This window comes from Cynocephalus volans, chromosome 1 (genome assembly GCF_027409185.1).
Source record: "Cynocephalus volans isolate mCynVol1 chromosome 1, mCynVol1.pri, whole genome shotgun sequence".
NCBI lineage: Eukaryota > Metazoa > Chordata > Mammalia > Dermoptera > Cynocephalidae > Cynocephalus > Cynocephalus volans.
Genome location: NC_084460.1, coordinates 141,814,321 through 141,926,440, shown reverse-complemented (window position 1 = coordinate 141,926,440; position 112,120 = coordinate 141,814,321). Strand labels below are relative to the sequence as shown.

General features: G+C 38.8%; 1 protein-coding gene and 1 non-coding gene across 4 annotated transcripts; both read left to right on the top strand.

Annotated features, from left to right (window-relative positions):
- The first annotated feature begins 20,344 nt into the window (after positions 1–20,344).
- Positions 20,345–105,606, top strand: NFKBIZ (NFKB inhibitor zeta). 3 transcript variants are annotated; one of them, XR_010023704.1, is made up of 13 exons: positions 20,345–20,727; positions 22,980–23,119; positions 23,656–23,686; positions 23,808–23,911; positions 24,012–24,802; positions 25,216–25,321; positions 25,695–25,841; positions 26,044–26,107; positions 26,400–26,569; positions 27,472–27,582; positions 27,713–27,880; positions 29,788–29,935; positions 31,064–31,184. XR_010023704.1 is itself a non-coding variant. In XM_063098162.1 (12 exons), exons 1-12 carry the CDS (start codon positions 20,439–20,441, stop codon positions 103,081–103,083), a joined length of 2,283 nt encoding a protein of 760 aa, XP_062954232.1. In that variant the 5' UTR covers positions 20,345–20,438; the 3' UTR covers positions 103,084–105,606. The 3 variants fall into 3 exon arrangements, 2 of the variants coding, with proteins under 2 accessions (XP_062954232.1, XP_062954239.1); XM_063098162.1 differs by lacking the exons at positions 29,788–29,935; positions 31,064–31,184 and adding an exon at positions 102,922–105,606; XM_063098169.1 differs by lacking the exon at positions 31,064–31,184 and having other exon boundaries at positions 29,788–31,002.
- Positions 66,948–67,088, top strand: LOC134364968 (U4 spliceosomal RNA). The gene has a single exon (XR_010021915.1). It is a non-coding gene; the product is annotated as a U4 spliceosomal RNA (small nuclear RNA).
- Positions 105,607–112,120: the final 6,514 nt, after the last annotated feature.

The following is a 112,120-nucleotide window of genomic DNA, read 5'->3' as shown; positions in this document are numbered from 1 at the left end:
ATAGATTACAGTCTAGTTTTAGTTGTCCATTAATAGACATGTGAAGAAACTGGGAATGCTTTAGACATGAAGACAGATGTTTAAAGTATGGAAACTGTGCACCTTTAGAAGAATGGGTCAAATGATTTGAGCTGTTAAAATAAGATATCTAAGATCTTCCTTCCTATTCTTGAGGACCACCTTCAAGTTTATAAAATATTTTATGGAGGAAGATTTTTAATTGTTTTCTGAGTCTGAAGAGGACCAAGTAGTTAAATATATTAAGATAGCTTAAGCTTTGAGTACCTAAGAATCACTTGCAATATTTAATAACAAATGAAAAATTAGGGACCACGCCTCTGGGAGTTATGAAATTAACCTTTGTGACAAGTGCCCAATGATTCTGATGCAGTAGTGTTATTCCACACTTTGAGGAACACTGACTAAAGGAATATAAACAGGGGAAGTAACATTGCTTGTCTATTATTTCAGGGGCTTATAACAATAACTTATTTAATTCTGATCATGATCTGTACTAAAAGTGGTACTCAAGTTTAGATTTAAACTGAGGTATGTGAGAGTCCATGGCCCGTTTTAGCTACAACTTCTTAGACTTTTATAAAAAGGTTTTATTTTCATAAAAGAACTTTTGGGCATTTTTCTTAAGGATTGCTGGAAGGGCCTGAGGCATAATTTTTCCAGGAGAATGTCAAGAAAAAAGAGGACATTGCCTCTACAGTGGTTTGGAATGATGCTACTTGCTTGTGCAAATGATTTCTTGTGATCTTGTCCAGTTTCTGCTATTTTTTGATTTGGTGACATAAGGCCCTAAAGATTTGATGACATGGTTTCTTGAGGTATTCTTAGTCACTTCCATCCCTCTTCTAATTCGTCTTTCTACATTCTGGTATGGAAATTTTAGCAGAGATTGAAATATTACCTAAATCTTTCTCAGAACAATTAGATACAATAATTTAATTTCTTCTGAAAAGTTTATTCTAGGCCAGTACCACATAGTTGTGAATATCAGAATGCCAGCCAAATAAGTTTGTTTTAAATATATATTTCCCATTATAGATAGTAAGGGCATTCTATGTTAAATAGTCTTTATAACTTACTTGTAAAGGTCCATCTAATAGTTCTGCTAATGGTATTATGTAATAATAGTTGGCCATCATGGTTGGACATTTAGACTTATTATTTTTTTGAGTTGTTACAAAGACTATCAAATTATTTTAAATGTCAGCATTTAAGTATTCATGTATATGCATAAAATAGTTACATGGAAACTCAGGTCACTGGAGTACAAATGTGATACAAAAATGAGCTTGGCAGGAGCCAATGAGACCAGGCTTGGAGCCACAGGGCTTTAAAAAATTGGATGTCTTTCTAAGGGCCTGGGATAGGGCAGAAGAGGAAAGAAAAACCACTTTAGGGTTTTGGCTTAACCCCACTGCTCAGATCTCTTTTTCCTATCAGGGGAAAGGGGCCTATTTCAGACTTACGATATTAAAACAGTTTATATACAATTTCATTGGATTAAAATATGGATTTTTATTTTGGAATGACAGTATTAATTTAATTTAGTGAATTTCATATTCCAGAACTCAGATGATTGGTTTGATGCTATTTGTGAAAGGGAGAACCCATAATAAGGCCCTTCTATCGAAATTATATTTTACAGAAGTTATCCTATTAAGAGTAAGTAATCTTTCTTTAGCAAATACAAAACAGACTTTGGTGTTCCAATATGATCCATTTTACCATTCTGAACAACCATCGTTTTATTAAATACATCTTGACTGACACTTCCTGGCTTCAAGTATTAAGTTCCAGATTGATAAATTGGGGTACTTGGCAAGAATAATATGGTAAGCCTTTACATATTCATGTGTTACATGCCAGAAGTCAGTGTGTTTCTGGACCTGTCAAAGGAAATGGCAATCTCTGAGAGAGGTACAGGGAAATGAACACCCAAGGGAAACAACAGATATGAGTCTCCCCATCCCCCCAGAAAAGCTGCTCAGCATTATCGTTGTGGGTTCTGGGTAAATTCAGCTTTTTAACATTTTAGTCACTAATGCCAGAAATTCTCCTTTAAATGTATTCATTTTCTTGTGTTAAGCATCATTCTCCCCTGGGTTTATGTCTACAATGCAGTCTCTCAGTGTACTTAGAATGCCTAAAACCTCAGTGTGTAATGAATAAATAAGATTTCGAAGTTGCTATTTTTCACTTTTTTGCTGGGGGCACCTGGGAATCCTGGGGGAATGGGAGGTGATGGAAGATGAGGGATGTTAAAGGCAGAAGTTTATAGCACACAGAAGCTAGACCACAAAATACACCTCACCAACCTCAGACTTACCTGTCTCTCAATAGTGCATGTACGTTTCAGCTTTTATAAAAATTATGAACGTTAATGTATTATATATATTTTTTCCTTTTTAATATTCTGTATTAAGTGAGAGGAAGTCAGGCCTCTGAGTTTCAAGGACCTGATGTGTAGCTCCGATGCCCATTCCTATTAGAGTACCAGATATTCATCATTTCCTGTGTAGTTATAAAACTGAATTGTAACACTGCCTGGGGAAAATAATTAAAAAAAAAAAAAAAAAAAAAAAAAAGGAAGCCGTACAGAGACAATAGTAGCAAATGTCCAGAAAGGAAAAGAAACTACGGTGAAACTAAATGTCATAGGAGAGATCCTTTCAGTGTTGTGCAATGGTTCATTCACTGTTGGAATCCACCTCCCACCCCCATCCCCAGTGAAAAGTGATCTTCATGTTACAGGACCACTGCTTCACTTAATGCTGCAGATTCTTTGTCCCTTAATTAGTCAATGAAGGCTCATGATAGCCATGCTACTTTTTGGTTGCCTTATTAAAAAAGCTGTGTTGTACAATCACAATTCCTTGAACCTCTTAATACAAGTCAACAGATACGATGTTGATGGGAGGGAGGGGGGAGAGAAAGGGAGCTAAAGGAGGAATTGGTAAAGTGACACTAAAATCAACTGCATGTATATTCATTAAAAAAAAAAAAAAAAGTGTGCTGTAAAAGGTAACTCCACCCCCACCCCATTCCTTCCTGACATTTAGAGGCCATATACAAAAAGCGAAATGAGAAGAGGTGAATCTAATGAGGCAGCAACTCTAATGCCCTGTAGCATTTTAATTGGGACATTTAAAAAAGGCGTCATTAAGAAAAAAGTTTTGTTTATAGATGTTGCCTCTGATTCCTCCGTGCGGTTCCAGTCCAGGTCTTGGAGCCGGCCCCCGAGGGGAATGTCCGGGACTCGGGTCGGTACCTTTTCGGCCTGGGAATTTCCAGTGTGCATTAAAAAATCCACGAACCTCGTCCTAGCTGCCCCCTCCCGCCTCTTCTGGCCTTCCTCTGTGCCCACGCAGCCCCGTTCGAACGAGAGGATGACCGTATTCTGTGTTTTAGAAAGCGGGTTCTTAGCTTTCCCCTCCCTCATTGCTCACTTGGGTGAACAGAAAGCGAACCCTATAAAGGGGACCAGTGACAGGGGCTGGCCGCCTCTTGCCACGAGGTCAGACGGCGAGTTCTTAGAGAAAAAGCCTGCTTAACTGCTGCTTATCATGTAACCTCAAAAGGAAACAGCTTCCTTCTCATGCTCTCACGAACTTGCCTTATTATCGCTGATTACAGCTGGAAACAATTGATTTGCTTTTACGTGTTTTATGACTTGACTCTTCAAACGCAAAGGTATATTTTTATTATTTGATATTTATTATAAAAAGTATCTTAAATGCTGTTTTTTTTTTTTTTTTTTTTCTGTTTGTTGTCTTTTCCTTTTCCTATATTTGGATTCTTTCCTTTGGAATCACTTTCTGATGTTTGAGAAGTCCTACTTGCTTTGGGACAAAATATTAAGGGGCAGTTTTTTGGAGAACGAAAATCCGGGATGTTTTTATAGTTTACTAATAGCATGAATCGTGTCTGTTTGCCTTAAAGGCCCAGGAAGGACTAAAATGCTGATGGGGGAAGTGGATAGGAGGGGTGATAAAGTAGCATAAATCTAGTGTAACAATTTATCTCTAGTCAGTGATGCAGCAGGAAGTTCAATGTGTGGTTTTAAAGGTATACTTTCCCACCCAAGGTAGGCATGCAACTGTATCTTAATGAAAAATATATCTCAGTAGACTGAAATATTTTATAGCATGCCCTCATAAATGAATGAATGACCATTTTATGAATGAGGGAAACCTGAAATTTGATAACATGGCTGGACCCCCCACACTCAAAACAATCTGGATATTTTAAGGGGTTTTGTTAGACTAAAAGCACATTTCTAGATAGGTTGGATTAGAGATTCTCTCCATGGGGATTAGTGAACTGGCTGTGGTGAATTAGGGGGATGTCCCAAAGAGGATATTTATCATGTAAATTTTAAGCACTTGGTAATATATATTCCCTCAATTTAAATCTGGCATCTAAAGAAATACATTATCTGTTTGGGTGGAATTTTTTTTTGCCTCTCTTAGACAGTAGGTTGTTTAGACAATAAAAAGAAAAATTCCCAAGGCTCTTTTACCACCCTCAGTCATCCCTGATAGAGGAGAGGATTAGCCACACAGATCATCTAAACATGCAGATAATCCTGAGTCTTGTTATGCGGCTTCAGAACACAATGTATGATCCACCACTCCTCTCCACTGTCTTTCTAAAATCATTTTCTGAGGCTAAAGACATAGCTGGGCAGCATACAGGTGTGGAGCGATAGAAAAGTCAGTTTGGGATGAGTTGGCACACACATATAATGTTAAATGTTTGGCAGCATACTTTCCAGTGTGGAGGCGATGCCATGGTCAGCATTACAGCCTTTTCTTTACTGAGGAAAAAGGAAGCAAACCTTTTTCTTTGTAATTTGTCCTGAAACAGGTCCTGCTCTCAGAAACCAAAGAAACCTTTCAGAAGCTACAGAGTCATGGAGAGCATTACCGAGAGAAAAGATTTTCTAATTGTTCTGAGACCATCAATGAATTGCTTCTGAACACCATTTTTTTATAGCTCACACTGGTCTGGCTCATAGCTGACACTGATCTGGTGGCCTCTTGATTTTTTTTCTCCCCAGGTTAACAGGAAGATCATGAGGATCCAGGCCGAACTTCACCTTTTGGCTTTCTTGGCCTGATGCTGAACTCCTGAGGGTGAGAAGCACAGATATTTCTAACCAAGTAGGATCCAGGAGTTACCTGGGCCTTGGCCCATGTAGTCACAATGGGCAGTGGGATGTTTTCTAAGATTTCTAAGATTCTTGTATCTCTTAAATTAACCAACTTCTGAAGTTGCCTCCAAATTACTATGAATTTTACTTATAGCATTTTACTGTGATTTCTTGTGAACTAAGATCTTTTTGGTGGTTTAGAATTTTTTAACCAATTTATGGAGTTTCTACTATCTTCCATGGGAGGAGGACACATAAACACACTTAAGAGGGGAATTCAGCTCTCTGCTGCCAGTTTCAGGGTTATGTAATTTCTAACAGGCTCAGAGAGCATCGTGCCTTCTCACAGTTTTGGTGAAGAGACTCATTAAAACTAGTGTATGTGGTTTCTGATTAAAGCACTTCCTGTTCCTTTAATTTGGGAGTGTCTATGAGGTAAGACACTTTCCTTTCAAAGTAGTGGACGAAAGTATTTTATTGTTCTTGGGGGAGATAGTGGATTGGGACTTAACATTTATTAAACACTTGTTTTGGGAGCTGACCAGCAGATCTCATTTAGTCCTCATAATAGTATTTGAAGTAGATATATTTAACCTGATTTTACAGATGAGGGAATTAAGGCTCAGAACGATGAAGCAATGGGCAAGGTCCACCAGACAGTAAGTGGCAGAGCCTGGATTTGCCACCAGGCCACTGGGATGTTAGCAAAGGTACAAAGGGGAGATGTCATCTTCTTTCCAGGGCTCTGATTTCCCTAGGGCCCTTCCCCTTCCCAGCTCATGCTTGACTACTATCTATTTTCTGCTCAAATTTAACTTATGAAGTTTTAGTTGATAACCACCATAATCATTCACATTTTAAGAGGACCACAGGAGAATGTTTTAGACCTCAAAGAGTAAAGCCATGTAGTGGAATTGATGCGGATAGTTGGACTAATGTTTTGGGGAGAGCGAGCATTTTACTTATTAGGCCATTTTTGTACACAACAGCTGAGATTATAAAAAAAAGGGAGTGTCTTGCTACCCATTTACCTTGCTCCTCTCAGGACATTTCTTTCTGTGTTGGAAAGCTCAATTTTTTGTTTTTTTTCCTGGTGGCTGGCTGACCCCTTTGACCTTGGTGTCATAACACTGTGCTACAGTGAAGGGCTGCTACTCAGAAGCGGGAGCCGCGGGCACCTGGCAAACCCTTTCACCTGTTCTCTACCAGCCCTAATATTGCAGAGTGAGTTAATAAACTACCTCAATTAACTTCTTTCAGAGGTAGCCCCCAGGAAAGAAATTTACATATTTTGCATCTCTGGTGATTTTTAAAAAACTCACATGATCCATTCTAGTTTGCATTTTCTATAGGCTCCCCAATGTCATGAGAGTGGAGTAATAAATCTACTTGGATGGTTAAAAATAAAATGCTGTGATGAATTAAGGAAGAATTTTGATATTTGTTTTTTAAGGTAGTGCTTCTCAATTAATGTGTATAAGAGTCACTTAGGGATCTTGTTGAACTAGATTCTTTTTCAGCAGGTCTGGGGTGGAGCTTTTGATTCTGCCTTTTAAACAAGCTCCTAGGTGATGCTGATGTTGTTGGCCCAAGGTCCACACTTTGAGTAGCAAAATTACAAGGCATCGTAAGTTTCAGTTAGTAAGAAAAATTATGGAGTTTTTCTACAAAATCTGCAAATGTCATTTTACCACACAGGAAAATAAATTGTCATGGTTATATTAAACAACAATGGTAACGTCACATAAAACCAAATATCTGAATTAAACCTATCAAAATACTATTGATCAAGTAGATGTTTTACCTACATAATGCCAACCTCCTGATATTTGGAGACATTAAAAATGAATTTCTCATTTTTGTCCATATGTTTAGCAGTGTGCAGACACTTTTAATATTGGTATAAGGCCTTTGGACACATTCTAGCATTGAGTAGTGTATGTGCATCCTCAATCCTCTGTTTTAATCAAATTTGCTGGGTTTGACTACACCCATTTTGTAGAGTGGCTCATACTGTAAATCATGCATTCTTAAAGAGCATGATATCGACCCCAGGAGGGCAAAAGTTGGTTCTTTGAGTGGGGAGTGGGGAGTGGGGGGGCAATATTAGATATTACAGTGGTTTGTTGCCTTCCAGAGGGCCATGGTACATAAACAGATTATATATCTGTGGCATTAAACTTTCATCAGGGCATGATTGGGAAAAAATGTCTAAAGAGGCTCCTTATGGGTGTGATAGTGAAAGAAAGGATGAGACTCACTGCTGTAAATGCTCTGCACATACTTATTCAATTGAGGTCTGAAGATTTTTCTCTGGTCTGTTGTCTTTGTGTGTCTTGCTTTGTGTCTGCATTATTTCCATGGATTTTTAAAGTACTGGCTTCCAGAGGACGTGTGTTTTTTTCTTTTGTATTTCTTTATTTCAGGAAAGTTTGCTTCTATTATATCCTTAAGTGTTTTAAATATGTTTTAAAAATTGTGGTAAAATATACATGAGATAAAAGTTACCATCTTAACCATTTTCAAGTATGCAATTCAGCAGCATTATACACTTTCACATTACTGTACAACCATCACCACATCCATCTCCAGAACTTTCTCATCTTCCCAAACTGTAACTCTGTATCCATTAAACAATAACACCCCATTCCTTTCTCCCCTACGTCCCTGACAACCACCATTGTACTTTTTGTCTCTGTGAATTTGACAACTCCAGGTACCTCATATATGAAATCATACAATATTTGCCCTTTTATTTCATATAGCATGTTTTCAAGATTCATTCATGTTGTAGCATATATCAGAATTTTCCTTCTTTTTAAGGCTGAATAATATTCCACTGTGTATATAAATATCACATTTTGTTTATCCATTCATCTGTTGATGGAATCTTGGGTTGCTTCTAACTTTTGGCTATCGTGAATAATGCTCCTATGAACAGGGGTACAAGTGGCTGTTTGGGTCCCTGCTTTCAGTACTTTTGGATATATATCTGGAAGTGGAATTGCTGGATTATATGGTAATTCTGTGTTTAATTTTTTGAGGAATTGCCATACCATTTTCCACATTGGCTATACCACAACTATTTTTTTTTTTTAACTCATTTGTGCAGTGTTTAGCAGAGTACAGTGAATAAGTGTGCACACCATGAATATATGACAGAAAATGATATGAAGTTTAGAGTAAATAATCACTGAACAATTCAGCACAACTATTAAAACAACCTCCCCTACACACTCACCTTTGTGTGTCCACATACTACCAATGCACACACTTAGAAACTAGTGCATGGTTGGAAATAACTTCTATGAGAATCATTTAACTGAAGTACTTAGATTCTATGTAGGTCAGATCCTTTTGACAATTTGGAAGACTTGTTGTGGAATTCCACAGTTAAAAGAAACCTAGGGAGACTTGCTGGAGGTTTAAAAGGGCCAGAGCTATAAAGGTGGTCCACAGATGTGGGCTTAGGTCTTGTGAATGGACATGAACCGGGAACACTTTGAGGATGGAAATTGTGTGAGTTCTGATTTTTGCCCTCCTCCTTCCCTCCACCCCCATTCCCTCACCTCTGCAGTATAGCACATGGTCACTCCATGAATTTTGGTTGAACAAATAACCCAGAATGGAAAAAAGTGAAAGAATTTATTTTCTAATCCTAATAGCTGTGAAAAGCTGTTATGAAGACTATAAGAACTTTCTGTTTTGTATCTCTGCTAAGGGCAAAGGAGGTGGGTTTAATCTGACGGGGAAGACAAGAGTTGGAGGAAGATGAAAAGGGATCACTGGGCAAGGTTGTTGAACTGTCCCTTGGTGTCTTTAGTATCACGATAGATGGGACTATCTGAAAGATGGCAGAGGTGATATATCATGGACCTTTCTGGCCCTGCTGTTCTGTACTAATGTTTCATATCTTTTAAGTAGCCAAGGAAAACAATTTTATTTGTCTATCTGTGGTGTTGAACAGTGTCCAGCATTAAGATAAGAAAGGGATTCTTAAACACAACACTAATGTCAAAATCTAGGGCACAGTGACAGATTGCAGAATGGTATTTTGTTATGGCAGCCCTAGCAGACAAATACAGTGTCCTATTGTACTTCCCTACGAGCATACTTTTCTTTCCCCCCTCACCCCCCGGCCCCCGCGTGTGTGTGGCTACAGGGTGCAGGGAGGGATAGATTACAGATTGGACAAAAACCTGTTAGCCATACCTTGTGTCTACATAGCATTTTTCCCCCAGAGCACTTTCACATTTGTGCAATTAGACTGGCTGGGAAGGAGCCCAATGTATAAAAATCATAATTGTAGAATTTGTAAATCAGAAAATGATTATAATGAACAATTCCTAAAGATGCACTCAATTGGCCATGAGGTTCAGTAAACAGGTTCTCCTGTCAATGTCCTTCTGTTTTTCTCTATTTCCAAGAAGCATGCTCAAATGTTGTCTCTTAATAATCTCATTGTGGAGTTTACAGACTTGTCCTGTTGCCCTGCAGAGTATCCTCTTCCCACGAGTCTACATCATCCTATACAGAGTAAAAGTTCCATAGAATTCTAGCAAATAGGGTCTGGGGAACCAAAAGGCAATTCAGCAATGAAGAGTAGAGGATAGAAACAAAGTTGTACATTAGTTTTATGTGTTCTGTTAGTTTTCACTCAGAATCTTCCATAGGTGATTCTCAAACCTTCTTTTACCCGGCACACCTGACAGGTATGACACAGTCCCATCAGAGTAATCTTCAAAGGGGGGTTGTGTGGCCCTTGAAGACGCTTCCCTCGTGATTTTGATAGTCCTTCAAGGAGGAATTCCCCATCTGTTATAGAGCTACTGCTTTAAGTTATTTTACGTAATCCTAGTGCCATTTATACCTCTCAGACTATTGAAATACAGAAGTTATATTAGACAAGAATTTTTACCTGTATGAAATACAAGTAGATTCAAATTTACCTTTGATTATGATTCCTTTGAAAAAAGCAGTGTGGAGTTGGTTTAAATGCCTACCCTACCTAAGGTTGTATTTTATGACAACCCCATCACATGGTCCTCCTGGAGAAAAATATGGAGAAAGGGGATTAAACAGACACTTCTTACATTTGTATGGTCTGTGGGCACCCACAAAGTTACAATGATATGGGCACTTACATAGGTTCAATGAGATAAGAATCTTTATTTATTTATTTTATTTTTATTTTTTTTTTAAAAGATGACTGGTAAGGGGATCTTAACCTTGACTTGGTGTTGTCAGCACCACGCTCACCCAGTGAGCTAACCGGCCATCCCTATATGGGATCCGAATCCATGGCCTTGGTGTTATCAGCACCATACTCTCCGAGTGAGCCATGGGCCGTCCCCAAGATAAGAATCTTTACATACAGGTGAGCAAAAGGAAAAGAGACCTGACGGAAACCAAATAACCTTCTATGAAAATAAAAAAAAAAAAAGAAAAAAAAAGTAGATGCAAACAGATAATCTGATAAGAGTAACCAGACTGCTAAAATGCTGGATTTTTAAAGAAAGTCACATCTATTTTCTCATAAAGAAATGCTGTAGCAGAGAAGGGACTAGGTGATGTTGATATGGGAAAAGTACACAAATTTAAGGGAAAACATTTAAGGGATATAAGGGATTTAAGGGATTTAAGGGAAAACACAAGTAGAAAGAAGACTAAGTTTCCAGGCTGGATGTTTTGAGAAACTCATGTGTCCGTGTTCATTTATCAAAAGGCATTTGTTAAAAAAAACGTTTTACTTTAAGAAAAAAAGTCAAAATCCAGCAATCTAATAACTGTCCATTTAAATTCTATTGATCATAAAAATTCACCTATTCGTAGATTCATCCAATAAATATGTATTGAGCATGTTCTGGATACTCTTCCAGGTACTAGGAACACAGTACTGAACAGAAAGGCAGTCTGTGTCCTCATGTAGCTTACATTCTACTGGGAGAGACAGACAGTAGTTGAACAGCTGTATAAATGACAGGTGGTGATAATGTGCTGTGAAGAAAAACAAAACATGGTAAAGAAAGAAAGCCAGAGGTGCTGTTCTAGCTAGAGAGGTCCTGGAAAGCCTTCCTACTATCTTCCAAACCTATGTGACAACCACACAGTTTGAGACCTGAGAATTCTTGTCTCCAGTTCTTATTGAAGTATGGGCAATCTTACCCACTCCTACAGGTTCCACTCTGACCTGTGTGGAGTTGATTCCTATCTCTAGCTCTGACCTTTTCTCTGAGTTATAATTTCACGTTGCCAAGAGTATAATCAAAAAGTCTAAAACTAAACTTGCCATATTCCTTCTTTGCCCCTCTACCTTCACCAAAAGACTATCTTCTTTTTTCCAGAAATTTTTAGAGGACTTAAAGATTTGACTCTTTCTACTACTTTATTTGTGGCGGACGACTCACCTGGCACATCATAAGTGCTCAGAAAATTATTTGTGGGACAAAGTGATACCGGGGACCTCTTTATTTATTTATTTATTTTTTAATTTATTGATTCAAAATCGATCATACATATTTTGGGGGTTGGACATTGAGATATGTTGATTAAATCAATATTACTAGCATATATATTGTTACAAATCGTAATTATTCTTTATGCCCCTTGTCCAACCTCTCCCCTTCCCCCATTCCCTACCCCTCCCCCCTCTAATTGCCCTAGATTTCTTCTCTCCTTCTGAAAGAGTAATGGTTACTCTGTTAACTTGTTGCCTAGATGATCTGTCCACTGCTGAGAGATGTGACCAGGTCCCCCAATATTATCATAGAGCAGGTGCTTCTTCTGTCACTCTGAAATGGGTTTTGTGGAAAGAGGCATCCTCTTCTTTTCTTTGTCTCTGCTGGTGACTCTTCTTGTGTGAATGCACTCCAGTGGTTGGCGGACCATCTGCGTGGTGGCTGTGGCATCTACCCGTTTTTGCAGCAGTCATGGTTATTGTGGTGGCTGTGGTGGGCCACACACGTGCAGGTGCTGTTTTTGGCATGCTCCTTGGCACTGGCAGTATGCCTCGTTGTGGGGTGTGTTTGGTCCCCTTCTCCATGCCTCTGGTCCCTGGGCAGGCCCCAAGGTGCTGGCGCCATGTGCCTGGTTGTGGGAGAGGGGTTCAATCCCCTTCTCCATGTCCCGGGTCCCTGGGCTGGCCCCAAGGTACTGGTGCAGTGTGCCTGGTTGTGGGAGGAGGGTCTGGTCCCCTTCTCCATGCCTCAGGTACCCAGGTGGACGCCAAGGTGCTGGCGTTTTGTGCCTGGTGTGCAGGGGACCTCTTTAGACACTTTCATGTAAGAGGAAGTTCAGAGAGCATTTCATGGACACTATAAATTTTGCCTTGACACAATCAGTCAATAATATGCAATGTTGTACATACCATACATACAGTACTTAGAAATGTCTCTAGGTCATTGCGTCAGCACTGAAGAGAATGTTCTGAGATGGACAAGTCTTTTGCTAATTAATCAGTATGATGATTAGGTTATTGGATAGGTATAATTACCTGCTTTGAGAAGTTCCTCAATTTAAATATAAAAGTATAGTGTGCCTTGATATCAGATGCTAATAATATTCTGCAAACAAGACCTAGAAGATTATTTTGAAGACATCCTTTTCCTCTTTCCAAACTCAAACATTCAAAATGTGTTATACCATTTTTAAAGACGTAGCTGATGTATCTTACTGACTACAGCTGTCTGTGCCATAGGCTGGGAGGTCAGATGTTGTAGGTGTTCTATTAGGGTGGATAAGTACCAGTAGAACTGAGTACATGTACCTGAGGAATAGTAATAGTATCTGAGTATATGAACAGAATGTTTGTACATGTAGATATAAGCTCCATAAAGATAGGGATTTGTGTTTGTCTGATGTACTGCTGTGCCCCAGTGCTTGGAAAAGTTCTGGCCATTTCCAAAGCACTATCATATTGAACAATAAATGGAATTTGAAAATATGTGGCCTAATTTACTCCTCTGCATTAAACAAAATCTGTTAGAACACACTGAAGTTTAAATATTTCTTAAGATGTTAAAAAAGATTTTATGTTGCTATGGAGATATTAACAAATTATTATTTTTCAGGGAAAGCATTCAGTAAATCAGTATATTATATAACATGATACGTTTTGAAAGATCCTGAAAGCATTTTACATTCTTTACAAATTTGCTGTGAACCAGAGAGTCCTGGGCAAAAGACAGCTGGGTTTTTATATTTATAAGATATATGAAAATAGTTTTATAATATTTCAAGTGCTGAGAAAGAGGGGATTCTAATTCAGGGGGCCAAAGGGTCTATTTTGATGTCCGTGTGGTATTGCATATAAAATAATTTTGGAAGCATTTCCATTTGTTTTCACCACACAATTAAATATGTACTGAGTACCTACCTACTAGGTAATAGGTACTTGGCTATTTACAAGGGATACATGTCCTGGGAGCTAATAGTGGAATAGAGGAGATAGACTCATACATGGATAATTTCAACACATCCTAAGTGTGACAGAAGTCTCCTTGAGGTACAGCAGAAAGGCCTTTAACCCAGACTGGGGGTGAGAGTGCAGGTGGGAAGGAGAGAGGGTCAGTAAAGGCTCCAGGAGTGCTGGATGTTAAGTGAGTCTTGTGGGGAGGTGAGCATGCGCTGGCCAGGTGAGGAAGGGGAGAGAATTCTGTGCAGAGGGAACAGCAGGAACAAAGTCCCAGGGTCCCAGGGCTGTGGGAAACTAGACTCAGTTTAATATTACTGGAGGTAATGAGGAAGAAGAGGATTGTGAAAGAGACAGGGCTTGGATACTTGCCATTTAAGAAGATTGGACTTGATGCAAAAGGTGATAGGGAGCCATTGAAGGGTTCTTAAATAAAGATTCTTTTTTTTTTTTATTAATATTATTCTTTTACATTCTAGGATGTTGTTGAGGAGCAGTTGGGAGGGAGGGGGAGAGGAGAAAGGGGAAGGAAATGGGATGGAAGGAGGAGGAGGGAGGAAGGGTAGGATTATGGCTTCTGGCTTCTGGCACCCCCCTCATTCCCACAGGGGAGACCAGGGGGCTTCCAGCAGTGGCTTGGTCATTGCTCAGCTGGGTGCAGATGTCAAGGGGGTGTGGCAAAAGCCCTGGTGCCCCCCCAGCTTGGGAACCAGGGCTCCCTTGCTGTGGCTTGGTGGTCATTACTGGACTGGTTGCATGTGTTGGGGGGGCATGGCCGAGGCACTCGGCCCCCCCCACCCCAGTTCAGGAGAGCCCAGGGTGCTTCCTGCAGTGCCTCGGTGGTCATTGCTGGGGTGGTTGCATGTGTTGGGGGTGTGTGGCCGAGGCCCTCGGCCTGGGCTCACCATTGGGATTGGTTGTGGGTGTTGGGGGGCCTTGCTGAGGCCTCTGGCCTTCCCCCCTTTCTGGCTTGGTAGCCCAGGGGACTTCTGGTCCTTCTAGGTATTATAGGTGTTCATGCTCTTTGGTGAAATGAGACCTTTACTAGTTAACATCAAACTTTGTCTCTGGTTGTGGGTACTTTGTTTTTTCTTTCAGTTCTGTGTTGGATTATTTGCTGTTCTCACCACTTAAACTCGGCAGTCTTGGACAGTGGAAACAGAGATGAAGAAGGGAAGAAGGTTCCAGAACCAGGTGTTGAACAATTATTAGTCCAATCTGGAACTAATGGGTTGAATGATAAGATTGCTTACCTTCTATCATTAAAAACTACTTAAATCTTCACTTACTAATTTATTTAGAAAACTATATTTTCTAAACCAGAAAAAAATATTTAGTGAGGACAGTATTGTTTTACATTTTTGCAAATCTCTGAATGTCTGGTGTTACAGAAGATAGACTCTCATATCTGCTTCTGTATTTAATTTGTTGTAATATGTTGTTTTGTTGAAGTTTATGAAGGAAATCTGACCTCATAGGGTTATGTAGTTGAAAAAGGAAGAAATGTTTTAATAGTCGTTTCAGGTAGTTTAGATATTCTTTGATATTATACCAAAACAAGTGGTTGTTCCTTAAAGGATAGGTGAAATGCAGAATCTAAAACCATATCACTGAACTTTTGATATTCTGATATATTAAAATCCATCAGTCTCACTTGCACTTTGAATGGATCTTTTACCCTTATGTGGTTTTGTAACATTTTGTATTGTTCATTTGGAAATATTAGTTAATTGAGTTATGCAAATTTTCTAAATCTTGCCACATTTTATTATATATCAAAAAATCTTATTTGTTAATAAAACATCACCACTGACTTTATCAAAATAGTCTTCAAGTATTGGGAAGCTATCAAGCTCAAGGTGTCTGACAGAAGTTTCCCAAAATTCTAATTTTCATTTAAAAACTTGAATTTTACCATTGGCAACAAATACTATTAGTTTTTTTCCTTGACATGACAGGCTTACTTTATCTAAAAAAAAAAAAAAAAAAATCTGAGAAAACCCAAGTCTAAATAACTACAGTTTATCAGTCAAGTAAAAATTGGTGTTCTATATTGTTACAAATTGTAATTATTCTTTATGCCCCTTGTTCAATCTCTCCCCATTCCCCCTCCTTCCCCCCCTCCCCCCTCTAATTACCCTAGATTTCTTCTCTCCTTCTGAAAGAATAATGGTTACTCCGTTGATTTGTTGCCTAGATGATCTGTCCAATGCTGAGAGGTGTGATCAGGTCCCCCAATATTATCACAGAGCAGGGGCTTCTTCTGTCACTCTGAAATGGGTTTTGTGGAAAGAGGCATCCTCTTCTTTTCTTTATCTCTGCTGGTGACTCTCCTTGTATCAATGCACTCCAGTGGTTGGTGGACCATCTGCATGGTAGTTGTGGTGTCTAGCTGCTTTCACAACTGCCATGGTTATTGTGGTGGTTGTGGTGGGCCATCCACATGAAGATGATGTTTTTGGCATGCTCCTTGGTGCTGGCGGTGTGCCTGGTTGTGGGGTGTGTCAGGTCCCCGGGCAGGCCCTGAGGTGCTGGTGCAGTGTGCCTGGTTGTGGGAGTGTGATCTGGTCCCTGTCTCCAAGCCTCCAGTTCCCAGGCAGGCCCCAAGGCACTGGTGGTGTGCCTGGGCTAGAACTAATTTTTTGTCCTTTGCTTACTTCTAAAATGGGGGAACTTCCTGTGGGAACCAGTACTTGAGCTGTGTGGTCTCAACCACACAGCTTTGCTTTGTTGCTTTGCTGCTGTTTCCCTAGGAAAGGCTTTTTGTGCAGCTCAGGGTTTAATGGTTGACCTTATAGGTACTTCCAGCTCTCCAGAGACCTGGTGGATCTGGGTTGTGTAGAAACTCTGATCTGCGCCTGAGGTTTTACATCAAACAGCATCCAATACAATTCTGCATTCCCAACTACTCTCTTCTGAGTGGTCCTGTGCCAATTGCGGGGTGGATCGGCTGTCCTTGCTGTTTCCCAGTGTTCTCCCGGTGGGCCCGTCTCCCCCAGTGCCCGTGCTCCAAACACTTCCCATGGGATGGGCCCTGTGCTGGTCCCTTGCAATGACTTACCAGCCTCTGAATGGCTCTCCTTTTTCAGCTGTTCTGGCTCTTCTCTCCTGCATGGGTCCACGGGAACCCTATTAGTGGTCTTGCTGTCCTGGGGGCCACCAAGACCCTCTTCTCCCCTGCCGCCTCCAAGTAACTCCATCTGGAGGGCACAGCTGCAGCTTCTGCTGGCTCCTGCTCCATGCGCTCAGTAGTTCCAGCCTTAAAGCAGCTGCAGCCCAAAACACTCAGGGCAGTTTTTTCTTTCTCTCATCGTGGTTTCTCCTACCTTCATGAACTCTGTGGGTCTCTCCTCCTCTTCCCCTGAGCTCCAGCGGCCCCAGCTTGGCTCATGTTACATTTTTATAGTTGTAAATTGGTTGATCTGTGGGAGAGAGTGATGCTGGGAAACGTCTATTCCACCATCTCGACTGGAACCTCCAAACAATTCCTTTTTTAAAACTCTGAATGACTGGTGTCAGAATGGTGTTACAACATAATTGGCACCATAAAACTATGCAAAAATGTCTTATTGTATAAGACACAATAAGGTAAATTATTAACATCTATAAAGCTAAGGGAAAGATAGCATCGTCATATTTTTACCTATTAGTTTCTCCCTGTTGCTTTGGAACAGATTTCTCCTTTCCATGAGTCCCAGAACTTTCTACAGAGTCATTTCCATCTTTTTCAGTATCTTTATTATTTTTTATTTTTTATTCTTTTAAAGATGACCGGTAAGGGGATCTTAACCCTTGACTTGGTGTTGTTAGCACCACGCTCTCCCAAGTGAGCTAACCGGCCATCCCTATATAGGGATCTGAACCCTTGGCTTTGGTGTTATCAGCACCATACTCTCTCTAGAGAGCCATGGGCTGGCCCTTTTTCAGTATCTTTAGATGTAGACAGTGCACCTGAGCCTTGAGGAAATAAGTCTTCTAATCTCTTTTTAAAAAAAATAAGCAAAAGATCAGGCTCCAGAATCACACAGGTGAGGATTTTAATCTCCTCTCCACCTATGATGAGAAGTTTGACTTTGGACAAATTCACAGGGTACCATTTTTCGTATACAGTTTTTGTGCATCAGGAAACTGGGAGTGGCTTTTGAGAATTCTGGCTCAAGGTCTCTCATGAGAATACAGTTAAGATGTTGGCCAGTGTTGCAGTCTTCTGAAGCCCTGATGCGGGGCTAGAGGATCTACTTTCAAAGTAGCTCACTCACATGGCTGGCAAGTTGGTGCTGGCTATTGACCTCAGTTGACTTTTCCAGACAATGTCCTCAAGACATAGTGGCCAGAGTGAGTGTTCAACCATATTTGATTAGAACAATGGCAGTGACACATTAAACCTAATAGACCAAAGTGATTTTATATTTCAACATTTAAATAAGACCAAATGTATTTAAATTTTATTTTTGTACTGATATTAATAAACAACCATTCTTGACTGTGTGTGGGAGCGCTTCTGGGCATTGTGGGTTGTGGGCTTCTCAAACATTATTATTGCTTTGGCATTTCATAGATAACTTGTTTATTTTGAAACTAATATTAGTCTTTCACTGACCATATCTATGTTAAGTTCTCCAGAAGCCATGATTTTTGCGGTTTGAGTTTTTATATACCAAGTAAAACATGAATTTATTTGAATGGGCATTTAAGTCCTTCATTACACATAAAATACGTTGGGGGGAGGAAAAAATCCAAATAGATTTTATTGGGAAAGCCCAATGTATTAGGGTTCTCTCTATTCTGACCCTAAATAGATTGGATGATGGTGGCCCACAATGGTGAGGGTGATCTTTCCTCAGTCTACTGATTCAAATTCTAATCTTTTCTGGAAACAGTCTCACAGTCATACCCCAAAATAATGTTTTACCAGTTGTCTGGGCATCCCTTAGCCCTGTCAAATTAATACATAAAATTAACCGTCAGACTCAACATCTCACTTGGAGCATCTTTTAAGTGATTTTGGTTTCTGAGGAATTGCAATTATTGGAGACTTGTATTTTCCACAGAAACATCAAAGGAGTTGTTTCCTGTTTATTTATTTACTTAAGTTACCAAAAAATTGAGGGGAGGAAGAGGCAGTAAGAAGTTTCAGGGCAATACAACACTGTGAGGAACAAAGAAATACTTTGGAACTAACCCCAGGAGGGTCTTATACCATCTATTAATACTGACTAAAAATCCAAGCTCACTGTGTCCCTTCCTCCCTCCTGGAACTCAAACATTCTGCTTCTGCTAGTTTCCCTATGATCCAAGGTCAGGTCAGTTCTCTCCTGGGCTGTTGCAGTTCTAATGGCCTGTGGACCCCTCAGTCTCACCCCCTCTAAACTGCAGCCAGATTAACTTTGCCTGCTTAAAATTCTTTCACGTCTCCTCAATGTTTATTAAATAATGTTCCAGTATCTCGGCTTGACCACTGGAGGTTCTCCACCCAAAGGCACCAAGTTACTTTTACATTTAGTGTCATTTATCTTCCCTTTGACAATCTTAAAAAGGACTGTAAGCGCTCCTTAAGTGCTGTTCCTCTTCCTGTAAATGCTGTGGGCTGAAATCCCACCCATCCTTTAGGGTCTTTCCTAAATACCACATCCTCTGCAAAGATTTTTCTCCAGATGGCCCTTCTCCACCAGATATATTGTCTCTCTTTTGAGGTCGCTCACTGAACTTTGTATCCCTCATGATATTTAATCATAATTGGTTTCTTTAATATAGCACGTGTATACTTACCTGATCATTCCTGCAAGTCGTAAGGTACTTGATAGACTTAAACATCTTTTTCTCTTGCAAACTCCTAGCATGTTCTTTTTGCTAGCTGGACTTCAATAAATAGTGTTTAAATCCACCGAAGAAAACTATTCAAGATAGGAAAGGTCAAAATTCCTGTTAGTTTATCAGACAAAATGTAAGGATTTGTAGAATAAAACTACATGTCTATAAAAATAGACACTTACGTGTGTGTATATTTTTCATTTTGCTATGATGTTTTTCTTCGAGTAGTGAAAGATACAAGAAATGTGGTCCCTGCTTTTTATTACGGGGCTGCACCTAAAAAATGATTAGTTGTGGCCTAGATGATAATTTCAGGACAAAAAATATCTCTTTTAATTTGGGACCCTGCCTAAAAGGACGCTGGAAAACGTTTACTGAGTTTTGAGGCGGGGGGGTTGCTCGGGGCACTGGAGGAGACGGGCCCCCAGCCTTGCAGAGACCCCCTGACCCGGGCTGGCCAGGAGCTGGGCGGAGGGCTGTGGGGCGCAGGGCTCCCACTCCCTGGGAACGAGGCCGACCTGTTCCCACCGCTGCTCCCCGCCTCCCCCTGCAGGTCCACGGCCCCCGCGCCGCGCGCGCTCTTCCTGGGCGCCTAGGCCCGGCCCGGGGGCGCGCGGAGGGCAGGGCTGGCCCGGGCGTCTCACAGTGAGCGGCCGGCCGGGGCGAGGTCAGGGACCGGGAGGCGGGAAGTCGAGGGCCGCGCTCCGATGGGGTTTCCAGGTGAAGGACAGGAAAACAACCGGTCGGTCTGGGCGGAGCCAGGCGGGCGGGGCGAGGGCGGAGGGCGCATTGCCTCATCCTGTACATTTTACTGGAAACCCGACGCATCCGGAGGAGGGGCCGGGAGGCAGCCCGGGCGCCGCCAATGGCCGGGCTAGGCCGGGCCGGGCCGGGCCGGGCGCGGGGGCCGGTTAAATACCCGGGCCGCGCCCGTGCCCGCGCCGTCCGCCCGCCGGTAGTCACTCGATTCCGCAGCAGCCACAGCGGAGGCGACCGTGCGCAGCGAGCCGGTGGCGCGGGTGTCTGGGTAAGGCCGAGCCCGGGAGCATGATCGTGGACAAGCTGCTGGACGACAGCCGCGGCGCGGAGGGGCTGCTGGACGCGGCCGGCGACTGCGGCCTCATGACCAGCCCGCTCAACCTGGCCTACTTCTACGGGGCTTCGCCGCCGGCCGCCGCCCTGGGCGCCTGCGATGCCAGCTGCTCGTCGTCGGGGCCCTCGGCTCCCGGTTCGCCCGGCTCCGACTCCTCCGATTTCTCCTCCGCCTCGTCCGTGTCCTCCTGCGGCGCCGTCGAGTCCCGGCCGAGAGGCGGCGCCCGCGCCGAGCGCCTGCAAGGTAGCCGCCCGCCCGGGCGGGGGCCGGTCCGGCACCCCAGTCTACTCCGGGCCCACCCGCCTGCGAGGGTAGGGGCGGGCTCCCCAGATGGGAATTGCCTGGGGCCCGTGCGCGCCCTCCTCAGCCGCAGGACATCAGCACGTTAGCCATCGTTTATTAAGCGCCTGCTGGTTGCCTTACCCTGGGCCGGGCGCCTGACGTAACTCGGTGGCCTTTGACCGTCTGTGAAATCCCGGCGCCGTCCAGCTGGCCCTGGAGCTTCTGAAGCCCCACTCAGCAGAGCGCTGACTTCTGGCGGGAAAGAACATTAGATCTCTCTCGCTCACAAAACAGCTTTCTTGAGTTTAATATAGTGTGACGAGGTTTTGGGTCTGATGTAGGTGTAATTTTCTTTTTTTATACTGTTTTTCTTTAATAACGATCTTTACAGTGCAGAAGTGGGTGTAGTTTTTTTTCTTGAGGCTGTTTTGGTGAAAAGCTGTAGCAGAGGATAAGGGTTTGGGAACTGTGTTTGAGGTCGTGACTTAAAAGGGGTAAGGTGAAGCTGGACTGTAAACCAACTCAAGTCTGTAGTTGGTGTTGGCAAGGTTCAGGAGACTGCCCACACGTTCTGCAGTGTTTTGTAGTTTTATGGTGGTTGGCTGGTAAGGGGATCCGAACCCTTGACCTTGGTGTTACAAGGCTGTACGTTAAACCAACCGAGCCAAGTGCCACCGTCTTTCCTTTTATTTGTTCTGTGTGCTTTAGAATGGGTAAAGCCATGTCTAGCAAAGGAAGTCATTGTTTCCTCTGTAAGGTTGTGAATTGGTCAGTTTCCTTTCTTAATGAACCGAGTTGCATAATTTGAGGGAAAATAGGATGCTGCTGTGGGTAGACTAGAGAACGTCTAGACAATCTCAAACTTTGGAGAGTTCAATCAACTTGATTTTAAAGAACGTCTCTTTCCGGTATCCCCCACTGCTAGCCACTCCTGTTTTGGTTGTCTTTTATTTTAAAAAGTGATTTAAAAAAATTTAAAAAAATCATTTAAAAAGTGATTTCAGCCACTGTATGTTAAGTGTGTAACAGAACCAAAAAGTGTGTGTATATTTAGGACCTTTTCTTCCACATTTGGTCTTCATCTGGCAGAAACTATTTTGCTGGTTCCTTGGTTTACCACACAGCCATAGGGGATTTCTGAAAGCGCATTTTTCTCCTTGTGACGCTAACTTATTAACTGCTGTCATTCCAGAGAAATTTTGTGTTAGATTCTGGCAGTTCCTAAACTTAAATGTAAAACCAACTAATTGTTTAATTCGCCCTATCATTGAGCTGTTTATCTCATGTGTTTAATGTATGTATGTGTGTGTGTCTGTGTTCAAATTATGCAGTTTTTCTTGTTTGATCTTCTTACTTTTTCCCACACTCGACAGAGTGGCTGAATTATTCATTTCCTGACTTTCTGCGTGTTTATGTTCAACTCATATCCCAAGAGGTTATGACATAATCGTGGTCAGAAATGGAATACTGTACTTAAAGTGCATTTTAAAGTTTAAATGTGAAAACAAGCATATTTCCTTTTTACTTAGAAGGCCTATGTAAGCAATTTCAAAAACAGTCAGTGAGGGGAAATCCTGTGGGCTTATGTGAAAATGTGTTTAAGCTCAGTGAATTTAAGCAGCTTTCTTGGCACAGATGAATGGAGGGAAATAATAAATAAATCTAAGACATTGTTAATTGTTAGGTTTTGGTACATTGAGATCTCTGGAGGAAGTTATTTTGTTCCTTCTTAGGTGAGTGGAATTAGTAGACTTTAAAATTTCTACGTGAACGTAAAGCCTTTGGTTTGGAAAGCTAAAACTGCATCATTTATCCCCTGTCCTCCAAAGTTTTTCCAAAGTTAAGAATAATTATACATCTATGAGAATCAGGGTAGTAAAATCTGTGTTCCTGTTTCATGGCTAGATAGGATTGAGAGACAGAGAGGCTTAATTTGAGTCTACCTATTGGCTCTGGGGATCCCTGACTATCGTTTTATGAGTTTTAATTCCCTAGGGTACCTAAGGAAATTTTCCTTAGGGAAAGTTATCAGGCAACACAGAATCTTTGAGTAGAACTGGGGACTTGACACGCAAGGCCATTGACCAGAGTGAGTTGGAAAGGCTTTGCAGTCTGTTGCGTAGAGAGTGTATACATTAGACAGCTATGCCTTTGAGGTTATTAATGTTTGTGTAGAGATTTAAATGAAATATGTTTTGTTTTCTTTTGAACAGTTGAGCCCCATATGGGGGTTGGCAGGCAGCAGAGAGGACCCTTTCAAGGTGTTCGTGTGAAGAACTCAGTGAAGGAACTCCTGTTGCACATCCGAAGTCATAAACAGAAGGCTTCTGGCCAAGCTGTGGATGATGTAAAGGTCACACCTATTTTTTGTTTTGAGTGGGGTGGGGAGGAGGTTAGTCTGTCAAGACTATCATTCTGTGCTGACCTAGGTCCAGAAAGTCAACGGTTTTTCAGTAACAACAAAGTCCCTAAGACAAAGATCATATTTTTCTTGTTGTTTGCTCTATTTCTATCACTTAGTCCAGTGCCAGGCATCTGGTGGATGCATTAGAGAAATTTAATGAATATTAAATGAAATATTAAATGAAAGCAAATTAGGGGCAAGGAAATAAATGGGGCTCAATTGAAATGGAACATTTTGACTAGAAAGGGAAAAATCAAATGGCTTTATTCATTTCATCTTGACCTGAATTGAACTAAGAAGAAAGTATAAATGGGAAAGTTGCAAGATAGAATGAAAATTGAGATAGGAAGTAAATATTGACAAAATAACTACATCAGAGATTTATGGTGAGCTGTAAAGGGTGGTAGAGATAAGTCTATTTATTAATGTATATTAAGCAGGAAACCATTTTATATACTCTAAATTGGAAAATTTTTTTCTTACAGACACAAGGTGTGAACACAGAGCAATTCTCAGGTGAGAGTTACTTGTAGTCATAATTTTATGGGGGCTTTACAGTAAAATAATTTAGTGTGGTTATGGGTAAAATTTATAAAGTAAAATGATCACAGATTCCGTATTCCTTTCTTGGCTACAGAATTGAAGAACATAGTATCATATAGTGGGAAAAGGAAAGGGTCCAATTTGTTGTCTGATGGACCATCTTGCAAAAGGCCAGCTCTGTTGCATGCCCAATTTTTGGTAAGTATCTCACTGTTTTTCTCTGAATACCCTTTGGAAATTATTCCTGGGATAATTTTAGAAGGAAGTGAATGTGCAATTGCCTTCTCTTTCTTTCCAGACACCACCTCAAACACCAACGCCTGGGGAGAGCATGGAAGATGTTCATCACAATGAGTCCAAACAGGACAGCAGTGTCGATCTGCTTCAGAACATTATAAATATTAAGAATGAATGCAGCCCAGTTTCACTGAACACAGTCCAAGTTAGCTGGATGAGCCCTGTGGTGGTCCCTCAGAACTCCCCCCGAGAGCAGTGTCAGGAATTCCATGGAGGGCAGGTCTTCTCTCCACCTCAGAAATATCAACCATTCCAAGTCAGCAGCTCCTCACAAATGATGGACCAGGGATCCATGTACCAGTATTCTCCACAGAACCAGAATGTAGAGCAGCAGCAGCAGCAGCAGCAACAGCACTACACCCACAACCCAACTCTGGAATACACTTCTTATTCCAGAACTTCCCAGTCTCCCAACTATGAACCAAATATCTTTGATGGTCAAGAAGCACAATTCTGCCCAAACCAAAGTTTTTCATCCCTTCTAAGTAGTTATGGAGAATCTGAGAATATTGCTGTTGCCATTCAGACTTCCCCCAGTGTCCAGCAACAAAATGATGCCCACCTGCAGAACTTCAGCATGATGCCGAACAGTGCCTGTGAGTCCATGGTGGGGCATGATGCAGGCTCTGCTTCTTTAAACACTTCACTGCCGTTCCAGAATATCATTGGAAATCCAATGAACACCACACAGTTAGGAAAATCATTTTTTCAGTGGCAGGTAGAGCAGGAAGAAAGCAAATTGGCAAATATTTCCCAGGACCAGTTTCTTTCAAAGGATGCTGATGGTGACACGTGAGTATCCTTTTATCTCATGTACTTAATTTGGTAAGCCACACTTATTGGACCTAGGGGGCCCAGAATGTTTCTAGGATATACCAACTTATACCTTAGTGATTGGCTGACCAAGATGACTAGTGAAGGTAGAAACTGCTACTCAGTGATAGCTAATATTTCAAGAAAGCGTTTTCCTTTTTTTCCTTTTAATTTTTTTATGAACAAATTACGTTTTCTAATTAATGAAAATATATGTGTCTTCTTTGAATAATTGGTTTTGGAAGACCAAATTATGCTGTTTAATATTTCATTTGAGTGCAAAAAAGGGGCTTTCTGTGTCCTTTACAATGGTTAAAGAAAAGAAGGATTAAAGGAAGAATTTTTTTTAAAAGATGAGCATGGTGACCTGTTATCCTTTCCTTGTTCCCCAGGTTTCTCCATATTGCTGTTGCCCAAGGGAGAAGGGCACTTTCTTATGTTCTTGCAAGAAAGATGAATGCACTTCACATGCTGGATATTAAAGAGCACAATGGACAGGTGCGGATCCTGACAAAGTCTGAAATGGCAAAGATGTGTTCATGGTGAAGTGAATGACTACCAGTCTCATGTGTGGATCATTTCAGAGCACAAGCTCAAGAAAGTTTAGTTAATATTGACTTTGAGGTGTTGAGTTTTTGCCACCATCAGCCTTTACATTAGTAATGTTAACTTTGTAATTATTTGACCAAACACTGAGTATAATAAAGTCATACCCTAAGCTTATTTTAGTTTCTTTGTCTTACACTGTCTGATTGCTTATTAATAGGATTTATTTTCTCCATGTGGATTTTTCCCTCATAGTTTAGTTTCATATTCCTTGTTATGCTAGTATTATGTCTAAAAAGTACTTTTTTCCTCTTAATATCCACAGAGTGCCTTTCAAGTGGCAGTGGCTGCCAATCAGCATCTCATTGTGCAGGATCTGGTGAACCTTGGGGCCCAGGTGAACACCACAGACTGCTGGGGAAGAACACCTCTGCATGTCTGTGCTGAGAAGGGCCACTCTCAGGTGCTTCAGGTAAGAGACAGTGAACCAGGTTTCCATTACGGCAGGGCCAAAGAGATAGGGCTTGGATATGAGAAATCAGGTGTAGGTTGCCTGTTGCAATCTGTTTTGAGATATTAATCTATTTTGACTTACTCATTTCTTGGGGTACTAATCGATAAGTATTTGTGTAACTTGACTTTTGCTTACAGATATATATTTTAAAATTTTGCAGGCAATTCAGAAGGGAGCAATAAGGAGCAATCAGTTTGTGGATCTTGAGGCAACTAACTATGATGGTAAGCAGCTAAAACTTTATTGGATAAAGGACCATTTAGAGAGTGGGGCCCATAAATTCTAAGGGTATTAATATTAAGTATCCCAATAGGAAGGAGGTAATTAAAGCTAAAATATTCTGTTGACAAAATGAACACAAAGACCCAATGGAGGGAATATTCAGATTTCCTTACTAGTTCTTGTGCAGCCCATTTGTAGATAAAGTTAGAGGCCATCCTTAAAGTTTGTAATTACAGAGCAACCAAAAGACTGGCTGGGATGCTTGACCACTGCTTTATTATACTTTTTTCCTAGGCCTGACTCCCCTTCATTGTGCCGTAATGGCCCACAATGCTGTGGTGCATGAACTCCAGAGAAATCAACAACCTCATTCACCTGAAGTTCAGGAGCTTTTACTGAAGAATAAGAGTCTGGTTGACACCATTAAGTGTCTGATTCAAATGGGAGCAGCAGTGGAAGCAAAGGTAAATTTACAGAAAGTTTTGAAATGGGTAGGAGAGAAAAGTGGTTATAGCATTTTTTCCCAAGTGCAGATTGAGACATCTTTTTTTCTTTTCTTTTCTTTTCTTTTTGAATTAGTGGCGTTGCAATATATGGATAGTTAAGAAGCTTTGATTTTAAAAGATCATTTCATTTGCTTTCTCAATTTCCTTTTGATCTGTAGATTATGATGTTTTAAAAGGTTATTTAGCTGTGAAGAAATTAGTGTTTGTTTGAAAGGAAAAGAAAATGCTTGAAATTGGTACTGTCATTTTGGCTTCCATTTTCACACACTGTTAATAAAGGTAGTGCTTTTCATAAGGGTGTCTTCATTGTTGTAGGATCTGGACTTAATCTTCTGTTTTTCAAACTGGAAAATATTTTATTCTTTTTAAATTTGAAGTTTATTTGCTGAGTATCTCCTGTGTGCAAGGCACTAGGTTAGGTGGTTTGGAGGGAAAAATGCCTAAATCATAAACCACTTGAGGCTTTAGGGGGCTTACTGTCTAATAGAAGAGGTGAGAGTTAAAGCTAAATATAACTCTACAGGGTGGCCACCAAGTCTGGAAAAACAGGTAAATACATAGTAAACGGTTCATTGATAAATGATATTTTTAATCATGTATTATAATACATGTTTCTACATTTTATGGCCACCTGTATGCAAGGGTAGACTGTGATAAGAGGCATATAGGCAAATTAATAGGGAATTTAAAAGGAGTAAGAGAATCCATTTAGCTTGGGATTAAGGAAGGCTTTGTGGAGAAGGGAGAATTCAAAGTGAGTTTCCAAGTCTGAGTTAGGCATTTGAGAGACTGGGTGAAAAATGTATTCCAAGACATGGTATCTGGATTTTCATTTCTCCCCGCCTCTTGCCTTTGAAAAGGATCGTAAAAGTGGCCGCACAGCCCTGCATTTGGCAGCTGAAGAAGCAAATCTGGAACTAATTCGCCTCTTTTTGGAGCTGCCCAGTTGCCTGTCTTTTGTGAATGCAAAGGTACTTTTAGAAAGCTTCAATAATCACATCACCGTTGGCATGACCTTCTTTTATACCTTCTTCAAGCTTTTGAGCTCCTTTCATGAGAGTCCCCTTCTTGATGTGTGTTATTTCATGTCTTTGTCTGCAGGCTTACAATGGAAACACTGCCCTCCATGTTGCTGCCAGCCTGCAGTATCGGGTGACACAGTTGGATGCAGTCCGCCTGTTGATGAGGAAGGGAGCAGACCCAAGTACTCGGAACTTGGAGAATGAACAGCCAGTACATTTGGTGCCTGATGGCCCTGTGGGAGAACAGGTAGGGGTCACAGGAGGCAGGGGTCACAGGAGGCAGAGGAGATGCCTTTAAGTACTCCAGTCTGAAACAAAGGGAGATGAGGTTGGGCAGGGCGAAGGCCTGCTGGTGCTCTTCAGGTGGGCTCTGTCTCTGTCCTTGGCCCACAGTAGTTATTGTAGCACTTTGGAGTTAATTGCTGTGTTTACAAAGTAAGAGTAAAAAATTAGAGGGTTTATCCATGGACCCAAAATTATCAGAGGTGGGGTAGTCTTTTCTTCTCTTCCATGATACAAACTTGGGTTTAAAATAGATCAGAATGGTTTGAGGTTTGGAAGCTGATGAGAGAGAAAGTACCAGGGTTCTTGCAGATACCAAGGAAAGATAATCTTTGTTTTATAAGATATGAGCCTTCAAATATTGTGGGTATTAAATGAGTTTGTACCTATAGAGTGTTCAAAACAGTACCAGGCACATAGCAAGTGCTCAGTGAGCATTAGCTGTTAAAGTTATTTCTATCTACTAAGTGATACTGACAAGAAATGGAGGGAGCCTTTATGTAATTCAGAACCCAGAAATATTTTATATTTTAAACAAAGTTATGCCTTACCAATCAAATATGGTTATGTATTATCACTGGGGATTGAATAGTTTCACATAAGTGAACTTTTCTAGATACAAGAACTTAATCTTTTAAGAACTTAAACTATTTTTGATGAAAATCTTTTCCTGGACGGAATGAAGATGATTGTAGCTGTGAGTAGGTCATTACATACTTTACTCATCACAAAATAAGATATATGTAATGCAGTTTAGCTTTTTCTTTGATTCCTAGATGTCATTATGACCATCATGTTATAGAAACCTCTATTTGTAGAGCTCTTTATAACTTAGAAAGAATCTCTTGATAGTTTGTAAGGTGTTTTATGTATATTAGACCACTTAATAGTCATGAAAACTTTCCCATATAAAGGTTCAGCTGAGAAAATTTAGATTCAGAGAGGTCCCAAGGACAGGAACCATCATTAAATATAAATGGCAGAGTACTAAGCCCAGTATTTGCTTCTACTTCACTCTTTGCAGTATGAAGTTATAGAAAGAGGTTCTCAGGAGTATTGAGGGATGGAGGGCCTGTTGACTCTTCACTAAATGTTCTCAGATTACTCTCCTTTTTGCTCTTGTATTTTGTGTATATGTTTGTTGTGGGGGAGAAGGCTTTTTCTCTTGCTTGTATTGTCAGACTGTGGTCATTGTGTTTCCTTCTAGCAACTATCAGTTGTGTTCCCTAACCCAGTCTTCTTTCTTCTAAATTGTTGCTTCTGATCTGCTGTGGGATGAGAGACAGATAATAAAATTTGTCACACTGGGGTATAAAATCAATCACTAGGCTCTGGATGAGTCTGGGGGCTTTCCTGTGATCTGTAAAGTTACGCACAGATGTTTTAACACTTGGATATCATGACAGCTGTTTTAACTTGAAGGGTATCAAGGATGTACTTGTGTGTGTATAAGATGGGTCTTTCATTCTCATTAATTGAGGCTGACTTCAAGATAAGTAAGATATTATAATATACTGTAATTACTGCCTTATATTAAATGTTCTCACATATGGGAGGAGTAAAAATTAGGAAAGGATTATGGGTCTTATTTAAGTTATTAGAGATTTTCAACTTCAGATAATTTTTAACGGAGATGTTACTTTCTTGCACTCAAAGATCTTTAGAGGAGATCTGAAATAAACTTTAGAAGGATTGGTAATATTTTTTAAGTCACCTTATTTTGACAAATATTGTGCATATTTTTTCATATACTTACAAGTTAATAGGAGTGGTGTAGAATATATGTATAAGAAAGAAATGAAACTCTGAGGGAAATATACCACTTTGACCATAAGAAATAAACCTCTCAAATCCTATTTATTTCTCTTCCAGATCCGACGTATCCTAAAGGGAAAGTCCATTCAGCAGAGAGCTCCACCATATTAGCTTCATTGACTTGGAGCCTGGTCAGCAACACTCACTGTCAGTTAGGCAGTCCTAATGTATCTGTACATAGACCATTTGCCCTGTATTGGCAAATGTAAGTTGTTTCTATGAAACAAATATATTTAGTTCACTATTATATAGTGGGTTATATTAAAAGAAAAGAAGAAAAATATCTAATTTCTCTTGGCAGATTTGCATATTTTATGCCAGGTATCTGGAATCTAGACATCTGAATTTGATCTGAATTGTAAAATTGCCTTCAATTAACAGTAGCTTTTGGATAAGGAAAAGACTTTGATTTATGGCATAAGGCGTTGTTCATGTAGCTATTGCCAGTTTCAAAGATGGTAAATTGTGAACATTTCTTTAAGAAAAATGAAAGCATTTAAAGGAAAAAAATAAATCAATAGTATTGAGGCTTTGTTTGGCCTGATGGAGTACCTGGTAGTTATTACTGCTGTTGGAAAGTCTCTAGTCATTGGACTAGATGAAAGGTGTCTATGGTTAGAATCTGATCTTTGCAAACTGTATATAATTGTTATTTTTGACTTTAAAAATATTGTACATACTTGGTCATTCATATGGCCGTATATGAAATATGTAAATCAATAAAATAGAAAAAATACAAGTGAATTATTACTATTTTAAAAAAATTATACACGTTCAAACCAACATACAAAAAAATTATACACATTCAAAGGAGCTATTATTGTGGAATTGCCCAACTAAAGTCTTTGTAGATAAAGTAGATGAGGAGTTGTTAGTGGCTGAAAGAGCTCTGTTTGAAATGTAAATATGCATTGAAATGAGACACATTATTTATAGGGAATTGCATGCTCTTGAAGAGAACACCTCTTTATGGCTCACCAACTAGAATTTATATACATGTTCTGTTGAAGTTTTTTTTTTTTTACCTTTATAGAAACAACAAAAAGTCAATGTTGAAACATCTTCCTGTTTTCTATTATCAAATAATGATAATGTGCCATGATGTCTTTATTACTATTCAGAAAAAAATGTAGTATTTTTTTTAGTAATGTTAATTCTACTAACAACATTTTGCTTACCTCTGGCATGTCCCAGGGAACGTATTTGGCTTTGATTCCACATTAATTCTTTGTAATAAATTTGACTCATTAAAAACCTTTTTTTAAAGAATAAGTCTCATAAGCAACTGACTAACTTATTTTTATAGCTAAGTACTTAAATTCTTTTTAAAAAGGTACCCTTTGGATTGATCACAATGTTTAATCCAGTATGTCTTGTGGACAAAAGTTATAGTCACTTGGTATCTGTAAGTATGGTATGATGCGAACCAGTCCATTCACACTGGAAAAAGTCATGCATGGTTTTAAATAAACATTAATTCACTTATACTGTTTGTCTTAAGGATGTGCATTTTCTTTTCCTAGTGCCTTATTTATACTTATTTGTTTGTATTTCCATAGGTAAAGTACTATTAATGACTAAATACTTTTAAGTTAGTTCATGTATTTTAATTTGGATATTTTTGGAAACATGTTTCCTGAAGATACAAGATTTAATACTAAAAAACTGTTTGCTAAGTTCATTAGTAGAGGTTTGTTAGGTTCTGAAAATATCATGGAAGTTTAATAGATACTATTGATTGTTCAGAAGTCTATGTGCTAAAAAAAAGCTAAGTGGGAGTAGTGAAGATAAGAAAAAGTTTGGAGATTACCAGAATTAGCCTGAGAGTGATATAAACCTGGAAAGAGCAGTAAGTGGGGTTCTTCCCTTTCCCAACATGCGATTTTGATGTATGTGTGAACAAACACATCAACGTCTCTGTCAGTATTAATTAATATAATTATTGCACATATATTCTAGTTCCTAACTTTTGAGAATCCAGAGAAAGCTGTGAGTCCTTTCTCTGGAAAAATGCGTGTAGGCATGTATACACAAATGCTGTATACAATATCAGGGGCTTCACAGCCCCCCAGAAAACCATGACTCAAAAGTTAAGAATCTAGTTCCTTTAATGTACACCAAATATAATTTTTCTTCTCTCAAATAAATGAAATCTTAAGAGTAATTTGCTTTGCAAATGCAACTTGATAACCAGAACAGAAGAAATGATATATGCTCACTGATTATACTATACAGTGAGCATTTCCCAAGTGAGCTTATATGTTCTCTCAATTAATCTCAAGTTCTCTCATAATTAATCAATTGGACCAGTGTCTAGCAAGAATGTCTATGTGTGTGTGTGTGTGCAAAGTTGTATGATAGATAATATGAGGCGAAGACTTAAGACATATTTTTAGCCCTAAGATGCTTATATGAGAGGACATGTACTTTATTAGGTAGGCTATGTTGAATACTGTTTAAAAAGGGAAGAACTGGGCTGGCCCCGTGGCCACTTGGGAGAGTGCGGCACTGGGTGCGCAGCGGCACTCCCACCGCGGGTTCGGATCCTATATAGGGATGGCCGGTGCGCTCACTGGCTGAGTGCGGTGTGGATGACACCAAACCAAGGGTTGCTATCCCCTTACCGGTCACAAAAAAAGACAAAAAAAAAAAAAAAGGGAAGAAATACAGATTCAGAAGAGGAATTTATATATGGGGAGGATTCAAGGTAGACAGCATTTGAGCTGTATTCTCAGAAGATTTGATTTAGATGGTCACAGCAAGAAAGATGAGGCAGGTTAAAAAACAAAACAACACGAGCCAAAGCTTGGTATTTTGCAGGAACAGCATGTGATTTCAATGTAGTTTGGTTAGACTCTTGGATGACCAAGAGTCATCTTGTGGTCTGCTTTTGACTGGTGATATTCTCATTAGTATCATGTTGGGAAAGATCCTCAGACTTTCTAGGGGCTTGGCAGGAGAGGGTGTTGTGATTTGTTAGCAATGTCTGCCGCAGGGGTATTAGGAAGTGGCTCTTGATGAAATATGCTTTAAAGAATGATCCTTACAGAAGGCAAGACTATGTGTTCATTGCTGCAACTGCAGTGCCCAGCACAGTGCCTAACATGGTAGCAGCTCATAAAATATTGGTTAAATGTGTGAATGAATGTATGCCAATCCTGGTAGGGATCACTGATTTTTGGAAGGAGGTTGTGTTTTGAGCTAGAGTTATACTCGTTTTATTACAAATATTAATGAATTAATGACTATCATAGTTCTGAACTTAGCCATCTAATTTAACAGTGACATTGATGATATGTTAATGAAGATAGACCAAGTTGGATTCTTTTTTTTATTTTTTAAAATCAGCCCCATTTTACAAAGGACTAACTCTAGTACTATAGTTTGGTATTCACTAAGGGATCCTCACAAGAGTCAGAAGCCAAATCTTTCAGCTCTATTTATTAGTCAAATCAGTAACATTTAATGTCCTTTCTAATTTTTACTTAACCAAGGGTGGAGAATTTCCTTAAACTCCTCTAACTTTTAACAAATGTCAACTTCTTAAACATGGTGCCACTAATTTCCATTTTCTCATAACATCAGTTGTTCTGTATTGAATGTGACCACAGTGAGAAATCAGCTTCAGGCCTGGGTACAAGGTTTGAGATCAGTTATAACCATGCTTCTGTGTTTTTGGATTTTCTTCTAGTGCCCTTGGTTAATTCTTGACAGAAGGGGAGGGACTATCTAATTCATTATTGGGGGCCCCATACCTAGCACAGTATCTGACAGATAGTAGAAATTCAATAAATAGTTCTTAAATTGAATTTAATTTCATGGCTCTCTTTTTATTTTTCTTGGCATATTGTATACTTTAATGTATAAACATTTTATCATTCATATGAGGCTTATGATTTAATCCATAAGTACTTTTATGCTTCAACTATACACCAAGTCTGGTTTCACTTTTTCTCATTCCACCTTTGGAGTCTGCACAGACCCAGAAATATTGCATGGTGGTTCATTTCCAGGAGTGAGATGGCAGATTTCTCTCAAAGTGTGTCTTGCTTTCTTATATGTATTATCTGTCATCCTGCCTGTATTCCCTGCTCCCTGCATCACACTGTTCCTTTTACCTATCAGCCCAAGAAGGTTTTGAGATGAGAGTAACCAGCAAGTCCAGTTGCTGAATGTCCTAGGTTCAAAGTTTCAGTCTTTGGTGAACATCAGCATCTTAAACATACAAATAGTTAGGCCCCAGCCCAGACTTCCTAAATCAGAATTTTCAGGGTTTTCAGTGCTTCTGGCAGGTATACGTGAAGATGATTCTAGTGCACAGTTTTGTCTAAATTAACAAGAAAATGTAGATTTTTGAGAGTAACTGTGGTTGGGCAGTAGCCATATGGTGGTAACAGAATGGATTGTTGTAGTGCCCATGGGGTTGAAGTAGCAACTGGTGAATTCCTGCAAAGTGCCAGGCATGTTGGATCCCGTGGTATAGAAACTAGCTTTGAAGATCAAATCATGAATCACCTAGTCTCTTTTTCTGCTTTCAGGAAACACTTTTCTAAGGTCATTCTGGTTTTTAGTTTCCTTAATTGCAAGCTTGGTGGCTTAAACAAGAGAAATTTATTCTCCCTTAGTTCTTGAGGCCAGAATTCTGAAATCAGGGTGTCAGCAGAACCGTGCTCCCTCCAAAGGCTCTTTGGGGGGTACTCCTTCCCTATTCCAGCTTCTGGTAGCTCCAGGTGTTGCTTGGCTTGTGGCAGTATAGCTCCAGTCTCTGCTTCTGTCTTCATATGGCCTTCTCTTCTTCCTGTGTATCTCTTACAAGGACACTCGTCATTGGTTTTAGGTCCCACCTGAATAATCCAATATGACCTCATCTCAAGATTCTCAATTACATGAGCAAAGACCTTTTTTTGAAATGAGGTCACATTCACAGGTTCTGAGGATTAGAATGTGAATGTATCTTTTGGGGGTGGGGGTCACCATTTAACCCACTACACCAGTGAAAGAGAATTTATAATCTTTTCTGCTGTAATTATTTCTCTTACAAAAGAATAAGATTAATATTTCCTTTTTTTCCTTTTGATTCTTTAAAAAGATCAGCAAAATTTGCAAACCTTTATATAGACTGACCAAGGAAAACAGAGGAGACCGAAATTACTAAAATCAGAAATAAAGCAGGGGCATTATTACATTGTAATTATGTTTTTTTGTGGTAGGATTTAGCTTCCTTCTCTTTCTCATTTGCATTTTTTGTTCTACCAGTGGGTTTTGTTCTTGTGTTTTCATTGTAGTGATTATTATCTTTCATATTCCAGATGCAGGACTTCCTTGATGATTTCTTGTAGGACTGGTCGTGTGGTGGTGAACTGTAGTTTTTGTTTGTATGGAAAATACACTATTTCTCCCTCGTTTCTGAAGGATAGCCTTGGTGGATTTAGTATTCTTGGCTGGAGTTTTTTTTTTGTTTGTTTTTTATTTTTGTATTTTGAATATATTATCCCATTTTTTTCTGGTCTGTAGAGTTTCCGTTGAGAAGTCTGTTAGTCTGATAGGGGCTCCCTCATAGGTGACTTGATGCTTTTCTCTTGCTTTTTAAAAGATTCTCTTTGTCTTTGAGCTTTGCCAGTTTGACTATAATGTGTCTTGGAGAGGATCTTTTTGGGTTGAATCTGTTGGGGGATCTTTCAGACTCATGGATCTGAAGGTCCATGTCTCTCCCTATACCTGGGAAGTTTGCTGTTATTTTTTTTTTGAATAGGTTTTGCATGCTTTTTCCTTTCTCCTCTCCTTCTGGAACACCCATGATTCAAATGTTTGTGGTGCTTAAGGTTGTCTGTAGCTCTCTCAGATTTTCATTTTTTTAAAATTATTTTTTCCTTTTTTTTTTTTTTGTCTGCCTGGGTTATTTCAAAAAGACTATCTTAAAGATCAGTTCTTTCTTCTGCTTGTTCTAGCCTGCTGCTTAAGCTCTAGGTTGTGTTTTTTATTTTGCTGAGTGAATCTTTCAGTTTCATGAGTTCTCCTACATTCTTTTTTAAGGTATTAATCTCTTTGTAAATTTCCTCCTTCATATCCCAGATTTTTTTTCTTGTCTTATTATTTTGTCTAATTGAGTCTTCTCATATCTCAGTGAGCTTCCCCAAGATCATTGCTTGGAATTCCTTTTTGGTCATTTCAAGGGTTTCCTCCTCTACAAAGTATTTGAGAATTACTGTATTCTTTTGGTGGTATTTTCTTGGGTTTTTGTATTTCTAGTATCTCTACATTGATGTCTGGTCATCTGGCAGAGAAGTTGCTTTTACTCTGGAGTGGACTCTGAGGAAAGAGACATCCTCTTCCTTTTCCAGTGTCTGCTGGTGACTCTCTCAGTGTCAACGCAGTTGAGTGTCTGGTAGGTTACCTGCCTGGTGGCTGTGGCCACTGCTATGGCACTGAGCCACTTTTGTAGCAGTTGTGGCTGTGGTGGTGGTCGTGGTGGGCCATCTGCACCAAAGTGGTGTTTCTGGCATGGTCTCCTGCCTGCTTCCTGGTGGGGTGTGACACCCTCAGCTCCTGCCGAGGGCCCTGGGCATGCTCTCTTGCCTCTTCCAGGCAGAGGGGGCTGCCCTTGGCCAGTATTTCCTTTCTAAAAATACTGTTTTATTGTGGTAAGAACACAACATGAGATCTGTCTTCCTACATTTAAAGTTACAGTATTGTTAACTACAATAGTAGACAATATTGTACAGAAAATTTCTATAACTTATAAGATGAATATTTCTTTTTGAGCAATCCTATAATCTGTCTTCAGAATCTATGAGCACCTTTTATATATAATTATTGATCTAATGTATGGTACTGTGAAAGTTGTCAGAATCAAAATGGAGTCAATTGTGTTAAACAAACAAACAAACAAACAAACCTAAATCCTGAAAAATAGAGCTGGGCAAAGCCATGAAGGGAGAGTTCTCACCCATAAATACCTGATAGCAAGAATTGACACAAAGGACTCTGCAAAACCCACAACCTTGCACAAAGGCCATTGCAACCTCATACAAGAAAATACTTCAGTGAGGACACTTACCCAGCAACTGTCTGTCCAATCTGGGACTAGTGTCACTCTTGTTATTGATTCTTGTAGCCAAAGATAATTATTTCAAAATGATTATGTAATCCTCCTAATTTTTCCTTTAAAACCCTTTGTCTTCCTTTTCCACCCTGAATATGCACATAGTTTATCATGGCACACATATTCCCATTGCAGTGCCCTATTTCTGAATAAATATCATTTTCTTTTAGAGAGCCTCTCTGTTTATTTAGATTGACAGTACAATATCTCCATTTCATTTATTAGCTGTAATATCTGGCATTGACTAAGAGACTCGTTTACCACTGATAAACAAATTTTAAGAGAAACAATAAAAATAATTATTAAGCTGAAATTTAAAAAAATTATTATAATGATTAAAAAAGCTTTAATTACTTTAAATTTACAATAAAATTTCTTTGGTTATCATTAGTCATTCTGCTCTCTGGTACACATAATAAACCTGTTGCTACTCACCTTGGATCACACTGCCTAGAGCTGGCCATGTGGGAAGCAACATGATCACAAAGTACATGCCTATGCTTTAGAGCATCTCACCCTGTATTGATAAGAGCAGAGGAGGAAACTGCAAATGTTTTGTAAAAGTGAAAGTGAATGTCAACTTGAGGAAATTCATAGTTTCAGACAATATTGAGTCCACTTTGCCAAAACTCCACTGAAATACACTGTTTTAGGTCTAGATATTATTTTTTTAAGTGATAGGATTCTGGCTATTGCTCTGAAAATAAAGATTTCAGCAGCTCTGGTAACTTGGTAGTCAGATCCAGCATGTGTTTCCTGTTGGAACAGCATAGTACCTTTAGGCTTGACAGTAGGGATAAATCTCAGATTGTGAAACAATACTAAATTCCCTAGGTTAATTGATTTGGGGCTTAAGTTTGAAATCATTGTTTATTTGACCAGTTCATAGTATCTTAATCCGCATCGCCTGCTCTCCTTATTTGTAGCCAAACCTCTCTCAGGTAGGGCTTTAGTTTCAAGTGCTTGCATAAGAGGTAGAGTCCCTCCTGATCAGCCTTCATGGAAGCCTCAGGTGTCAGCTGCTGTGGAGGTGAACTGCTCTTCTATTCTAGCACTCAAAGGTTTGTGTGGACATCTATCTCAGTAAAAGCCTGCCCACTGGAAGCCTACCTTTCCCAATACTCCAGTTGGCTCCAAATGTTTTTGTGCGTTACATATCACTTTCATTTGTCTTTAAAAAGGCTATCCCTTCCTCTTTGCTTCCAAGAATATTTCTTCCAGAATCACTTTAAAATTTTCCAAAAATTCTCCTTTATAGGTTCTTGCAGATATGGAAATAAGAATTGCTCATCTTTGGGACAGGAATTTTGCCTGGCATAACTTCTTTTGTGTGTCTAAAGAAAATTTAAAATGCATCACTTGGGATAGCAAAGGTGTGTTCTGACCTAAAAACAACAACAACAACAACAAAAAAACGCATCACTTGGGAAAACAAGTAAACATTTCGATGGTGCTTCTAAAAGATTCCTGGAAAATTTTTTTAAAAGATAAATTTTTGAACTCAACTTGTAGAAAACTTTAAATATAATATGCTACATTACCTCATGTGAAGGAAAAATTAGAGACTCCTCTAGGGAGTCTAATAATATATCTAATATAGCCAGATAAGGCTATATTTTAAGCCAGACTTTTCCAAACAGACCCTCTTAATTTGATGAGAAACTGTCCAGTTTTTTTGTGGTGTAATAGAGAAAACAATCTATAGACAGAAATTTAATTCATACAGATTATTAATTTTCAGACACATTTCAATCATAAAGACTGAGGTACATCAGTTAAAGTGCAGGAATTTAGACAGTTAAGTTTTTCTTTTACAACATTATTTTGTTTCCCAGACTATATAAGTGAGTCAGTTTTGTTTCTTCCCTCAGCTAAAGTTATATCAAACTTGTTATGAAGATTGAAATATCTGTTGAATTAATCTTTTTTTTTCCCTATTTTTTCTGCCACCACTCACATCTAGGTTTTCACGACTTTATTCCTGGATTACCACAATAGACTTTTTCTTTTAAACCTTACTTTTTATTGTGGACATATTCAAACACATACAAAAGTAGGGAGAATAGTATGTTGAACCCCCCTGTGCCTACCTTGATGCTTCACCAATTTTAAGTATTCTGCCATTCTTGTTTCTTCTTTCCCTCCCATATCTTTTTTCTAGAATAAGTGAAAGCCCACTCCATACACCATAGAATGTCAGTATGTCTCTAACAGATAAGTAATTTGTGTCCTCTATAGCTTTCTAATTATTCTTCCTCCAGTCTTCCTGCTTTTCTCAACAACCCAAAAATTTCCAACGATTTGGCATACTCTTAAAGAAACCTAAAAAGTTTTTTCAAAGGCTCAGTGTTGCCTATTGAATCAAATGCAGACTCTTGTTCTGGTGTACAAGACAACTTGACTTTAGCTTCTTGTTTTGGTTTACAAGGACATCTTGACTTTAGCTTGACCCTGCCTGTCTAATCTTATCTCTTGTTCCCCAATAGGCTATCAGGTGGGTCTCCTTGCTGCTTCAGCTGATGCCTTGTTTATTCCTGTCTCTTGGCATGCCCTTGCCTTCCCAAATTCACTGCATCCTAGAAAGCCCTGCTTGGGTACCACTTCTTCTATGAAGCTTTTTTCCAGCTCATACTGACCTCTCCCCTGAACTCCTGGGATTTAAACATAGTTCCTCTAACTTTAGATTGGGTATTTTCTGTTGTATTCCAGTGTTAATTATAGCAATCTGGAAAATGGGTCCTGAATCACTGACTAGAAGTGTTTTCTTTTTAAAGACAACTTTATTTATTTTCCCATTATTTATTGTGGTAAAACGTATGTAAGGATTGCCATTTTAAGCATTTGTTGTTGTTTTTCTGCGGCTGGCCGGTACAGGGATGGAACCCTTGATCTTGGTGTTATCAGCACCATACTCTAACCAACTGAGCTAACTGGCCAGCCCCATTTGAAGCATTTTTAAACTTCTAATTGTGTGGAATTAATTACGTTCACAATGCTGTGTAACTACTTCCTCTATTTAAGATAATTTTCCATCATCCTAAACCTAGACTCTGTGTCCATTAAGCAGTAACTTCTGATTATTCCTTCTCTGCCTTTTCTAGTAACCTCTAATCTACTTCTGTCTCTGAAGTTAAAAAAATTTTTTTTTAATTGACCCATGATGTATTTATGGAGTAAAATGTGATATTTGGGTACATTTACATAGTGTGCTATGATTATATCAGGGTATTTAGCATATCCATTGTATTGGGAACATTCAATGTCCTCTGGACTAGACACTTGAAATTATATAGTAATTTATTCTTGACTGTAGTCTTCCTATTTGCTATAGCACGCTAGATCTTATTCTTCCTATCGCTACAATTTTGTGCCCATTGACCACCCTCTCCCCATTTTTCCCTCCCTTCTCTCCTTACTAATCTCTAGTAACCACTATTCTACTCTCTACTTCTATGAGATCAACTTTTTTGGCTTCCACATATGAGTGAGAACATGCAATATTTCTTTCTGTGCCTGGTTTATTTCACTTAACATAATTTTCTCCAAGCTCATCCATGTTGTTGCAAATGGCAGAATTTCATTCTTTTCTATGGCCGAGTAGTATTCTACTGTGTATGCATATCACATTTTCTTTAACAATCATCCTTTGGCGGACCTTTAGGGTGGTTCCAAATCTTGGCTAGTGTGAACAGAGCTGTGATAAACATAGAACGCAGGTATCCCTTTGACTTACTGATTTCCCTTCCTTTGGAAATCTCACTCGGTAGTGAGACTGCTGGATCGTATGATAGCTCTATCTGTAGTTTTTTGAGAAACCTCCAAACTGTTTTCCATAATGTCTGTACTAATTTACTTTCCCACCAACAGTGTATAAGAATTCCCCATTCTCCACACCTTTGCTAGCATTTGTTATTTTCTGTCTTTTTGATAATTGCTAATTTAGCTGGGGTGAGATGATATCTCATTGTGGTTTTGACTTGCATTTTTATGATGATTAGTGATGTCGAGCACTTTTTCATTTACCTCTTGGTCACTTGTATGTCTTCTTTTGAGAAATGTCTATCCAGCTCATTTGCCCATTTTTAAATTGGATTATTTTTTTGTTTGTTTGTTTTTCCCTATTGTTTGGGTTCCTCATATATTCTAGATATTAATCCCCTGCCGAGTGCATAGTTTACAAATATTTTCTCCCATTCTCAGTTTGTCTCTTCATTCTGTTGATTGTTTCCTTTGCTGTGCAGAAGATTTTTAGTTTGATATAAACCCATTTGTTTATATTTGCTCTTTTTTGCCTGAACTTTAGAAGTCTTATTCATAAAATCTTTGCCCAGTCCTATGTCCTACAGTATTTCCCCTTTGTTCTCTTCTAAAAGTTTTATAGATTTGGGTCTTACATTTAAGTCTTTAATCCATTTTGAGTTGATTTTGGTATACAGTGAGATAGGGGTCTAGTTTTATTCTTTTACACATGGATCACTAATTTTCCCATCACCATTTGTTGAAGAGACTGTCCTTTTTCCAATGTATGTCCTTTGTGAAAAACCAGCTAGCTGTACATGGATTTGTTTTTGAATTCTGTATTCTGTTCCAGTAGCAAGCTGTTATGATTACTATAGCTTTGTAGTATATCTTGAGTCGGGGAATGTGATGCCTCCTGCTTTGTTCTTTTTGCTCAGGACTGCTTTGGCTATTCAGGGTCTTTTTTGTTCCATATACATTTTTGAATTGCTTTTTCGATTTTTATGCCATTGATAGTTTGATGAGAACTGCATTGAATCTGTAGATTGCATTGCATAGTATGGTCATTTTGACAATATTGATTCTTCCAATCCATGAAAATGGGATGTCTTTCCATTTTTTGTGTGTCTTCTTTAATTTCTTTAATCAGTGTTTTATAGTTTTCATTGTAGAGATCTTTCAACTCCTTGGTTAAATTTATTCTTAGGTATTTTACTTTTTTTGTTGCTATTGTAAATGGGATTGCTTTCTTGATATCTTTCTCTGCTAGTTCATTTTTGGTGTGTAGAAATGCTACTGATTTTTGTTTGTTGATTTTGTATCCTGCCACTTCACTGAATTTATTTATCAGGACTAGCAGTTTTTTTGTGGAATATTTAGGTTTCTCTCTATATAAAATCATTCCATCTGCATAGAGGGACAATTTTTCCTCCTCCTTTCCAATTTGGATGTCCTTTATTTCTTTCTCTAGCCTAATTACTCTGGTTAGGACTTCCAGTACTATGCTGGATAAAAGTGGTGAGAGCAGACACCCTTGTCTTGTTCCAGTTCTTAGGAGAAAAGTTTTTAGTGTGATGTTAGTTCTGGGTGTGTCATATGTAGCTTTTATGTATTAAGATACTTTGCTTCTATATCTAATTTGTTGAGAGTTTTTATCATGAAGGGATGTTGAATTTTATCAAGTGCTTTTTCTGTGTCTATCAAGATGATCATATTTTTTTTTCTTTCATTCTGTTGATGTAATATATTTTGTTTATTCATTTGCGTATGTTGAACCATCTTTGCATCCCTGGCATAAATCCTACTTCATCATGGTATATGATATTTTTGATTGCTGTTAGATTCAGTTTGGTAGTATTTTATTGAGAATTTTTGCATCTGTGTTCATCAGGACTATTGACCTGTAGTTTTCTTTTTTGTCATTGTTGTGTCCTTGCTTGGTTTTGGTATCTGGGTAAGTCTGGCTTCATAGTATGAGTTTGGAAGAATTCAGTCTATTTCAATTTTTTGAGATAGTTTAAAAGTATTTGCATTAGTTCTTTAAATGTTTGGTAGAATTCAGCAGTAAAACCATCTGATCCTGGGCTTTTCTTTGTTGGGAGACTTTTTATTACTGATTCAATCTCATTACTTGTTATTGGTCTATTCATATTTTCTATTTCTTCTTGGTTCAGTCTTGTTAGGCCATATGCATCCAGGAATTTATCCATTTCCTCTAGGTTTTCAAATTATTGGAGTATAGGTGTTTATAATAGTCTCTAATGATCCATTGTATTTCAGAGATAACAGTTGTAATGTTGCCTTTTGCATTTCTGATTTTATTTATTTGGTCTTTTTTCTTGGTCAGTCTGGCTAATGGTCTATTAATTTTGTTTCTCTTTTCAATGAACGAGCTTTATGTTTGATTTATCTTTTGTATTGTATTTTTAGTCTTAATTTCATTTATTTCTGTACTGATTTTTATTATTTCTTTCCTTCTATTATTTTGGGTTTGCTTTATTCTTGCTTGTCTAGTTCCTTGAGGTGCATCACTAGGTTATTTATTTGAAGTGTTTCTACTTTTTTGATGTAGGCATTTATTGTTATAACTTTCCTCTTAATACTGCCTTGGCTGTATGCTGCAGGTTTTGGTAAGTTGTGTTCCTGTTTTCATTTGCTTCAAGATATTTTCTGATTTCCTTCTTAATCTACTCTTTGACCCATTTGTGGTTCAGAAGCATTATTTTCCATGTATTTGCATTTTTTTTCACATTTAAAAAATCAATAATAATTCCTTAATATAATCAAACTTTAAACATGTTTAAATTTCTCCAATCCTCTCCCCCTCCCTCTTTCTTTCTTACAATCAATTTGTTTACATCAGCATCCAAACAAGTTCTGCTTGTTGCATTGGTTGCTATGTCAATTGTCTCTTAAGATCTAATTTTTCCCCTTTACCCCATAAAGTTTCCCAAGGTGTCTGTATTTGCTGGCTCCATCCCAGTAGTGTCATTTAAGATGTTCTGCTGTCCCCTCCATTTCCTGATGATTGGTTGCTGGCTTGGTCTCAGGTTAGGTTTGGCTTCAGAGGTATATGTTCTTACTGCAGGAGGCCCATTATGTCTTATCATTTCTCTATGACATCAGCAGGCACTGAGGATCATTTACTAGATCCATTATATCAATAAGTGTTCAGAAAATACCATATTCTAATTATTTTATTCCCTCTTAATTTACTCAGCTATTTATGGTTACTCTGAGGAATAATTCATAAGGAATGACAGGATGAATGCTTGACTCTTCCTTTTTACTTGCTAGTTTTGGAAAAATCAATTGTTTCCCTATCATCTTCTAAAGAGACTGAGAGTTTGCTTTTTTTTCATTGTCATTATGGTTTTTTTGTGGTGGTAATATTTAGTTTCTTTCTCTTTCTCATTTGCGTTTTTGTTCTACCAGTGGGCTTTGTTCTTTTTTGTGTATTTGTGGTAATGATTATCATTTTTCAGATTCCAGATGCAGGACTCCCTTGAAGATTTCTAGCAGGGCTGGTCATGTGGTGGTGAACTCTTCCAGTTTTTGTTTGTCTGGAGAATACACTATTTCTCCCTCATTTCTAAAGGATAGGCTTGGTGGGTATAGTATCCTTGGCTGGCAGTTTTTTTTCTGTTAGTATTTTGAATATATCATCCCATTTTCTTCTGGCCTGTAGAGTTTCTGTTTAGAAGTCTGCTGTTAGTTTGATAGGGTCTCCGTTATAGGTACTTGATACTTTTCTGTTGCATTTTTTATGATCCTCTCTTTGTTTTTGAGCTTTGCCAGTTTGACTATAATGTGTCTTGGATAGGTTCTTGGAGAGGATTGAATCTGTTTGGGAGTGTTTCAGTTTCCTGGATCTGAAGGTCTGTGTCTCTCCCTATACCTGGGAAATTTTCCATTATTATTTCATTGAATAGATTTCCCATGCCTCTTCCTTGCTCTTCTCCTTCTGGAACATCCATGATTTGGTTGTTTGTGAGCTTAAGGTTGTCTGCTAGCTCTCTTAGATTTTCTTCATGTTTAAATTTTTTCTTTTTTCCTTTTTGTTGTCTGCTTGGGTTATTTTGAAAAGACTATCTTCAAGATCAGAAATTCTTTCTTCTGATTGTTCTAGCCTGCTGCTTAAGCTCTCAGTTCTGTTTTTTATTTTGTTGAATGAACCTTTCAGTTCCATGAGTTCTGCTACATTGTTTTTTGAGGTATTAATCTCTTTGTAACTTTCCTCCTTTATATCCTGGATATTTTTTTTTTCTTGTTTCATTATGTTTTCTAACTGAGTGTTCTTGTATCTCAGTGAGTTTTCTTAAGATTATTGCTGGAATTCCTTTCAGTCATTTTAAGGGTTTTCTGCTGTATATGGTATTTGAGAATTACTGTATTCTTTTGGTGGTGTCATATTTTCTTGGATTTTTGTATTTCTAGTATTTCTACATTGGTGTCTGGCCATATGGCAGAGCAGTTGCTTCTTCTGTTACTCTGGAGTGGGCATTGCGTAGAGACTTCTTTTTCTGTTCTCTGCTGGTGACTCTCCTTGTGTCAATTCAGTCATAGTTGAGTGTGGAGTGGGCCACCTGCACGATGGCTGTGGCTACTGCTGTGGCTGCAATCCACTTTTGCAGCAGCCATGGGTGTGGTGGTAGTTATGGTGGGCCATCATGTGAAAGTGGTGTTTGTGTCATGCTCCTTGCCTGCTTCTGGATGGGGAATGCTGCCCTTGGCTCCTTCCTAGGACCCTGGGCATGCTCCTTACCTACTTGCAGGTTGTCTATTTGTGTATATTTGAAAGTTCCTCTTGTTACTGAGTTTTAGTTTTATTCCATTATGGTCAGAAAAAATACTTGGTATTATTTTTATTTTTTAAAACTTGTTGAGACTAGTTTTATAGCCCAGGATATGGTCAATCCTGGAGTATGTTCCTTGTGTTGATGTAAAGAATATGTATTTTTCAACTGTTGGATGAAATATTCTGTAAATGTCTCTTAGGTCAATCTCATCTATGGAGTTATTTAAATCTGATTTTTTAAAAAAAAACAAATAGCTTGGACATCTTATTTGTTTGTATCTATGCTTGTTAATACCATATAATAAAAATGTACAAAAAATAATATTGTAGTTTTTGGTTAGATTTAAGTCAAAGACATTCATTAATAAGGACTCTTTGAATATGAATATTCCTGAAATTTCTCCAAGCCAAATGACCATTACATAATATTACCTTACTTTGGAAGGTGTGGGCATGTGTTTGAATGAAACTCAGAATTTTTCAAAATAAGACTTAATTAAAAAAAAAGATTCTGTATTCAAACTAAAACAACTTTAATAGAACTTTCCTTTCCTAAAACAATAATAAGGAAAACAAGGTATTTTGTAAAATGTAGTCCTGAACAATTTACAGTAAATAATAAATGTATACCTAACATCTACCTCTTCAAAACAGAGTCTACTTTCTGTTCTTCAGCTGTAGAAACAAGGTGAAAAATAGCCAAAAAACAACTTCAGCCAGGGGGTTTTGTGCCAAAACAAAGCAAAACAGTTGAACATGTACACCTCATAGGAATTTGGGGGGAACTTGACCAAAGGATCCAAATTCTATTTTTAATAACTGATGCAAAGGTGAAGTGGCTCCTCCCAGGTAGCAGTGCCACCAGGGCCTGGACCTCTTTGATGGTCACGTACATTCTGCTCCTGAGCAAACCCTGACTCTCTTGTTCCAGGAAAGACCTTTTACTTTTAGAGGTTCAGTTTCTAGGGAGCTGTTTGATTGTATGAATGAGATGAGTGCTGGCTCCACGTGGGTATTTTAAGGCTTGGAATCAAAGTATTTTTCTTTCTAACTGTGCAAAGTGCATATGTCAATGGCCTGTCTCCAGTTTGTTCTAATTTCTCACCATGGATTTGTAGAGCTAGGACTGCAAATGTTTGCTATATCATCACAATTATGTCTAATGTTCATCCTAACTTATGATTTATATTTTGTACTTGGAAGCAGTCCCTGTATTTAACAATAATACCTACACATTAAACAATCCACTGTTACAAATATATGGTCACATTACATTAACGATCACATATAGACCAAGCAAATGTTTTAAAGCATAATTGTCATGGGTCAAATTCACAGCCAGAATCCCCAACATCAAAAAAATTTGCACAATACAGATAGTAACTTAAAATACACATACACACATAAAATAACATAAAATACATACACGCACACTCTCATATACACTTCTTACAGAACTATGCGTGGAGAAACTCTATTTGTTGAGTACCAGTGAAAGCATATTTTGCTAAAATGCTGCTTTGGAGTTTTGTTTGGAAAATCTGTCACAGTAGGGCACAGCTGTTTATTGGATGAGCAGAAAAGCAAAACATGCTTGTGGCAACAAGAAAGTTTTAAAGTCTTTCAAATTGTATAAAATAGAACTGCAAAAATGTTTAACTGTTCTTAGTATGCAAAGTTGGAGCTGAAATGTGATATCAAACCAGTTGCAATAAGGGTAGAGCAGTCATGTCTTTTTTTTTTTTTTTTTTTTAAAGATGACCGGTAAGGGGATCTCAACCCTTGACTTGGTGTTGTCAGCACCATGCTCAGCCAGTGAGCGAACCGGCCATCCGTATATGGGATCCGAACCCGGGGCCTTGGTGTTATCAGCACCGCACTCTCCCGAGTGAGCCACGGGCCGGCCCAGAGCAGTCATATCTTGAGATCAAACCTGGTACCCAGATATGCCAGAAAGCTTCACGACACATAGCTCATTGACCTTGTCCCATATCATTGCATAATCTGATCATGTGTGAATTTTACAAAAGATTCATATTGTTCTGCTTGTTTGGTATTGAAGATTTGCACATACTTCTCCCACATTTTTATCTTTATAGTCTTTTAAGAGATGCTCACATATTATTCCATCTTGTTGGAAGGTGAATGTGGGCTGGTCCTTCTTCATCCAGGAGGAACCTGCAGAACTAGGAGCTGTGAGTGCTGAGAAGTGAGGCCGAATTTCTGAAGTACAATCTTCACTCTGATTAAGAACAACTTCTAAATGTCTTCACTTCTGATAATGACTATATTCTTGTTTTATGTTCTAAAAAATTTGTCCTGGGGCTGGAAGGCTCTGCTGTGAAAGTAAAGACATTAAATCCCCCCAAAAGTATTCTGTACAGCTAATCATGTGTCTTAGTCCATTTTCTGCTGCTACAACATAATTTATAAAGAAAAGGAATTTGTTTGGCTTATGGTCCTGGAGGCTGGGAAGTCCAAGATTAATGAGTTTCATCTGGTGAGAGCCTTAATGCTGTGTCCTAACATGGCAGAAGGCATCACATGGAGAGGAAGCACATGAGAGAGAAAAAATAGGGGCCAAACTTCCTTTTTTATCAGGAGCCCACTCCCTTGATAGTTAACCCACTTAACTAACCTACTCCCGCAATAATGACAGTAATCTATTCATGTTCAGGGTAGCCCTCATGACCTAATCACCTCTTAAAGGTCCCACCTCTTCATACTGTCATAATGGCAATTAAATTTCAACATGAGTTTTGGAGAGGACATTCAGACCACAGCATTGGTCATTTCATTGTAAAAAGCCAAAAAAACCAAACACTGACGTAAGATATGATTCTTATTAGGAAAGCAACCACATTTGTGACCAGCAAGCTCTTGGCCAGGAGTGAGGGCAGGTGAGAGAAGGAAGGAAGCCATCTATATCTTCATCTCATTTGGCCAGGGTTAGGATCCAAGTGGGAGTCTTCCTGTTCCTTGCTGAATGTCCACAAGTTTAAGCTTGGAGCTCTCTGTAAAAGAGTCTGCCATATGTTTGGGCAATTACATATTCTAGGAAAGATCCAAGTGGTAAAGAAAATGTTTAGTGCTATTGTACCATAAATTACATCATGATTTTGAATGATCATATCACTAATTTAATCTAAAGTAATGTTTCTCAAACTTGCATTTTTCACTGGGATCAACTAGGAAGCTTGTTAAGACAGATATCCCTGGGTTTCTACCCTTGGAATTCTGGTTCAGCAGGCTTCGAGTGCTGGGAAGGTATATTTTAACAATCTTCCTGGGTGATTCTGTTGCAGAAAGATGGAATACTATGTTTTCTTGGATTGTTGGAAATGGAAAGGACAATGTGAGGGTTTTGAAAGGAGCCCTTAGCATTCTGAGTTTGTTGACAACCCAATCAATAAGCCTTTATAAAAATAGGTTCCACAAACTGCGGCTTTCTGCTCCAAACCTCATCTATGTTCAATATCTGGAAGTCCTGTTGATCTTGTGGAAAACACCCATGAGCAGAAAGCAAAGGTGGCACCTGAGAAGGAGTTGCAGTCTTGCTCAGTAGAATGCTCATCTTAGCAGAATTCAAGGGTAGATTTTCCAGTTTACTCCTCATGTTTCTCCTCAGGCTGTGCACTGTGGAGAGAGTTGGGTTTGCATCACTTTACCCTCCTGCTATGACTTATGTGATTGTTATAAGGGTAGTGCCAACATAAAGTTTGGGCATATTTGACATGGTGGTAGTACAAAGAGTGGGGGCAGAGCAGGGATAAAAGATACACAGCTTCTTAAAGAGGTGAACAGATATGCATACATGCTGTCTCTTAACCTGCTTTCTGCTTTGTGTTGAGTGCCAAAAAGTTGGTTCAGTTCTTCAGGCTTGGTTTGGTTCAGGTCTCCAGAAGATAGGTTTGGTTCCAATGTTTGTAGCATCCTTCTGCTGTATAAGCTCTGGAATTAGGAGTGTCTAGTGGAGGGGTAGGGGAGGGCTGGTAGCTGAGGATTTTTGCTTAAGTTTCATTTATGTAACATTCCTGAGAAGCATGAAATTTTCAGAGAGAAATTTTAAGCAACCATTTCTCAAATGCTATATTGATCTTGGGGAATTTGGGGTGGGAAGGTACACCCAGACCTCATGGCAGACTCCAGAAACGCTTCAGCATGTCAGTAACCCAAATACTATGTATGCCCAAGGTCAGGGTATTGCTGTGGTTTCTTTTTGGAGAAAGATTTCATGAAACTGTCAAGGGCAACTTTCTATCTACTATATTCTTATTTCTGGGGCTGAGGGAATTAGTAAAAATAGTACTGTACTTAAAATAATGAGATATGACTACCTTTAGGTTTGGATAACTAAAAAGCGTGCTAAAAATCAGGGATGTATGGAACACAAGAGGGAAAGAACCTTAGAGGTATCAGGTTCAAACCCCTGGAATCACCTTTATTTCTCTCCTTCAAGTGGTTGTACGTCTTCATATTAATAGAACAATATAAGCCAATGCGTCTGTTCCCGTGTAAGTTGCTGAAATTCACAGGGAGTGGGCAAGGACCTCTGATCTGCCCTTTGTCTCTCTGGAGTACAGTACTCCAACACCTACTATCACCAAACCCAGAGAGTTTTACCAAGTTTTTGGCCAAGGAGTTATGTGAGTAGAAAATAAAGTTCTGATACAATCTCTCTTATTTGCAAAATAGCATTGGTGTTGGAGCCAGACACAGCAGAGTGAAACTTTCCTGGTTGTTTGGCTTTTAATATGTTATTCAATCTGTCGATCCTTTGTGTTCTCACCCGTAAAATGTTATCACCTATAACTTGCATGGATTGAATGATAATACATATGGAAAATATCTGGTATATAATAGAGACATTAAATTATATACTTTCACTTGGGTAATAACATTTTTATGATCATATTAAAATTACCCTACCTCACTGATTGCACTCTTCTAAAGTAATACAGACATGAGACTAGATTTAGCAGGGGACACTGAGAAGGAAAAATAAATCTAATTTGAAGGAGTATGTGAAGGTGAGCCAGTTAAAAGACAACAACCTGAGGCAATTATCTTTATAGAGAGCATCCTGTTTGTTTGCACTCTGGCAAAAGCATGAGAGGGCAAACAAATATCTTATTTGATATTGTCCTAAAAAGGCCAAGCTCCAATGACAGTGTTTATATCTCTTGCAAACACCCTCAAAAGGATAAGTTCTTTAAAACATGCAGACATAAATCATCGTATTTCACACAAATTAATTTTTAGTAAGTTCACTTTACTTGTATCGTTTCCTTCACATGACTGTGTAGGTCCTTATTATTGTCTCCCTAGCACTCTTTTCCCAAGCCTAACTTTCACCCTTTCCCTCTGTACCCTGAGCTTTTCACAACTTGGCCAGTGTCCCCCCTTGTTCTCTTTAATCCCCAACCTCCTGCCCCACAGACATTTTATTGGGAGGGTATCCAGAGGTGGTAACTTCTTACCATAATGATAACGATAGCACTTATATTAACCTCCTTGCAAACTGAGTTCACAGGCATGATTTGGTTTACTCCTCTTAATAATCCTGTGTGGTAGGTTATCTCATTTCTGAGAATTGAGGAAATTGAGGCAGGGAGAGGTAGAAAAGCAGATAACGTCAGATCTTGGCATGGTTCATCTTATGTTTTATTAGTTGTCTGCTTTATCTATCATACAACATTGTCTCCTTTGCAGGGAAAAATCTCGTATTGATCAGTGGGTCTTGTAATCTGTATTTTAAAAGTCTTGATTCTAGGTACTGCTTTAAGACAGTGCTTTATGGAGACTCTTGTATTGTTGTATGTATGTCTATGTAAGGATGGTCAGAAAAGGGAAATTGTCTTGGTAGTTAAGAAACTGAAGAGTATCAAAAAAAGGAGAAGAAAACATATTATTAAATACAAAAAGAGAACATTTGATTTACTAAAACAAAATATGATTTGAATAATTACGAGTCCACATTCCACATGAGTCTACAGTCTTGCTTGTGAGATTCCCTGAAGGCTATTCTAGAACCTTGCTCAGCAACTAGTGGAAAAAATGGTTGAAAAACAAAGACTGTACTGCCAGTTTCCTGTTGTGATTGCGAGACAAATTTTATATAATAAAGTGCTATTTAAAGTATGAGCTGTAGTTTTATAGAGCTGCCCTTAGTTAATTCTGAAGAAAGAATGTTGAACACAAGCTTTGGCCACACAAATTATTTAAATCTCACAATATCCCTGAAAGGCAGGTAAATATTTTTCTCTTTTTGCCACAGAAGAATCCCAGATATGAAAAAATAATAAAAAAGTACTCTACCACATCTTTACTTCTTCTCTGTAGTATCTGTTAAAATTGAAATTCATTCTTTATAAAACGAACAGAGCTGCGGAGGCAACAAGGGAAAAGGCAGACCCTACAGTGCTTCATGATTATTTTGAAAGTTAAATCATTACTCTGGTTTTGGTTGGTGATTGAATGAAGCATTATCCGGTGGTTGCCAGTGGAGAGCTACGAAGGCTCTAGCACTTAATGCATTGTCTTTCCACTCTTTTATCTCTGCTTGACATATCAACACCTTTCCATATGGATTTTTTTTTTTTTTTTTGTCTTTTTCGTGACCGGCACTCAGCCAGTGAGTGCACCGGCCATTCCTATATAGGATCCGAACCGGCGGCGGGAGCGTCGCCGCGCTCCCAGCGCTGCATTCTCCCGAGTGCGCCACGGGCTCGGCCCTCCATATGGATTTTTACACACTATACATACCCATTATAGATTCCAAAGCAATATTACTTTCTTTTTGACAAACACACATGAACTTACATATCTAAATGCAGCCTGTTCCCTTCAAAAGAAAACATATTTTTTACATTATTGTAATTTTCAAGCCTTTGGGATTTCACTTTTTTGGGAATCTTTTGTTTTTTAATTCCTTCAAGGGTGTTAAGTTTTGTTCCTTAGAGTGGATTTGCTTTTTGGAAACAGCTTAATTTCATTTGAACCCAAGTGAGTTTGATGACCAGTCTGAGTAACGTAAATTGTATTAGAACATGAGCAGTCCTACCTGAGGAGTTCCTATTTCTTGTTGCTCTTTTATAAAGAGCTGCCAAAGTCAACTTTTAAAAACTGAGCTCTGGTAAAGAAATTGTCTGGTCCCAATACCTCTTCTTTGCAGTCAAAATGTCAAGGTCCTCCCTCATTTAGCTCAACTTCACTTTACAGATGTACTTCCCATGATACTGCCATTGCCTCTGGTTACCTGTGCTGAGCTACCTGTCAATACTTACCCAGTGCTGTGCCTTTTGCCCATGTCATGCCTTATAGAATCACCTTTCCTTATGTGTGCTGATTCATGTTTATTACCCCTTTAGTCCAGAAAAGTTTTAACGTGGCCTTCCTCATTCCTGATGAATTCCTACTCATCTTTAAGGATGCATATAATGACAGTTCCCATACTTTGCAATTATAAATCAATCTCTCTGAGCTTCTATAGTATTTTGTGTTGCCTTTTATATTATAGTACAGCTACCAGTCTCTAAGCTTTTGGTTTAAGGGCATTTAGTTTTGTAGGACTAGCATCTGGCAGTGACTCGTATATGTGTTCACTACTTGTTTTTAGTACTAATCCTGAAGTTTCAAAGAGGTTTCTAAAGATATTTTGACTAATGAATATAGCTTTCCAAGGATATTTTAAAGATAATACTCGATGGGTGCATGCATTATATATTCAAAACTTTTTTTGACTCCATAATTTTAGAGACCTATAGTGGTGGATTGCTTGTCTACTAGCTTTTCTTACAATGTGACTTTGAAAATCTTCCCATAAAGAGGTAGGGTCTATATTCCCTACCCTCAAACCTGGATGCAGAAGTGTGACTCCTGAAGCTAAGTCATGAAAGCAATATAGCTTCAGCCTGGTTTTCTTGAGACACTTGGGACTAGCGACCATGTTGTAAGGAAACTCAAGTAGCCTGCGAAAAAATCCATGTGAATGTGGGCACCTGGCCCACAGTCCTGGCTGAACTCCTAATTGACAGCCAACTCTGACATGCTAGCCATATGAGTGGGCTACTTAGAAAATGGATCTTTTCATGTCTAGTTGAGCCTTATCATCTGATGGACCGTGGAGCAGAGATGAGCTGTCCCCACTGAGTCTTGCCCAAATTGCAGATTTATGAGCATAACGAGTAATTTTTGTTCTAAGCCACTAAATTTTGGAGTAGTTTATTATGCAGCAATAGACAACTGATTCATCTTGTATATAGATCATAGATCACAAAGTTTTAACTTGTAAGTTTTATACATTATCTTATCCCCCTCATTTCAGAGATGAGAAATAAACAGTCTAGAATTCAAGTAGATTTCAGATATACTATTAATGTGCTCATGTGGCTGGAGAAAGATGGTTTGAAGAAAAGACCCTTGGATCTGAAATGAGAAGACATGGGCCTGAGGTCTACTTTTGCCACTTACCAGTGGGGGGAACTTTAATCTCCCTGAGCCCAGTTTATTTTCCTGTTAAATGGGATAAACAGATCTATGTTTGCCTTTCTTCCCCCACCCCCATTTATTCATTCATTCACTTATTTAACAGTGATTTATAGATTAACTACAGTACACTGTGCAAGCAATGAGCATATAAAGATAAATATGAATTTCTTGTTCCTGTGAAGTTTATAGCTTACTGGGAAGCCAGTGACATCATCAAGTTATTGCAAAACAGTGCAATAAGTGCTATTATAAAAATAAGTACAGGGTTAAATTGTGACCAGAGGTGAGAGTAATCAATTCTGTTCTTGGGTGGTGGGGGGCAATTCCATAGAATAGGAGGTGCTAGATCTTTATTTCAAAGGATGAATATGTCTCACCAAGTAGACAAAGATTAAAAGGGCATTCCAGAGGGGAAAAATATATAAAGGCATAAATGTATAAGAAAGCATTTTATCTTTAGTCAACTGCAAAAATTTGACACCTAGACGGTAAGAAACTAGAGGCAGGCAAGGGACAGATTTTGGAGAGCCTTGTATACTATGGAAAGGAGTCTGAATTTTGTGTAGGTCAAAGAGAACCCCAAAGTAATTAAGTCACAGAGGTAACAGGATTGGGTTATAATTTAGAAAGGTCTGGAGCAGTGGAGAATGAACTTTGCAGGGAGGCAGGGGAGAGGGAGGAGAAAGCAAAACAGGGTGCAGTCTATCTCTGGCTGTCTGTTTAATATGCTAATATAAAAATCCAGGTGAGGTTTGATGAAGGCCTGAACTAAGGTGGACGCAGAAGGGAAAGAGGAGGATGGGTCAGATCTGAGAGATATTTAGGGCATGGAATAGACAATATTTGCCACTAGGCTTTTGGACTGACTCAAGGATCAAATGTAATATTTATGCTCAAGTAAAAAGTATGCACTCTACGCTGATGAGGAATTATCAAATAATATTAGTGATGGGATTTGTAATATAAAACACTTTACACAGAGGGACTCAGCTACAACCCCCACCCTGACGTCCACATCCAGCCCTGCAATGACCACAAGAGCTGCTGCAGAAAGGGCCCAGGGCTTCCCTGCTGGAATGAGGTGGGTGCCACGGGCCTCGACTTCACCACCCCCTTCCTCCTCCTCCCACCGTACCCCCCTCCCCTTTCCCCTCTCCCCCTCCCCGCCAACTGCTCCACAACGACATCTTAGAATGTAATAAAAATAAACATAATAAATTAAAAAATAAAACACCTTACATATTACCCAAAAGAAAATCAGAATGTCTGCCAGATAAAGAGATATATTTTCTTCAATGTATCAAAAAACTACATGCGACTTTAATGGAAAGTTTGAAACAATGAAAGTTTGAATTAACTTGATTATTTTCTGCTAAATCTTTAATCCAAGTCTGGTGACCAGGAAATACTAAATTTGATGGAAATGGCATAGGTGAGATGAAGAGAAGTGGGGAGAAAGGCTGAGAGGAAGGGGGTGATATTAGTGTAGGACTCTCCCAGACCCATGACCCACGCTCCACAAGTGTCTTCAGTAGGGCTTGGACCTTCGCTACCTCGCACCTTCTGAGAAGAAAGTAGTCTTTACTTTCTTCCTCAGGGGCATTAAGGAAAAGTACCACCTTAAGTCTTCCTTCATCGTCTTCCCTCTAGGCCAAAGAGGGTTAACCACAACAGCTTGGAAAGAGGTGTTACTTCGTTCTTTCCCACAAAAGTGTGATCTAGGTGAGCTAATTGTATAAGGCAACATCAAAATGAGCAAGAACTTGCCTGTTCCTGATGGCTTCGTTTACATCCCGCCTCAGGGGAATTGGCCCCTCCTTGCTCTAACTCTGGAAAAACCCAGGATGGACCACACCTTCAGATAGTGTGGGTTCATCAGGTAGTCAGCTCAACAGTACAAAAAGATAAAGCTATGTACAAAAGGCACAGAGATATAAACCAGAATTTTTTTGTTGACTTATTTGCAAATGTTTGAGACCTGAAATGGTGGGAAATAAGACTGAAGAGGCAAGGGATGAATCTTAGGGGGGCTTTGTTTGCTTCCCCAGAAATGCCTCAGTCAATGAAAAACCAGGATTAGGTTGTAATTTAGAAAGATCTGAAGGCATATGGAGGACGGGTTTTGGTCCATGGCAAGCCTGGAAAGGGTAAGACTTCAAGCCTCTGTTTCCTTAGCAGGAACACATGACATCTGGTAAGGATGTCTGCATTTCATGCTGTCCACATTTCATGCTGTCCAGGTCTGGGAGTCCTTAACTCAGGGAACCCAGTATAAGCAAGGTATCAGGTCTTTATTATCTTGCCATCTTTTATCGTAGCTAAGCCTTCTTCAGCTGGTCTTTCCTCTAGCCTGAGAATCACTGGTACTTGCCCCAGGCAGGAGAAGCAGCAGAGAACAGATGGTTTCTGTTGAGCTGCTTAATCACCAAGGAGAGGCAGCTGGCTATAAAACCCACATGGACTGTGAACTAGGTAAGTTTAAAAGTGTGGCTGAAACCCAACAAACAACTCACTCTAACTTTTCCTCCCTACCCTTGGGTGAAAATGAGTCAAGCTTTGGAGTACCAGGTGGAATGTTGGGACAGTCTGGTTCTTTAAAGAGACGGCTGCCCTGTAGTCATTATTAGGGAGAAAGAAAGATTTCCAGGGTTTCGGGCTAGAGCTCACAGACCCTTCAAACCCATTGTACAGACTGGGTCACAGACCCTTCTAACGCACTGTAAAGTAATCCTGCCGACGATGCCAATTGCAAAGTAAGGCAAATCATAACTAAAGCCAAAATGTTTCATTTATTTTAGTTATTATTTTAGTTATACTAAGTTTCCATTTATATTGTCGGAGCTAGGGCCCAGACCCTCCAAACCCACTGTACAGACTGGGTCCCCAGACCCCTCACACGCAGGTCCATGCTAGGTAATTGGGAAAGATTCCAGGAGCTGTTGGCAGATGACATGAGCTCAGTTCTCAGCTTCCTCAGCGGCAGCAGCTTACGGGTCTGGCAGTGGCCTTGCAAAGGGTCTCGGGGGCACTAGCAGCAGCAGCCTCCAGCAGCAGTAGTGACCTCCCCATACCGCCCCCACGGGGGAGAGGGCATCCCGGGGATGGGAGTCGCCATGGATCAGAGCCACTCATCCTTATACTTAAGTCTATAACACAGGACACCTGGGTGCACATATGCAATTACATTAGACAATAACCAAGGAACACTTGAGTGCATATGCCTGTTTACATCAAATGCTCAGTAAGATTCTGAACATCTGAGGGGCCCTGACCATTTTCCCTATATTTTCGCAACACCCGTTATACAGGTTGGGTCACAGACCCCTCATATGCATTGCGAGGTAGGTAATTGGAGTGATCCTGGGAGCCGTTTGCAAAGTTGAAGTGTTCTATTCTGACGCTAGCTCAGTCCCCAGCTTCCTCAGCAGCAGCAGCAGCTTATATCAGCCGAGGGCAACCTGATGGCCTCCCGAGGGCATCCTGGGGGCGCTGTGGATCGGAGCCATTTGTCCTTTATACTTTAGTCAGATAACCCAGGGGCACCTGGGTGCGAGTCATATAACCAAGGAACACCTGGGCACACATGCACAGTTTAACATATTTACATCAAACAGGCTAGGTCACGCTTGGTAAGATTCTAAACATCTGAGGGAAACTGTATTAGTCCGTTTTGTGTTGCTCTAACAGAACACCTGAGACTGGGTAATTTATAAAGAAAAACGAAATTTATTGCCTACAGTTTTTGAGGCTGGGAATTCCAAAATCCATCTGGTGGTGGCAACAGTGACTCAGGGGTCTCACATTGCAAGATGGTGGAAGCAGAGAGCAGAGAGAGACAGACTCTCCTCTTATTTTAAAGCCCTCAGAACCACGCCCCTGACCACTACTTTTAATCCATTCACTATTGCATGGTCCTCCAATCCAATCACCTCTTCAAGGCTCCACCTTTCCATTACCATAATAGGTTTCTCACCTTCTTAACAGTCACAGTGGGGGACAAAGTTTTTATTTATTTATTTTATTTATTTATTTTAAATTTAATTTCGCCGATATACATTGTGGCTGATTATTGCTCCCCATCACCAAAACCTCCCCCCCCCCCCCCAACAATGTCCTTTCTGTTTGCTTGTCGTATCAACTTCAAGTGATTGTGGTTGTTATATCTTCTCCCCCCCCCACCGTTTTTTTTTTTTGTGTGTGTGTGTGTGTGTGAATTATATATTAATTTTTAGCTCCCACCAATCAGTGAGAACATGTGGTATTTCTCTTTCTGTGCCTGACTCGTTTCACTTAATATAATTCTCTCAAGGTCCATCCATGTTGTTGCAAATGGCAGTATTTCATTCGTTTTTATAGCTGAGTAGTATTCCATTGTGTAGATGTACCACATTTTCCGTATCCACTCATCTGATGATGGACATTTGGGCTGGTTCCAACTCTTGGCTATTGTAAAGAGTGCTGCGATGAACATTGGGGGACAGGTATACCTTCGACTTGATGATTTCCATTCCTCTGGGTATATTCCCAACAGTGAGATAGCTGGGTCGTATGGTAGATCTATCTGCAATTGTTTGAGGAACCTCCATACCATTTTCCATAGAGGCTGCACCATTTTGCAGTCCCACCAACAATGTATGAGAGTTCCTTTTTCTCCGCAACCTCGCCAGAATTTATCGTTCAGTCTTTTGGATTTTAGCCATCCTAACTGGGGTTAGATGGTATCTCAGTGTGGTTTTGATTTGCATTTCCCGGATGCTGAGTGATGTTGAGCATTTTCTCATATGTCTGTTGGCCATCTGTATATCTTCCTTAGAGAAATGCCTACTTAGCTCTTTTGCCCATTTTTTAATTGGGTTGCTTGTTTTCTTCTTGTAAAGTTGTTTGAGTTCCTTATATATTCTGGATATTAATCCTTTGTCAGATATATATTTTGCAAATATTTTCTCCCACTCTGTTGGTTGTCTTTTAACTCTGTTAATTGTTTCTTTTGCTGTGCAGAAGCTTTTTAGTTTGATATAATCCCATTTGTCTATTTTTCCTTTGGTTGCCCGTGCTTTTAGGGTCATGTTGATGAAGTCTGTGTCCAGTCCTATTTCCTGAAGTGTTTCTCCTATGTTTTCTTTAAGAAGTTTTATTGTCTCAGGGTGTATATTTAAATCCTTAATCCATTTTGAGTTGATTTTAGTATACGGTGAGAGGTATGGATCTAGTTTCATTCTCCTGCATATGGATATCCAGTTATCCCAGCACCATTTGCAGAAGAGGCAGTCCCTTCCCCAGTGAAAAGGCTTGGTGCCTTTGTCAAAGATCAGATGGCAGTAAGTGTGTGGGTTGATTTCTGGATTCTCTATTCTATTCCATTGGTCAGTGTGTCTGTTTTTATGCCAGTGCCATACTGCTTTGGTTATTATAGCTTTGTAGTATAGCTTAAAGTCAGGTAGTGTTATGCCTCCAGCTTTATTTTTTTTGCTCAGCATTGCTTTGGCTATGCGTGGTCTTTTATTGTTCCATATAAATGTCTGGATAGTTTTTTCCATTTCTGAGAAAAATGTCTTTGGAATTTTGATGGGGATTGCATTGAATTTGTATGTCACTTTGGGTAGTATGGACATTTCACTATGTTGATTCTTCCAATCCTAGAGCATGGGATATCTTTCCATCTTCTTGTATCCTCTCTAATTTCTCTCTGCAGTGGTTTGGAGTTCTCATTATAGAGATTTTTCACCTCCTTGGTTAACTCAATTCCTAAATATTTTATTTTTTTGGTGGCTATTGTAAATGGGCAGGCTTTCTTGATTTCTCGTTCTGCATGTTCACTATTGGAGAAAAGAAATGCTACTGATATTCGCGTGTTGATTTTGTATCCTGCTACTGTGCTGAAATCATTTATCATTTCCAAGAGTTTTTTTGTAGAGGTTTTAGGCTGTTCGATATATAGGATCATGTCATCTGCAAACAGGGACAGTTTGACTTCATCTTTTCCAATCTGGATGCCCTTTATTTCCTTCTCTTCTCTGATTGCTCTGGCTAGTACTTCCAACACTATGTTGAATAGGAGTGGTGAGAGTGGGCATCCTTGTCTAGTTCCTGTTCTTAAAGGAAAAGCTTTCAGCTTTTCCCCATTCAGGATGATATTGGCAGTGGGTTTGGCATATATGGCTTTAATTATGTTGAGATACTTTCCCTCTATACCTAACTTATAGAGGGTCTTTGTCATGAATGAGTGCTGAACTTTATCAAATGCTTTTTCAGCATCTATAGAGATGATCATATGGTCCTTGTGTTTGAGTTTATTAATATGGTGTATCACATTTATTGATTTGCGTATGTTGAACCAACCTTGCATCCCTGGGATGAATCCCACTTGATCATGGTGAATAATTTTACGTATGTGTTGCTGTATTCTGTTTGCTAGTATTTTAGTGAGGATTTTTGCATCTATATTCATCAAGGATATCGGCTTGTAGTTTTCTTTTTTGGTTATATCTTTACCTGGTTTTGGTATCAGGATGATGTTTGCTTCATAGAATGAGTTTGGGAGATTTGCGTCCGTTTCAATCTTTTGGAATAGTTTGTAAAGAATCGGTGTCAATTCCTCTTTGAATGTTTGGTAAAATTCTGCTGTGAATCCATCTGGTCCTGGGCTTTTCTTTGTTGGGAGCCTTCTGATAACAGCTTCAATCTCCTTTATTGTTATTGGTCTGTTCAAATTTTCTACGTCTTCATGGTTCAGTTTTGGGAGCTTGTGTGTGTCCAGAAATTTATCCATTTCCTCCAGATTTTCAAATTTGTTGGCGTATAGTTGTTTATAGTAGTCTCGAATGATTCCTTGTATTTCAGATGAATCAGCTGTTATATCGTCTTTTTCATTTCTAATTTTTGTTATTTGAGTCTTCTCTCTTCTTTTTTTTGTTAGCCATGCTAATGGTTTGTCAATTTTATTTATCTTTTCAAAAAACCAACTTTTTGATTCATTGATCTTTTGAATTGTTTTTTGGGTTTCAATTTCATTCAGTTCTGCTCTGATCTTAATGATTTCTTTCCATCTGCTAACTTTAGGTATGGATTGTTCTTGTTTTTCTAGTTCTTTAAGGTGAAGTGTTAGGTTGTTCACTTGCCATCTTTCCATTCTTCTGCGGTGAGCATTTAATGCAATAAATTTCCCCCTTAATACTGCTTTTGCAGTATCCCACAGGTTTTGGTATGATGTATCATTATTTTCATTAGTTTCAAGAAATTTTTTGATTTTCTGCTTGATTTCTTCTTGGACCCATATGTCATTAAGTAGAATGCTGTTTAATTTCGATGTGTTTGTATAGTTTCCAGAGTTTCATTTGTTATTAATTTCTAATTTTAATCCATTGTGGTCTGAGAAAATACATGGGATAATTCCAATTCTTTTGAATTTATTGAGACTTGATTTGTGACCTAATATGTGATCTATCCTGGAGAATGATTCATGTGCTGATGAGAAGAATTAATATTCTGAGGTTGTTGGATGGAACGTTCTGTAGATATCTGCCAAGTCCAATTGGTCTAGAGTATTGTTTAGATCTTGTGTTTCTCTACTGATTCTTTGCCTAGATGATCTGTCTAATATTAACAGTGGGGTGTTCAGGTCCTCTGCTATTATGGTATTAGTGTCTGTTTCCTTCTTTAGGTCTAATAGAGTTTGTTTTATAAATCTGGCTGCTCCAACATTGGGTGCGTACATATTTATGATTGTTATGTCTTCTTGATGGATCAGTCCTTTTATCATTAAGTAGTGTCCCTCATTGTCTCTTTTTATGGTTTTTAGTTTAAAGTCTATTTTTTCAGATATAAGAATAGCTACTCCAGCTCGTTTTTCTTTTCTGTTTGCATGTTAAATCTTTTTCCATCCTTTCACTCTTAGTCTATGTGAATCTTTATGGGTGAGGTGGGTCTCTTGTAAGGCAGCATATAGTTGGGTCCTCCTTTTTGATCCAGTCAGCCAGTCTCTGTCTTTTGATTGGGGAATTTAAGCCTTTTACATTAAGAGTTGTTAGTGAAAGGTGTTGATTTATTCCTAGCATTTTATTGGTTGTTTGGTTGTCTTAGGTGTCTTTTGTTCCTTGCTTTCTGATTTACTGTTTGGTTTCTGTGTTTGTTGGTTCCTTAGGTTGTAGATAGCGTTTTTGTTTGTTTGTTTTCTCTTCATGAATGCCATTTTTATTATACTAGTGGGTTTTGATTTTTCTTGGGTTGAATATATTTGGAGATCGTTGAGCTTCCTGGATCTGAAGATCTGTGATTTTTCCTATACCTGGGAAGTTTTCTGTCACTATTTTGTTGAATATGTTTTCAATGCAATCTCCGTTTTCCTCCCCTTCTGGGATACCCATGACTCGGATATTTGAGCACTTAAGGTTGTCTGATATCTCTCTCAGATTTTCTTCAATGTCTTTGATTCTTTTTTCTTTCTTTTTGTCTGCTTGTGTTATTTCAAACAGCCCATCTTCAAGTTCAGAGGTTCTCTCTTCAACTTTGACAAGCCTGCTGGTTAAACTCTCCATTGTGTTTTTTATTTCGCTGAATAACTTCTTCAGTTCAGCAAGTTCTGCTACATTTTTTTTCAGGACATTGATTTCCTTGTACATTTCCTCTCTCAGGCCCTGTATACTTTTCCTCATTTCATCATGATGTCTAGCTGAGTTTTCTTTTATCTCATTCAGTTTCCTTAGAATTATCACTCGAAATTCCTTGTCAGTCATTTCAAGGGCTTCTTGTTCTATAGGATCTAGAGTTTGAGATTTATTAACTTTTGGTGATGTACTTTCTTGATTTTTTGTATTTCCGGCATCTTTTTTTTGATGTTTATTCATTGTGGCAGGGGGTTTCACAGTCCACTGATTTGAGACTATTGACTAACTAAGATGTTGCTGTGGTTGCCAATTTGGTATGGCTACCTCCGTGACTGCTCAGTTGGCCTCTAGTGCCTTGTGTGTATGGTTGCCTCGGGTGGGACAAAGTTTTTAATATATAAAACTTAGGGACACAATCAAGCTTCAAATTTTTGAAGTTTTGGGGGGATGTTAGTCAATCTACTACACTGACCATTTGTCCATTTTCCTTACACCAGGAGGTTCTGGAATTGTGATTTTTCTATTTTTCCCCCTAATTAGATGACCTATTCTTTAGCTTTCTCTCTAATTTAGTTCTCTAGCACAATACATTTTCTCTCTTCTTCTGAAAGCCTAATACTCTGCTGAGTACTTGATAGATGCTTAAAATTTGCCAGACATCTTATTTTATTTTAGATTAGAAGGTTAAAAAGGAATGAGGAAGCAAGATTTAGAGTAGTAGATCTGCTGATCATAGCGGGTAGAAAGACAATTTCAATAATTGATGTTGCTGCAATCATTGACACTTTGGTCCAAAAGTCATCTTGAAGGTCCAATGCCTCTGACCTGATTCCCTCTTGCAACTCTGTAGCGGTTACCCTGCCTATGAGTTCATAAAGCACAGGGATCTCATTGCCTTTTTGGGAAGCACCTCTGACTAAAATCTGCTTCTTATCATGGTCACTCACTACTCATAGTTCTGCTCTCCTACATGGAAAAACTTTTATCCTTTTCTCATAGTAGAGAAGGGGACAAACAGTGAGGCTAAAATCAGCAGCACAGCACCCTGTGTCTGCAGCAAACACTAGGAACAGTGCTGCATTTTGCAATAATCACTTTTTGATCGAATTTGCTGACTTTTGCAAATAGTTGTTCTATCCCATTTGCCCCTGCTTTTCCTTCTCTTTAGCCCACTCTTCCAACATGTAAAATATGGAGAATCTGGTCTTTACCAACAGCAGTGTAGATTTGGTTCTTAAGCCTTTCTCAAAATGGAGCACCATATACTATAGTATTTCAAGCTTCAGATTAAGGCCTGAGATTTCATGAATTAAAATTTGAAGGATTTTTCTTTTTTGGGCAAGACTCTGCAGCTCTGCTGAGAAGGACCTCATGGAGAGGGATTATTAGCCAGACCTTCTCCTGGCAATGTGAAATTCCCAGACTTTTAGGACTTAGTTCCTCTCGCTACTAAGGTGACTGCCCAAATTATCTTAAAGTAACAACAGATTGGTTGCAATTCAAGAGGTGGTTTTGAAGTATTACCTCTCTTTGTGACCTTTCTTCCTCCCTCTCTAGAATGACTGGGCAGGTGGGAGGATATGTATAGAAAAATATGGGAGGAAAAGGTGGGCCAGGTGGATGGAATTGTTTCTCAGTTTGGCTGGTCTTGCAGCTTTTTATGTTTATTTTGCTCCTACCCTTCTAGCCCTCTTTTGACCAATTCCTTCCTCACCTCTTCACTCTAACCAACCCCCAAACTACAACCACAGTCAAATAATTAAACACACAAAACAAATACAACCATCTCTGTGTGAATGTGCCTCTCTGGTCACGCCATCCGAGTGAGAGACACCTGCCTTGTAAAAAGTAGCATGCAGAATTTCTCTAGTGAGGAAGGAATACGCCAGACTCTGCACCCTCAAGGCAGGAGGGGGAGAGAAGGCTGGCCTTCTGGGTTAGGGCCTGTTGATTCTTGGAAGCTGGGGGAGGGTGGGGTGAAGTAACTCCCAAGAATCCTGGCAAACTCTGAGAGGAAAGGAAAAAAAAAATCTGTCATGTTTGCAGCCATCAGGGCCACTTGTTCATTCAGTAAAATTTATGACTTGGTTGGTCTCTTGGGCTCCTGGCTGAGTGAGGGTGAGAGAAATCTCCTGGGATTGCAGATCTGGCATGACCATAGATGAGCCAATTTTAAACAATTTTCAATGTAAACTTTTGAGGAGACTGATAGAGTTTGGATGTGCTGTCCTCCCAAAACTCATGTGGAAATCTGATCCTCAATGTGGCTGTGTTGGGAGCTGTTTGCATCATGGGGATGGATCCCTCATGAATGGATTAATGCTCTCCCTGCAGGGGAGTGGGGTAGTGAGTGAATTCTCACTTTATTAGTTCCTGTGAGAGCTGGTTGTTTAAAAGACCGTGGTACCTTCCCTCTCTCTTGCTTCCTTTCGCCATGTGATCTGCTTGTACCTGCTGGCTGCCTGTCAATTTCTGCCATGAGTAGAAGCAGCCTGAGGCCCATGCCAGATGCAGCTGTCCCAGAATTGTAAGCCAAATAATCTGTTCTTTATAAATTATCTTGTCTCAGGTATTCTGTTATAGCAACACAAAAAGGGACTAATACAGAGACCCTTAAACCTTACTCTGTCTCAGAATTCTAAACCTCAACCCAAAATCTAATTAAGGGTTTAAGTTCTAAAATGATAGTTATGCATTTTGCAAATTTCCTGTCCTTATAGTTCTAGCATGGAGTGACAAGTTTACTGGTGAGCACTAAAACTCAACATGGAAGCTTTTAGAAAATACTGCTGTCTGGGGCTCTCCCAAGACGAATCAAGTCAGAAATACTTTCAGGTGCGGTATTGTTCTCCCTGTTGAGTCTATCAATAATTATTTCTAGAGGTTGACTCAGTATTAGCATTGTGCTCCATTTTGGGACTGGAGATAAGAGGTGAGATGTATCCCCAGTGAGAGAAACTGACAATAGCTGTTGGAATCTGAGGAGGGCTCAGTCTGGGGAAGGAGGAAAACCAAGAGGACAGTGTGAAGGTAGGCAATGGAGGAGGAGGATATTTCAAGGAATATGGCCTGATCAATGGGGTCTGTTGCTGCAGAGGAGTCCTATCATACAATAATTTAAAATGTCTCTATATTGGACAACAGGAGGATTATTGGTGATTTTGGTGAGATCAATTGTGGTGAGATTTCACTTGGCTGAGTAGATAAGGAATTGAAGATAAATGTGGAGTAAAACTTTAAGAATTCTGGCTGTGAGGTGACAGAGAGTCTTAAAAAGGGATATAGATCCTAGGAGTTTTTATTTTTTTTTATCTATTACAGAGTGGGTGAGATCTGAGTATGTGTACATGCTGAGGGGAAGAGAATGGATGAAGGCTGTGAGGAAAATGGAGACAGACTGGTCAGGCTCCCTCACCTCATATCTGGCTGAGCATAACTCAGCATTTCTGCAGTAAACATGTTAATTGCACATGTGTGGCCAGGTGTTCCTTGGTTATTTGATTTGTACCCAGGTGTTCCTTGGTTATGTGACTCTAGTATAAAGGATGGTGGCTCTGATACACTAGGAGGCTGGGGACTGAACTTGTGTCCAAATAAAGCATGTCAACCTTGACGATGACTGCCAGTATCTTTTCCCAATTACCTAGCTTGTGACCTGCATATGAAGGGTTTTTGACCCAGTCTGCACAATGGGTGTGAAGGATCTGTGACCTAGCTCAACAAAGGTAGAGGGAGAGAGGGAATAATGGGGAAGCATGGTTCCTGAGGATGCAGAAGGGATGGGCTTTAGAGCACGGGTCAAAAGGACTAGCCTTGGACGGAAAGAAGAGATTGCGCTGCCATTGTAAGAAGGAAGGATAGAATTTCTGGTGTGGATGCAGATAGATGTTTAGGCATGAGTGTGGGTAGGAATGTGAGGATATATCTGCCAGAGGGTCTCTAATTCACTGCGAAGTGGAGGTGAGGTTGTTGCAGGGTTTCTTAGTAAACCATTCCCCTCTGAGACTTCTAGAACTGTCGAGATAGAGTGACAGCCGGAGTTGAACACATCTTCATTTCTCACTCCCTCTTGACACATGGAATGGGGGGAGGGGTGCTACATCTGCATGGAACTGAGGTGGGGGCAGTATGCGAGACACTTGGTCCCCTCTGTGTGGCCCTCTCCATCTCTCATCACCCCTTACCTCCACCCTCACGTGTTCCCCCTGCTTCCTGCGGGCTGCAGAACCATTGCCTTCTATCTCGTCATTGTTCCTTTTTTCTGTCCATTGTGTCAGAATATCAACCTTCAGTGGGCACCACTGCTGCTTTCCTTAAGTATCTTCTTGTCGTTTTGTTATGAATGTGACAAGTCTGATAGTTTATCAACATCACTAGTTAATCGGAAGTTTCCTTTCCTTCCATGCAGCTGGCTGGTCCATTCAGTGCATGGGAGGTCTTTGCAGACTGTCAGAGATGTTTCTAGCTTTCTCAGAAGTGGAGGCCCACCTTTGCACAGTGACAGTATCGTAGCCAATGACGTTCATCTTAGGCGCTATTATTGTGAATTGAAAACTTTTCTCAGTACCCCACCACGACAACTTGAAAAATAGTTGACACTGGCAATTTTTGACAGTTTTTGTGGAGATTGAACTTTGAGTTAAAAAAAAAAAAAAAAGGAGCCCCAAATTAAATGGCGAGTAGAAACAAAGGATGAAGAGCCAGGTTTCCGGGCTGTGATCTTTCATCTTCATCTTACATGTCTGTCCTCACTTCTCAAATCTCAAGCCTAGGAAAGATGTGGTGAAGGCCCTGACAGATGGACCCAAAATATAGTGCATGACAGCTGCCAAAGGGCACTCCACATCAGCTTTCTACTCAATGAGTCACAGGTCCCACTTGGTTGACATCTTGCTACAATGAGGGAGTCTTTGGACTTGGTTCTTCTGCAATTGCTGATTGGCTTGATGATTCACCTAATGGAGACATTAAGAACATTAAAAAAATTTAATTGTGGTAAAATATATATAGCATAAAATCTATCATCCTAACCATTTTTAAGTGTACAATGCAGCAGTGTTAAGTATATTCACTTCTTTGTGCAACCAGTCTCTAGAATTCTTTTCGTGTTGTAAAACTGAAACTGTGTACCCATAAAACTCCCCACTCCTTCCCACATCCAGCTCCTGGCAAACACCATTTCACTCTCTGTATAAATCTGACGACTCTAGGTTGTCTTCTACCTTACAGGAGTGGAATTATACAGTATTTGCCTTTTTGTGATTGGCTTACTTCACTTAGCATAATGTCCAGGTTGATCCATGTTGTAGCATGTGTCAGAATTCCTTTCCTTTCTAAGGCTGAATAATATGCCATTGCATGTATATTTGTTTATCCTATCATCTGTTAAACACTTGGGTTGGTTTGCACATTTTGCCTATATACATGGATGTACAAATATCTGTTTGAATCTCTGCTCTCAATTCTTTTGGGTATATACCCAGAAGTGGAACTGCTGGATCATATAGTAACTATTTTTAATTTTTTGAGGAACTGCTAGACTGTCTCTCATATTGGTTTCATCATTTTACATTCTTACCAGCATTTCACAAGGGTTTCAGTTTCTCCACATCCACACCAACACTTGCTATTTTCTGTGGGTTTTTTTTTTTTTTTACTGGTTATGTATATTCATGGGGCACAAAGCTGAACATCACCACTCATGCCCAAGAAGTGATGGCCAGATCAATACTGACAGCATGCCCATTACCACAAATTGCGATTATGCCCTGTGTCCCACACCAAATTAATCCTCGACCTCCCTCCGTCTCCCCCTTTCTCTTGTCCCTACCCTACTTTGTATCCCTAGATATGTTCTCTCCCTCTGCAAGTCCAACACACCACTGTGGTCTTTCTTCTTTCTCTCTTAGCTCCCACTTATGAGTGAGGACATGTGGTATTTTTCCCTCTTTGCCTGGTTTATTTCACTCAACATAAGTTTCTCCAAGCTCATCCACGTTGTTGCAAATGACAGAATTTCATTCTTTTTTATAGCAGAGTAGTATAAGTAGCCATCCTAATGGGTATGGGATGATACTTCATTGTAGTTTAGATTTGCATTTCCCTAATGATTAGTGATATTGAGCATTTTTTCATGTGCTTATTGACCATTAGTATATCTTCTTTTGAGAAGTGTCTATTCAAGTCCTTTGCCTCTTTTTTAATCAGGTTGTTTTGTTTTGTTTATTGTTTTTGTTTTGTTGAGATTAAGAACATTTTAAGATATTTGCAGCATGTAGTCAAAGTGCCACTGTAGGGTCTTATTAATCCAAGGCTTTTTCTTTTCCTCCAGCAACTCTGTCAAAGTCCCCATTGTGAAACACAGTGGGTTGTTTGAGGTAAATTTCAACTTTAAGTAGCATTAAATGTGGCTGTGCACATTCTTTAACATATGATATTTGGGTCAGCTTTTTTGGATGTCAGATACTGTGCCTCTTGACACAGCAGACAGGAAGCTATCCATTATTATCTTTGCTGATGACATGGTCCTACATTGAATGGTAGGTTTCTATCAGGAGGAACAGCTCAATGTCAATTACACCATTTTTGGAACATGTTCTTGTTAAATACAGCTACATAGCTCTATTAAATATGTTTCAGGGGTACTGGGGTGATAGTGTGTATTTTGGGACCAACACCACCCATTGGAGCCACAGAGATTCAATTTTGTTCCAAATTCATGGCTCCACAGGAGCCACATTAAAGTTAGTAAGTTATAGGTGCAGACGGTGACTAGCCTAAAAACCCTTCAGGCCAGGAGTATCTCTTAAGTGCTGTAAACGCAGAAATTTAGGGCTTCATTGTACTTGTTAGTGCATTGGAGACAGATCCAATGCTGCCTTTTTGAGAAAAGTCTTATTTACCTATAGGTGTTCTTGGTCCACACTATGTTTAAGACCAGACTCCTGGGTAAGAACATAAATCAGACTCTAATTTCTTTAACTGTCTAAAGTGTTTTCAGTTTCTGCATAATAATCTCCTTTCAGTCAGGGATGGAAATTATCAATTTACCAGTAAACTCAATTTTGGAGAGTCTTCTGTAGAAACTTTGCTAAAGCCCTGATGAGAAAATGATATAGAGAAGTCCAGCCAAAGAGAGATGCTGAACACTCATTCCTTTAGCTTCTCTGAGATCTTTCCTGGTATTGAGTCTCCATACCCCAAGCTTGGTTCTGCAGTATGTTGCTGTGGTTCCACAGAAAGTTCTGTGCCCAGACTAAGACCTAACAACATTCCCTCAACTTTTACAGAGTGTCTCTCTAATATATAAAACGCCTGTTTTTTTTTTTTTTTTTTGTAGAGGTCAGAGCCAGAAAAAGTTTTCTCGAAGTTTGGTTTCTTTTTTTAAAACAAAAATAAAATATATAGTCCTATACATTTTTTTGCTTTTTAATCTATTTTTTTATATCAACATTTGTTGACCTTGCTTTTTATTTGGCTTATGTATTTTTAATAGCTTTTCTGAGGTATAATTTACATACCATAGAATCAGCCATTTAAACTGTACAATTCAGTGATTTTTAGTAAATTTACAGAGTTGTGGGGCTATCACAACCCAATTTTAGAATATTTTCATTATTCCAAAAAGATCCCCTTCTCCCAGCCCCAGGCAACTACTAATCTACTTTCTGTGGTTATAGATTTGTCTATTTTATAGGAACACATTATACCAATTATACAATATGTAGCCTTTTGTGACTGTCTTCTTTCACTGAGCATAATGTTTTCAAAGAAAATCCATGCAGTAGTATGTATCAGTACTTTATGCCTTTTTATTGCTGAATATTCCATTGTATGGCTAAACCACATTTTGTCTATCCATTTACCAGTTGATGGGCACGTGGATTGAATTCTAGATTTTGGCTGCTATGGATAATGCTTCTATGAACATTCATGTACAAGTCTTTGTGTGGATATATGTTTTTATTTCTCTTGAGTAGATACCTTGGAGTAGAATTTCTGTTTCTTTATGGTTAATTTATGTTTGGCTTTTACAGAAACTGCCTGTTTTCTAAAGTAGTTGTACCATTTTACATTTCTAACAACAGTGTATGAAGTTTCCAGTTTCTCCGTGTCTTTGTCAACACTTGCTGTTGTCTGCCTGCCTCCTGGATTAGAGTCATTTTAGTGGGTGTGCAGTGGTATCTCATTTTGGCTTTAATTTGCATTTCCTTAGTGATAAATGATATTATGAATCTTTTCATGTGCTTATCTGCCATTCATTCTTTCATCATCTTTGCATCTTTTCATGTGCTTATTGGTCATGAAATGATCACGTATCTTCTTAGTGAAATGTTCATTCAAATCTTTTATTTATTTAAAAAATTGTGTTATTCATCTTCTTACCATTGAATTGTAAGAGTTCTTCGTATATTCTGGTTTCAAGTCCCTTGTCAGATACATGATTTGCAAATATTTCCTCCCAATTTGTGATTTGTCCTTTTATTTTCTTATCTTTTCTTGTCTTTTTATTTTTATGATATTTTTGAATGATGTGCTTTAATTTTGATAAGGTCCAGTTTACCAATTTTTTTCTTTTATGGATCCTGCTTTAGTTAAGAAATCTTAGCCTAACTCAAGGTCACAAAGATTTTCTCCTATGTTTTCTTCTAAAAGTTGTATAATTTTAGCTGTTACATTTAGGTAAAAGCTATTAGGTCTTGATTCATTTTGAGTTAATTTTTGGGTATGATGTGAGGTAAGGGTTTGATTTCATTCTTTTCCTTGTCTATATCTAATTGACCCAGCACCACTGTTGAAAAGATGGCTTTTATTTTGTTATTTTATTTTATTTGTGCTTTTGAAGAAAAGGTGAAGTAGATAGGGCACAAAGAATTAGTTTATGAATAAAGAGACGTGCTCTCCTGTGCTGAAATTCCAAACACTTACACGAGGGAAGGGGCATCAGGCTGATGTTTTAAAGACTAACTTGAATCACACTTTTATTTGTTTCCTTCCTCTACCCTGTTGCCTCCACAACCCTGCACTGAACATCTGCTTCTCTCCTGAGAGAGGAAGTGAAAGATTTAGGTCAGGCATAAAAACAAACTATCTTTACTGCACTCTTCCCTTTTAAGAAAAAACCCACCCTTCTGGGTGAGTTTAGCACTTAATTACCCTATATCAACAGTTGTGTTGTGAATTTTGGAAGCCGATTTTCCCCAGGAAGCAGAACTACTGTTGCTGGGTCTTGGTGTTATGAAATCAGTCTAGCTGCTCACTTTCATGGATGCTGACAGGAGTCCAGAGAGAACACCCCTTAAGTATCACAGGACTTTTGCTTGTATTTGCTTTATTGATGAATTTCTTACAAGAAATATCTTAAGAGAATATTACCAAAGCTGGGAATTCTCCACATTCAGATCTTACGTATCTATGGAGCTGGGTAACCCCAAACAAGAATAGGTTCAGTTGACTTGATACAAGGTAACAAGACCAACATTTTTGGGGAAGTCTGTCTCTAGAAAAATATATTCCCTTCTGCTATCTTAAGTCTTTATAAAGAACAGGATGATTATGTCTTCCTTTATAGAAATTTACTCTGTTTTATGGTGCTGACCTAGCAGTGATAAGTGGGGTATTTTTCGACTGACTCTGCTCCAAATCCCTTACAATCAGGGTGATGGCATGATGACAATAAATAAATTAAAAAAAAAAAAAAAAGCAAATGTGTATATAGAACCTATTATATGCCAGACACTCTTTTCCTCCTTTGCATGTATGAGGGTACTTCAAAAAGTTCATGGACATCTGGAATTAAAAGATAATAGGCATCCTTCCCTAGACCCCTTGTTATTGATTCATTTAACTGTCTGTACCTTGGGTGCATATATGAAAATGCATTGTTGGGGGGAGGAGAGGTGTAGAAGCAACAAAGGTGGTGTCTGGAGTGTGGGAAACTCCTTCTCCTAAAGCAGCTTTGAGGCCAGGAGGAAAGGCCTGAGGTGATACTTGAGGGTAAAGTTGAACGGCAGGCCTTCTTCGGGTCCTGCACTTTTTCAGCTCTAGAACTCACTGAGGCAAAGCAAGAGGGAGGAAACATTGGTCTTCACCTCCCTACTTTGGTTAGACATATACTTTTGATATCCTTCCTCAGGAGTGTCCAGAATCCCCACCTCCTTCCATCGCTGGGCACCCCCCTTAGTGCCCGCTTTCCTTGGTGTGGCTCTGGGCCACTCCCTGGCTCTCCAGGTTTGTCCTTGACAGGCTGGGTCCCTGCTGATGCTTTTCTGCCCATGTTTCAATGTGGCAGCCATCTGCAGAAAGGGGAAAGTACTCTAAAATTTCAACCCACTGACAGAATCAGAAATCACATTAAGCTCCAGACTTCATTAATATGCAAACATTCTGGCATCCTCTAAGCTCTGAGCCAGTTTTTTTACATTTTGGTATAAGATTCAGGAGCTTGTTTTCTGGGAGGAAGGAAAAGGAGAGGAGAGAAACTGGGGCACAGGGTATCTGAAAGAAGGAGACAGGCTGGAAAGAAAAAATTGGAGAGCTTTTGTCTACCTCAAAATTTTGCTGAGGGTCTTTCCCAGGCAGCAGGGATAATAGAGATGCAGAATTTGTCTCATCTTTCTTTTCGTTTCTTTCTTTCTTTTTTTTTTGTGGCTGGCCAGCAAGGGGATCTGAATTCTGGTTTTTTTTTTTTTTATGTTTAAAATTATTTTATTTTTTATTGATTGATTATGAATATTCATGGAGTACAAAGCAAATTGTCAGCACTTGTGCCTAAGATGTGATGGCCAGATCCATACTGGCAGCATGCCCATTACCACAAATTGTGATTATTCCCTATGACCCCCACCCAATTATCCCCCCAGTTATCCCCAATTTTCCTCCCCATCCCCTTTTCCTCACTCTACTTTGTATCCGTAGATATGTTCTCTCCCTCTGCAAGTCCAACAAACCAGTGTAGTCTTTCTTTCCTTTCTTCTTTCTCTCTTAGCTCCCACATATGAGTGAGCACATGTGGTATTTATCCCTCTTTGGTTTGTTTATTTCACTCAACTTAAGTTTCTCCAAGCTCATCCATGTTGTTACAAATGGGAGAATTTCATTCTTTTTATGGCAGAGCTATATTCCATGGTGTATATATATCACATTTTCCTTATCCAATTGTCCATTGATGGACATTTAGGTTGGTTACATATCTTGGCTATTGTGAACAGAGCTGTGATGAACATGGGAGTGCAGTTATCCCTTGAACATGATGATTTCCATTCTCCTGGGTATATTCGCCCCCCCCACAGAAGTGGGATTGCTGTATCATATGGAAGATCTATGTGTAGATGTTTGAGAAACCTCCATACTGTTTTCCATAGTGATTGTACTAATTTTCAGTACCACCAACACTGTAGGAGGGTTCACTGCTCTCCACATCTTTGCCAGCATTTGTTCTCTGTCTTTTTGATTATAGCCAGTCTAACTGGGGTGAGATGATATCTCAATGTGGTTTTAATTTGCGTTTCCCTGATGACTAGTGCTGTTGAGCATTTTTTTTAATGTACCTGTTGGCCATTTATATGTCTTCCTTTGAAAAATGTTTATTCAGTTCCTTTGCTCATTTTAAAAAAAATTGGGTTATTTGTTTTTTTTTTTTTAACTGTGTAATTGCTTGAGTTCCTTGTATACTACGAATATTAATCCTTTGCATAGTTAGTAAAAATTTTCTCCTACTCTGTAGGTTGTTGTTTCACTCTGTTGATTGTTTCCTCTGCTGTGCAGAAGCTTTTTAGTCTGATATATATAGTCTCATTTGTTTATTTTTTCTTTTGTTGCTTGTGCTTTTGGGCTCATATTCGTAAAGTCTCTGACCAGATGTATTTCCTGAAGTGTTTCACCTATATTTTTCCCTTAGTAATTTTATAGTTTCAGGTCTTATATTTAAGTCTTTAATCCATTTTCAGTTGGTTTTAGTAAATGGTGAGAGTTGCATGTCTAGTTTCATTCTTCTGCATATGGATATCCAATTTTCCCAGCACCACTTAGTGAAGAGGCAGCCTTTTCCTCAGTGTATGATTTTGTTCCCTTTGTCAAATATGAGATGGCTGTAAGCCTGATGGGTGATTTCTGGGTTCTCTACTCTGCTCCACTAGTCTGAGTGTCTTTTTATGCCAGTGCCATGCTGTTTTGGTTACTATAACTTTGTAGTATAATTTGAAGTCAGGTAGTGTTATGCCTCCAGCTTTATTTTTTTTGCTCAGGACTGCTTTGGCTATTTGGGGTCTTTTATTGTTCCAGATGAATGTTGAGATTATTTTTTAAATTTCTGTGAAGAATGTCATTGGTATTTTGATGGGGATTGTATTGAATCTGTAGATTGCTTTGGGTAGTGTAAACATTTTCACAATGTTAATTCTTCCAGTCCAAGAGCATGGAATATCTTTCATTTCTTTTTGTGTCTTCTTTGATTTCTTTCAGTAGTGACTTGTAGTTCTCATTGTAGAGATCTTTCACCTTCTTGGTTAAATTGATTCCTAGGTATTTTATTTTTTTGTGTGTGACTGTTATAAATGGGCTTACTTTCTTGATTTCTCTTTCTGTTAGCTCATTATTGGAGAATATAAATGCAACTGATTTTGGGGCATTTATTTTTTATCTTGCAATGTTACTGAAATTATTAACCAGCTCTAGGAGTTTTTTGATAGAGTCTATAGGTTTTTGTATATATAGTATCATGTCATCTGCAAATAGGGACAGTTTGATTCATCTTTTCCAATCTGGATTTCCTTTATTTCTTGCTTTTATTTAATCTTGCTTGATTGCTCTGGCTAGTACCTCTAGTACTATGTTAAATAGAAGTGGTGAGAGTGGGCATCCTTGTCTTGTTCTGTTCTTAAGGGAAAAGCCTTCAGTTTTTCCCCATTCAGAATGATACTGGCAATGGGCTTGTCATATGGCTTTTATTGTGTTGAGATACTTTCCTTCTATACCTAATTTGTTGAGAGTCTTTATCATGAAAGGATGTTGAATTTTGTCAAATGCTTTTTCAGTGTCTATTGAGATAAACATATGGCTTTTGTCCTTGAGTTTATTGATGTGATGTATCACATTTATTAACTTTCATACATTGAACCATCCTTGAATCCCTGGGATGAATCCCACTGGATCCTGATGTATCATTTTTTGATGTGTTACTGAATTCTGATTGCTAATATTTTGTTGAGGATTTTTGCATCTATATTCATCAAGGATATTGGCCTGTAATTTTCTTTTTTTTTGTTGTATCTTTATCTAGTTTTGGTATCAGGGTTAGGTTGACCTCATAGAATGAGTTTGTGAGAATGGTTTCTGTTTCAATTTTTTGGGATAGTTTGAGGAGGATTGGTATTAATTCCTCTTTAAAGGTTTGGTAGAATTCAGCTTTGAAGCTATCTGGACCTGGGCTTTTCTTTGTTGGAAGATTGCTGATTTCTGCTTTGATCTCATCACTTGTTATTGGTCTGATCAGATATTCTACCTCTTTTTAGTTCAGTCTGGGTAGTTTGTATGTGTCCAGAAACTTATCCATATCTTCCAGGTTTTCATATTTGTTGTCATACAGTTGTTTATAATAGTCTCTAATGATTCTTTGTATTTCTGTGGTATTGGTTGTAATGTCTCCCTTTTCATTTCTAATTTTTGTTATTTGGTTCTTTTCTTTTCTTTTGTTAACCTAGCTAATGGTTTGTCTATTTTATTTATTTTCTCAAAAAACCAACTTTTTGTTTTGTTGATTTTTTCTATTGTTTTTTGGGTCTCTATTTCATTTAGTTCTGCTCTGATCTTAATTATTTCTTTCCATCTACTACCTTTAGGATTAGATTGGTGTTGTTTTTCAAGTTCTTTGAGGCATAGTGTTAGGTTGTTTATTTGAAGTATTTCCATTTTGATGTAAGCATTTATTGTAATAAATTTGCCTCAGTACTGCTTTTGCATTATCCCACAGGTTTTGGTATGATGTATCTTTATTTTCATTAGCTTCAAGAAATTTTTTGATTTCCTGTTTAATTTCTACTTGGACCCATAAGTCCTTCAGGAACCTATTGTTTAGTTTTCATTTATTTGTATAGTTTCCAGGGTTTTGCTTGTTATTGATTTCTAGTTTTAGTCCATTGTGGTCTGAAAAGATACTTGGAATGATTTCAAGTTTTTAAAATTTGCTGAGACTAGATTTATGACCTAATATGTGGTTTATCCTAGAGAATGTTCCATGTGTGGATGAGAAGAAAGTATATTCTTTAGTTGATGGGTGAAATGTTCATATATATCTGCCAGGTCCAGTTGGTCTAAGGTGCAGTTTAAATTCTGTGTCTCTTTGTTGATTTTTTGCATGGAAGATCTGTCCCATACTAAGAGAGGGGTGTTCAGATCACCCACTATTAATGCATTAGGGCCAATGTCTTTCTTTAGGTCTACGAGTGTTTGCTTTATATATATGCGTGCTCCAGTATTGGATGCATAGATATTTATGATTGTTATGTCTTCTAGCTAGATAGATCCTTTTATTGTTACATAGTGGCCTTCTTTGTCTCTTTTTATGTTTTTTGGTTTAAAGTCTATTTTATCTGATATAAGAATAGCTACTCCTGCTCATTTTTGGTTTCTATTTGCATGGTATATCTTTTTCCATCCCTTCACTTTTAGGGTGTGTCTTACAGGTGAGGTGGGTCTCTTGAAGACAGCATATACTTGGGTCCAGCTTTTTAACCCAATCAGTCAATCTGTGCCTTTTGAATGAGGAGTTTAATCCATTCACATTTAGGGTAGTTATTGACAGATATTGTTTAATTCCTGTCATCTAGCTGCTGTTTGTTTAGATGTTTTAAATATCTTTTGATCCTTACTTCCCCTTTTATTTCTGTTCTTTAATGTTAGTTGGAAATTTGAGGTGGTATGATTTAGCTTCTTACTCTTTCTCACTGGCATTTTTGTATTAATGGCAGGTTTTGCTCTTTCTTGTGTATCTGTGACAGTGATCATCATTATTCAGATTCCAGATGCAGGACTCCCTTGAGAATTTCTTGCAGGGTGGTCATGTGGTGGTAAACTTCCACAATTTTTGTTTGTCTTGGAAATACACTATTTATCCCTCATTTCTGAAGGAGAGCCTTGCTGGGTAAAGAATTCTTGGCTGCCAATATTTTCTTTTAGTGTTCTGAATATGTCATTTCACTTTCTTCTGGCCTGTAGGGTTTCAGTTGAGAAGTCTGCTGTTAGTCTGATGGGGTTCCCTTATAGGTGACTTTACACTTTTCTTTTGCTGCTTTTAGAATTCTCTCTTTGTCTTTGAGCTTTGCAAATTTGCCTATAATGTGTCTTGGGGAGGATCTTTTTGGATTGAATCTGTTCACGGACCTTTGAGCTTCCTGGAGCTGAAAGTCTATATCTCTGCCTATACCTGGGAAGTTTTCTGTTATTATTTCCTTGAAGAGGTTTTCAATACCTTTTCCTTTCTCCTCCCCTTCTGGAATACCCACAATTTGGGTGTTAGAGTGCTTGAGGTTGTCTGCTATCTGTCTTAGATTTCTTCATTATTTAAAATTCTTTTTGCCTTTTTTTTGTCTGCCTGGGTTATTTTGAAAAGACCATGTTTGAGATCTGAAATTCTTTCTTTTGCTTGCTCTAGTCTGCTGCTCAAACTTGCTGTTGTGTTTTTTATTTCACTGAGTGAATCTTTCACTTCTAAGAGTTCTGCTATACTCTTTTTAAAGGTATTAATCTCTTTTTAAATTTTCTCCTTCATATTCTGGATATTTTTTCTTGTTTCTTTGTGTTCTCTAATTGAATTGTCTTTTATTTCTTTGGGCTTTCTTAAGATCATTGCTCGGAATTCCTTTTCAAACATTTCAAGGATTCCCTGTTCTTTGGGGTCTGGAATTTGAGCATTACTGTATTCCTTTGGTGGTGTCATATCTTTTTGTTTGTTTGTAGTGCTAGTATTTTTTCATTGATGTTTAGTCATCTGGTAGAGGACTTGCTTCTTCTGTTACTCTGGGGTTGGCCATGAGGATAAAGACTTCCTCCTCTATTTCCAGGCTCTACTGGTGACTCTTCTTATATCAATGTAGTCAAGTGAGTGGTAGAGTTGCCCTGGCTGCTACTGTGGTGGTGAACTGTCCTTGTGGTGAAAGAAGGTGTCATGGTGTCTATATTACACCACTTTGGCTCCTGTTCTAGCTTTCTGTGGCTGTAGACTGAGCCCCTGGTGCTGAGCAGGTCTTGGCTCACTTCAGTGCCTGCTGGGCTGTGTGTGCTTCCCTTCCCCCCAGGGCCTTATACTGGGCCCAAGTGCAGAAAGGGTCTCGGCTCACCTTGACAGCTGCTAGGCTGTGGGCGCTTCCCTCCAGGTCTTAGACGGGACCTTGGTGCTGCAAGTGTCTCGGTGGCCTCTGTGACGGTGGGAGCTTATCTCCGGGCCTTAGTCTGAGCCCTGGTGCCATGCAGGTCTCAGCTAACCTTGGCAGCTGCTGCTGCGACTGGATCTAAACTCTTGATCTGGTGTTACGGGGCCACTCTAACCAACTGAGCTAACCAGCCAGGCCTGTCTTATCTTTCTTTGTCTTGAGATATACAAGGTATCGCAAATACATACACAAACACACACACAATTTTATGCACACATAGACACACAAACACAAGTAGTAATATCATTTTTGCAGGCCTACCATGTGCCAGGTACTGTGTACTTTCTACACATAGTACTTTATAAACATTTCCTCACTTAATCCTTATAGTGTTTCTATGAGTTTGGAACCATTATGTCACACATCAGGAAACTGAGATTCAGAGAGGTTAAGTAACCACCCCAAATCACACAGCTAGTACATGTGAAAAGTGTGATATAAATTAACCCAGTCACTCAGATTATAAATCATAACATCAGGCTTTTAATGGTTGCCCTTCAAAGATTCACTGAGCTACTTCATTAGGATTCTGGCCCACAGGGAAACCTGTATTTCCAAAAGAATTCAGAAAGATCCTTTGTCAAGTTTTGCTCCCTCATACCTCCCAGAGGCATCATAGAACATTTTATTATTCCTTAGAGGACTTTATCTCAAATTGCCTTCCCCTGGCCCCTGCCCTGCTTTCTCTCTGTCTGTCACCTGTTAGTCTGCTTTGTGGCTGGCCCAATCTCTTGAGACAGCCATTATGATGTTGGTTTCAGGACTGCTCTGACAAGGACAGCTGGGGATTGCCCCTGGTGCTTCCAGCACTGGGTATGTATTTCCTCAGAGGACCTTGAAGATGATAGCAATTTCCTGTCTGACTCATGCATACGAGGAGATTCCAACATTTCTCTGTCATTCTCCCAAGCATCTGTCCTCTCAGCAGTACTTGGGTGATAAAGACAATTTAAACAACACATTATGATGTCACCAGTTTACAACTGATGACATCACAAGGCACAACAATAACAAGAACATCAGGAAGCAGAAGGAGCAATGGTTTCTACTTATTTCAAAATATCAGCAATGCCAGAGAAATCAATCCCTGTTAAAAAACCTAAGTCTGTCTAGCTTCCAAGTTTTTGCTCTCAGATGGAAGATATCTTTCCAATACTTACTTATTTAAGTAGCTTTTATATCAGAGTCTGTGCTTAAAAGTATCACAGACAAAATTTCAGAACAATTGTGCTGCCTAGAAAAAGCATTTCTGGGACTATGCACTGAAGCAGGTGATAAGCCATGTTTTTATTACAGGGCCCGTCCCTGTCATGTGGAGTGCTGTGAGGTTTTATTTGTTGGACCTGTTGAAAGCTCTCTGTGAGTTTATGAACCTGGACACTTGAATTCAAGGCAGCAATGGTGAGGCCGCTGAGATGTTTTGCCTCTAACTTTTCTCCTGTTGTCCTGTTGGTGTGGCCCTGTAGTGCATTGAGTTATGTCCCCCCAAAACTCACTGAAGCTTGAATTGTCTCCCAAGTTTTATGTATTAGAAACTTAGCCCTCACTGTGACTGTTAAGAGAGTGGGAAATCCTATTATGGTCATTGAAAGGTGGGGCCTTGAAGGGGTGGTTAGATTGTAGGACCACGCAGTAGTTAATGGATTAAAAATGGTGGTCAGGGGCATGGTTCTGAGGGCTTTAAAAGAAGAGGACAGTCTGTCTTACTCTCTCTGCTTCCACCGTCTTCCAATATGAGATCCCTGAATCACTGTCACCACCACTACATGGACTTTGGACTTCCCAGCCTCAGAAACTGTAAGCAATAAATTTCATTTTCTTTATAAATAACCCAGTTTCAAGTATTTTATTATAAGCAACAAGAACAGACTAATACAGGCCCCCTCTCACTAGGCCACTAGCACATATAGCTCTTGCCTTGGATAAATGTAAGATTTACTTCTATTGATTACTGGTAGTACTGCTAGATATTTTTCAATGTTGATGAGGTGTTTTGTAGAAATCAACAAAGTCATAGTCAAGGAAAGTTAAAATGACTTAAGAGAATAATTTTTCCTAATTATGGGCAGTTTGTGGAAAACTTAGAAAATACAGAAAAGAAAAAATTATGCACAATCACATCAATCCAGAAGGAACCGTTGCTAATTTTTTTTTTCTTTCACTCTCTTATTCTGAAGCGCGACTGTTTTCCAGTGAGAAGACATGGCTCCTGCCCAAAAGGAATATATTACTTTAAGGGCAACACAAATAAAACAAAGACCCTAAATAAGATTGACAACCTGACAGCATGTGGAATAATAATGATAATAATGATATGTGGAATAATAATAATAATGTGGAATAATAATGATAATAGAACTCCAATCCTTCCATGAGCATATCTACTCAATTTTTATTTTAAAATGAGAAAATTATAAGAATCCACATGCAGAGTTAATTTAGGAAAACAGGTGAGTCTTTGTCTGAAGCCCCCAGTGGACAAACTACAGTTAATTAGTGGCTGTAAAACAATACGTGGTTGAGCATAATGAAAACAGCTAATGAATGAGTTGGGGGTTAATTATGGGCCTAGTAAGTCAGAAAAGAAATCTGAGATGATTTAGTAAATACTGCATTTTTGATAGGCTCACTAACACCCCAAAATACCATTGAAACACACCTTGTCTGGAATCAGTCATGTCCTGTCTTGTCTACCACTTATTGTATATCTATAGGCAAGTTACTTAACTTCTCTAATGTTGTTTTTTCATCTTTAAAATAGGGTCAATAGATTCTTGTGAGTATTAAATGAGATAATCCATCAAATGTGTTTAATATAGTCCCTGTTGCATAATAAGTGCTCAAAAAATGTTAGGTATTATTAGAGATAGTTGTTAAGAAAACAAGCTCTGGTCAAACTGCCTTGCCACTCATGTGATTTCTTTTCTACTTGCCTGTAGGACCAAATCATCAATAATGAGTTGAATTTGAAAATGAACCAGTTCTTTCTTTAAATTACTTTAATCATGAAATTATTAACCAGAAAAGACAATCATTTTTTTTTTTTTTTAAAGATGACCAGTAAGGAGATCTTAACCCTTGACTTGGTGTTGTCAGCACCATACTCACCCAGTGACCTAACTGGCCATTCCTATATAGGATCCGAACCCGTGGCCTTGGTGTTATTAGCACCACACCCTCTCGAGTGAGCCACAGGCTGGCCCGAAAGAAGGCAATCATGAAGTGCTTCTGAGAAGTCCAAGTTTTTCAATGAAGACTTTTTCATCATAAGAGACTCTCAGAGAGTAGCAGTTATTTACTATTAATGAAGCCACATACCTTTTCACCATTAAGATGGCAAAACCAAAAAGCCAAAAAAGCAATTCTTTACCTTTGAAAATTTAATGTTGAATCATTTGGAGTTCATTACAACTTGACCTCTTGCACCCTCAGAGCTGCTCCCATGAGCCAGTTATTGGTGGGACGATGGAGAAGAGAGGCAGAGAGAATCTGAATATATGTTACAACTGTCATGTTTATAGAGAAGCCAGAAACTTTTAACCCAGTGTTCAATGTGTGTAGCATGAGATTAGGGTAGTTTGTAAAAGTACACATTTTTAAAAGAATTTTTATTGTTTTTTTAATTACAAAATCAAATGATGTTTATTTTAGAAAATTAGAAAGCAGAAATAAGAAACAAGAAAATGCAAATCTTAACATTTTAACACGCTTCCAGTTTTTAAATAAAGAGTTATATCTAAATATGTATTTATAGTTTTAATATAGCTCTTTTAATTTCTAAATTCCTAAAGAACCAGTGAGTCAACTTACTTTGGTTTTCTGGGTATTGGTTTTTATCAGAAGGCCCTGTTGAATATCTTGGAGGAACCCAGTGGCTCAAAATTACTGTTTGATTCTCTTGAGTTCCTGTAGGATAAGAACTTGGTACTCAAAGTGTGATCTGGGAATCAGCTACATCAGCATCAACTGGGAGCATGTTAGAAATGAAGAATTTTGGATCCCATTCTAGACCTGGTGAATCCTAAACTGCATTTTAATAAATTTCTGGGTGATTTGTACACACATTAAATTTTGAGTAACACAGCTGTAGGAACAATTTGACAAATTATCTTTTCTCTAATAAGACAGTTGTTGAAGTTCTGATTAGTCCCTACTCCTAGCACAACATCCTCTCCTATCAATCAGCTGCTTCCTGAGCTCTATCTTCCACAAAAGCACTGTTTAGAGATCCACCATATAGCCTGAAGGAAATCGTCATCCTAGCTCTCCCAGTAAGAAGATAAAAGACAAAATGAATCTGTGACATTCTAACATGCCAATAAAACTCTGTAAATCCAAAGTCTGTATTGCTCAACATTTTATTACTTTTAAAGTACCCTTTCTGGGCTCAGTGTTGAATGACCAGGAAATGGTACTGAACCAATTGAAAAACCCAGCAATAAAGTTTACCAATAGCATTTTCATTACTGGGGCTTCTGATGCAGGCATCTATTGACTTGGAGAATTGAGACTGACTTAAAAAACACACACAAAGAAAACACTCCAAAACAACATGTCCTGGAAATTGAGCAGCTTTCAAGATGGGAGTAGGCACATGCTTTCTCATCCTCATATCCCTTATTTGCTGGAATAGGAATGAATCTACAAAGCAGGGTTGTGGCAATTTCCTGGTGAGAGTGACTAATAATAATAGTAGCCTAAATTTGACAGCATTTTATGATTCACGAAGTATTATGGCAGTGCTTCTGAAACATCAGTGTGCATATAAATTACTTGGGATCTTGTTAAAAAGAGAATGCTATTTTAGTAGATCCACTGTAGGGCCTGAATTTGCCTTTCTAACAAATTCCCAGGTGGTACTGATACAGGTGCATACTTAAGATCTCTCTAGAGATTCACAGAAATTATGCAAGGTAGGTAGAGCAGACATTTTTTTCTTTCCTTTTAGAACATTGTCTCTACAAGTGTAAGGATTTGGCTGAGTTTTGTTCATTGCGATATCCCAAGTGCCTGTAATAGTAGGCACTCAATACATATATATTTTTGTTGGATGAAGGAATGACTGCATCTTAATTTTACAGAGGAATTTAAATACTTTAAAGTCACATTCTAATAAGTGGGAAAGCTGGCATTTGGACCTAAGAAAGTATTTAAATAAGAGAATTTGGTACCAAATGAATCAGTTTAGTGGTCTGAGCTTTTTCTTTCTTTCTTTCTTTCTTTTTTTTTTTTTTGGTAAAGGTAAATTTTTTTGAAGGAACCTTTTTAGGTTGAGGTATAACATAGAAAAATGGGTAATCATAAGTGTATAGTTGATGAATTTATACAAAGGGAACACAATTATGGAACCATCTCTCAGATCAGGGAATCACAAGCTTTCCAGAAACCTCTCATCCCTCCTCCCAATCATTATTCTTTCCCTCAGAGGTGGATGCTTTTATGACCTCTATCACCATAAAATAGTTTTGAACTTGATAGAAGTAAAATTTTATAATTTTAGTGTATTCTTTTTTAGTGTATTCTTTTTTTCACGCAAGATTGTTACTGTTCTTGAATACAGCAATTTGCTTATTTTCATTTTATAGTAATCTCTTGTGTATATTGTGCTTATTCCATGAGTATACCACAATTTATCATACATTTCACTATTGGGGGGCATTACAGTTGATTCCAGTTTTGGGCTAATATGAATAGTGCTGCTATGAACATTTTTGTACATGAGTTTTGGTGAACATATGTACATATTTCTATCGAATATGTAACTATAGGTGGAATAGAATTTGAGTATATTCAGTTATTACAGATATTGGTAAATGATTTTTTTTCTTTTCCAGCTTTATTGAGGCATAAATGATAATAAAAATTGCATGTATTTAAGGTGGATGTGAGTTTTCATATATGTGTACATTGTAAAACGATTATCACAATCAAGCTAGTTAACATATCATAAAAATGTCACCTCACATAGTTTCCTTTTTTCATAGTGAGAATACTTAAGATGTACTCTCTTAGCAGTTTTCAAGCATACAATACATAATTATTAACTATAGTCACCATACTATATATTAGAACTTATTCATCTTATAACTGAGAGTTTGTACCCTTTGACCAACATCTCCCCGTTTCCCCTACCACCCAAACCCTGATAACCATCCTTCTGCTCAGTTTCTATGAGTTCAACTTTTTAAGATTCCATAGTTAAAGTGAGACCATGTACTATTTGTCTTTCAGTGTCTGGCTTATTTTACTTAACATAATACCCTCCAGGTTCATCCATGTTATTGCAAATGAAAGGATTTCCTCTTTTTGTGACTGAATAATATTCCATATATATATATGTAATATGTACATACACACCATATAGAATATATGGTGTGTATATACATATACACCCTACATTTTTTTTTATTCTTTCATTGTCAATGGACACTTAGGTTGATTCTATATTTTGGCTGTTATGAATAATGCTGCAATGAACATGGTAGTGTGATATTTATTTAAGACAATGATTTCATTTCCTTTCGATATAGACCCCAAAGTGGGATTGTTGAATCATACGGTAGTTCCGTTTCTGATTTTCTGAGGAACCTCCATACTGTTTCCATAATGACTTTACAAATTTACATCCCCATCAATAATGTAAAGGGTTCTTTTCTCAACATCTAATACTTATCTTTTGTCTTTTTCAATAATAAATGTTCTAAGAGGTGTGAGGTGATATCTCATTGTGATTTTGCTTTGCATTTCCCTGATGATCAATGATGTTGAGCACATTTTCATCTACCTAGTGGCCATTTGTATGTCTTCTTTGGAAAAATGTCTATTCGGGTCCTTTCCCCATCTTTCACTTGGATTATTATTATTTTTTTGCTATTGAGTTTGAGTTTCTTTTTTATTTTGGCCATTAATCCTCTATCAGACATACAATTTGCAAATATTTTCTCCCATTCTGTAGGTTGCCTTTTCATTTGTTGATTATTTCCTTTGTTGTGCAGAAACTTTTTAATTGATGTAATCCCGCTGGTTTATTTTTGTTTTTGTTGCTTGTGCTTTTAGTGTTATATCCAAAAAATCATTGCCAACAGGTTTTCCAAGTGATTTTCAAGGAATTAATAAATTCTGGTCTTTTCTTTGATTTTTAAATGTTTATTAAGTTCCCTAGGTGTAGTAGATTGAATTATGTCCCACCAAAACTCACTGAATCTTGAATTGTGTCCTCCAAGTTTTCCTCACAAGGTTCCCACTGTGCCTGTTAAGAGGGTGGGAAGTCCTCTCATGAGATGATTAGACTGTAGGACCACGCCATAGTGAATGGATTAAAAATAGTGCTCAGGTGGGGTTGTGAGGGCTTTAAAAGAAGAGAGAGGAGACTCTGTCTCTCTGCTTCCACCATCTTGCAATATGAGACCCCTGGGTCACTGTCACCATCACCAGATGGACTTTGAACTTCCCAGCCTCAGATACTGTAAGCAATAAATTTTGTATTTCTTTATAAATCACCCAGTTTCAGGTATTTTGTTATAAGCAGCAGAAGTGGACTAATACACTAGGTAATCATTGAAATTCTATGTTAACTCTTCTGCACGGAGAACTTTGGCATGAATTTTATTTCTGGGACTTTTGGGTCAAGATGGTAGATTGAGCACACACATTTATTTTTCTTCCTCCAAACATCTCATAAAATGGCAATAAATGGATTTTTTGGGGGGAGAAAGATATAGACCTAAAAGGACAGAGAAAATGAGAGTGGAGAAAACATCAGCTCAATTTGGAATACTTGAGAAAACTGAATCTTAGTCCGGCAGTGGGGAAGCTAAGAAGAAACCTGACTGACATAACAGAATTCCTAAAAGCTCGAGGAATTGACACATGGGTACTCCTAAAAGAGGGGAGGTAGTGCTAAAAAAGAATGGCATTAACTTAAATTCTGTTTAAAAAGCAGTTTGATATGCCCTCCCAATCCACAGACTTAAAATTGGTTTTTAGCTCCAATCCACCTTGGAGGAAGGCTGAGGAAAATTGCCCACTGGAGACTGTAGAACAGAGGGTCTTTGCACTAGGATTTGTCAGACACAGTTGAGGGTGTGAGCACAATACTGAAAACACAGGGATTAAGCAAATGTTTGCGTTCGGAATACTGAGAACTCTCCAGACCTCTTCTACACTCAGCTCCCAAAATGTTGACAGAGAGACCTACGTCTTTTAGGGAGAAGACTGGAAGATTCTTCTCTAGGAATTCACCAGACCAAGGAGAAGAAGTAATTATTAACATTGCGGGAGGGGGATCACGGGAATATCCTAGATAGATAAACAGGTACAGCAAAGCCCATAATAGTCAAACCCCAATCACAGCCTCAGAACTTCTGATCAGCTCCCGTAGGGCCCCACTATTAAGTATGAGTAGACAAGCCAGATCACCAACTAGCCGAGGAAAGATTTCACCATGAATCATAGAGATCAAAACAAACATACAGAAAAGTAAAAAAAAGCTACTAAGAAGAAAAGATGGTTTTTCAGAGGAGAGGTTGCTTAAAATACATCAACATTAGTGTCCTCAGAGAAATAAAAGATGATATTAATGAAACAAGAGCAGGATGTTTTAAAAAAAGACAATTAGGAACTCTTAGAAATTAAAAATATGAAATGAAAACCTCCAGAGAGCAGTGAGAGAAATTAAAGAAATCTCTGAGAAATTTGAGCAGAAAGGAAAAGAGAAAATATAATAAAATTGAAGAGAAAATATAATAAACTTAGAGGATCAGATCATGGGGTTTAATGCTTTTATAACAGGAGTTCTAAAAAGAGAAAAATAAAACAGCGAAAATAGATGGGAGGAAATCATCACCCACATAATAAAAGAAAATTTCAGAAACTTGAGTTTCCAGGTTGAAAGAATTGAAATTGTCCAGCAGAATGGATTAAAAAATAGGCTTACTTCAAGGTGCATCATTTTATAATTTTACAGTAATGGGGAAATCAAGAAGTTCTACCAACTTCCAGAAAATAACAACAATGAAAAAACCCAGGTCGCATACAAAAGGTAAAAAATCAGAATACCTATGGGTTTTTCAATAGCAAAACAAAGGCTAGAATATAATGGAATAATACCTCAAAAATTTTGGGGAAAAATTGATTGCTAATCTAGAATTCTACTATCAGCCAAATTCATAAACAAATGTGAGGATAGAATTAAAAAATCCAGATATTCAAGGTCTGAAGAATTTTATCTCCCATGAGCTTTGTCAGAGATCTGCTGGTGAATATCCATCAAAATGAAGGTGTGAACTAAAGAAGAGAATGACATGGGAAATAAAAAAATGGGATTTAATGAATCTTCAGGGTGAATGAAGGGACATTAGGCACAGAAGGCAATGATCAGAATTAAAGCAAATCAGAAGGCTCTAGAAGAGATTTTCTTAAGAAGACAAAATTAACAGACTGTCTCACACTGTGTTTCACCATATTGGTGGGAGTTTTAGACATTCAGCAAAGAGTGTGGGACCAAACTGGTAATAAGAATATAGAAAACCAGCCTATGAGCAAATGAGAAAAACAACAGCGGTTATTACCTTCACACCTGTCTCCTGCTTCCCCCACCCCTCAAGCAACAAAAGCTTGTGCAGGAAATGAAAGTAGCTGTAGTAGACTACATGTATCAGCTGTGAGTGACATGGACATAGTCCCAATGATGTAAACAGTGATGTCGATCTAACCAAAGTTTTAACACAGCTCTATGTAGTGAATGAGGGGATCGTGGTGGTTATGGGAAGAGTGTGCTTGTGGTAGGAATAGAGGGGGGTGGTTAAAGGAAAAACTAAAGCCTCACCTTCCCTGGTTGAAAATCAATAGATAAGGACTAAAACTGAAAAAAAAATGCATATTATTTAGAGGTATAATGGTAAATTCCAAAAGAATCCTCTGAAGGAGAAGAAAGATACTGCCTTGGGGAGGGGGCTACAATTCTTATATATATATATACATATATATATTTTAAATATTTTATTTTATTTTGTCAATGTACAATGTGGTTGATTGTTGTGGCCCATTAAGCATATGTCTCTTCAAATTATGTGAAAGTATACATCTGATAAAAATAAAAAGATATAGTAAACTTCATTCTGATTCTATCACTATGGCTATTCAACTTTCTTAAGCCTTATTTTATTCATCGATAAAATGAGCACTTTAATCAATATTAAAAGATGCCTTATCTTGGCCAGTTGCTCTTGTCTCTGTTCCTACAGAGGCATTTGCAGGTAACGTGAGAAACATGAGTATTATAAAGTGACTGTCTATTGCTTCTCCTTTGTATAAAAATGTTCCGGGGAACAGTGAAAAGAACAAAAGAGAGGTGGCAGGAAGGAGGAGGACCTTTAAATATTCCTACAAATGGATGATTAATCTATGAATTAAGGAGAATCCTTGTTCCTGGATAATTCAGATGAGCATACTTCCCCTTCTCTCAGAGCTGGAGCCGTGACTTTACTCTGGGTGGCTTATGCAGTGACCAGTGCAGAGAAGGAAGCTTGTAATATAATTAAAGAACCATGGCCCTATAATTGACACAGATGTTCATGTGTGAGTCATTGAAAAACAATGATCATCCTTACTGTGAAATGAGACTTGTCCAGGTGAGGCTAGTCCCTAAAAGAAGGAAAACCCAACATGGTGCAATATGTACCACAGGCGAGGCAGTAGGTGTGATTTTGGACACCAACTTGCCTTTGGCTCAAGTTCCCTTGGGCTCGGGTATCAGAATCCTGCTTGTAAGTTTTCTCTTGCTTGTCGCTATTACATAGAGCAGTGCTTCTCAAACTTGAGTGTGCCTCTGAATAACCTGGAGGGCTTGTTAAAACGCACATTCTTCAGTATATGTACAGAAATTGTGATTTAGCAGGTCTCCACTGGGGTCTAGAGTATTCATTTTTAGCAAGTTCCCATGTGATGCTGCTGCTGTTAAGTGTTGGATCACACTTTGTGTAGCACCAAGTATTGAATGCTGGGAGGTTCAAATGAATACCAGATGAGTTTAATGGGAAAGAGTATGTCAGGCATTCCCAGGGATTAGTTGTTTTTAATGATGAAATATGTCCTATAAACAGAAGAGTGTTTAAAGTGTATTTGAACAAATTTATACTTGCATTTGTTCAGTTTAAAGGACGATGATTTTAAAAACCTGATGTATCCAGCAGCCAGGTCAAGAAACAGGTCATTTCAGTACATTAGGGAACCCTCTGGGTGATTTGGTTAGCTTATATTTTGTTTGGTTTATAGCATCTATATTCATGATTGAAACTGAACTATAACTTTCCTTCTTGGTAGTTCTTTTGTCAGGTTTTGAAATAAAGTTTATGCAAGGCTCAGAAACAGTTGAGTTTTTTTCCTTTTTTCTATACATTGGAATAACATGAAACTTGTAATTAAATTATATTAAAAATCAATTTATATGCCTTGAATAACCAAATATTCTTACACTATAAGAGGGGAAAATGTCATAGAAACCTACACAAGTGGCCAAACTGCTGATTAATATCTTTAAAGGTTATAAGACTATTAGTTTTCTTCCACTTGAATTGATTTTTAAGTGATATTTTTCTAAAATTTTTTGTATTTCATGTACATTTTCTTTCTTTTTTTAATTTTAATTTTTATTGAATCAAAATTGATTATACATATTTTTTTTGTTTTCAACACTGAGATATTTTGATCAAATCAATATTACTAGCATATATATTGTTACAAGTTGCAATTATTCTTTATGCCCCTTGTCCAATTCCTCCTCATCCTCCTTCCTCTCCCCCCTCCCCCCTCTAATTACCTTAGATTTCTTCTCTCCCTCTGAAAGAATAATGGTTACTCTGTTGATTTGCTGCCCAAATGATCTGTCCAATGCTGAGAGGCATGATCAGGTCCCCCAATACTATCATAGAGCAGATGTCTCTTCCATCACTATGAAATGGGCTCTGCAGAAACAGATATCCTCCTCCTTTCTTTATCTCTGCTCGTGACCCTCCTTGTGTCAACTCACTCCAGTGGCTGGTGGACCATCTGCGTGGTGGTTGTGACTCTAGCCGCCTTCATGCCAGCCATAGTTATCATGGTAGCTATGGTGGGCCACCTACATGGAGGAGAAGTTTTTGGCCTGCTCTGTGGTGCTGGCTGTGTGCTTGGTTTTGTAGCATGTCTAATCCCCAGTTCCATGCCCTGGGTCACTGAGTGGGTCCCAAGGCACTGGCACGGTGTGCCTGGTTGTGGGAGGGGGGGCTCTAGTCCCAGGCTTCATACGCTGGGTCCCTGGGTGGGCCATGAGGTGCTGGTGTGGGGTGCCTGATTGTGGGAGGGGAGTCCGGTCACCTTATCCATGCCTTAGGTCCATGGGCAGGCCTGAGGCACTGGTTCTGTGTGCCTGGTGGTGGGAGGGGTATCTGGTCCCCTTCTCCATGCCCCAGGTCCCAGGGAAGGCCCTGAGGCACTGGTGTGGTGTGCCTGTTTGTGGGAGGGGGGTCTGGTCCCCTTCTCCATGCCCCAGGTCCCAGGGAAGGCCCCAAGGTACTGCATGGGGTGCCTGTATGTGGGAGTGGGGTCTAGTCCTTGGCTCCAATCCTTGGGTTCCCAGGTAGGACCCTGGGGTGCTGGCAGTATGAGTGGTTGTGGGCAGGGTCTTGCCTCTGGCTCCATGCCTCATGTCCCCTCGTGGACCCCAAAGCATTTGTGGTGTGCCTGGGCTGGAACTAAGTTTTTGTCCTTTGCTTACTTATAAAATAGGGAATCTTCCTGTGGGAACCAGTACTTGAGCTCTGTGGTTGAGCTAAATTGCTGCTTTGCTGCTGTTTCCCTAGGGAAGGCTTTTTTGTGCAGCTCAGGATTTAATGGTTGCCCTTATAGGTACTTCCAGCTCTCCAGATACTTGGTGCACCTGGGTTGTGTAGAAACTCTGATCTGCGCCTGAGTTTTTTCATTGAACTGCACCCCATGCAATTCTGCATTCCTGACCAGTCTCCTCTGATTGGTCCTGCACTGATTGGGGGGCAGATCAGCTGTCCTTGCTGTGCCCCAGTGTTCTCCCAGTTGGCCCTTCTCCCCCACTGCCCATGCTCCAAACACTTCCCATGGGACCGGGTGGTGCACTGGTCCCTTGTGATGACTCACCGGCCTCTGAGTGGCTCCCTTTTTTAGCTGTTCTGGCTCCTCTCTCCTGCTGGGTCCATGGGAACCCTATTAGTGGTCTTGCCTTCCTGGGGGCCACCAAAGCCCTCTTCTCCCCTGCTGCCTCCAAGTAACTCCATCTGAAGGGCACAGTAGCGGCTTCTGCTGGCTCCTGCTCCACGTGCTCCAGCAGTAAAGCAGCTGCAGCCCAAAATGCTGAGAGCAGTTTTTTCTTTCTTGCATTGTGGTTTCTCCCACCTTCATGAACTCTGTAGGTCTCTCCTCCTCTTCCCCTGAGCTCCAGTGGCCCCAGCTTGGCTGATGTTACATTTTCATAGTTGTAAATTCATTGATTTGTGGGAGACAGTGATGCTGGGGACCGTCTATTCCACCATCTTGACTGGTAGTCTAACCCATGTAAATTTTCAAATGTATTTTTCCTTTTAAAATTCCTGATATTACTTATGCTTTCCTGTTATTTTCTTTAATTCATCCAACCAAAGGTTGGAAAGGTGAGTTAGTTTTTTAATAAAACAATTTTTAGCTTTTGTTTCTTGTCTCTATTACATATTGCTAATTTGCCCACTCATTTTTTATTATTTGACCTTCCTCCCATCAGTAGGTGGGTCCATGTCTCCCGCACTTCAGCGTGGGTGGGCTTGTGACTGTTTCGACCAGTACGGCATGGTGGAAGTGACATGAAGTGACCTCTGAGGCTGGGTCACAAAAGACCATTGAACGCCTTCCTTGTTCACTGGAATGCTCACTCCTGGAGCCCTGGACAATCATGGAGGAAGGTGGCTTACCCTAAGACTGCCATGCTGGAGAGGCCACACGTAGGTACTGGGTGACAGCTGCAGCTGAGCTTCTCCTTCACCTCACCCAGCCAAGTGCCAGCCATGTGAATAAAGAGAGTGGATATGGAAAGCGACTCTCCTGTCCCCACTATTCTAGATATATCCTTCAAGTCACCTCATACCCTTTAAAAAAAATTAAATACCTTATTATTTTGTTTTATATATCTATTTTTTTGGTGGCTGGCTGGTACGGGGATCCGAACCCTTGACCTTGGTGTTACAACACTGCGCTTTAACCAATTGAGCTAACCAGCCAGCCACCTCACATTCTTCGGAGTCAGCATAGCCGAGGCCCCAGACATCACTGAGCAGAGACCAGTCATTTCCTGTGTCCTGTTAAAATTTCTGCCCACCGGAATGGAGGAACATATAGCAGATTTGTTGTTTTATGCCCCTTTGTTTCAGGATGGTTCATTGCACATGTAGATAACCGAAACAATAATGCCTACACATGGGCAGTTGAGTCACTTTTCTGTCTACACCACTTCTCCACTTATCCATGGCCGCTTACCTGCAAAGATCAAGAGATTTGGTTGGATATAGCAGTGTGTACACAGTAACCAGAACTCTCACTTTGACTTGAGCTTGCCTTAGGATTATTGTAAACTAGCTGGTAGGTTTAGCAGGATCAGTCATTTTAAAGAGCGAAATGTCTCCAGGCTCTTCACTTGGAAGAAGATGATCGTCCCCGGTGGTGGGTTCATCCTTCAAAGTTAGATTTCCTCTTTCTGTGGCTAAATGTATCAGATAATAATCTTGGGAGATTTAGTGTCTCCAGCCTAATCCTGTTCTATTTATTTGTTTTTGAAAAGCAAACCGAATAGCACTTCAAGACTTCTTCCCCCTGACATGGACTATTTGTTTTAAAACGTGCTCTGAAGCAGTCTGCATTTTCTTTTGAGGAGATATCAGGAGCAGGAAAGGCAGCCTTATAGGCTGGACAAATAGCATGCCTGTCAGGTTTCAGATTATGCCAAAATTTTAGCCTTGTCTTTTTCCATTGAAGTACTAGAAAGTATTGTAGAACTTTACTGAGAGTGATGAATGGTGTCTATTCGATGAGGACTTTAGTACTTTCATTTTATCCTCATGGCCTTTATAAAACAGAACTTTATTTTTCATACTTTTTCTGGAGGTGTTTACTCTTCGTTATTACCCTAACACCCAGGTACTCGAGTCCTTGAGTAAACTCATCGGCAATATTTATTCTATTTATTTATAGGCAAATAAAACAGGGGACTCAGTACAGCTGTCTCTAAACTTGGATCACATAAAGAGTTCTAAAGTGTTGTAAACTTCTGTAGAGAAAATCCTGGAGGGAGTTAGCTGAAATTTGGTAAGAAAAGAAAACTTGACAGTAAGATGTGTGACAGAGTCCAGTTCTATTTCTGACATGTCTTTTGGGTTTATTTAGTCTTACCATTTTCTTCTTAGACTATGACAAAAGGCTATTACTGCTTTTTTGTCCCCAGACTCGGCTCTCTATCAGTTTTCCTATTTTCCATGTGGCAGTCACATTGGTCTATAAGGGAACAGGCTATGTCTTACTTGTGATTGTATCTCCATTGCTTAGCGCAGTTCTAACGCATAGTGGATACACAGCACGTGTTTGAATAAATGAATGTTAAAGAGTTATATTATTCTCTTTCTCTGAAATCTTCAATGAACCCACATGGCCTAAAGAATCAAGTCTACTTTCCTTGGCATGGCCCCAGCGGGTGGTAGATGCACTCACGCAGCCGAGTAGCACGTGATAATTAGAACAAGAATATGGTGGCATTGAGGCGAGCGGCGTGATGGTTTGTGTGGCCAGAAGGCTTAAACAAAAATGTCCCAGATATACTTGATAAAAATTTATGTAAGTGTATACACGCACACACACATTCACATACACATATATACGTATATGAGAAACGGGGATTTTAGTGATGTTAATTTGTACTATACTTTATATTTTGCATCAGATATCTTTTTTTATTTAAAAATCATTTTTGGGGCCGAGCCCGTGGCGCACTTGGTAGAGTGCTGTGCTGGGAGCGCAGCGACGCTCCCGCCGCCGGTTCGGATCCTATATAGGACTGACCGCTGCACTCACTGGCTGAGTGCCGGTCACGAAAAAACGACAAAAAAAAAAAAAAAATCATTTTTGCTTCTAAATAAGTCAAAGGTAAAGTTAAAAAATTACTTCTTACGGATTCAAAACTCAATCTGTTACATTCAAAGACTTCTCATGGCACTAAAAAATTCTATCTAGATTGGTGTTTAACAAAGAAAACAAAATATTGAACTAGCGTTTACAATTCTGAAGTGACAGGCCCTTTGTTGTAACAACATACCCACTTAGCAAGAGCTGTTCTCCAGAGAAGGAGGCCTGTGTTCTCATCTACCTTATGATGAGAATATGAAGGGAAGGTTTGTGTGTGTGTGTGTGTGTGTGTGTGTGTGTGTGTGTGTGTGTGTGTGTGTGTGTGTGTGTGCATGTCATGGTGAAACATCCAGATTTTAATACATTAGATTACTCACAAATGATTTTTCTGAACGTTTTTCAAGCTCAGGAAGGTACATTTTCAAAGGTAATTTTTTCTCTTCGTATTTGAGAACTGATGTATGCGCATTCAGTGCTTCCGAGGTAATTTACTGTCTGTATTAAATATGAGTACATGTTACTTTATTAGTAGAAGCATTTATCTTTTTTCCTTAAAAAACTAACATTAAATTTTTGATTTCAGGCTGTTATGTTTTCTTGATAAAGCTGCCAGAAGCTCTGCCATATACAACAAAGTGAGAAGGTGGGGTCCTATGTTAGAAAGAAGGCAGCATTCAGTGCAGTCACGTGAATCCAGGTGGGTTCTGGAGCTTGACGGAGCCTGTGCACCAGGGGGCCTTGCTCTCAGGGTCAGCTTTACAGTTGGGTCGGCTTCATGGTAGGAAGTAAGACCTTGACAGTGGGAGGGAAGGATTCTGTGAAAGTTGTGTAGTTTGTTAACAAAACTACTTAACTAAAAATCTTTTCTCAATTGTTTTCCCTGACAGAAAAGCTAAATACTAGAAAACACTAATTTGAGACACTGGCAATGCCAGGGGGTTGGAGGAGGCTTCTCAGTGTCCTGTCTTCCATTCTTTACACCCACTCACATACTACTGTCTACATAAGAGTTGGAGGAATTTTTCTAAAAATGCCTCAGTCACAGCATGCCACCTCCCTATTCAAAATGATCCATAGCCAAGGACTTTGCATAACATTCATGAATAAAACTGCGAAGTCCTTTTGGATTCTGGCTAACTGCCAAACTCATCTCATCCCATTCTCCCCTTTGAGCTCTCAGCTTCATGTGTACTGGAAGTTTCCTGTACTGGCTTTTTCTGGAACACTCTATTCCCAGTCTTGGTTAAGGCCTTTGCACTTGCTTCTCTCCCTGTCTTGAACACTGTTCCCCCAGATATTCACATGGCTCGTCTTCTTGCTTACTTAGGTCTTTGCTCAAATGTCACTTTTTCAGAGGCCTTTTTCTGACCACCCTGTCCTTCTCTCCCCTTTAACACTCACTCCTGTCTAACAGTCCACTAGGTGTGTGTCTCTTTACTGTCTACCCCACTAGAAAGTGAGTTCCTTGAAAGCAGGGACTTTGCCTGTTGTGAACTTTGTCTTGGAACTCCATTCCAAGCCTCCATTCAATACTTGGAATGGAGTCTAGCATGTCTGTTGCACACTGAGTATTTGTGGAATGAATGAATGGATAAGTGAAAGCAATAAAAAAAATAATAGTTATGGTGAGGAAAGTCAGGCAAATGGGTTTATAAGTGCTTCTTGAAAATATTTCCCTCATACAGAGGTTTTCATTATATCAACAATTAATTTATCTGAATTGAACTTTGTGGGAAAAAAAAGGAGGAGAGAAGGGAAGAAGTGGGGGGGCGGTGGGTAGAGAGACACAGGTGGGAAGATAGAGATGGGGCAAGGGTTAGGATGAGTAGTGGTGTGGTTATTCATCCATTCCAGAAGGGAAAAGATTTAATCAAGCCTGAAATAGTCAATGTCTTTGGTGAAAATCCATTGGAAGATAGTCTGATTTTAAGGGTCCCTGACCAACAATAAAGATGTGAAATAGATTTTCAAGGGTCTTGGTAAGTGGGTGGTGAAGTATTTGTTGACGTCAGTGTACGAATTGAAAAATCAATCAAAAGACCTAGAGAAAATTTAGAGGAACTGATAAGATCACCAGCAGAACACATTGAACTCCATGGGGGGTCTTATGGAGTTTTCAAGGGTAATTTGAATTACATGAGATTTTTACTTTATGGGATGACCTACCCGATCCAGGAGTAAGATGTGACTCCATTGTAAAGAGGGAAGAAAGACTAGGATTTGATCTAGGTATGCACTAAAATTGGTAGGAATGATGGAGAAAAATGTCCATTTCTATCTGGTTTGTTGTCACTTTTATATCACAGAGAATAAAGAGGTTGGGTATGAGCTGTCAATGTCCTTGCTTGTCATATATAGTAGTTGGTGATTCATTAGTATTTTCCAGCACTATGTTAACTAAGTTTCTTGTGTTGATGCATGTCAGTGCCATTGGAAGCTATCACATGGTTGCATGCGATCTGCAGCCTTGGGTCTGGCCTCTGAGAAGGTATTAAAACTTCTGACTCACTTATCTGTGAATTCTTTACATAACCTTAGCTTGGCGGGACTGAAGTGGCATGTTTATAACTGTGAGCGAACGGAAGGCGTATGGAGGTTGAAAGGATGCAAGATTACACATAAGATTTGGTGTGCTCTGGGACACACAGGAATGTTTTCTAAAAATTAGCTAAAAGTTGGGGTAAAAGTGAATTTGTTTCTGCATTTGTTTCAGTGTTGTGAAAGTATAACTCCCTTTGTGTTATGTGGATTTCTTTTGAAATGTTAGGGTGGGGCCGATGAAATCTAATAGACCTTGATTGGTTCACACTGAGAAATCACAGAGGCTTTCTTTTCGAGAGGAGGGCGGGAAACAGACAAGCAGCCACGGCACCACCTATATGGCATAGGAAGCTAGCTGCATTTGCGGCATGCCCTCGAATTCTGAAATGTGTTATTGACCTGTGTCCACTCTTCACTGTAAGATTTCTTAGCTCTTTTTTTTTCTTTGAATTCCAAAGTGAAAGAATATTAGCCTTTCGTTAGCTTACAAAATTTTATAGAGCCCACACAATAAAATAGTAGTACAGGTTAGGCTGTGAGGATAGTCACTGTGGAACAATTGTGATCGAATCTCTAATTTCCTCCATCATCTAGGTCAGTAAGGAAAATAGTCTCCCCACTTTGTTTCCCCTTTGTTCCAAACTCAGTTTTCAGTGATTGTGGAAAGTTGCAGTTTTTGTCATTACAACACAAAGATTAGCCAGTCCGACAATCATCAGCTAAATGAAAATGAATGAAAAAAAAATTCATGTCAAGAAATGTACAATGCAGCTTAATGATGAAAAGACCCAGCGAGTGTTTAAACCACTGCCACTGAAATTTTATGGTCTCTAAGGATGACTCACTGCCTAGCTGTGTCATGAGTTTCATTTTGAAATGATGTATACTGTGTGGTTTCATTTGAGGCTTCATGTTGATGCAAAAAGGAAATGAGCCCATATTGGGAAGTTAGGCTGAAATACATATATTAACGATAAAAAAAAAAAAATGCCAAGCCGTTGTTCAGCCGTCCTCCCTATCTCTGTTCTGGCATTACCAGGCTGTGCTACAGTCACGTAACACCTGTGGGTCTCCTCCACTATCCGAGAACTCACAGAAGGCGAAAAACATCCTCAAGCAAGTAGAAGGTGCTCAGTGAATGGCTGGTGAGTGCACCAGTGAACAGCAGCTCTAAGAGGATGAAATGCTCAGCTCAAACCTTTCTGGGTAATTGTTGATGAGAAGAATCTGTATTTGTCTTCACTGCATTCACACACTTAACAAGAACAGTCTTGATTATAGAAGCTGTTTTACAGTGTTGTATTCACGATAATAGTCACATTCCCAAACTTGGATATTCTCTTGAAACCAGTGGGGGAAGAGCTGTGGTGAGTGTAGGAAGTGTAGAGGGGATGAAGCAGATGTGGTGGAAAATGGGTAAGGTTAATCATTTTTTAAGTTGATTTCACTCCATATTTTTTGAGTATGTACAATGTTCCAGATTCTATTTCAAGGATACTAGACTTTGTATCTGATTTTAAGGAATTTTTATCTCGTGGTGAGGAGGGGGCAGAAAGGAGAGTTCTTAAATAACCAAAGAAATTAGAGAATTAATAATTAAAAAAAAAAAAACTGTATGTAACAAAATATACAGCTGAATTGTGAGGTGGTACAGCTTAGTCTTTAGATCCACAAGCTTTTAAGTCAGACTAGGACTGATACTGATTCTACCACTGCTGGCTCTGAGACCTGGGAGAAGTTACTTGATCTAATCCTTATTTACTTATTTGCAAAATGTGAATAATAATAATAACAATATTTACACTCTAAAGTTATTATGAGGATTAAATAATATCATTCATATATATCATATGTCCAACATGGAGTACCAGATTAATGAATGTGAACTCTTAGTGATTAAAGATGAGAATGGAAAGGCCTAGGAAAACAGCTTCAGTAACTCAATTTATTTTTAAATTTCTGTTGTTAATTCACATAAAATATATTTTGCTAAAAGGTGGCATTTGTTACTTGTAGACTAATTAAAATCACCACATAATTAATAGACTTTGATAATAACCATTGAGATCAATATTTGCTTTGGCAAACTTTATTAAAGTAAATACCTTGACCCTGCAGCTCAAAAAAACACAGATGAGAGTCCAGAGAATTCATTTCTCATAACCAAAAAAACTATCTTCCTTGTCCAAATTATAACCATGCAGTCCAAGGGAGTTATGTGCACTTTTAGAGAATAACAGTTTTGATTCTGGAAAAATTGGAGTAAATGTTATAGAGAGTAACTAAACAAATTGTTGAAGTTTGGTAATTTTTTCAAAACTGAATCTCTATTTTCTGACCTACATAAACATTTTTCTCCCTTTTAGAATGTAAACTCCAACCTTTTCAGGGGAGATCCTCTTCTTCTCTTCTGTTAGCTATTTGTCTTATGTTTGATCAAGGATGAGGCCATGGGAACTCTCTCAGTGTCTCCTGAAGGGTCATCCTCTTGTCCCTTGTCTACCTCAGAAGAAAGTAACCTGTTCTTTTCCTTGCCATGAACACTGCTCTTAATTCTGTTACCGCTCATCTCTTCTCAGTTTTGCTCCATCCTTTAAGACTTATCTTTCTTCCATCTTCAGTCTCTCCTCCTGTGCCCACAAATATTGTCAGGGCCTTCCCTATCCTAAAATAACCCTCCTCTGGCCCTGCTGCTGAAGCAGGCTCTACCTTATCTCTGTTCTGTTCGCCACCACACTTCGAAGAGTACAAATTCTGCTTTCACTTCCTGCTTACACATTCACTTCTTAACCCCTTGTATTATGGCTTCTACCTTTATCCCTCTGTGAATTCACCTTCTAGAAAGTCACCAGGAATTTCATATCCAACAAATCCAATGGGCTTTTCTTAGTCCTTACTCTCCTTACCTCTCTATAGAAATTTTACTTCCTGGAACTTTCTCCTCCCGTGGACTCTGTGATCCCTTAGCCTGCTGGTTCTTTTATCTTTATAAAAACTTCTCTTTTGTCCCCTTTACTAGGTGCCTTTTTCTTCCTCCTGCTCCATAGTGAAGATATTCTCTCTTCCACATTCTTTGCCTCAGGTAACTTCTCATCTACTCACATTGTTTTACACATGAATACCTTCAACCTCTTTCTTGTTCATCTCAAAATCTCTCTCCTGATGATTCCTAAATCCAGTAACTTCCAGCTGCTGTTAGGACTTTCTTATTTAGATAATCAGCCAGGATTTCAACTCAGCATAGCTAAAATGATGCTCGTTAACTTACATTCATTAAACTCCAAATTCCATCTGATTGTTTCCATTTTGTTTTCATTAATGATGCCAATATTTATGACCCATCTTTCAAAACTCACAAGTAATTTTTTAAAATTTCTTTTTTATTTTATTAATATTATATTTTACATTCTAGGATGTTGTTGCAGAGCAGTTGGGAAGGAGGAGAAGAGGCGAAAGGGGAAGGAAACGTGATGGAAGAAGGAGGAAGGAGGAGGGGTGGGATTGAAGGTTCTGGCACCCTCCTCATTCCCACAGGGGAGACCAGGGGGCTTCCAGCAGTGGCTTAGTCATTGCCGGGCTGGGTGCAGATGTCAGGGGTGTGTGGTAAAAGCCCTCGTCCTTCACCACCCCAACTCAGGAACCTGGGGCCCTTCTTGCTGCAGCTTGGTGGTCCTCACTGGGCTGGTTGCATTTGTTGGGGGAGCATGGCCAAGGCCCAAGGCCCCCACTGCGTCAGTTCAGGACAGCCTGGAGTGCTTCCTGCAATGGTGGTCATTGCTGGGGTGGTTGCACATGTTGGGGGTATGTGGCCAAGGCCTTCGTCCCCCACTTTGGGACTGGTCGTGGATGTCGGGGGGCATTGATGAGGCCCCAGCCCTCCCCCCTTTCTGGTTTGGTAGTCCAAGGGACTTCGGTCTTTCTAGGTGTTATAGGTGTTCTTTGGTGAAATGAGACCTTTACTAGTTAACATCAAACTTTGCCTCTGGTTGTGAGTACTTTGTTTTTTTTTTTTCAGTTCTGTGTTGGATTATTTGCTGTTCCCATCACTTAAACTCTGTGCTGGAACTAATTTGCCATCCTTTGCTTACTTCTAAAATGGAGGAACTTCCTGTGGGAACCAGCACTTGAGCTGTGTGGTTGAGCTAAATTGCTGATTTGCTGCTGATTCTCTAGGGAAGGCTTTTTGTGCAGCTCGGGTTTTAATGGTTGACTTTATAGGTACTTCCAGGTCTAGTGAAATCTGGTGCACCTGGGTTGTGTAGAAACTCTGGTCTGGGCCTGAGTCTTTTCATCAAACTGTCCCCCATGCAATTCTATATTCCTGAACAGTCTCCTCTGAGTGGTCCTTTGCTGACTGGGGTGCAGATCAGCTGTCCTTGCTGTGACCCAGTGTTTGCCTGGTGGGCCCGTCTCCCCCACTGCCCATGCTGCAAACCTTCCATTGGACGGGCTGTGCGCTGGTCCCATGTGATAACTCACCAGCTTTGAGTCGCTCCTTTTTTTTAGATTTTGTGGCTCCTCACTACTATGTGGGTTCATGGGAACACTATTAGTTGTCTTGCTGGCCTGGGGGCCACCAAGGCCCTCTTCTCGCCTGCTGCCTCCAAGCAACTTCATCCGAAAGGCACAGCAGTGGCTTTTGCCAGCTCCTGCTCCATGCACTCAGCAGCTCCAGCCTGGAAGCAGCTGGGATTTGAAACAGAGCAGTTTTTTCTTTCTCTCATCATGGCTTCTCCTGCCTTCATGAACTCCATAGGTCTCTCCTCATCTTCTGCTGAGCTCTAGCAGCTCCATCTTGGCTGTCGTTGCTTTTTTATAGTTGTAAGCTTGTTGATTTATGGGAGAGAGTGACGCTGGGGACCATCTATTTGGCCATCTTGATCAGAAGTCCATAAGTAATTTTTTAATTCTTCCTTACTTCTCATGCTCTATGCCTTGTACATTGTTGAGTAAGGAAGATTCTTTAGGCTTTGAGGTACACCGGGTGGGAAGAGCATCTATTTTGGAGTCAGATAAACCTGGGTTCTTATCATGATTTTTCTTCATACTATTCTTTTGGCCTTGATCAAGTCACTTAAGCTTGTTGTGTCTTGTTATTCTTATGTATAAAGTAGGGAAAACAACATCCCCTACATGACCAGTTGAGAGGACTGTATGAGAGCTGCACATTTTATATGTAGTCCTCAGTAAATAGTAATCCCATTCTTTTCCCTAACCCTGGTTATGTCTCTCATACCCACCTTTCTTTTCAATAACGTGGAATAATATGTATCAAGGGACTTCATGCCGTTGCTGACATATAGGTGCTCATCCATTTTGTCTTTTTCTATTTCCTTCCTTCAGTTGTTGCCTCCTCAGTTCAAGCCTGTGTTGCTTCCTGTCTGGACAATTGTCACAATTCCCTGCATGGCTCTGGATCCTGCTCTGGACATTGGATTCACCCTGAACACTGCTGGCTGGTTTGACTTCCTCAGGCATGCCCTGACTAGGACACTCTTCTGCTGAGAAACCTTCGCTGCTTCATCATTTCCAAGAAAATGAAGTAGGAAAACATATGGTCCAAGTTATCTTTAGAGATGCATGTGTCATTTTCTATACAAGTGACCTGCGTCTGGGCCAAGTGGTACCACTCAGCATGTCCTTATTTTTCTGTTCCGTTACCTTTCCTCTTGGGTCTAGAGTGATGTCTAAGTGGTCCCCACCTTCAAAATCCATTTCTACCATGATGCTTTCTTTGATTATCCAACACTTGGAACTTGTCTCCTTTGACTCCACAAAGCCTTTGCACCTCTCATCCTCACCTCATTTCCCATTTCAGTGGTTATTTATTTGCTTGTTGACATTTACCCACTCCCTCCTCGTGAGACCGTAAGCTTTCTGACAATATGTCTAATTAATATATCTATTTCTTAAAGTAGCTAGTCTAATAGGACCTCAATACAATTTGGCTCAGTTAAAATAATAAAACTTTGATATACAGACCCATTCTTGAAAGTAAAAGTCTTGTAGGCAACAGACCACTGGTTATGAGAGGAGAAAGAGAGAAATAATGATAATGATGATGATAATGATAATAATAATAAAAAGAAGGGTAGTTCATTTGGGGTATGAGGTAATTATTGGGATTGGGTAAGAAAAGTAGGAAATGCAAAGAAGTATGTGTTCCAAGAAAAGTATCAATGACTAGGATTATGCTGAAATAGTGAGGGGGTTTTGAAAGCAGTCTCCATCTAATCCCATTCTATTTCTTGGCATAGTGTTATGATTAATCTTCTAAGACAGAAGACATGCTGGCAAACTGCCCTGTATTTGAAAATAAAGGAAACGCCCTGGAAAGAATGAGATGCGGTAAAGAGAGGAAATGACAGTGTACTGAAAAGACTAGCTGTAAGTCATCACAGGAGCACCCCAAATCTTGGCATATGTCAGGCAGGCTGATGGGATCCTGGTGTTCCTCTTGCTACTATGTAAAGGTAATAGTCACTTTGACAGAAGCAGAGATAAAGCAGCCTAACTACATGGAGGAGTAACTTCTCAGGTAACTTCTAACCTTAAAGGTTTTGGGACTGTAAGTGCTGAATACATAATGGTGCTCAATAAAAGCTTGTTAATTGACGGTCCACAGATTTGTGACAGAACTTCTCAGAGTCAGATTCTTCCAGGGTGGGATCTAAGAGTAAGGCAAGCAACTCAGAAAATGCCTAGGTTTGCCAGGTCACTCAGTGTCATTGAGACAGGTAGGCTTGACTTGGTTAGGAATTAATAATAGTCACATCTTACTCTTCCAGAAGCCATTTATATTACAACCTTAAATCATACATGAGAACTTGGTTACAATCCAAGAAGGTCTTTGAGCAGCCAAGTTAAATATGAATTTAAAAAGTTTTAAAATCTAGCCATTATGAATATGGAGGTTTCTCAAAAAATTAAAAATAGAACTACCATATGACCCAACAATCCCACTACTGGGTATATATCCAAAGGAAATGAAATCAGTATGTTGAAGAGATATCTTCACTGCCATGTTTATTGCAACACTATTCACAATAGCTAAGATATGGACTCAACCTGTATACATCAGTGGATGAATGAATAAAGAAAATGTGGCATATATACACAATGGAATACTATTCAGACATAAAAAAGAATGAAATCCTGTCATTTGCAAGAACATGGATGAACCTAGAGGACATTATGTTAAGTGAAATAAACCAGACACAGAAGGACAAATACCACATGATCTCACCCATATGTGAAATCTAAAAAGTCGAACTAGTAGAAATAGAGTAGAGTAGTGGTTTGCAGATTCTGGGAGAGAAGGGGGGAGAGGGAGGTGGAGAGAGATTGGTCAATGAGTAAACTTGCAGTTAGATAGAAGGAATAAGTTCTAGTGTTCTATTGCACAGTAGGGTGACTATAGTTAACAGCAATACATTGTATATTTCAAAATAGCTAGAAGAGAGAGTTTTGAATGTTCTTACCACAAAGAAATGACAATCGTTTGTGGTGATGGATATGCTAATTACCCTGATTTGACCGTTATACATGTATTGAACCATCATACTATATCCCATAAATATGTACAATTATGCATCAATTAAAAACAAAATAAAACTTTAAAAAAGTTCTTTAAGATGAAAATACCAGTTTAAAACCCTGATTAGGTTTCTTCTGGTTAAGACAACAGACATCTATGTGGTTGAAAAATTTCCATTTTGTTATGAATTTGTCTGAAAAAATAATATACCAAACACATTTTAAAGCATAATATAGTGTGTTGACTGCTCCACTGAATACATTCTGAAAATCAAGAGGCACTCCCTGAGACAGTGATTTTGGTGAATTTTATATAAATTGGTTGGCATTCAGGGTTTGTGATTGTTACCCCTCCTATAGCTTTGTGTGTCTTGATTTGAACGCATGCTGGTGACTCAGGGAAAACTTATTTACCTGTCATTTTACCATCAAGTACATCATTATAATTACAGCAAGTAAAGACCGAGGAAATGGCCAAGTTATTAACATTGATGTTTTAATTCAAATGTAACATAAAAAATCTGGTTATCTTTATTCTCTCAAACAGTTGTTTATGCTTTTTGAACTATAAAGATTAATTATTTGAAATGATGCTTTTTAAGTTTTCCTTCCTTGTTTTCACTCTAGTTTCTACTAGTATATAAGCTTCACTTCTAAGGGGGTTCTGAAATTGCCTTTGAGGGCAATTTCAAGACATTTTTACTTGGCCTTTTTGATAGTGCTTTTCATTGAATTCTAGTGTTTTTTCTTAAAATTTATATTATTAGTTTTTAAGTAATTCTGCTAGCATCATGGCCCCATATAATTATTATTCCAGGATTTCTTGAACAAAAGTCACAAAACTTTATTAAATCTCCAAAATACTAAAGAAAACACTTTCAATCAGCATGTGAGAAGAGCCTGTGATTGCCTCCTGTTGATCTGCTGCTTGTTTGGCAGGATCTTGCAATTGCAATCATGGTTTCCACTACCAGGTTCATGTGGGAAAACTTAGGAACTGCTCTGTAACTGTCACATCTGTAGACAATTTCAGATTTTTCTGAATTTCCCTCATTATCTTCTGTCTTTTCACTGGTTTCAAGTTTACTCATCAAACTTCCTGTTTTTAACCACTGATCCATGTTCCCAATTGAAAGTATAATTTGAAACTATTCATTTGAAAAAGTTAAATCTAGTGTAACTTTACAATGCTAAACCCCTCAGAATTTGGGGTTATTTTGTGTTATGGGAGAATTCACTGTGTTTAGGGAAAGAATTGAGCATAGATATATATGAGCATACTTCAAAAAGTTCATGGAAAGATTTGTATTGTCTTTTAATTCTATTTTTCCATGGACTTTTTTGAAGTACCCTCGTATTTGTAAAAAAAGTATTTGATCTCATAATTGCAGTGGTAATTTAACTGATCTATGGGAATTGTGTGTGTGTATGTGTGTGTCTGTGTGAATGTGTGTATGCAAAAGGAAAAAACCCACTGATTCTTTTTCTTTTAATCTTATTTACTCTTATTTTATTTTTTACATTGGCAGATAAAATCCCCACTGATTATGGTACAAACTCATTAAAAAATATCAACTGTAAAGACTCTACAGACTTGCCCAGATATTATGTAACCTGATAGACTAACACTACTCTTCCTATGAGGTCGTGACATTACCATAAGCTGTTCTCATCTTAAATATGTTTTCATCTTTCCTTACTGTATGAGTCATGCTTATACTATATATGTACTCTGATTGGAGCAGGGGTGATAACTTGACTAGCTTAGACCAATGACTCTTAGACTCTTAGAGTCTTTTCTATAATTAGGAAATTGGTACTAAAACTTTCTAATTTAGTCTAGTTATGTTTCATGGCAGTCAGAATTCTATTCTCTCAATTTCCCTTTAGCTGGATGTAATGCTAACCTGCAGCTACTTTGGGAAAGAAGTACTGGCTGGTAATACCCATTTACACCCTATGAGGTATGGAAGACAATCTGCTCTTTTGCAAAATGAGCACAGAACACTATGTCTTTTTGAATTCTTGTATTTTTTATACTTTTCTGACTCTTCAGCTTTTGGCTGTCATTTCTTGATGCCATATTGGTGCCCATCCAGTAAACTAAGAATAGTTGAGTCTCCCTGAGTTTGCCCCTTTTGGGTCCAAACTTTCTATACCAACTTTTTAGTTGAAGGTGTACTACAAAGACAGCCGATTATTAGGAAATTTCCCGGCATATCTTGGCAGAAGTGTAGCCTTTTTTCCTTTTAGTTCAGCTGAGATAATGATGGGCTCTTCCAAAATAAACTTTGAGAAAAACTAAGGGTGAAGTATGGTGGGAGAGTTGGAGAGCATAGAAATCAGTGAATTTACATAGGGCAAGATTCTCTGAACTGTACCTTATGTGCAGTCAAGATCCATTTTGGCCAGGACAGCTTTGGAGTAGAGAGCCCCTGGTCCCTGGACTAGCTTTAAGCCTTACTTAATTGTACATATATTTGAATGAGTGCAAAATTAAAAAAGAAGACACTAAAAGCACATGCTACAAAGGAAAAAAAAAAAGGTAAATGGGACGTCATGAAAACTAAAAGTTTTGTGCTTCAAATGACACTAAAAATGTAAAAAGACAACAATTAGAAAGGGAGAAAATATTTGCAAATTACATTTCTGATAAGGAATTGGTATCCAGAATATAAAAAGAACTTTTACAATTAAGAATAAAGAGACAAATAATCCAATTAAAAGTGGGGAAAGAAATAGACAATTCTCCAGAGAAGACATACAAAGTCAATAAGCATATGAAAAGCTACTCAATATCATTAGTCATTAGGGAAATGCAAGTCAAAACCACAGTGAAATAGCACTTTCATCCACAAGGATGGCTAAAATAGAAAAAAAATTATTGCCAGACAATAACAAGTGTGTGTGTATGCATGTGTGCACGCACGTATGTATATATTTTTTGCAGGACTGCTGTTTCTTTGTAACACTCTGTATAAGCCACATGTAGCATTACTTATATTTTGGTTTCATTGCTATAGCACTTTACAGTTTATTATGACCTATACCATGTATCACATACCTCTTTTGATCCTTGTAACTATGTAGGGTTGGCAAAGTAGTTCATTATTTTCTCTTTTTTGAAGATGAAGCTCAGGCTCAGAGATGTTAAGTTCCTTGGCCAAATCATCTTATAAGGGGTTAAATCAGGAATTAAATTCAGGTTTTCTTTACAAGATACTATGTTACTTCTCAAATAATACTGTGTTACATTTAATTGCAATGTTTAGACGGCTTTAAAAAGTACATTCATCTATATCACTTCGTTTTAAACTTCATAACCACCCTATGATGTGAATAGGCCAGGGAATGTTATATTCATTTTACAGTTGAAGAATATGACATTCTAAATGATCAAAAGTTTATTTCAAGCTCTGCCACTCACTTACTTAGACAAATTATGTAACTTCTTTGATTCTAAGTTCTGGTATGTATAAATTGAAGGCTCCTAGTAGATGGTCTCAAAGGTCCCTTCTGAGCCTACTATTCTATGATTCTATCATTTAGTATGTCCCTCCACTAGCAGCATGTGTGCTTTGATGTGCTTTACCAACCATGGTGAATAACTTTCTGTTGGATGATCTGTACTTGCTTACTAAGTTATTTCTGTCATCCTAATACACATCCTAGAAAAGTCTGGTCAAAGTCAGAGGAGCAGGCTTTAGATGTAGAACAGGGCTCAAGTAACTGAACAATATGGGGGTTAAATCCATAAAATCAAGACTTTGGCTTCATTGACTTGGGCTCTAAACTAATTAAACTACTTACAGACTCCCTAGAATGTAATAATTTCATTTAATTGGATGACACAAATTTAACACATCAGAGTTAAACCTTTTATGGTAAGTAATGTGTCTAGCATTTTTATAACAAAGAGTTTCTGCTGTACCAGCACTTTGCAACATGGCTGGAGAAAAAACACATTTAATTTCTACCTCAGCAGGAAGAGTGCATCAGAGGAGATTCTTCTATTTCCCATTTACTTTCTGCACTATGTATCATTTGTTTTTATTTCTAATGATAATAAAATGATAATAGATTTTAAAAGATACGTTTAAAAAACAACTCTCATGTTTTCACATTTTCTTGGTACATAAAAATGAAGTAGTGAACTAGATATTTTCAAAATGCTTTTAGCTCAAGAATTCTGTGACCTTTCCTTCACTGATAATACAAAGATAAATTTCAGTTCTTTCCAGGATTTTGATTCAGGAGAATTGGTGCGTGTGAATGTTGCCTAGCATTTGCTAAGCTATTTGCATAATCTTTTGATAACAATCAAGTTTCAGATTCTGTCAATATTTCCTCTACAACCCAAGAACCAGTGATCTTATGGAAAAGGAAAATTGCCGTTTTCCTTTTCAGCAGATGTACCACTTAAAATATATCTGCATCTCTCTCTCTCCCCCCTTTTATCTCTCTCCTGTTGAAATAAGCTGTAAATGCACTGATACTACTTTCTGTTCATTGACCATGTGAAAAATTATCATCCTCCCACTTTCTAAAGAACTGAAAGAGGTTCACTGAAAGAAAAGGGCTCTCAGTGGTTGGCTGAGTTAAATACAGAAAGTCAAAATGTATGGGAAGTTCTTGAAGCTTTTCCCTAGGACTCTCTAGAGGTCTTCTCATGAGAAACAGAATAATTAGCTTCAGGACAGTTCAACTTCAGCTTAATTTCTGCTGTCTTCCCTTCAATATCTCTATAAAGGCCACCAAGATTCAAGAGTAGTGGTTCTCCACCTACTGATAGTTCAGAGATAAAGCTCATCAGAAAAGATAAGTGTGAAGTTTTCTTCAAAAAGTATCTAGTCAAATGTATAATATTAAATTTCCAACCCAGTCTTTTATTTTTCTTTTTAAAGATACAAATCATTTTAAATTCACAGTTCCATATACGGTGTGCCCATAGCTTATGTACAGGCACATTGAATCCCCCAGCTGTATAAATGTCTTTTCTCAAATACTGTAGGCTGTGTTGACCAGAGAAAATTAATAGAAAATAAGTAGTATGAGACTATGGGGTGAAAAAGCGTACAATAGATCAATTTGTAATGTATGAAGTTCAGATGTTGAAGCTCTTATTTTGACATTACAGTCTTATATAAAAAAGTATTTTTCCTCTTAGGTATGAAATAATATTGTCTAACTTTCAGATTTTGTACTTCAGAAAGAAAACACTGGGAAACCACTGATGGGATGAGATGGGGTTCTTTTCAGAGATAAATACACACAAACACTTAACCCTCACTGTTCTTGGTTCTTCTTTTAAATATTCTAATCTGCCTTGTCCAACCCAGTCTTGTAGAGTAAGAAACTAACTGTAATTCTTACAGAGGCAATGGCTATTTCTGAGATGTGTTTATGGGTCAGGTGCACATTATTTAATAAGATAGTTAAAACCTATTTCATCCAATCATATTATGAAATATTTATTTCAATTAGATCTCATTTTATTTCATAAAATGTATAAATTTCTTTTTCTTAATAATATGAAATAAATTTTAAAAAACCTATAACAAAATAGTAAACTTAAATATACAAAGGGGTATATTGTTTACAATTTTTTAAAAATAATAATTGTGAGCTAAAGAGTTTGAAACCATGATACAAGAATATGGTGAACTGGGATAATTGAGGCTGACCATTATTTCCACTATATTATGGGACCTTGGGAAGTTTTTTAACTTAAGCTTTTGATGGATGGTTTTCTTGGAAAGAGATTCTATAGAACATATTTTAGTGAAGATAGTTCTGAACTATCTCACTTGAACATAGTTCTTCAAATTTACAGTATCTTCAAATATACCAGTATTATTATTGTTTGGTATTTACTGATTACTTTCCATGCATAACCCTATGTAATAGCACCACAATCTTAATGAGGCTGGTACCATTACAAATTGCAAACGAGAAAACCGAGGCTCAGAAAAGTTAATTAACTTGCCCTAAGAGTATGCATAGCAAAAAAGTGGTAGTGAGAGGGTTTTTTTTTCCCTCAGTCTAATTAATTTACTTGTTTTTTTATTGAAACATAATTGATTGTCCATATCTGTGGGTACAGCATTGGATATCAATACCTGTGTGCAATATGTAATGCTCACATCAGGGTAATTAGTATATTCAGCATTACGCAATGTAATCATTTTTTGTGGACCTTTACCAATTTCTTGCTACCTCTCCCCACCAACTCTCCCTTTCTCACGTCTAGTGGCCTCAGTTCAGACAGTCTGATTTAAAAGCTCCCATTCTTAACTACTTTTCTATAGCACCTTCCTGGTATTATTTCTGCCTGACTTCCATTTGATAGTATTTCCATTTGTACAATATTCTTCTGATTATAGAATCATTGTTTTTAGTGTCTTGGGTTTTAGGCTAAGAATTCTATGACTGGCCACTCTGAATTTTAGAATCATAGTTACTATACTAATTTGAGCATGTTTGGGTATTGAATATTGCCAGCTGGTTTCTCATTAATGCACCCAAACTCATTTTCCATGGGATAAATATGTAAACTGTTTGGTGTAAGTGATAACTCCGCATCAGGCCCAGATAATAGCATTTTTTGGGTAGGCATTTGTATTTAAGAATGGCTATAAACTGACCAGTGTTACTGTGTCTTTTATATTAATGGTAAAATCTTATACTGCTGTTCAAGGGAATTTAGTGTGTGCCAGGCACAGCTAAGACTTGTGTTCTTAACTGTAACACTGTTCTACCTAACTCCAGTATTAGCAATATATCATGAGGCTGAGTAAAAACAGTATATGTTTCTATCAGCCTCCCTAGGTAAAGCAATGGATCTAGGTACTCTTTTCTTAATTTCATTTAACTAAATCATCATGTAGGGTGATATCTCCAATATAACTAGATGTTTGGCAGAAGAAATAATAGAAATTATATTTTAGATGCCTCATTTTCTCACTAACTTCCCTAAATAATTAAAAAACATTCATGATGTAGTGAC

Coding starts and splice junctions, on each gene's coding strand:
- NFKBIZ (XM_063098162.1), top strand. CDS start 20,439: ATGATCGTGGACAAGCTGCTGGACGACAGCCGCGGCGCGGAGGGGCTG. Junction 20,728..22,979: donor CCGCGCCGAGCGCCTGCAAG/GTAGCCGCCCGC, acceptor TCTTTTGAACAG/TTGAGCCCCATATGGGGGTT. Junction 25,842..26,043: donor GCCACTCTCAGGTGCTTCAG/GTAAGAGACAGT, acceptor AAAATTTTGCAG/GCAATTCAGAAGGGAGCAAT.